The sequence below is a fragment of the Trematomus bernacchii genome, unplaced genomic scaffold (genome assembly GCF_902827165.1).
Source record: "Trematomus bernacchii unplaced genomic scaffold, fTreBer1.1, whole genome shotgun sequence".
Lineage (NCBI taxonomy): Eukaryota > Metazoa > Chordata > Actinopteri > Perciformes > Nototheniidae > Trematomus > Trematomus bernacchii.
In genome coordinates this window covers 504,938-649,116 of record NW_022987727.1, presented here as the reverse complement: position 1 = coordinate 649,116, position 144,179 = coordinate 504,938, and the positions used below count along the sequence as shown (strand labels likewise).

The window sequence follows — 144,179 nt, the reverse complement described above, 5'->3', positions numbered from 1 at the left end:
AAGTTCACACGTTCACACTTTTCTGGGAGCAGTGCAGAGGCCTCGGAGTCACATGGATAAGCAGACACTTCTCAAACTGAACCAATTAGAGTTCAGTTGTACTTGTTGCAAAACAAAAGCTAGGGGTTTGCCAAGAGGTTACTTACAAAATCCCAAATAGCCAAAAATACAAGATCAGATGTTGTAGGAGGTACTATATAAGTCACAATCTGATATGAAGAATGAAACACTTGTAAAGCCACTGATTGCACCACCGTACATAAAGTGAAGTAGCAACACTGATTAAATAATTTCGAATAACAATGGTAACATACATACTCTGCATGAGTCAGAGCAGATATCTGCCATCACAATAAAACAGAACATGAAAACAATGATGTGTTGAGGGTAAGAATCAGCACCGGAGGCTTCAACACCACAAACTTGATAACACACTTGTAGAAGCATGAATATAATTAATATGACACGGCACGGGCAACAAGTTGCAATTAGGTGCGTCGGAGCAACACACATTGTCGGGAGCAATGAGCTCTTAAATGTAATCTCAGAAGCCTCTGCATGTAAATGCTAGTTTGAGAGTCGAGGATGCTTAGAAACCATTTTAGATTTGCCGGAATAGAGCTGATGTGTGGAGTTCAACGTTAATGTGCCTGTGTCTAACATTATTATTAAGTCTGACAGCAATCTGAATAGGCAGTTTTTTTTGTATTGTATATAAGAAGCTCCAGGCTAAATAGTGCCTCACACATGGTGAAACTATTTTGATGGCAAAAAATGAATATGCTAAACGCATGGAAAACAGAAAAGAGTGAAGCGAAAGTAATTTTACAAGACAGTGCCTGGAACACGCAAGAGGCATGTGAACTGCCTTTTAACTGCCCCTAATCTGTGAATATTAAGCGAATATTGACTTTGCACCTGATAATGGTGAAACTCTTCGAATTCAATGGTAAAAAGGAAATAGCTTGACTCCTTCATGAAAACTACTTTTGATGACCAAAGAAATCAACTCACTTATTCAGTGGTACGGACTTAAAAACCAGTGGTTGGATTATCCCGGAGTGTGATGAAAAAAATTCCGCCAATGCAGCCAAATCACAAGCGGATACTTGTGGCTCGTCACGTCAGCACGGCACAGCTGGAGGTGAGCGACAAACACCGCACACACACGTACAGAGGCAGGCTGTGTGCATCAACAGTCCAAAGTCATAATTGGATGTGACAGACGGGCAGTAATTCGATGCACCAGAATCAACAAGTACTGGTCTGACCCTGCCTAACAGACAGAAACACACACATGCACACACACACGCACCCCACTGAGATGGGGCTGCCACCGCTGGACCCCCAAGTGAAACCTGACCAAAAAAACTGTGTCTGTCTCTGTGTGTGTGTGTGCATTGGTGTAGTATACGTGTCTGTCTGTCTCTGTCAGTGCATGTCTGCGTGTTACTTGAGTTTTATTAGTAACATGAGAATATTGCTGGCTTTCACATACAAAGAATGGAAAAAAAGGCAAGAGAGATAGAGAGATTCAGAGAGTGGGGAGAAATGGAAAGATAATTGCCTCTGCAGCGCCAATCATCACCTAATGCCCTGGGGAAGGATCATTATGGAGTCTGGCCCTTTCTGGTTTGATGGAGGGATTATAATCACTAAAATAAACGAGCGGAGAGTGAGAGAATGCACATTTCCAGCAGCTGTGTACCTATGATCCTAAGCTTCACACACACAGGCACAAAAACCACACAGACATCTGTCTCTGTCAAAAACGTTAAATGCGCGGCATCAACTTCTGTGTGTCCCATTTCATGTTTAAAACATGTTAAGCATGTGTGCATGGCCAGAAGTTTCATATACAGTTTCAGTCAAATCTACAGGTTGTGGGAACAAGCTTAGAAGGAATGAAAATCCTGAAATGTGTCGATCTTCTTTAACTTTCCCCAGGTTTAAAAAAAAAAAAAGGTTTCTATAATCCTAGTGTCTCTAAATAGAGGTGGGTATCGAGTGTCATTGATGCCCCTTTGTTACAGATAAGAGAGAAATAAAGGCCTGTGTGAAGGCTTTGAAAGTGAACATTTCCGACGAGTGTTTTCTCTGTGTTTGTGAAGTGCAGCGTGGCGCGATGGAGACGATGAAGCGGAGAGATGCTATCACCACATCCCACATAAACTCTCCTGGATGGAGAAGGAGGGGGAACACTGAGGGAAGGCACTGTTTGTTTGTGTTTACCCTCGGAGCGTGCTGTGTTCCTGATGGAACCAGAGATAAATCTAGAGAGAGAGCAAACAGGGCAAGTAGAGCCAGATATGGGGCCACGATGCAACCTGACTGCTGAGCAAACACAATTTACAGAATGCACACTGTATTTAATCATACTGTTCTGGATAGTTGTGTACCAAAATGCCAATGTTTGTGAGGTTCTCCCATTACACAGTTGATTTTAACGAAAACACAGGTTTATTTTTCCACTGTAAAGCTGGTAAATGCTAACAGCACATCTGATCACAATTCATTAATGAACAAATACACCGTTTGGATAAAAAAAAAACAAGGCTTCAGTCATCTCTGGAACTTTCCATTTAGCTATTTCTGTGGACGTCATCTATCTCCCTGACATCAGTTCCACTACTCCCCTGCACTCGTACCTGTACCTACTTCTTTCTTTCTGGCACTCAGTTCATGTCTCTTTCCAGGTTGTAGCAATATTAATGTGTGCTACTCAGACAGTGTTTAGAAGAGGAAATAGGATGTTGGATGCTGCTTGCCAGCACACACAAAAATAACAAAATAACTCTACCAAAAACATACTGCGAGCAGCTCTGGTTCTTTTTGGCAGAGAGTTACAGAGAGGTGTACTCTACTTCATTGGTCCTGTGGGAATAACCTGGCATGGCTACACTCTGCATATTAACACCCCAGCATAGCTGTGCAAGCTTACACAAGCATGTACAGAGACACAGATGCACTGTCAAGCGAACAGCTGACACTCATGTTGACCTCTGAAAAGAACTATAAAAATGACAGAAAATGATGTTACATCAAGATGCTCTCTCCTGCCTGACTCATCAGTTCTGACTATTCACTTCTGAGCCATTATGCCGCAGCTCCTTGCTAGCATATGGAGCTGATTTCTGTAGGACTAAATGCCTATCTCTTCCACCTAGGGCTGACTCTCAGATGCATTCAGGGAGGCAAGGCAGGGGGCATGAAAGACTGGAAAATGTCTTTCTCTGCTCAGAAGAACAGAGTTATACAAAAAGGATGAATCTAGAGAGCAATAGATGAAGGGAAAAAGATGATACTTAGAGAATAGTCTTGCAGAGAGGTGAATAGGAAAATAAGAGGAGAGACTATAGGGCAGTATACATTAGTACAGTAAAAATGAATTAACACATGAACGCACAAACACATATCCAAACCTGCGATAAAGAGTGTGGATGTCCATCAATCAGGCCATCTTTCCTCATCTCACCCGCCACTGTCTGCTTCTGGATGTTAGGGGACTTGACTTGCCTTTAGAGACAGGAAAATGATGTCACAAAAAGAGATGCTCAATAAAGATGTGTTAATTAATCATTGAAACAAAGAAAAAAGTGCATGACCATAGTGTAGTCCTGTAGTAAAGATGTAAGCACATAGCCTATACACAATATACAGAAGCCACAATTAGTTACAATACAATGTCCTTAACCATTACAATTTTTGCTGCTTTTATTGGGATTTGAATAATGATTTTTGACCATAATGTATACCTACTTACAGATTTCTTTTTAAATCCGTATTGCATTATACAGGTAAATGGATGGTAGGAATAGAGTGTGTATAGTAAAGCTGGTAAGTACTGTGTGTATGTCTTGTCTTAGTCTTGGAAGATTGGAACAAGACGAGACTTGACTGATGGAGGTGAGACACTGCAGTGTAAATCTTTCAACAACAAAACACACAAACACAAGCAGACAGGAGATGCAAGCACATTCTCGCACACACACATGCTCAACAACAGATATGTGCAGTAAGTCTACAGATCAAAAGACAGGATGACACAGGCACATATACAAGGGCATGTGCTTTTAGAAAATAAAGTCTATAGACTCTGCCAGGAGCTCTCACACACAGGATAATACATCTGCTGTCAGTGCTGTGCATGCTGAGGTCCTGATAACAGAGCCTAACCGTGTATTACCCAGCCAGGATGGCTTTATATTTACCTCAAAACAATGACTACTTCCTGTCATTTACTGAACTTATGTTGCCAGAAATGTATGGCCCACACTCGAAATAAAAATATGTGTGTATACATATAAAAATATGCATTGACAAACACTCACACTCAATAAAACCCTCCATGGTGCAAACACATGTGATCCCACAAAGCCCATTCACCATAGGACACACACAGCTGTGCCTACACAAACGCAATCTATATCTTCTCACGAGTACTCTCAAAATAGAATCAAAACACACTCTTCGAGCTCCTCGTTTGGCCTTCACACTTGAAAAAAAAAACATGCGTAGAAGTGTGAAAAAGCTGACAGTGACAAATTAGCGCTTAAGAGAACCCTCTAACACTGTAAACAGGCTGTGACCAAGCAGCTGCTTAAAGCGCCACATTATTATTCCATATCCACACGGGTGTGTTTACTCTGGGAAAAACATACAAGCTGCCCCCACATATGGGCAAATACTTGCTGTCACCGCGCTTAGAATGGTATGTGTGTCAGTTTTTATGAGTTATGTTGGTTTGCAATTAATGTAAATTATACGTAACCTTCATAAATGAATACAGTTACACACATCTCCACACACACACAATATTAATATCTGATAATCATCCCCTAGTACTATAGCACAGCTTTGGTCAGTTTGTTAAGCCTGTATTTTCATGTGTCTGGCAAACTTCTTTATTTCTTTTTGTAAGACTTTGCTGTTGATTTTATATGTTGTTATCACTTTTACGAGTGGGTTTTGAAAAGCTCCTTAAATAAAGATTATCATTAAATTCTGATAGCATTATTTATCAAAGGTCGGTACACACATTATGTACATGTGCACATATATTTACACAGTGGAGAAGAGGAGGCGAATCATCTGTTTATACTTCAAACTTTGATGTCTGTGAGTGTGTGTTTTTATAAGCTCACAGGCATGTCCATGGAAGGCAAAGTTGCCATGAGGGCATATCAGCTATCACACACAGCCAAGCACGTGCACAGGTGTATAAACCAGCAGACACGCTGGTCCCTTTTGATAGCTGATATACCCCCATCAACCCATCAGTGCGAAATGAAGTAAATGTTTTGACCAATGTGAAGGCAAATGAGGGCACGTAGAGTGTGAATAATGAGAAGACGGGCTGGGCTGTATGTGAGTGGAAAATATGAAGGAGAACTGTGATTTGTTGAGTACCAGAAGGAGAAAATTCATAGAGGGAAAATAGTATTTTATGGCTGTGACATTTCAAAGAAAGATGAAGTGAGACACAGAGAGAGAGAGAGAGAGAGAGAGAGGAGAGAGAGAGAGAGACGAGAGAGAGAGAGGAGAGATGAGGAGCGAGAGAGAGAGAGAGAGAGAGAGAGAGAGAGAGAGAGAGAGAGAGAGAGAGCATTGTGCATGAATCCAGCCACTTCCTAAACTACGTGTAATAAGTAATTTTCACATTTCCTCTTGCTTCTTTCACCTGGAGCATTGCACACATCTGCCTTCCAACATAAGCAGCCCCGCTTTATTCCTGGCGGTCAAAACACAGCTCTTTCTTTTACCTTGTATATCTCTCTTTATACATATTTTTAATTTTCTATCTTAGCTCATCAACTCTCTCTTTTCCATCAACTCTTTAACTCTCCTTTACTTGTTTTTCACTAACTTGCCGGTCTTACAACTCACATCCTTTTAGAATGACATTGATACAAATAAAAATAAAGTGAATAATTAATCCTCAAGGAGTATTGCTCACACGCCCTTGAGCATGGCACAACAAGGAGGTGAATGGCTTCAGTAGAGCTACTGAGTTGCCAACAGTCGGAAGCTGCGGTCACACTGGGACTCTCCCAGATCTGAATGTGGGAAACTGTGAATTTTAAATAGGGTGTTTCTTGAAAAGAGTCTGTATTCTCAGTTGACTTTTCATGGTTAAATAAAGGTTAAAGGTAGTAATAACCTTAAAGGGAAAAAAAAGATTTGCATCTCCCCTTCATAAGTCTTAATTCTTACTGTGTCTCCTTCTACTCTCTTTTAATAAACAGTAGAGTGAAATCAAATCCTCTGATTTCAAGGTTTGCACAATATATGGAATAAGGGGAAGATATGATCAGAAATAAATACATTTTCTCTGTTGTGCAAAAAGAAAGTACAGGAGAAGAAGAAAGAAGGAAAAGAGACAAGGTACTATTAGGCAGTCTGGGGTTTTATCTGAGGCGCTTGTCATGCAGTGCTGAGAGATCTAACAAGTCTGGTTATTACTAATAGATGCTTTCTTGTGCTTAGGCATGTATTATTGCAATATAAATACCATTTAGCTCTTGCTTTTGTATCATGTCTGTGTGTAGATGACAGGGTGAAATCAAAAGGAGGTTTAAAAAATAAAGAAGTGGTTGGTCTGCTTGTTTGTCTAAATGCTTAAATGTAAGAGGATAGTGTTTACATTTGATATGTGTGGAATGAAAAACCTATGCAGCTTTTCTATTTTCTACAGTCAATCAGGAAGTTGACAGGTATTTTTCAAAGCTAAAATGGACTTAGAAATTGGATGGACAGCTGCAAAACATACACTGAGTTTTGATTATGGGCATAGGAATAAGGCCCAACATAACATGTGTGTCTTTTTTTGCGCAAACTGTTGTTTTTTAGCAAATTAATATTTGTCCTAACCGTCAATTCCTATATAAAAACCAACAGACCCTCACCATCTACACTACCATCAACATGTATGCTCCTCAGTGTCAGCCTAGACACACACGTGCACACTCACACACATGTAGTGCATACATAAGTTCACATATACACAAACCTCCTTTTTCCTGAAACCCTCCCTTACATACCAGAGTGCTTACCACTTCAATAGCTGTGACATGGTGAAACTGGGAGGCTGATTTATTTCTCAAAATCTAGCTCCCACATTTCCACAGGAACGTGAAAACTATAGGACTGTAACAGCATTAAGAAATATACAAAATAAATCCACTGGTTTACAATTTATAGCCGTAAGGGAAAGAAAAGGAAAATACAAAAAGGCTTTAAATTCACCCAACACATACATTTTCTTTTTTTGTTTCCATGTTTGAACAACCTTTGTCACAAACTGGAGATTCTTCAAAGCACCAAACTCATAATAACACACTTATGGCTGATGAAAGTACTACTTCATTAAATTCATAGGGAAATGATCAGAATGATTCACTCCTAATACAGTATGTCATACTAAGACACTTTTTCATTTTAGTCTACCATGTGTGCACAGACTGCTCCAAGAGCTCTGTAACCACCACGGCTTTCAGGGCTCTACTTAACAAATCCAACTCCTTGCATTAGTGTTAACAGCTGATACAGATGCTTTCCTCAAAGCCTGTTCAGTGTCTCTGATCACTTAGGCAGATTAGCTAGGATTTGCACCTACACACAAAGCAGTAAATAAAACACTAACAATAAACTATACCTGATGTTAGCACTGAAGAGCTCTAGGCAATGAAAGAGCTGCGAGTGAGCCTCCCTTGTGCTGGAAGGTATTTATTACAATGACCTGCTGACTACATTCATCTTTGACTCTCTCTGCAGCACTGCCAACTGGATGAGAAAGTGTATATTTCCTCATCTGTTCTTCTCTCTCTCCATTCAGATAGTGGTTAATAGGCCATCTGACCGAGTTCCAACAGAAACAGTCTGATTAAAAAGACATTCATCCTCTGCCCAGACACGTCTTGCACTGTCTTACACAGAAGTCCAATCAGCACACAGACACAACTGTCCACCCATGCTGTCACGTAGCAACATGTGCACAGAAACACACAAGCACCATTTCTTGTGTCTGTGTTTGTGTCAAATGTATTTGTTTAATCAGAATTTCCAGTGATAAAATAAAAAGATTAGAACTATAATAAGTGTATTCTACAGATGGCATTTAACTTACATAAAGTGAAAATGAAGTGAGTGTTCATAAAACAGCCATTTCTTGGGTTCTGCCTTCGTTGCATGTCATAGAACTCTCACCTTGCCCCTCCCTCCCCATTTCTACACTGTCCTCTGGCAAGTAAAGGTCGACATGCAAAAACAAATGTATTTTATTTACATTCCAGCAGCAGTGTTTAACTGCAGTGGACCCTCCTCTGATAACCTGCAGCTGACATGTATTTGACCTCTGACCCCTACATGCTGACCAACAGGGAGGGGTCAGACCAATAGAAGTGACTGTCTGACATGAGACAGCACCTCGATACGATAGACAAATTGAGGTGAACTCTTCAACCTCCTGACCCCAAACACTGCACACAGGAACTAACTTACAGTGAGCACACACATGGGCATGCGCACACTCTGGTTACAGGTGCATTTGAGTAGCAGACACATGTAGAGGTTGTTATGACGCATGCACAAACACATTGAAACAGAGAGTAAACTGTGTGAACAAAGTCTGCGGGAGCTACTGTATCCCTGTTATACTTAATACCCATGCGTTCCCACAGTTTGAGTCAGCACACGGTATCCCTGCCAGAGTGCAGTCTGTAAAACGGGTAATGAATGAGGCAGGAAACTATGTTGGATTCAGTACATACAGCCTAACCAGATGCATTAAAAGCCATTCAGAACTATATCGAACCTTATGGGGCCAGCTTGTGTTGAAATAAAATGTTTTTGCACATACTTCTTTCACATTCATGGTTTCTTTTGTGCAGTTGGCGATTGACCAATAGAGAAAGCTCCCACTGTCAATCTACACACATGCCAACAGGCACACAAACAGCTTCAAGTTAAGATCCACTTTGTACGGAAACAAGACACACGAAAACATAATTTCCCCCTACTTTTTTGCACATGCACACATGAAGTGAATACACACACTGACACCAACTTGCAGTACCTTTGTGTTGGCACTAAACAACCTCTCATTTGGGCATATATACAAAACATGCCAATCCATAAATCAGATGATAATTGAGTAGTACTGTGCCAGTAATAAACAGAGTAGTATAAACAGCCAGTGTCTGGGCTGGATACACCACCTCCCACTGGCATGCTGCTGGCTGCCTTCCTGGCAAACTCAAATACACACAAACACACACATACACAGGCAGGCACACAAACAAACAGACATGCACACACACACACACAGACACACGCTGAATGCCTTTACAGTAATGCAAAGACATACCCAAAACCACTTACCTGTTGGGTTTACAGCCACGTATGTGAAAACACGGAATGACATGAAGAAAAACACACATGATAGCAATGAAATGGGAAGAAGCTTAGCGGAATTCAACACAACAGAGAGGCTATAAGTCTCCAGTGACATAAGACAGGAAACATATAAAGTCTCTCATTGTGTTATTGCGGTGACAGGAATAAGGACTGAGATTTTTTGCTGTAAATGCATTATCCATTTACTGTCCCACTGGGATAGTCAATTCTCCCTGGGAATTAGATTTGAGCCAAAATTCCTCAATTTCCAACTTTATACCTGGGAACATTTATAATAACCTAAAATGTAATTCCATGATGTCAAAAGTGATGGCTACTGACAGTGTTGGTGATATTAAGAAATACTTACCCAGGTCTGCAGATAAATGAAACAAATGATAAGAAATTAAACCAAGTCATTAAAAACCTCACGTGCATAGGTCACAATGTGCATTTCTAGTTTCTAGTGTGATTACATCAGGCAAAAGGCAAGACAGCGTGAAAGTGGTTTCAAGTGCAGGGAGGACACAATCTAGACAGTTTATGTCTCATGGATTACTCCTTTATAAATACACCACTTAGGAAAGATTTGAGATCTGAGAAAGATCCGGTCACTTGGAAGGACACTGCTCTCTGAGGACACCCAGATGGTGTGTTGTTATGGATATATGTATGATTGAAGTTTGGACCCTCACCTCTCAAGGTCAGCAATTTTCTTCTCCTTGAGCAATTTGTCCATTTCAGCATCCCTCAGAGCCATCATTAGCCTCTCAACCTCCACTTGTGATTTCCCAGAATCCTCTTTGTTGCGAGCCACTTCCTGCTCCAGAAGCCTCAGACGGTCTGTGATGTCTGGACACTTCCGGACTGCTTCTTCAATGTTTTGGGTCTTGGGGGGAAGAAGAGGATACATGAGAGAAAGTAATATCCTGCATGGATTATTTAGGCCATCTCATACAAGGCTTTTCAAGGGCTGCTCTTTTTAAAGATTATTGTCAGACATAACTTTACGTTTAAACTTTGTGATATACTTCAACACGCATTAGCCTTAGCTGGTCTTTGTCAGCAAATAACACACTCTTCTTCTGTACTCCTTATAAACCACCTACAGATTTATTTTGGATAATTTCAGCATTGCAAAATATGAATGAACTAAGTTAGTTAGTCAATAGAATGTACAACACAATCATGAAGCTGCACCTTAAAAAACTATATATTTGTAAGTGAAAAACCTCAAATTTTACTTGTATCATGGTATGATAGAATTATGGAAAATATTATGCTAATACCTCAATATGCTACTTTGTTAACTGTAAGTATTAGCATGCTATCCTGTTTCAGGTGAAAGGCCAACTCTAGGGGATAAAAGCTGAGCGTAACAAAGGACACCTGAAGCTAATAAACTACAAGTGAGGCTGTGGTGCAGCTGTAGTCTGACCAAGCAGAGTTAAGAATGAAAGGGAACGGTTTAAAATGACAAAGGAAAGATATGACTGATGGATGTTGAGCTAAGCGTGACAAAATACAGCTCAGACAGATTCAAGTTAGTCTGGCAACAGAGAGCAGAGCATCTGTGATGTCCTAAAATGGCCTCACACACACACACGAGCACCAACAACCAAGAAGCATTAAATACAGTAACATAACTTACTGTGGGGCTTCGTGCTGGGGGTCCATCTACTTTGGCTGTTACCTAGAAGGCAAAGTAAAAACAGAGTTTAAGAACCAGGTACAATATACAATTTTACATTTTCTAAGACTGAAGATTGGAGACTGACTGTAACTGTATACAAGGTCAGTTAGGAGATATTCCTGCGAATGTAACTTAAGTAAAGGTAAGTCAGTCCTGAAGATGTGGTCAGGGTCACCGTCTATCTGAAGCAGAACCAGTCTGTGCCTTCATCCGCTCTCATCATTTCATCACCCCACCCCCCTTCTCCTCTGCTGACTGATTTTGTGTGGTTTGTGTCTATCAGTTGCCTCCCTGGGGCGTCTGTCAGTAGAGTTTGGAGTTCAGTCATTATCATTATAAAATTACCGTCTCTCTCTGTTTGGCTGCGATTTTATGAGACCACCAAACCTCTCCAAAAGTAAAATGTTGAAAAAAACAGAGAAAGACTGATGAATTCTTTCTTCTCTGAGAAAAATATCCCAGAGGAAGTTTGTACCCTAGAATTATCTTTCTCTCTACTTGTCTCTGTTTCGCTTGGTCTTTACTCTCTGTCTACTGTGTTTGTGAAGATTGGTTAACTTGTTGAAACAGCTGAGGCCACTCGTTTAAACATCATCAAGTGAGAGCGCACAAACACACACATACACTCACACACAGCAATTTATTGTCAGGTCTACATAGGTCTGGGACTGTACATGTAGCTATGCTTGAGTCTGTTATTAAAAAAAAACAAAGAATGACTGTCAACTATTACCGCTAGCCAATTCTTTACCATTTAAAAAAACCCACTAGATGAACCAATTGTATAAATGGGCCTCTGTATATGGGAGATACAGCCATGGGCACATGTTTTTTAGATACTGTCAGGTAGCTCTGCAATAAACCGTTTAAACCATTTATTTAAAACACACACTTATAATGTCTATGACTTTTGTTTTATTTTAGTCCTGCCCGGGGGAATATATGAGTTTGACTGACTGTCTACAATATATGTGCCACATGTGACCTAAAAAGCCCCATAAGCTTGTGACTGTACTGCATGTGTATAGAGACGAATGCCTTTACTGGATATTAAAAACAGTGAACTCGAGATTGAAAACAAGTGAAAAAGGGGGAAAAGTTGGTCCTCAGGAAGGAAAGCAGAGTCATTGTTTAACTCCGCCTCACCCCCATTACCTCTGCACCTAGCCTCACACACACATCAAACCCAATCTGAGCTTGCACAAAATGCATTAAGGCTAAGTAGACCAGAGTTTATGTTCTTACGTTGGAAAGTACAGAGAGGGGAAAAGCAGGGGCTAAAAGACGGCTGGTCCAACAGGAATTAGTGATATTATGACAGGAGGGGGAAGGCCAGTAAAGATACGATTACATATTTGGTCACTGAAATTATTATTATCATTCCTGGAAATGTCTCTGAACTGTAAATATTACAAATAAGTTAAATATGTGTGGCCACCATGGATCTAAACTGGGTCACAGGATACCCAGCACCTAGATCTTTTTTACTCCTGAGGGTAATAACTGTCTCGAGTATATAATATATCTTAGATATGACAGCTTTCTATCTCATTCAAGATAGGTCAGTGCAAACAATCAATGTCTGATAAGTCTAATCTTCATATTTTCTTCCAATAAAAATGTAAAAAAGGAATAGGAAAAAGTTTCATGTATGTATCATAAGGATAAGACATTTGTCTGGTTGGAAAAATAGTTTTTTGAATAGGACAAAAGTGAGTTGAGGTGTGGTGCCTCCTTGCTGATTTACGCCAACCCTCTCTGAAAAGGTCACAGCCTTCCCTTAGGTGCTTTACAATTTTCTCTTTGAAGAACTAGTGTTTAGTTTCAGAAGTCCTTTATTAACTTCGGAATCAACAAATACTGTTTTATGGGAAGTGGATGAGGAGGCAGTGAAGTCAACAAAGCTGTGAGGTCAAGATACAAAGATCCACTAATAGCTCGACTGAGTCAGCAATACAAACATCTGCAGATACAGTGTGTGGGCCACAGCATATCCGTATGAGGTAAATGGCCGTCAGGCAAAAAGCTTATTCCTAAATTTTCTTAGGAATTTCAGAAATATGAGATTATCGTCAATTTAGGCTATTGCTAATACAACTTTAGAGTTGTTTTAGAAGCTTTAAAGCATTTACTATAAGAAGCTGGTTTGCGAAATAAAATGTATTATTCAGATTTATTAAGATTTTGTGGAGTGTCACAGCAATATTTAAGTTGCATTAACAAAAGGGATTTGAGGGTTTGAACACATTTTCTTAGGATTTTTTAAATTGAGCTAATTAAGACCAAACATCATTTGCTGTCTAGTTTTAGGTCAACACTGGATGAATCTTTATAGCAGACATTTTTTTTTAAAGTAGTATAATAACATCATTTTGTTTTCCGCTAACAAATGTCTGCCCATTTCAAGCAAACGATTGGAGACAAAACTATTATTGACTTCTGATGCCCCGTTTTTTCTACTCCATGATTGAAAGCTGAGTAACATTCTTGTTTTGAACAGGCTGTTTTAAAGAAAAAGGAAAACATTTGCGGTGAAGTTTTGTATTGGTATTAAATCTACAGTGTCACACACACTTTTTGCTGCCCCCTCTGAATCTGGCGGCTCTGGTGAGGATTAGGCATCTTACTGGCGACAGGGGAGACAGACCGGGCCTTTCAGTGCCAGGGACAGGTGTAAAGGGCACCAAAGGATTTTCTCTGATGTAGAAACAATCAACAGTTGTATACATTTTAAATTACCGGTATGTTTTAAGCTTGTGAGGTTGCTTGAGGTGCACAGGGTGCGGTTTCACACGCACGCACGCACGTACGTACGCACGCACGTACGTACGCACGCACGCACGCACGCACACACACACACACAGAGAGAGACCTGCTAAATGTCAGGCGCTCTGGTGCTACCTATGAAAATGTTTAGTCGCACTTGACAGACTTTTGGTAACACTCTGGAGCCCTGCTAAAGCAAATGGCGCGTGTGAATGTATATGTGTGTGTGGAGAGTCGGTTTGATCAGAATCTAATCTCAGGCACCATGTCAGTTCACCTCTGACCTACTGAGTATTACAGCCCTCACAACCTGTCACACTCCACTGAACTGCAATAGGATCAAACACACTTTGTGACGGCTTTTGTGTCCAACTATTAGTTTTTGTTTTTATTTTATCGGGTGCCAGCCTTGAGATATCCTAGCAAAAGTTGTATAGGGAAAAATCTCAAGCACACACAAATATTGTGTGCCTTAATTGTAAAATAAATTACATATACAACCTCAATAAAAGTAAACATTTGTAACACAAAGACCTTGAACAACAGTTTTTCAAAGTGTTTTTCAGTATTTTCAAATAATTATAAATTGCATTAAGAAAAATTACAGAGACAGTCTTCTTTGAAATAGGCACACTAAATATGTTTTACTAAAAACAATGACTAATCCTGTACTGTGACATTGTTAGGAAAGACACACACACACACACACACACACACACACACACACACACACACACACACACACACACACACACACACACACACACACACACACACACACAAAGCAGTTCGCATTCACCAGACATACTGTAAGGGTTTTACTGACTACTGTTTCTTTTAGGGAAGGTACATTTTTTTCTTTTTATGATGGCAATTTAAATGACTCGGTTAGACTCGGCTAAACACATGCAGACACTCATATATCCGCACAAACATGCATTCAACAGTTTAGTCTGTGCTGGCAGGCATGCACAGGCACACAGAAAGAAACACTCACACACACATACTAACAAATATATACACACAAACATCTGTGTTTTTGAATAATCTTCAAGTTTACATAACAGGTCTGATTGCTGTCGAGTACACAAAATATTCCAATTATGGCAACACTTCTGTCAGAGTGTGAATCTGCTGGCTACAAAGAGTTACTGAGATGCTTTGCTTTCATGTGGTGCCTCGTCAACATTCAACAAGATATCATTTCACAGGAATGAAATGTGTGTATGCTTTTTATGAGAATAAAAAAAACATTCTCATAAATTCTGGCAGGGCAAGATTCTGTCCTGGCTTGTAGGCCTTGGAGAGGAAAACGAAGGAGAAAAAAGACAGCCAGGCTTTGACTTGGCACCTGAACAGGGAAAGAGGGATCTTTTACGTCCATAAATCACTCTCCCTTAATTCATCCCTTTATCCTGTGGGACAAAGTGCAGGCAGGCCCTTTGCTAGGGAGTTGCTAACAATATTGTGGATGCGCACAGGGAGGTAAGAGCGTGGAATGACTATTACAGTAGATGTACGCAGTGTAAATACAGGGTGCAAGCAGGGTATTACACCAATGCAGAGTGGTTGTAAAGTTAATTATTTTCATTCTTTATGTACAATAAAATATAATTATAAAGTGTCTTGATGTTCCTTTTGAGATTTCAGAAGTAAAAGATTTCGAGAAATGTATTTGTTTTATGAGGTCTGTTTGGCTCATTTAAGAGACTGACACAAGTGTAGAAGCATGTGCAATTCTGTTATGATGTGGATGCCGATGAAATATTGATTGCCGTTTGTCTGCAGTCCACACACATACCAGACTACCAATCCTGTGTACAGTGCTCATATCCACACGCAAAGTTTGAACCACAGGGTTTGTTTTGGATATTTTAAATTCAATGTAATACAATAGCCAACACATATTTACCTGAACTACCAACAATGCATGTCACGCACCTTTTTCTATTTACAAAACATCACATACCTTGATCAAAACAATCCATACTGACCTCTTCATCAGGCCTCTGGTTTGTGGTCAGGACGGGGATGGCAGGCTGACTCTGAGTCAGTTTCAGGGGCTGCAGTACTGAAAGTTTGTCCTTTAATAGCTGGTTTTCCTTCCTCATCAGTTCCAGCTCCTCCATGCGAACCCTGTCTTCCCGCTCCTTCTGATCGCGCAGATTCTCAATCACACGCTCCTGAGTTAGTAAAAGAACAACAGATAAGAGAGGTTTGATAAGAGATGGGAGTAGGAGTATAGTAGGGACAATATGTATTATCTGCATAAATGTTTGTTCACATTTAAAAACTGTGGGTTTTGCTCCCAGAGTGTAAAAGATGTTCAGCCCTGTATGATTACAGTTTTATTTTCCTATCATTATAAAAATATCGGAACCAGTCTCTGGCTGCTTAGGCTTGCCAGCATGTCTTGCAAAATCAGGCCACAGACAAACTCATAAAGGCCTGACATAAATAATAGGGCCATAAATAATAGCAGGGACAAGAGAAGATCAGAGCAAAGTAGAACACAGAGAGACGGAGGAAGTAGGAGAAGGATTGAGGGACAGAGATAGATTTATTGAAAACAGGTTGGACAGAACAGTAGATCACATCCTAACGGCTTCTCATCACCTGCTATTAAACCAAGCTGGAGTATTTACATCACCATTTTCTCTTTTCTTTAATCACATTGGACAGCAAGAGGACTACGGATTTGGCCATTGGCCTGAGACCAGGTCCACACCATGGGTGGCGAAGCATGCAAGGTGTGTGTAGTAGGTTGTGTTAAGGTGTATGTGTGTGTGTGTTTAGGTGTGGACTGAAGTGATTATCAAGGTGTTTACTCAGGTGTTTATTTAGGCATAGAGCACAGCTCAGCAATGACGCTTTACGATGTGGCATCGCCGCATGATTGGCAGCTTTAAACTTCGGGGTAATTGGACAAATACACCCACTAACTAGACCTGGCACAGTAATGCACTGCATAGTGAGCTATAGACGAGAGGGTGAGAGAGAACGAACAGAGGGAGAGAGACCACATGGCTAATAGGGCCTGGGTGTTTTCCCCACATTTTGAAATATCTCTAGGATGGAGTTCAGGGAAAAGAGACCGGGATGTGATAATTAAATCTGCCTTTATAAGGCTTAAGTATGGAGCATACTATACATAAACAAAACACAAACGCACACACATAACATCACAGACAGGGACACACACACAAACAAACACACACACACATACACACATACATAAAAGCACCAAAGAGCAGGGCTCGTTGGGCACAATGCCCTCGCCTGTTAATTAGAACCACAGTACTGTGGCTGGCGACTGGCTCCAAGAGCAGGTTTGTGACAGGGAGTGTGATTAGCAACACACACACTCACTCTTGTAAACACATTACACACACCCTGTGTTGACCACAAAGTCTGAAAAGCTCGCCAATGTTCTCCTCATCACAGCTGAATTATATGTAGGCTGCATCAGAAGTGGTTTCTGGGTAAACAGATGGGCCAAGGCAGAAAAGGGATTTGCAGTTTATAATGCCATTATGCTATTCATTTCAAAGTCTGTCGGCAACAAAAACAAATTTAGGTGATAAAAGATCATTTTAAATGAAAACATCAATGTACTGAATGAAAAACACATCAGCCAAGATCTTGTCTATTAAAAGACTGACTTCTGAGAACACAAAGCATTTTTCCTTGATGCTAATTCAGTGTAGATCAAGTAAAATAAAGACTTAAAATCAAAGGACATGTTCGCAGCCTACTGACAAACACCCGCACATATATATGTGATCATACCTGGCAGGAACTCAAGCACCCTCGTGTCTGACTCCACTTAACCTGCTTTCCCATGATCAGTCAAAGCACTTACCATTGTGTAAAAACACATACATGTTTATTGAGTGGGCACTGTAAGCTGACTCAGCGCTAATGATGTTCCTCCGATTTAGAATTGCTCAAAAAAAAAACATGGAGTTGCTTTCATTAGATTGGAAATTGTTTGAACTTTGACCTAGTATTAACACCACCTTTCAAAATGTCAGTAATGAAGCATATCGCTAGTTCAGGCAGAGCACTGAAGTCACGCTTGTATTGGCTAATTGGGTTCAGCTGTTTTCAGTTCGCTTAGCAATGATTGGCTCACTCAGTTGTGGCTTGTAACATCCAATCTTTAGCAAGCAGACATACAGAGCAGATATCATAACCTTACGTTGTGTAGATGATGAAGCTCATGCTAATGCCATTTGCTGCCCCCGAACACTCCACCTCCCTAACCTCCTTTTATTTTGTGTTTTTTTTTTGGTTGATCTGACTGGGTAAACACAAGTAACACATGCTAGTTTTACACACAGACATGTATAGGCATAAACATGCACAAATAGACTATGTGCACATGGGAACACACATAAAAAAGTGGCAGCCACGGGCAAAACAAGATATATGGCTGGACACCCACATCTGTCCTAACTGAGAACTCTATAAACTCTTAAGCAGCAGCCAGTGCCAACAAAATGTAAACCAGCATCCATCTTTTAGCCTGCAGTGCAAACAAACATGTAAATGGGAACCATTATTTAGCCTGCAGCGCCAAAGCAATCATTTTTTAAGACTTTAGTACCAAAGAAATGTCTGCTAGCAACAACTTCAAACATTCAACAAACTTAAGCAAGATCGAGTCACACTGAAATCAAGCCAGTCAGTTCAAGGTAGACTGTTTATACTGCCAGTCTAGAATTTGACATCTCCATTGTCATTTACAGTTCAGTATATCCTATCAAATCTACCCTGTGTTCAAGCATGTCTCCAATTAGAACATCACTGGCGACCAGACAGCTAACTACATTGCAAAAGGTTTATGTAAAAGAAAATAAACATTTAGCTTTCAAGTTGCTATTTACCTGGGAATATGGCAAAATCAATGGGGTTATATTGGGTAACTGAGTCTGTGTGATGAAATGTACCGCATTTGACTTAAAGGGCCCATGTCATGGCCATTTCCACTGATCATAATTCCATTGTTGAGGTCTACTAGAATAGATTTATATTGTGCAATTTTCCAAACTCACATTGGTTTCTCATACAGCATCTCTGTAAACTACGTGTATTCACTGAATTTCACTCTCTGCCTTTAACAGCTCGTTGTAGCTCCCAAAGCTCCAGCCCCCACCCTCCCTGTGAGCCCAGTGTGCTCTCATTGGTCGGGACGTTGTGAATCGCGCTGAGCTCCGTGGAGGTGTTGTTTCCTTGTTAGCGATACACAGCCAAACACAGCCAAACTCATCCTGAGCACACACAAACTCACATCCGAAGTAAAAACAATAAGTGTGGCTTGATATTGAGTAAGAAAAAGGTTGATAAACGCTGTGAGAATGGGTCTGCAGAGAGAATTTCGCCGCGATCCCAACTGTCTGTTATCAGCCTGCAGCCAGGGAGGAGAAATCAGCTGAGCTGCCTGCTCCCTGCACACAGATGTGTGTGTGAGGAAGTCCGTGGATTGGTCAATTTGGACCAATCAGCGGGGGCTTAACGTAATGGCTTCGCGGACGTAACGTAACGGCTCCACGGATTGGTCCATTTCGTTCCGGGTACGGCTTGACATCATGCCGTACCCGGAACGAAATGGAAGAATCAAATGGACAATGACGAGGCGTTTTGGGGAGGTATTTTCTGTGTTAGAGTTTTACTCGCTACTAGGGGTGTTGAAAATAATCGTTTCTACGATGCATTGCGATGCGGACGTGGACGATTCGGTCTCGATGCAGTGACGGAAGATAATCGATTATAGCGTAGTAACGTTGCTTCCTGATTTTCCGGCCGCGGCTTTAATATAACGTTTTTTTTTTCTGTCACTTTAATATCAAATCGGTCGGTGACGCAGAGATCAGGGAACAGACGTGACAGCAGCACAGCGACACCAAACACGGAGCAGTCTGCTTTATCCACCAACACAAGAACACCAGTCCAGAACCAACAGCAGAAGGACCCGCTCTGAATCACTCCGTGTCGCTGCGGCTCAGAGACACAAGGATTTATGTTTTTCAAAAATAATCGCGTTACAATCATGTCAGGTTTTTGGTGGATTTAATTAAGTAATGGATTGCAGAGTATGAATGTCCTCTAGCAATTTTCAGACGATATATACGTGTGTAAAGTTTGTGAAGGCAGGAGGAAAAAAGCTTCCGCGATCACCGTCTCCTCTCCGTTCCTCCAAACCCCGCCCCCTCCCTGAAAATAATGAGTGACAGGCTGATAGTGACCCGATAGAAACTTTATTATTCACTTTATCACTGATTGAGATATAATGAAGCTAACTTAATCTCATACATTCATGGGATGTATGTAACAGTAAGACAGAGAATGTAAGTGTGCACCCACATGCAGTATTTTTGTTTGTATATGCTGTTGTAAATACTCCTGTTGTCGGCTGTGTTCAGACTCAAGTCCTGTTAGTGATGCTACATTCAGGACATTCAGTGTCCTTTTTTTAACAGAAGACCGTTGCTAGAAGCTGCAGCTAGACTGCAGAAGCATTCGTTTTTTGTTTTTGAGGACGGAACAACTTCACACACAGATATAGGGAGGCTAGACATATACAATTAATTAATTTTGGTTTATAAATGAATGTCAAGACATTTATGTTATTGATTTCTGAATCACTTTCTAAATAATAAAAATAGAGTTCATATGTATTTACTGCATGTATGCATTGATGAAAAATAAGCCATGTGCAGTAATATAGAAAATTGAGGATGCAACGCATTGGTATGAATCGTGATGCATCGTGATATCGAATTGAATCGAATCGTTGACAGGATAATCGTAATCGAATCTAATCGTGAGACCAGTGAAGATGCACAGCCCTACTCGCTACAGGGTGTACTTTGAGGGTTTGTGACTCTGCACACCGTTTACATGCATAAAAACCTTCATAACACACAAGGGGACGGGTAATAACCGGAAAAGCATGACATGGGACCTTTAAGTGAAAACACCACAGTAGCCAGCAAGACCATTCATCTTTAGTGTAGTGAGGCTGAGGTGAGGCTTTATGGAGACCAGCTGCTCTCTCATGTTGCCAGAAAAACAACAAAAGCAGCATGTTTACGATCAACATCCAGATCATACACTCACCCGTCCACGGATGTGAAGTGAGCCTGTTCAGTTCACCTTGATTCACATGGCAGTTCAGCTATGAGCTTGTATGCAGCAGTGTGTCTTCCAGTGTGTAAATATGGGTGCTCATTATAGTATTTGCCTAGGCTGTGTAGGCCAGTAAATCCAAAAATCAATTATAATGATATTTTACTAACATTGCACCGGCATTGTATAAATTACATTGAGACTTTCCAGACTTTGCCTCTCTCTCATTATGTTCACACACGGTACCAGTTGCTAATCTTTTCCTCTATATGTGTGTGGCTGTTATCAGTTATTGAATTTCCATCCCAGTCTGATCCGTTGTAACTGTATTCCTCTTGCTAGCTCTGTTCTTTCTCTTCTTTTCTCATATGTCTAGCAGAAGTTACTAATTTTTTACTCAGCCTCCACCCTTACATTCCTTGACCTCTCCCTCCCTTAATTCTGGGGCCACCTCTTCCATCAGGGCTGTGCCTCTTCTGCTATACGGCTTTTCCATCCCTCCATTCCTCCCCCTTTCAAAACTTCCATCCTCCTCTTATTCTATAGATCATCCCCTCCCTATGTTCGGCTTGGTTATAGACAGGGACTAATCCTCTGTCTATGTTCACCTTAGACCTCCCTATCCCTTCTCTCCCTTACTGTTTTCTAAGAGGACCTCATCTCCTGTGGTCCCAGGTCTATAAATCTGGAGGTTGTGTCAGTAAATTATGGCAGTGAGTCATAACAAACCACGCAACTTAATTAAGCCGTATGCCGGATACCAGCTTACAGAAAGAGCAGTGTGCCTCAATGGGTAAACATTTACAGACTCTTCAAGACCAAGTGGTGGTCAAATGGTTTCATTATGTGTGTTTTTTATTGTCTGCATCTAAAACCAAGCTTTAGTTTTCTTCATTTATAGTGTGCATAATTCTTCACACCATCGACCCAGCAACTATTCTAACATAGCAACCTCAACCCTCACCTTGAGTCCGTCTTCTCGGCAGTAGGTGTTTGCCTTTTTTTTTTTTACTTACAACCTTTTCAACAATGCCATCCGTGCCCTCGCTTCACCCCTCCCTCTTTTCTGTACCTTTTCTGACAGGGCTTCCTCCAGAGTGGAGAGGGCTGTGTCTGTGTTGCTGGAGTCAGTTTGGAGGCCTTGGACCCTTTCCCTCAACCCAGCCAGCTGTTTGTCCTTATCCTTTAACTGCTCCAACAGGTTTTCAATCTGAAAAGAGAAGGACAGAGACAAGAGGAGCTCAAGTTAGCATATTGATGTTGAACAAGCAACTCACAATCAAAAAGGTTAAAAAAAGTCACCAGCAGAAGAAGATACACTAGCATTTGTAAAATGTACACAACTGTACTAGCCTTGAGAAAAATGTCCCATTGATTCATTGAGAAAAATGTTTTCTAATTTTCTTTCTCTAATTTCTTGCTGTGATGTATTCCAATTTGGCCTGGCAGCTTAAAGATGAGCAGCAATAAAAGCCTCATTGTAGGGCTTGGGTCAAGACAATTATGGTTTGATCCATGAAGAGAGAAGAAGTTAGACTTAGTGGTGTTAACAACACGACCATTAAATAGTGTGACCAAATCAGCTTCGGTACCAGTTTAGTCAAGTTTTACTAAGAGTTGATTCATCCCATTGACTTACAGGACGGTACATCTGCCTTTCTGCGGCTAACCTCATGTCGCTAAAGTGGTGGTGTAATAGCCAGTTGTGGTGTTCAAAAGCCTTTATCTGATGAACATCCGTAAAACAGAACACAATCACACAAAGACACACATGCACACACACAAACACAAAGTGCTCAGAGCTGTACCAGACAAAACACAAGCAGATGCAGCTGGTAGGACACAGCACGATGCAATGAGTCTCCAGAGGTCTACACATTAGTCACAAAGGGAGAGCACATCTGGTGACAGGAGATGGTGACATGGTGACTTATCATTTCCACAAGCACACTCAACATTCCTTTATATTTCACTTAAAAGGCAGTTACATTTTGCACAGTTGATAGACTCACTGAGATGCACTGGCTTAGAGCTTTTATTTTCATGTCTCCATCTTACTCTTGTTTAGTGTTTTCTTTTTTAAGAGAGACAAAGCTCCATTCAGTAACTTCTGCAAAGCATTAATTCGGCATTTGACCCAAGTGGACCTTTCTCAGATCAGAGCTTGTGCTGTACAAAAGAGAGGCACATATACTGAAAAGAATGTATTATTTAATGAACATGAGAATCCAATAAAAACAAGAAAAGCACTTCAGGCCATCAAGAGACCAGATTTTAACTGAGATGGTGACAGGGTAAAAAAAAAAAAAGTCCAGTGGGGGGGAATTAGCTGCATTCCAGTCATGGGTACATAGATAGATAATGTCCAAATCTCCACAGCTATTTTACAAATGAATCCAATTAGACTGTAGACTTTGGTGTTCTCTGATCCCTGGAGGGCAAGAGCAAAGATTTAAAGGAGCCATCTTGGTTTTGGCAATGGAGGGAAAAGGCATTCAGGACCCCTCTGCAGATCTTGATATGTTAATGACAGTCATTATATAGGGACATTAAACCCTTCAGGGAATGATGGGAAGGTTTCACACTGCCAAAGTCAGATACAATTCCCAGCAATTCATGATTGCCATGAGTGTTTTAGATGGGATTCTAGGGTGGGCACTGCCTCTGAAAGAAAAGTGAGGTTTATATTGTTTCCTCATTTATTCTCAAATGTTTCTCTCATTTGATGTGAGTTGGCTGAAGAGTCACTTCACACTTTTCCAAGGACGTAGGCACTTGGCACTTGAGTAAGACACTCTATACCAGTCATGATCTGTACATCTTGAAGGTACCGGTGCGCTTGCCACAAATTACATAAGCCTGATGCTGGAACATGCTTATCTCCACATGCAGTAAACACAAGAGGAAGTACAAACAAACGAAGTATCTGGCCTGGCTTCGAATTGTAGCAGCACAGTAGCTTTGACATACCTTGTTCTCCTAAATACGCACGGAAACATATACATAAGCACTCATGCACACCCTAGCTCCCTATTCCTACGGATACCACAGAGCCTTATTTCAGGCCAAATTGAGCATGTCGCCTCTGGTCTTAGATAAATGATTACATTCTTCACCAGCCTAAGTTTGCTTTGGCCTGGTCGCAAAAAATAACAACCCCTCGATGAAATATCTAACCATGTCGCTCTGCCTTCTGTGAAATTGTGCAGAAAAAACGTTGAACATAACGTAAACGCTACATCACCATATGAGAAGCACGTCACGTGATTCATGGATATGGGAAAAAGGGGCAAGGAATTCTGTCAGAATTCTCCAAATCAAAACACACTCTCTGGAGAGAAATGCCTTTCGTTGACAGGCAAGGCACAGGGCAGCCGCATGGTTTTCTGGGAGAAAAGGGGGCCTCCCAACCAGTAGCTCAATTGTTATGATGAGAACAGCAGTCATTCATTTTATCTCTCAGTGTATGAGGCTCCCTCAAACTCTACTCCCGCATCTCTCTCTCTCTCACACACACACAGACTTTTATCATTAAACCACCGCGCATATGTCATCCCACTCTCCCACCACACACACCTCCCGCTGAAGCAGACCACCTACGATAGGCAGCTACTCCGACTCTCTGAGCCATGGACTGCGGTGTGGACTGTCTGTCTCAGTGAGTGTATCCTCCTGAGAAATCATGACGTCTGTTTCAGTCGTCTCCCACACACATGGCTCCTCACTGTTTACAGCCATACGGTTTGACTCTGATAACCTTATCACCAAGATGATAGGACAGGACCACGTTTTCCTTAAATGTGTTGAAGCTCAATAACCTTTTACCAACCGTGACTTCAGACATGACATTAATCTTTCAAAACAGTAGTTGAATTTTGACGAATCATTGATATTACTATGTAAAAAATGGGCAACCTTGCTCACCTAGTGGATAGGGCTGCTGATGTAATGTTGAGTCCTAACTCCAGTAGCCCATAGCATTTTGCTGCATATTATCCATTATATACTTGTTGGTGCTGGCTTCAGTCATATTGTAATTGACTTACCAACTTGTTTCAGGGGGCTTTAATATTGTCACCAGTGAAACCAAACCTAAGCAAATATGGCATGTAGAATTCATAGATATGAGACAGATAGTAGGCTTTGCAATTCCTTGGGAGCTTTTTTGTTGCAGTCTGTAGTGTATCATCATGATTAGGACAAGCTGAGCTCTAATGTTTTGGGAGAGAAGTTAGTGAAACAGTATCAGGTCCTGTGTCTCTGGCGAAAAATTGTGATCTAAAAGCGGTTTGTTCCGGAGAAGAACCACAAACCCGGTCAACCCATTTGTCTTCCACCCAAACTAGGAACTAAAACTCGATGGCCTCCAGTGGAATCATTTCTACAGCACACAAAGGAGACCAGCACCGAGCGTGACCGCCATAAAAATACAAACGTTTGTATTTTTAAAACTCTTTTGGACCAATAAAAATACCAAACAATAATTGGTCGCCCTTTCTGAACAGCACATTTCTCTGCGCTTGTCATCAGCTCTGAAAATATGACAAAGACAGAAGTAAAACCAAAGATCCTGGCACTGATATGAATGCATTTACCCAGACACACACACAGACACACACATACAGCAACACCCAAATACTCAGAAGGAGGATAACCGCAAACAGAACAATATGTAGTAACAGTGTGAACCTCCCCGGAGAAATCTAGGTCAGTCAGACCTAGAAACACCATGAAAGATCATGTTCTGGAAATATCATTCAGCTACTTTAAGTACTCCAATACCACATAGTGCAATCCAAATAAAACATGTGCATACAAAATGCTGTGTGTTTATATATTGATGTGTCATAATAACATGTACACCTGCACACTGTTCCACAAGTCCTGCCATTAGAGCGTGAAGATTCAGAGTTTAATAACGGACTTCCTCCTGCTGCTCAGCACTCAGATGTGGCTCTTCAAAGAGAAACACAGATTGGTCATGAAGTTGAGGGAAGATAGTGACCTTTTCAGTGGAGAGGGTGTGCCTAAACTTCACTTAACCCCTGTTGCACCACCACCCCTTCTATGGCTCTAAAGCAGGGCAATATGGGCAACTCTGGCAGACTGAGAAAACACTGATACTGTGTAAGCTGGCGCCCCCATGTGGTCATTTTCTGCAACATGCTCATATATCCACTTATGGCAACTCCGAGTTCATTTAAAATAAAAAGTGATGTGTTATTGTGTGTCCCCCCAAGCATCCCCTGCACGAGGACAGCAGAGTTGGACAGACCACAGAGGAGACTCACATTTCCAAAGTTTGGAATAAGTGAACTCGATATATGTGACACCTCTTTATCAGGGCAATATATAACACAGAAGAGATACCCAGAAGTCCCACAAGTCATCTTTTTATTAGAGATAATATCAGTAGCTTAAAATAAAATTGTGAGCAAAAATAAACTGAGCTCCTGAAAGTACTGAGGTATCTGCCACTATTACTCAAAGCTGTGAAGTCCCCATCAAATGTTTATAGACATTTGATTCAACTGTCTGGGAATGTAAAGGACAATGTGTCACAAAGACCTTTAAGCAGAAAATTACACCTCTCGCCTATTCCCCTCGAATGACCTTCCTGATGTCATGCTGCTTTGCTCGAGGAGTCATTACTCATCTGTTATCGACCAGAACGACCGAGCAAAATGACTTCATAAGATGAGTGGTGCCCAAGAGAGGGAGAAAGAGAAGGGTGGGTCACAACGCTCACGTTCTGAAATCATTCACACTTTTCTAAGTAGAGCTCATTCTTTATTTCTGTCAAGGACACTTTACTGTATGTCAAAGAATGTTTGATAAAAGAATGAAAGGAAATCCCGATTTCTACGCCTTTTCGAACTGTTTGCCAACATTAACCTGCAGAAGTGCACTGGGCACATTTGCACAAAAACATGTATTGTGCCACTGCGTACCTGCATGTGTACATGCCTTTGTATATGTGCTGTGCTCTTCTCTACCTGAACTGCTATTCCTCCAAACCAAAAAGGGCCATGCAAAAGCAGAATCTAGTGTTGAAAAGCCAAACAGGCAGGTTCTCGTCAATCTTACAGCCAAGGAAATAAATGGTTTGTCGAGGCAGAAGTTAGACCAAACGAAAGAGACATCATTTTCTACGGGTCTCACTAAGATTATGACTGAGGCCTGTGACTCACAGCAGCTCGCCCCAACATTTATTCTGCTCCTAACCACCAGCGCCTGTTAAGAAATACAAAGGTTCCCTGTGTCTATTAGCAACACACACACACACACACACACACACACACACACACACACACACACACACACACACACACACACACACACTCATTTGAATGCAAGCACACAGGCGTGTAAACATACACATACTTCATGAAAACAGAGTAACAATCATGGATATATATATATATACATGTGTATATATATATCTAAATACACATGTATATATATATATATTCTTTGTTGTCGTTGACGTTCTGTTGTATATCTTTAGTAGCTTTTAATATATAGGTTCAGATGCATGAGGTTATCCGTGTGCATACAAGAATAAATCCCAATAATTCCTAATTTGGAAGTGACCCCATTGCATGACCTAAATTGTAAAAAAGAACCTTAGCAAAAACATTAAATAAAGGAAAGCAGAACACACCAATTATATCAAATAGGCTGGAAAAAGAGATTCGAAAAAGAAAACACAAATTACTTAGCAACCAAAAGTGCTGGGCTTTCGGCTTCACAAAGGCTATAATTTAACATCAAATTGCAGATTACAAGAACTGATTACATATTTATTCATGGATGCAACATGAAATATTTGGAAATCAAAAACCAAATCACTGCATGCTTAAAAGATAGGGGGCCAAAAAACTGTCAATAGCCTGGCCATGACAAATGAATGCAGCTACCATCATTAAGTTGAAGAAGATGCTAAAGCTAACTGAATTATTTGAATATTGTGTGTAGGCTAAAATCTCATCACAGTCACTGTCTGCATAAATTCAGACCCAGTTTATCTCAACAGGCTGGTTGCCCTGGTCAGTAACTAGAATAAGTCACAAAGTTCAAAACAGTGCTTCACAGATAACCTTTGGAAAAAAACACATACTTCTCAGAAAGCAAGAAGTAGCAGCTGCCTTTTCAAAAAACACTTCCTAAAAACTAATAATCTTTGAATTTAAACATTATTGCGAGAATGGTAGAGGTTGGGGATCCCTACATTGTGCAGTGTTTTGTATTTCTTATTATTATCTACGCACCTTACTTGTCATGTCATGTCTGAGCTGTTCTGTTTTGTGTTGTATTTGAAAAATGTAATAAAGATATTATATCAAAAAAAAACATTATTGCCTTTTTTTCCGTCCGAGCCACAGGTGCACCTGAAATATTTGTGATATATGAGCTGAAATGTATCTTTCCTTAAGACATTTCTTCCCTAGAGAACATACTGTTCACAATTCCTGTTTAAATTACAAAAAACGTTTTGTGTTTAGTGTGAAAAACTACAACTGAATCCTAATGTACAGTAACTGAAAGAAAAACATTTAGGTAGCTTGATAAATAAAGCCTACCGTTTGTGTATTCACATTTGCATATGCACTTACATACACAAACAGGAAACCGTATCAACTTATCTAATTCTGTACGTCCATTGTAACATGTGGTTTATTCTGAACATACAGTACTGATCTCTGAGGAATACACACACACACACACACACACACACACACACACACACACACACACACACACACACACACACACACACACACACACACACACACACACACACACACACACACACACAATCAGGCTTAGATTATTATCATGAACGTTGGGCCAGGTTCAGCGATGGGGGCTGTGTGTAGCACTTACACATATGACAAGCAGACATCCTCCCCCTCTCCCCACACATTCCTCCAGAAAGTCATTCACACAGAGACCCTCCACTGCTTCATACATATCAAAGATTAACAAACATCTATGTGTATCTATGTTGGAATAGACTTACACAGAGTTGCAGACATGCACTCAGAAAATGTCAGAGAAACATTAAGAAAGACAAAGCGAGTGTTGTTTTCATAGTGATTTCTCCTGGTGGACCACAGAGCAAAAAGAGCAGGGAGAGACTCCTGCAGACCCCAGAGCTGTTCAATGAAGACAGATTGCACTTGTGCAAGCTAGGCTGTACGTGAGTGTGAGTGTGTCTGTGTGTGTGCCGGCCAAGTTGATCTATGTCCATGCTCTTTAGGCTCAAGACCCTATCTCTGCCCCCCTCAGCTGCGGAATGCTGCAGTGATTGCTGGGTAACGCTTTATTCCTCTGCTTCCAGCACCATTAGTATTAATTATTTTCTTCTTCTCCTTTGTAGAGAGGGAATTGGAATCCTTTGATCTGAGAGAATGAAAGAAAGAAACCAGGAAAGATAGAATAAAACATAATAAGAAAGAAAGAAACCCAGAAAAAAAAGAATCCAAGAAAGAAAGAAAGAAAAGGAAGAAGGCAAGAGAGCATGAAAGGAAGAAAGAATGAAAGAAAGAAAAGGTGGCCACCCGGCGAGGACCACTGCAGCCATGTGTCAACCTGTAGCTTTTGACCCCGGCACACTCTACAGTGATCTGGTCAGACAGGTAAAATACTCCATACAGTCATACGGTTCAAATGAGAGAGGTCCAACTGTGACCCACTTTAAACAGAAACTTTAACTGAAGGGCCTGCCTCAGATCTGGAAGTATGAATTACCAACACTTGACTGCCAACAGATTGGGTCGAAACAGGTCAGCCTGAGTTATGGCTGGTGTCATCATCAAGATACAGTAAGGTTTAACTTCTTCATCATCAAACAGGTCTGAAATCTTCATTTCCACGTGTTGTGGTCAGGAGGAAGACGAACTTGAATAGCTGCAGCCTGACATGTGGCCCGACACTGGGTTTGTCTTGACTGATGTGTAGCCTGGCTCCAATCAGCCGGCCTCAGGCTCTCACCATTAACCAGGCTGATTGCTGATAGTAGCAGAAGGGGGATGTGGGGGGGCCTATCATAGGCTTTTACCGGAACCTCCCCAGCTCCAACGGGCTTATCTGTGGCCGTGTCTCTGCACTGTGATTGGTCAGATGGAATCCATTAGGATGAAAGGCATTGGTGGCCTCATCACAAGCTCTATCAAGATCACATACACGCAGAAACGTACATGTTCAGTGAAGAAATAGAGGGGTCTCTGAAATACAGCTGTTCCACACACATCATTATTTACCCTTTAATACTTATAGTTTACACTAGAGTGGACCTAGATTAGGTATGTCACTTATTCATTATGTGATCAGTATTCAGTGTTGTCTGAAGTGGCAATACAGAACACAGATATGTCTACATTTAGCAGTATCCGGATTCAGATCAGGAAATATCTCAATTAATATTAAGTTCAAAAGATTAAGAATCTGATCAAGCACTTGATGCCAACCTGCTGCACTTGACAATATTCAACATAATAATAATCCCAAATTTCAAGGGTGTATCATGGAACATAATCACCTTTTTAGGCACAAACATTTATTATATATGACTTTAAGGAAGTATTTTAAATTTGGAGAAGGAAGTCATCTTCTATCATACATGCCTGGACACAAAAGCAGAAAGAAATGCTTTGTTTACACACACACACACACACACACACACACACACACACACACACACACACACACACACACACACACACACACACACACACACACACACACACACACTCAACTCTGTGCCAATGCTGAACTAATATTTTCCTTTCTATCAACATGCAGCACTTCCCCTCTCAATCCATATGCATCAAACTCAAACGTGCCAGTGTTTTTTCGGCGGTGTGTAAAACATGTGGGAGGAGGGAGAGAAAAGGGAGAGGAAGGAGCACCGTAGGTTTTGGTCACCATAAGCCTGCTGGGCTAGTTTGTTCAACGTTAACACATTTGGTTCATTAGATGGTATGCATGGGTTAATTCGACAAGGGACGTGTAAATGGAGTTTTTTTTTTTTTTAAACAACGAAAACGTTTAAAATGATGAAAGAGACAGAAGAGCAATTGCTCCACAAAGGGAGATTGAAGAGGGGGGAGGAAACAGAGGAAATGTTGAAGGCTAGGAAACATCCCTTTTCATCTCTAAATCGCTCTTTCTTTACTTTTCTTCCAAATCAAAGGCCTTGCCGTGCCGATGAAACGAGGCCAGAGCAAGTGCTGAAAGAGTCTGGCAGACGGTGCTCTGCGACAGAGCTGGGTTCCCCGATCCAGGGGAGACCTGCTAGACACTTTCATAACTAACCTTGAGAGAGACCATTGAGTCTCACAAGGAATCCTTCTGGATAGACACACACAAACATACACACATACGCCTGATGCAGCCCAGGGGTAATCGAATCTCTCTGTCTGTGGTTGCTATAGGGAGGGAACATGATAGGGGATACTATACTTCCATGCACACAGCGAGCCTTTTTAAAAGCATGAATATGGATTGAGACGACCACAATGTTTGAACATGAATAACACATGTATGCCAAAACCACACTACAACCGGCTCTGCATGTGTACCTCAGTCACCCCTATCCCCCCAGCAAAAAAAAAAAAAAAAACCTAAAATGAAAAAATAAATAAATAAATGCATCATTATGCATTGGTCATGGTCTTGTAGACCAAGGGCCTGAACAGAGCGCCCACTGTTCTGCATTGATATGTAAGACCAAAAATGCCCGCACAAAACTGGCATTTGCATTTTTTGTTTTTCATTTAAAGACCTCATTATATTTAGTTAAGTTCAGCCTCGAACTATTAGGATCAATGTAGAGCTCAAACTATAGCAATGACATCATTGTACTACGCTATAAGTCATAGTGACTGTACATGGAGAGGCCCCCTGAGAAAAAGATGAAAATCCTCATTCTCTCCAGAGTCCAAAAAATAGGGCACCCATAAGTGAACCATGCTGTAAACGAAGGTATCATCTGCAGTCGTGCACTTAAAGAATTTCAAAAAGTAATAGCACAAGGACTATCTGTCTCTCTTCTGCCCAACAGTCTGGGAGCCCTTTTGCCAGTTTGTAGTGCATCACTCTCTGTGATGAAGATGTTTTGACACACCGAAGTGGAGCAAAAGAGGGGCCCTTTGCCATTTAGAAGTACTACAGTGTGAAAAGCGCAAAGGACATTACACTTCGATGTCAGAGAAGTCAAACAGATATAAGCATGGTCAAACTGAAGTACTCTCATTTGCATATACATGAAGAGATCTCTTGATACTTAAAATATTTGGGAGTAAATGCTAAAGCCAAAGTGAGTTAAGCTACAGGAGGCAGGTATGATTTACTTGTGAAATAAATAAAACTGCAACATGAATTGTGTCACATACTAATTTGAGTCCCTGTTGTTATTTACATTATTGTTTTCCCCAGATAATTCTGTTCCATTTTGTATTACACCCACGTGAAAATCCTACAGACTGCTGTTGATATTAGCTTTCCAGATGTGAATTCCTTATGGACGGAAAGAGAGCAAGTTTGCTTCCACACATACACACACACACATTCCCATTAACACAAACGAAGGAAAAACACATGATGACACACCAGCTGATCTGTCATCATCCTGCGTCATCCTCACTAACACTCTGGGTGGTGGGGAATTGGACCTGTTTGTAGTGAAGATAGAGAGCCTGTCTTAATAACACAGATACATCAGCTTAACCCTCAAAGCACTCCAGGATAATGACGTGTGTGTGTGTGTGTGTGTGTGTGTGTGTGTGTGTGTGTGTGTGTGTGTGTGTGTGTGTGTGTGTGTGTGTGTGTGTGTGTGTGTGTGTGTGTGTGTGTGTGTGTGTGTGTGTGTGTGTGTGTGTGTGTGTGTGTGTGTGTTTGCGGATGAGGGTGCGTCTGGTATAGATATGTACTCTCCTCATCAGAGGAACATATTTAAAAAAGATTAATAGCCCTCTTAACTGTTTAGTTGACTCATTCGGATCTGATCATTTTATGAGCTGGAGGCCAGCCACTCAAACAACATTCAATGATCTCAGTGAACCTCTTCACATTGTGTAATAAAGCAACAACAGTCCTTGTTTACAAAAACGTTCATAAACTTCTCTGTTGACCTGGTATCAGCCGATTCTCATCCAATTTCTATTTTCTGTATATTGAATGGATGTCATATCAAAGAAGCCCTTCTTTATTTCAGAACATGTACTGTCAATATTTAGGAAAGCTTTCTTTTTTTCTGGGCAGACATCAAATAAGCAGTGTCAGTAAATGTTTATTTTAAAGTCGGTTATGGGATACAATGTATTACACAGTATAAAACCAAGATGAAACAAGATACTTTTCCAAGCTACATTCCTGTCTTTCCCCTTGTATACAGATGTGTAGGTTATATTCTGCTAGTAATTTGTCTGCCAGTAAGAAAAGAGTATGTGGCTTTCCAAATCGTGTCTGACAAGCACAGGTGTTTTGGACTCAGATTTAGGATTTCAATTCATCATGCAGAACATCATTTTTCTGTTAAGAAATACTACCATGGAAGGATAAGTCATAATACTTGACAGGGTTGGTTCACACAAATTACAAAGAACATATTTTCTCACATATAGTTTCAGTATGTTTTGGCCAGGTTTTCTGGCGCCACCAAAATACAGTAGAGATTAATCAAATGTCATTGGTGGTGCTCCCAACATTGAAACAATACCTTTTGAAAATCAACATCTTCCTCCATAAACAATGTCTTGCTTACTCTGGGTAATCCACAGACCTCAACAGTTTTCATTGGAACTACTGTCTTCTGAAGAAAGATTTACTATAAAAACAGTTGACAGTATGTTAACAAGTTCATTTGTTCCTGGTAATTCACAATCATAATGTTGTGGCTAAAGATCAGAATGAGGTGAACCACCATACAGTGTTTTGCTGTTGTATTCATTTTTTAAGATTTTAGGCATATTGCGTTAACTAGAAAGGAGAGGCAGCGAGGAAACAAGGGGAGAGAGATAAGGGTACTACATGTGTCAAGGATCCATAGCTAACATGACATCAATCATCTTTGGAGAAAATACATTGGGGATTACTAGAAGGATTATTCCCTAAGGAAAAACTAAGGAGAGCATAGTGTTTGTTGCACAAGTTTTATTTTATTTTATTTCTTCTTTGTCAAATCTACTGTTTTGTAGGCTCTTATAAATGTGAATCTACAGTATAAGCCTACTGCCTGAATTTGCTTTATGGTTTTCTCTTTCTTTGGTTCATTTGGTTTTTTTTGTAATTAAAAAATGTGAACCTATATGTTCATAATAAAGTGTGTGTGAGCTTAACTGTATGTATTCAACTAAAACAGAGCATTTTCTGTGAGCTCCGATTACGTTTTATTTCTTTATTATGTGCTCATGTGTTTCATTGTTGGTGTATGAATGAAATGATAAATAGAAAGGCAGGTTTTCCTATAAATAAAACATTTTTGAAACAAAATATCTTGGAGATTAGAACTTAGAAATATAACAGAGAAAATTCTAAGCGTCTGGAAGGCTCAGCAGCACATTGGTCATTTCAGACAGATCTTTAAGGAGTAAACACACTGATACATTGACAAACAAGTACCTACTGCACTTGCAAATATTACCCTGAATCTCCCTTGATGGAACCTTTACAGGAGGACCCACCTTTTTCGGTGGTAAGTATTTCATTTGTTTAAATGTAAAGTAAGACAATGTTTTTCCTGACAGATCTCTTTATCTCTGAGATAAGCACTAGTTGGGAAGGAAACCTGTACTCACATCAATTTTAATGAACTGTAGGTTTCCAAAAGGGTTGGGGTTTAGTTAGTGAAACCATTTTGAATGGAATGGTTAAAATTAGCACTGTAATATTTGTTTGTTAGTTTAAACTTCACCAAAAAGGTTAGGTTAAATACAAAATGTGTTTATCACTTTTTATCAAGTTAATACTGATTTTCTTGTCCTTATAGACGAATCTCTATTCACCTCATGTGCTTTGACAACACCAACCACAACAAGCTCATGGTGAAGAGTATTACTGGCTGGATGGAAATGCCCAGCAGTTTCAGAGAAACAACATCCCTCTGTACCACGAGGCTAACTGTTTCATTACATTACATGTCACTTGTTAGACGCTTTTATCCAAAGCGACTTACATACTCAATACTGTGGACAATCCCCACAGGAGCAATTTGGGGTGAAGTGTCTTGCCCAGGGACACAACGACATGCTGACTGCAGTGGGGTTTGAACCTGTGCTCCCCTGATCCGAACACCAACACACTAGTCCACTGCGCCACATGCCTCATTTACGTTTCATGGTAATACTATCTCCTCCAGCCTGCAGTGATGCAGAGCCCGTGTTTGCCTTACACCCAGAGCAACAGTGATTTGTTGCATGAAACAGCAGGATGTTTCTATCCTACTGTTGAGAACAACATGCTGGAGTGGCAGAACGAGGCAGAAGCCTACAAACTATTGTGTCAAGAGACACATACAAACATGATGAAGGACGCTCTGGAGATGGAAAGGCAAAGCCTGACCAGCGAGAGAGAGGCCTTTCAGAGAGAGTGTGCTCAAATGACTGAGAAAAGAAATGCCTTGCAGTTGGAGAAAAAGCACAAAAAAGTATTTGAGAAAGAAATGGCCATGACCAGAGAGGCCATCATTAAAGAAAAGTCAGACATCCAAACCATGAGAGTCGCTTTCCAGACAGAGAAGAAGAAAGAGAAGAATTCAACAATATCTCAGGGAGCAACGCATGAAAAGAAAGGCCTTTCAAGCTGAGAATGATGCTATGGCTGATGATAGAAGGTCCTTCCAGATCGAAAAGGAAGACATATCAATGATGAGGAAGGCCTACATTCAGGACAAGACAGGCATCCAAAGAACAAGAGATGCTATGCAGTTGGAGAAAGAGAACATTGCAAATGAAAGAAAAGCCTTCAAGAAAGAGCTTGAGGAAAAGTGCGTTTAACGCTGAAAAGGACGCCATGTCTGAGCTGAGAAGGGCTTTTGAGATGGAAAAGGAGGAAATGGAAAAGACAAAAAATGCCTACATTCAAAAGAAGGCAGACGACAAAAAGGCCAGCACAAGAAGTCCTGTCAACATGTCAGATCAATCCTTCTTCTGCTTCATCTCCGTTTGGGCCTGCAAGAACGAACAGGGCGACTGCACGTGCTCCCAGAAAGATGCACGAAGCAACCAACTGATATTCAGAAGGACACTAAAATGTTGTGCTTGTAACTGTGTATGCATTTTTTTCCGACTGTATGTGTATACTTAAAATTAAATTCTGCTCTGTGTTTTCTGCAATGAAGGTGTAACAACATTTTCTGAGTCTTGAAAAAAATCTAAGAAGTATGTTCCAGGAACCTAGAGGGAAACTGCAGCGAAAACCTATTAGAAATTATTTAAATAGTGTCAGTGGAAAATAACCAATCTCTCAAAATGGCATAATTTATAATTAATTGTCGGCTGCAAAGTCAAACTCGAAGAATTGCACACATTTATTTTATAGATAATAAATCGAGGTTCACACTCAGATCAGCAACATTGCAAAGAAACATGCAGTCACCCTTTGGAAAGCTAATACATCCTTGGCATTTAGATTTGTGTCTAGGGAGGAATTCATGCTGCCTGCATTGACTTCAACCATACACACATTGACACACACACACACACACACACACACACACACACACACACACACACACACACACACACACACACACACACACACACACACACACACACACACACACACACACACACACACACACACACACACACACACACACACACACACACACACACACACACACACACACACACACAGAGAGCTTGTCTGTGTATTTTATGATAAGCCAGCAGTACGAAGCCCAGAAAGGAAACAAGCTTTGACTCCTAGCTCCACTCCCGCCTTTCCCAAGAGACACAGCAGTGTAAGTTATAGCCCCCAGGGACTGTTGGGAAATAGGAAGTTTGGAAAACCGATCAGATTGTGTTCAGTGTATGCAGTGTGGCTAATGGAGTGAAACACCTGTCGGTTCACAATGTAAGATACTTGGCCTGGTTCTTCCTTTAAATACATCTTCTTCTTTCACTCGTGTCACCTTAAAAAAATGTAAGAAGCAGTGTCGTAACACTCTCTTTTATGTCTATGAGTATGTATCTCAATACATGTATATTTCATATTGTTTCTAACTGTCACTACCAGAAAAATGTTGCATAATAAATATGGGAAGCAGGCTTTTAAGGTTGGCAGTATGTTGATGTATGTATGATGTATGTATGAGGAGATGCAGGTTTTTAAGAGAGAAACCAACCATCAAGACAAAGTGCCTAGTCATGATCCAAAGTTATCTCATTGAGAGTATAAATCAATCTACTAAGATTGAAAATGGAAACTGAGGTAAACGGTAGTATATTGTCACTGCACACATTAATGTAACCAAATGCCACCAAAATAAACTAGCAGAAACATTAATTTGACCATAAAATAAAGAAAAATAACATAATACAAAATATATGAAATGTCAAAAAGCAGAGGGGGTCCATTTATCTGAGACAAATAGGCTTATTAAGTGCTTCAAATAAAGAGCTATGGGTAAGACCCCAAGGAATTCAGCGCAGGGTGCACATAAAGGTCATCTTTAACCTTCTCATACATAAACACCCTGATGTCATACAAATATAAAACATCTTTATGCACACACATACACACTGCATGTGACCTTTGGAGCCCCTTTTCATTAAACTCAGCAAGTGGGAGGGTGGGAGGAGAAAGAAGGAGATCTAATTTGAGGACATGAGAGGAAACAAGGAAGTTGAGAGGAGACCATTATGTGTGTGTAATTGGTCTGAAGAGGAATTGCCAACATGCACACCACAGGTGGCCACAAGCTCTGTCTAAATAGCTAACCTTATAAAAGTCATTAAGGCCTCTGAGACATGCCATGTCAGAGTGTGTGTGCATATGTGTGTAAATGTGTCTGCATATATACAGTATATAGATATAGAAAGGTGTGTGTGCCGCTCTGGGTGTATCTTTGTTAACCATATGTAATAGAGATTATCGGTGAGCGACACATCTTTCTAGGCACACATTCAATGATTAATTTAACAAACATTCTCACAGTCCATTCACAATGCCAGAGACATTGTCTAGGGGCCAGAATAGAAAATTAATTTCCAATATGACTGGTTCACAAAGCAGATTTACCTATGTGGTGACAGAAAATAAACCAGTGCCTGATCAAATGTCTACACTGTTCCCCTATAAAACTGATCTAATTAAATGAGCAATAGTTTTTCCTGGCAAATGTATATTGGCAGACGTATTACAGTCCCTGATGGTTTTTCTTTGTTAAGTATAACCAACTATAATCCCAACTAAAATCAGGACTTTCTTAAAGCTGTATTTGTTTTATTTCAAGGGCCAAATATCTCAATCAAATTGTGGGAGTGTCACTACAAGCAACCGCTGAACTCACTTACCTTCTTCTGCAGGACATTAACCTTCCTCTCCTTGACATCGAGCATGTCCTTCATGTCTCTGATCTCTCCTGTCAGCGTGCTCTTTTCATCGTTCAGGTCCTGCAGCTGCTTTGTCTTCTTGGTCAGTAGCTGCTCCTTCTCCTCGAGACGCACACGCAGAGCATCTACCTAGAAAAGACCAAGAATAAAAGTCAAGAATAGATAAGCAGATTTCAAACAGACAAACCAAAAGGTAGTTTGACCTACATCATACAATCATCACAAGTTAGCTGCTGTACAACACAAACAAGGTAGACACAAAGTCAGACAACCATAGAATGAAGGGGAAATACTGTAGGAGTGACAGTGAGTAATATAGCTCAAGATTCTTACTGTTTAGCCTGTTACACGACTCAAAATGCTTTCACTGTATTTTTTACTCCCAGTTCTCAGTCAGGTGGCCCACACTGTATGTTATCATTCACTAAGGAATTGAAATGTCGCAACCTATTTACTCGTTCGTCAACTTTGACCTACTGTCCATTAAATGAACCATTGTTGACAAATACAGTGTGTGTGAGAAAGAAGGAGGCTGGAGCCTATCCCATCATTTGTTATTGAGAGCTGCTTGATTTGGCCAGTGCTGCCATAGATCAGAGTGCTCATACACTTCCCAAAAACACATTCAAAATCCTCCGTATTTGGCTGTGTGCAAAGAAGTGAGTGAAATCTGAACTTACACCAAAACGTTTTACAGGACATCCATCAGTGTTCCGCACCACAGCAGACACACACACACACACACACACACACACACACACACACACACACACACACACACACACACACACACTGAACAGACTATGTGCTCCCACCTGATTACATTTCATCACCTTTTGCCATGGCACAATGAGGAGACCCTTTTGAACTTTATTTTAAGGTGCATGTGTTTTACATGAGACGCACGCATACTTTTAATAATCAATGAAGATGGGCTTGTTAACTGTTGTTTTTAAAAAGTCTGTGAAAACACTTAAAGCACATTGTACTCTCCAGCTCATCTCAACTGTTTCACAAGGCACCTGACATTCATAAAATGAGAGAGCAGTGGTGGAAAGAAACTAAATACATTTACAAAATGGTGTGTTCACTATACAGAAATGTCTAACTCTGATACCTTGAACAATAGCAGTATTTCATATTAAATCACAAGAGCACCTTCCAGCACGACTAAAGTTGATTGATTCATATTTGTTTAATAAAGATTCACCTTGTGCACCTTAATTCGTTTTTTTTTTATGAAAGGTATGCAATATTTACATTGCAGTATTGTCATTTAAGTGAATGCCACTCGTTGGAGTATTTTAGAAACTAAAGAGTGCCAAACCACAGTAGAAAAAACAATAATGTGCCACTCATAACTACAAAAATGGAAAATAACAACAGATACACACACAATTCAATTGAGAGTCACCACTGTATTGAGCAAGAGTTAGTTCCTTCCTGTGTGTTTGTGTGTTTGTGCTTGTGTAAAATGAGAGAGCCGTTGCATGGTCTCAGACAAACAGAGGGCTCCTCTCAAGCAGTAGCATTAGAAGCAGGCCAGGACCCCCAGGTGTAAGATGCTGAAGTATTTATCTCATATTGCTCCCCTGGCAGACAACCAGAGTCTAATACTGAGCCCTGCTCTGTCTTCCCCACTCCACACTGGCGCGCACAGACACACACACATTTACACATCCACACACACTATAATGGTGCTACTAATCCTTTATACGCACAGTTCGTTTGCACATGCACATCCTTCTGTGCTGCCCCCATGTGCAAGTGTGTGTGTGTGTGTGTGTGTGTGTGTGTGTGTGTGTGTGTGTGTGTGTGTGTGTGTGTGTGTGTGTGTGTCTGTGTCTGTGTCTGTGTCTGTGTGTGTGTGTGTGTGTGTGTGTGTGTGTGTGTGTGTGTGTGTGTGTGTGTGTGTGTGTGTGTGTGTGTGTGTGTGTGTGTGTGTGTCACTGTGAGTATGAGACAGAATAATGGAGAAAGAGAAACCCCCTCCTCTCAAACCCCACCTGGCAAGGAGCAATTTAGCAAGAATGTAGCAGAGAGGCCTAACAGGAAATCCCTGCTGTCTCACCTGCACTGGCCCACTAAGCTGTGATAGTACGGTACAGACGCCCTGCTAATACCCTCTTAAAGCACTCACCGCTGCCAGGCACAGTACACGAAAAACAAGGAGGGCGATGGACAGACGAGGAGGGAGGGATGAAAGGATGGAGGGGAGTTAGGGTGAAGGTAAGGGGAGAAATAAATGAAAGAGTGGAGGGAGATGAGTCGAATTATTAAGAGCACATTAACACCAATGACATGCTGCTCCTCCACCGGCGAAAGCTACTACCCCATCAGCAGGTCTGTTATAGGATCTATGGCTTCATCAGCTGGCACACATGCTGAGATGATAGACAGCTAACAAGTCGGGGTGATTAACCTCTCGCTTCTCCTTCAATTTCCTCTCTAATTTTCATTCCTTCTAGTCTCGTTCTTCACAATGTTGTCTTCTAGCGTCTCTCTTTCAACACTCCAGCCCTGCTCCGAACTCTCCAGGAGGTTTCCTATTGCCATTTAAAAGCTGCAGGTCCTGTGGCGAGACAAAGTGATGTGTTGGTGTGAGAAATTCCCTCAAGTCGTCAAGCCAGGTTGTCTTTGGGACAGAACCACATTTCCCAGCTAGGACTTTGTAAGTTTGAGAGCAATAACACACAAAGCAGAACTCCTACCTCTTAAGTTCAACTGGGGTACTCATTCTGCTTATGCGATTGTACACTGGGGATTGTATACTGTTTTGTTATCATTTGTATCATATATTACACAGCTTTTTTTAACTTTAGTTTATGAGAGAAAGAGTAGAAAAGTGAAAGATGAGGGAAAGAAGTAGAGCGGCCCACTGCTGTCTACTCTGACCCAGCTCTAATCCAAAAGGGACATTAGAGGTGCATTGAGGCGTTCCTCAGAAAATATTAATTAAAAACACATCTTTATCAACACATCTTCCCCCCAGAACCCTACTAAAACTTTCCAGCCCCTCACTCAGCACCACATCATTTGAAAAAGGACCCTGATATGTTTTCAAGATCCTGTGGTTGCATAGCCATAAATCCTTTGCAAAACGTGAGATTTCTTTAAATTAACGCTTATTAGCTAATCACGACTTGGAAAGTATTTATTCAAGAGATTTCTACCTGCATTTAAACATACGTACAGCCATGTACACAAATGCATAAAGACACATTCATTGTCCTGGACGTCCTGTCTCATGCTAACAATGATAGTCGAATGTGGATTCTGGACACTGGTTAGCAAAGTAAAACAGAGGCTTAAAGAAAACAGCTTCTCTGTTTGTCCTCACCTCCCTTTTTCCTGCCTCTCATTTCATCATAAAAGTTTTTCTGGCAGGAGAATCCGCAAAGGTATCAGGGACAGCGTCGGCTCTGGGCTGCAATTAACAACACAGGGACTATATGAGTACACTACCGTCCAAAACGGTAAAACCAGAGACGATGGGGAGACCAGAGCAGAGGCCAGGGGACGCACAAACACTTGCATATTTACAAACTGACAGTTGCACTCTCTCACAACCCACTTGGGTGACCAGAAAAACATTTCCAATATGATCTCTTATCTCTTTCTCTAGCAATAAGAATAAGTATGAATGTCACTTCAGCTGACAACACCACCATAAAAGTTGTTAAATCCCAGGAGTGGTCTCATGGTGTATTATGGGATGTCTGAACTCGGGTTAAGTCGGGCTGCTGCGGTGCGCTACGCACAGCTGTGTGAGCTATTCACTTCTCTGGCTCTGATGTTCAGCGAGCCTGTGTAAATACAGCACAGGGCAGCCATTAGACATAATTTATTTAAAGGGCATGCTGTGAAATTAATCATCTACATTTATGAAATAATGTTCGACTCATTTATGTTTGTCTAAGCATTAATGTGGCCAAATTGTATTGCTTAAAGAAGTATGGCTATCTAATTTCAAGATGACGCTAGACCACCAGAATGTCTCCCATAATTATTCAAATATCTCTTTTTATTGAAAATTATACATCAAAGTGAAAGCAACACACTCTCATATGATGAATAAGTAAGAGAATGAATGCCGACTTCTGGGTTCAAACAGCTAGTTGGTGTTAGTTTTTATTTCACTCTGGCTTATTTCTTCTTTGTCAAAGATTGGTGGAAGGTGAATAAAAAATGGCCAATCAAGTCTATGATTACATGTGTTTACAGTATTAACAGATGGTGTAAAAGCACCTGACTGTGGGGTCCCATATGCCCAGATGTGAGACGAAGCAGTGTTAAATAATCCATAGTTTCCATGTGAGGCAATAGAAACTTCCAATAGATGTCAAGAGGTCATTGTTGAAAGTTGTGAGGTTAAACAGCGGAAGAACAAAGAGGGTTTCTTTCATATGAGCGCACATATTTATGTTGGCATATACTGTATGTGTGTGCACAGATTCACGAGGAAGTTGCAATGTCAAACTGAACATTTAGGTACTTCACAGAGCCACTGTGAACAAGGGCTGAGCTTCTCCAATACCCGGCGCTGATTCACGGTTCTCATATTTTCATACATACACACATATAAGACATTGACTGTAAATACAAGCCAATTCAAATACACACACAAAATACTTCCTCTCCACCTGAGCTGAGACATGACGACACCGGAGCTGAGCTTTACGGAAATGAGGGACATTTTCTATCCCATCTCTTAGGCTGGGTGTCATTTGAGGTGGGTCATCAAAGCTAGGGTTAAGGCAATAGTCTGAGAATTGTCTAATAGTCGGAAAACCTTAGGATAATAGGCGGATGTAAGCTGCCTCACAGCAGGGGCTGCGGGGTGGACTTTGGGGCAGTTTTATTGTACGCTCCAACATCTGTGGATCAAACCATGGCAACACAGCTGTCTGCCCACAGGCTACAGAGGAAACATGGGAAAGCGCAGATGTACAAAGAAAGACAAGGACAGACACGCACACGGAGAACTCCCAGGATCCACTGACAAAAGGATCTTTGTCAACAGAATGAATGTTTTTTACCAGAGAATGAAAGTCAAACATTTCATGCTTTTGTGATCAGACCAGAGGATGGATATATGACACAAAAAATGTAGGGGGACTCACCCATCACACTAACCCTAACCCTCACTGCTCACATCTGCCTAATTCTCTCTTTTACCCTCCATCCATCATTAACTCCTCCAGCATAGAGGGACACAACACACACACGTACATACTGTACAGCATAACGGAAGAGAAGCTGCGGGCGTTCCCCCTCATTAACACTTCTTCCTTCTTTGATTATTTTTCCTGATCATTTCCATCACCGCATGCCAGTTTCTACATCCTGTTTCCAGGGAATCCATTTCCTGTCAAACCACACTGAACAGTCACTGGCAAACATTTGCATACAGTAAGGACATGAAATCAGTTTGATTTATGTTTGGATTCTTTTTTGTCAATCTGCTCCTCTGTCAAACACACCCTCATGATCTTTAAAGCAGAAAGCACAGGGAGAGTAACTTCAAAAAATTAAAATACTTAAAAAAATTGAGAACCAACATGTTTTTATGTTTTCAATTGCAACCAATGTAGCTTATTTCTGAGGTTGTTAAGTCATAAGTGAAGTATCTCTAAGACAACTGAAAAAACGTGCATCTTCTGATAAAAGGGTTAGCGTTAGGGAGCCACTAAAAGTAGCTTGAGGCTCAGAATCAGAATACCTTTATTCGTCCCACAGAGGGCAAATGTACTCGTAAGGGAGTAGTAATATTGATTCAGTAATTTTGTTCTCTCTATGCTGCCAATCAACAATGCTTCAGCACATTGTTATGAGGGTTTGAATATCAACCCAACTGTGTAGAGATAATAGTCAATTTATACATACCCTATAGGTCACTCCCAAATACCTTTAAAGCCTAAAGGTAGGACTTAAACCTCATAGTCATTGATTCATTTCATATCAAAATGTTGGATTAGAGCCAAAAACATGTCATAGTCCCCCATAAAGGAAAGGACAGGAAGGTTTCGGCTTTTTCTGATTCAAGCATTCTATTGAGAAACCTACTATTAGCAAAGATTGAACTGTAGGTGGTAACTGTAACTGTATTATTGTAGCACTGCACATTTGTGTATCTGCATGTGTGTGTGTCTATATGTGTGTAGGAAATTAGAGGTTAAGTGGTCTGAGCAAGGCAGGGTGACCCTGAGGAGAGAGAAGGTCAGAACAAAAAGAAAGGAGAGTATTGTCTTTGGCTGTCTCTATCAGCACCTCACTGCCTACTGGTTAACCAGCCGCTGACTGACAGAGGACCAAGCAAAGCCCTAATTACTCTCTGCGTTTATGTGTGTTTTTGTTTAGTTTCAGAATGTGCAAAAATAGAAGACCTTCATGTGGGATAAACCATCCAACAAATTAAATGTACCTTAAAAGTACCCTAACTTAAAGCATCATTTAGACTTGTATGCACGAGAACAAATGGGCGGGTTTTGTGCACATATGCATAATGTGCCATGTGCAAAGACCTGTTGTTTGTTGGCTCATGTGCACATATTTACCTTGTTCCCTGTGTAAACCATTATATATCTCATCCCCGTTCTGACCTCTATAACTCCACTTTATAGCTTTTCCACATGGCCGCTGAATAACTATCGGGGGCTTTATCTTGGACGGCACCATGTTTGTTCTGGGGGGCCCAGCGCTTTGCTACTCGCACTCTATCCCAAACCGCACCACCCCAGGAACCCAAGAGCATGCTGTTGGGTCTGAGAGTGGAGACCACGGTCAGTCAGGTCCAGATGAGGTCATTTTGTAACTGGTCCTTAGGATTTGAATGTGAAGTTTTGAATTACTGATCAGCCTAAAACAGGAACTGCTTTCCATTTGCTTATGCCAACCAACTGACTGTTGTTTTCATTGGGTTCATCAAGTTCTCACTTAATAATAATGTGTACATACACTTTTCCTTGCAGTTATGCCAATAGATGAGGGATGAACATGGATATAGAAGAAGGAGAAGTAGGTGAGAGAATGTGGGGGGCCAGATGGAGACAGATACTATGAGGGAAGAGAAAATAAGAATGGAGGGAGCAAAAGGGAATGAGGCAGATAGAAAGACGGAGAGCGACAACACAGCAGGGGGAGCGAACAGGGCGGAGTGAAACCAGGTTGAGACCACATCTTTTCTCCGCCTCACTACCAAGATGAATCATTAATCAGCCAAGAGAACAAGGAAAGATCAACAAAAATAGTCCAACAGGGACCACAGCATACTGTACTATCGCATCACTCACTGACAAAAGCCCACAGCCTCATACATCCATCAAGCAACTCGATTCTCTCACTTCTTGCTTCCTCTTTTCGTTTCAAATATCCTTGATTCTTTCCCTTTCCTGCTCCAGATTTATTCGCTATTCATCACTGTCGTTATGGTTGATGTAAGCAAGTCATTTTTGAGTCATTTATATCTTCTTCAAGTCATTAAACCTCTACCTCAATATCAAAACTCAGTGGAGGTCTTCTGGCAAACACATTGCAAAACGCCTGTGATGAAAGAGAACCCCAAGATATTTGAGGTCACATCTGAGAAAGTTAAACTGAAATACCACAGACTGCTCTCTGTAAACACCGACATGTTGCCACATCGCAAAGTGAACATTAAAGGCATGATGCTCCAACACTTTTGTTGGCTCTCTGTGAGGAACAAAGTATCAAATGATATGTTTCTGTGTTATTAATGTGTCGGAATTAGACTTTGATTTAAGCACCTTGAACCCACGTCAGGTCTGGTTTTCCCCTGTGTGGGTAAGGGGCCACCTGCTAAACAAATGCCTCGAGTAATGAACGCGTAAATCAAGGCATATCAACCTTAAGAAAATGAAATCTTTACTAATATCTGCCAAAGACGCTAAATACAAGATGATTTGTTTCATCAATAAATGTAAAGTAATAATTCATATGAATAGAAATAACAGGTCCCATAACACAATGCCAATAAATTATTTTAGCTGCTAAGAAATGTATGTCAGTATTTCCAAATGAAACTCTGCAATTCCTTTTAACAAGTCAGCCACAACATAAAAAGCCTATTTTTTTTTACTGAAAGTATGGAAAAGGATCAATAACAGATATAGTAGCAGGAGGAACTGAAACGAAGCTCAAACAACCATCCTTACAGCAGCTTTCAAGTTACCAAATACATGTGTTACTGAAAACAAATGTTCCTTAGTGATCACAAAGTGGAGGAGCTAATGGGGATGGACTTGCGAAAACAGAAGCTCTAAAATAATAAACACACTCAAAAGAAAACAATTCTTCATTGCTATAATGACAATAACCATGTTGTGCATTCATTATCATGAATAATCAGTGAGCAAGATTATGGTCTCAAAATGAATAGGGTGTGTCCTTTAGACAAAGAGATGGCAACTTTACGCGTTTTTTTTCGGATTTTATTGCGTCAGTGGCCAAGTGAGGGTTTCATCCTCCAATTCTATCTATCTAAGTGTGGATATGGCCAAGTGTGGAAACTGCTGTATCAACTAAACAGAGCCCCCATCTCAAAATCATATTTGGCCTCATTTAGTTTAACGTTTATATTGACAAGTATATCCTCAAAGTCAAAGCTGTTGTGCGTAGACGGCTCTGCTAAGATTGTTCCCTAGTTTAGTTTTCATGTTATGTGTTTAGATAGGTTCCTGTTTTATTTTGATAGTCTTGTCTACCCTCATGTGTCTAAAGTATGTTTCCTGCCTTGTCTGTTTTCCCGCTGTTGTGATTGTCTAAATTGTCTTCACCTGGTGTTGTCTGTCTAGTATATATAGTTCTCGTCTTCCCCTGTCTCGTTGCCAGATTGTCTTGTGTGTTCCAAGCATTCCAGCGTTAAGATCATTTGTCATTATCCTTAGAGTTATCGTCCATAGAGAGTTAGATTAAGTAAGTCGTTTTTTGATAGTATAGGTTAGACAGTTTATTGAGTGTTTGTTTTGTTACTTTATGTATTCAGTGTGTTGTTACCTGATTACATTAAAACACTTTATTTTGATACTTTGTTTGTCTCTGCATCGTGCATTTAATTCCACGCCTTTGTACAACCTTAACAAAAGCACACGCATGCCCCTTTACCAATAGGGTTCATGGCCTATTCCTTTGTTCTTGGCTGGTTAAATATTCAGGAAGGTCTCTGATATGTTACCTGATCGGCTGGAGTAAAGTTACAGCCCTTCATCGTCGTGATCAGGACAGAAATGACACATGCACATACTGTATTAAAGGGTTTAGTTTCCACAGACGCGGGCAGAAGTCTTACAAGCATAGACTCATTATGTTCCACATTTTCCAGTTATCTGGAGCCCCATTCAATCATGGCAATTTAGAATCTGTCCGTAACTTTGACTGACAAATAAATACAATTCCATTTTCTCATTCCCTCGCTCACAGTGCTGCTCTGTTCCCTGACTGGTCCCTTCTTCCTATTGCTTTTAGAGACAAGTGTATGTGAGATTAAACTGCTCCTCAGGTCTGGGATACACCAGCCTGTCTCTGGGGGAGTGGACTACTGTACCAATCACTGTCATTCATGATGAGACCGCCTTGCACACACACACACACACAAAGGGAGGGGTATGATGCCCCAGTAGTCATGAGTAAAACAGAGAGGAAATCTGGGGAATATTAAATGCGATGTCGGAAAGCTGAAACAAACTGAAGGGAGATGAAGTAATAAAATGAGAGGATGGAAGGAATGAGGTGAGAAGGGAGCTCCAGTAAATATGGCTGTGCTTTTTCAGCCGAATGATTGACAGACAGTAGAGGAATGCAGGGCAACGGCTGGCCTCGAGCACACTTAATAACTTTACTCATCCTCTGGTTTGCCCACTTAGTCCAGGAAACCTTAGCCTTTCCCAAGCTAGGGGAAATGCCACTTCAATCGCAGGGTAAAACCACTCTAGACCAGAGAAGAGAGTCCAGCAATCAGCAGTGACAGCGTACGTGTTTTTGTGTGCATGTCTTTTTGTGCGAGTGTGTGTGTGTTTGTGGTGATCAAGACTGTCAGATCTGATTACAGCCTGTTGCAGTAGCCTAGAAAATGAGAAGTGAAGAGAGACTACAGTGATGTGCCAGTGCCCAGTGAGCATTATATTCAATTATATATAATTCACTTGTCATGAACCCACATGTTAATGCGTAAACATACATATACAGTATGTCATATAAACAGACACAGATACAATGCCTGCCCATCATTTTCATTTCACATTGAATGGCTCAAGCAACTAGCAATTATAGTCGTCAAAAACAGCATGATATTTTCTAATGGTATAATATTCATCTGATATGCATAAACCACTATACAGTTGTTTATATAGTGGTATATAATGTTACCCATTGGAATCCTGCTCTGAACAGTGTATTCATAGGATCATTTTAGCTTTATGTTGATTTTATTGGGGGTTTGCATGATCAAATGTAAAGGTCCCATGTCATGCTTTTCCGGTTATTACCCGTCCCCTTGTGTGTTATGAAGGTTTTTATGCATGTAAACGGTCTGCAAAGTCACAACCTTCAAAGTACACCCTGTAGCGAGTAAAACTCTAACACAGAAAAGACCTGTCTATGCTGCCCCAGAACGCCTCGTTGGAGATTTCTCTTTTTCTTCCTGGGTACAGTGACGTGACCATACCCAAATGGACCCATTGGTCCCAATCCGTGGAGCTCCTCACACACACACACTCTCTCAGCGGTGAAACTGTGACGCGCTGGGGGGGGGGGGTGCTAGTGGAGCCTCGCAGCGGCAAAACTGTGGTGCGCTTACACTGTAGGTGCGCCGCGTTTGGGGGTGCGGGTGCTAGTGGAGCCTCGCAGATGGGGGTGCTGCAGCCCCCTCAGCACCCCCCCCCCTTCCCGCGTCCATTCGCGATGTCTCGCAGATCCCACGCAGCAAGCAGGAAATGAACCCAGCTCACACTGTGCGCAGCAGCGAGCCGCGCAACGTCCCGCCAACACGGCACCCAGACCCCACGCAGTATTCTCATCTGTTTGTCATTGCTGGTGTCATTTTCTGGTTGCTAACGCCATTGTAACACATAATCACTGATGTTCCGCTGTAACGGTGGTGGACTCATCAGAACAGAGTGGGCGAGCTGACCAATCAGAGCACAGTGGGCTCACAGGGAGGGTGGGGGGGGGCAGGAGCTCCAACAAGCCGTGTAGGACAGAGAGTGAATACACATACTATACAGAGATGCTGTATGAGAAACCAATGTGAGTTTGGAAAACTGCACAATATAAATCTATTCTAGTAGACCTCAACAATTATTGGAATTATGATCAGTAGAAATGGCCATGACATGGGACCTTTAAGTCGTTAAGATAAATTATATAAAGAAATCATATTTATAATATGAATAAAAGGTTTTTTCAAGACAGCAACAGCCATCCTTTCAGCTGTATTAGTGACTAACAGAAGAGATTCAATGCCTTGTAAAATCTCATAAGCTTAAGGTTTGGAATCTTTAACTGAACCTTACCTGCAATTAATGCACTGTATTCACGTGCAATGTGTTGCCCCTATAAACATAAACTGGTTGAATTAATGCCAGATTAAAGTGAGCAAACCTTTGCCATATTTGTTGCAGTGCATCACGGCAAACTTCGCCTCAGCGGCACATAAATGTAGTAAGAAAACATTAGCTAGCCATGAATGATTATAGGTTTTAAGTTATAAGTCAGACGACTAAATGGCTTTTTTAGCCGTCTCCCCGACACTGGTTATATGCTGTAACACCATGATTTCTGTATGAATGATGCGCTATGTGTAAACCTCTGGCTGCTTAGCCCGTCACTCTTCCCTCTCTCTATGTGGGTTAAAAGTGTAGTAAACACCTGATTTACTAAATTAAGGGAGACTTAATTAAGGGACAAACATCTTTCATTACTGGGGTGACTTGTCTCCTTGTCTCGCCATACAATAACACATATGGCAGAGGACACACATAAACACGCTAACATTTCTTTACATGCCATTTCAGTAGGACACAAACAGTACACTCAGAAACCACCCACTGAAAACCAATTCCTTTAAGTATGATGTATTCTACTGACTGCGAGGGCCAACATTCCTTGCACATGTATGGACAATTAAGCCTCATTTTGGCCCAAATTGCTTCCTGTAATGTTGAGTGGACATAGTTAACAGGCTGTTCTGAACTGCACAACAAGATCTAAAGTATCGGCTCCAAGTTAAGAGAGCGATGGAGAAAAATGATGAATGCTCGCCACCCCCCACCCCCACACACACCTCCATCTCTCTACACACTGTACAGTACAACACGCTTACTTCCCTAACAGCACTGATACGATCATTAGAGCCAAAGAGTTTGGAAACTTCAAAGATGAAAAAGAATGCTGCCAGCTTTCTTAAGCCTTCTGACTGACCCTCCCACATGTCCTAGCCCACTGGTGGACTAAAGGAGCCACACACATAGACATTTTCTCCACCCACCTCAGCGTCCATTAGAGAATCAGAAAAGGGAAAGAAACCATGCAGAAAAAGACAAGATTGTGTACTCTTGCAGAGGTTGTGAAGACCTCTGTCATATTATATGTATCTGTGCATGCAAGATAGCAAAAGTGGCATATTCCAGAAACAGCGCACATTGAACATCATCCCCATTAATGTGCAGCTGTTGGCCGATCAGCTTCATTTCTTTGTGAGTTTCTGTGAATGTGTACTGACCTCTGTCTGCAGTGTATTGGCCCGTTGCTCCTTGGCGCTGAGAGACTCCTTGAGCACATCGATGTGTTGTTTGCAGTCTGAGTTCTGATTGGTCAGTGTTTCCAGTTTGGTCTGCAGGGCCTGCATCTCTGACTCCTTCCTGTTCAGCTCCTGCTTCAGCTGCTCTATCTGAAAATCACAGAAACAACCACACATTTGTAATGAAAACCTTATATCATCATTGAGTCAATTGACTAGCAGATCACAACAACACACACACAAACCACATACACACTTCATGCAAAAACACATGCTCTGAAACATGCTTTATAATTTAGGAGTAGGCAATATGGACATCAATAATAGCCACAGAGCTAACTTATTATTCAAGTTTTGTTTATTAATTCTACTACAGTAATTCTTTTTTTACCATAATGAATAAAATACATTTGTTTAAAAAAAACAGGCTGTGACACATCTTGCTAAAACTTAATTAATTTTTCATCCAATTCGAAAACTTTAATATATACAGTAAATATGCCAATCGTGTCATTTTTTTGGAGAGATGATACATTAAAGTCACACAAGCCCTACATTAACAGTCCTTACTCGAGGGTGTCCCATGCCTATTGTTTGCTCCATAGACACACCAATGCAAACAGCCAAAGAGTGAAAATGCATGCAGCCAGACAGAGTTATAGAGAGCAATATTACGCTCACGTAGTTGACAGATTACAGATTTTATTTAAGAGAGGCTACTCAGAACAGGCCAAAAAACCACAAAGGAAATCAAATGCATTAACAGAGGGAGGTTTCTGTGCTGAGGCTAACTATGTGCACAAGATTGTCATCTCTCTGCTGGTGCCAAAAAAGCTCGAAGCTGATTCAAGGAGAGATTTCTCTAATTGTGTGAGAAGGGTTCGCCTCATAACAGGGGAATTCTGACTGGACCAGAGCTTGGCCAATCAACCCTCACTCAGAAATAAGGAACCCGAGAGAGAAGGGAGAAGGGGGACTGACTAATAAGAGAAGGGAGCCAAAGGGTGAGGTAGAGAAACAAATGACTCTGTGAGGTGAGACTAGTGAGAGGACAGTCAGACAGGGAGAAAATGGAAGTAGGAAAGTGTGTAGGGAGTAGACTAAAAATCATATGATAATGTGATAGGGCGTTAAAGATAAATGAAGGAGCAATAATATTAGGTTGAATAAAATAAATACTGAGAGAGGAGAGATGCTAATGAGAGGAGTACTTCAGCTTGTTCAGTGATCCAGGGTTGTTGAGGGGGGAGGTGGAAGGTGGAAGCTGTTCTGATGGAAGACACACATGGGGACAAGGCCTTCTCCTAAAGAGACACAAAGACAAGAAGACAGCAAGCCACTAAACTCCAGCCCACAGCAAGCTGGGAAACTGACCAGGTTTTCTGTTTGCTCCTCCAACTCCCCCGCACTTTGCACTCCTCAAGCACACCACTGAGGTTTCAGAATGTTGCACTTGTCAAGTTCAGTTAGAAATGATTATGTGGATAAATAAATTCAACTCTACTCTAATGCCCAATTATCATACTTGAACAAATATCCATGTTCTCAGAAGTAACTTTCTATTGTTTCGAGCAAATCAAAGCCCACAGAGGAAACCAGAGAGGACAGGGAAGCGGTCCTCTCTGGTTTCTCTTATCACAGTCTCACCTCAACACCCGTCGCTACCCCTGCTGAAAGACCACGACCCTAAACACTTCAAGGATATAGAATGAATCTGTGTGCCTGTGCATTTCCATGGTGACTCTCTGTGTGACGCAGAAAGATGAGACATGGGAGAGCGAGCCAGGGCCATCACGGTGATGTATATAATCCCAGGTCAGTATAGAGAGCTCTTTCCTCTGTCGTTGTAAACTCACATTCATCTGTCAGGGCCCCATTCATAAAAACATCTCTTTTATGATTGCATCAGGAACTTCCCTGGTGCAATGACAAATGGGCCCTACAAAGAGCACCATTAATGACAAAACATTTTCACATGGCGCGCTACTGATAGGCCTTAACGAAACTTGAGACTACATTTTTACATACGGCTCCTGTAGATATGTGTATGTACCTATTCCAAATAATTATGTCAGTCTGGGAACTGCTGGGTCCCAATGAATAAACCAGTATACAGCCTGGACGAGAGACATCTTAGTCAGGCCTTCCTGCTAGCTGAGAATAGGACAGTAAATAGACACTGTAAGCTGATAGGGCCTGAGTTCCCTCCCTCAGCCGTCACAGATAGGAGAGCTGTACAATGCTTGGTCATCACACAGGTAAGGCATACAAGCATTTCATGGGACATAAGAAAGGCAACAAGAAACCTCACTCTAAATATAAAATAACACATTACAAGCGTAGGAGTTCTTGTTATTCATGCAACACAGGAGGCTCTGGATACAGCAGCCAAAAGACACAACATTATGTAACATGCACTTTGGTAAGATTTCACCTCACACTTGGTGACATGCAACAAAACAGTTGTATGTATGTTTCGAGGCAGACATGCATCACTCATGCAGTGCGAAGTGGTCTCAGGTGGCATGCAGAGACATTCTAACCTTAGTCTTCATGAATTTAGAATGGCTCTTGTAGACCTCCACCTGCTTGAGCTCATCATGTCTCTCATCCGGGTGCAGCAGGCCGCTGGTCTTTAACACCTGGACCTCATCCTCTAAGTTTCGGATGTTCCTCTCCAGGGAGGAGATCTTTGTGTCCTGCACCAGCAACAGTAGGCAGGCAAAGAGTCAGCAAAGATCTGACTTTGGATTTCAAACTCTGGACTTTAATACTGTAAGGGAAAACCTGTCTCAGAAATGATTGATCCACCTTTCAATTCATCCCTCTAAAATGTCATGCACAAAAACTTGAGAGAGCAGGTCACTAAACAAATGGTTAACATAGAGAAGGAATGGACGTACTATCATTTTAAAATAGGGATAGGGGCACAGATAGTCTCTTTTGAAACACATTGATAGTGTTTACATAAGAATTGACAGAAAACGCTGTACAGAATGTAAAGAGGACTTAAGGGAGATTTTAAAACCATGGCTTCTTTTTCATCTACAAACATCTGGCCATTCTGCAAGAAGTACATTCATTTCAGACACATATTGTGTCCTGCAATTCAACATAGTTTACAGAAGACGTCATAGCGTCCTCTATCTAGATTATACCCTATTAATATAATGTCAAACAGGGGAAATATCAAGGCAGACAATTGTGTAGAGACAAGATGTTTCCTTTGCTGTATCTATGAGAGAGTGGAAGGGTTTGTCATGGACAGGTCCAGAGGTTGTTTAGCAGCGCAGGTTCATACATACGTTAAATGCTAAACCTTGGAAAAGAAGAGAAAGGTAATTGAATAAATGGAAGCAGATTGCATGATGCCATCAGCACAAACCACAGGCAACATGTCAGCATCTGACCTCTATTACATCCTCTGACATCACGGTGCTGCACACAGTGCTGCAGGTACCATCCTCAACACCCAGAAACGCATATACAAGGCAAAAAAGAATGCTAAAGTTACGTAAAACACACACATATACACACACACAGAGTGTATGCAAGGACATAGACTTTAAGTGAACAACCAGAAGAAAAAAAAAAGTCAAAGTGGGGGCATTCAAAGACTGTGCTATTCATTCATTTCCATTTCAGCATGTTGGTTTCTGTATTGTAAACAGTGCTCTAGGTTTAATAACTGATTTCTATCTATTTCTGCTACAGGGCACAGAGACAAAAAAAACATAACCCTGAGGAAGAGAAACAAGGCAAACTCAAAGGTAGAACAGAGTGTAATATCAAAAATAACATTGGGTAGAAAGGGAACACATGTCAAAGAGCAGGGACTTCAAACCGCTGAAACATGAACTACTGCACGCCCGGTGCTGAATTCCAACGCAGAAACAATTATGATACTGATAGAGGAAACAGAGATTGTATATTTGTAGCCCATATTCAGTTGAACGAAGGATAATGGGGAGAGCACTCATTACTGTACCTGCCAGATTACGTCAGGATCAAAACAGAAAGGGGGGTTGGTGTTCTGTAATTACAAAACGGAAACATCCACAACTTAAAAAAGGTAACAGCACAGACATCACAGAAGCTGGAACAAACATACACACGGATCAGGAACATATCGAATTTTGAATCCGTACACAACAACGTCAACAGATGATAGTTTCAAAAAACCACAAGGCCTCCTGGGAATATGTAGCTCATTATCAGCAGCGATAAAGTTAGACAGTTGCTGTGTCTTCCTCTCTTTTTCCCCACCTTCATATATCTTATCAATCTGGCAATGTTTATTTCTCTTTCCATTCATTTTAATGCAGTCCGATTTTAATGATGCCTCTCTCGAGCATTAACAACAGCGTGGGCAGACCTGCACATGTGCAGTCTGTTAATAGGCAGACAAATTACAAAGTATGTGTGAAAAATAACTGTGGTTTTGCTGTTAAGGAACTACTTTTAGAACAAGCATTTGCTGGGTAAAAACTGTGTGTGTGGGGGTGTGCATGCAGACACATGTGGAGTCAACTGCATTTTTCACAGCTCTAACGACTTCAAAAGGCTGAGATGAGAGTGAAAGCTTCCATATGTGACATTTGAAACAAATTGAATAAGTGTTCAACTCTGCATGGGCCAGTAATGGCCTTTACATGGGCATGGCCGCCATACGGACACGAGGCAACAATAAGACAATGTTCTGTAGATTGTTTGTGCGTGTATGTCTGTGCCTGCATTAACAAGGTGAGTCAGCTCCTCTACCACTGCTCACATTACAGCAGTGCACCTCAATAATTAAAGCTTTGTTGGTATGGAGATGATACCGGACGATGCCAGACAACATGCTGCAACTGATAAGCAAACTACACTGCAACATCAGACTTCAATTCTTATCACAACACCTACATAAGCACAGTATTACTTAAATTGTTGCCTACTCTCGTTAATTCCTAAACCCACTGTGAGTCCTACCTTCATATCAACAACAGTCTGCAGAGCTCTGGTCTTGGCCGGTTCGGCCTGGAGATGGTTCCGGCGATGGAGTTCCTGAGGAGGAACTCTGTAAAAATAAGCTTGGCGGCTCATCATCTTTTGCACTTTTAAACACCCACAGTTTCACAGCCACTTAAAAAGATGGACTGATGAGTCTGAGCAATTCCAACCTCTATCCTTCTTTAAAAAAGGCTGTTATCTTCTACTGTACATCCTTAAAAAATGATTGAAAAGAAAAATAAAATCCTTTAAGATGGTCCCCGTTTAATGCTCTCCGAGGACTTCTCTCCGTCTTTAATAGCAGGTGCTGATATGTTCTCTGCTCTCTCTTCTTCTTTCTCTGCTCATCATCGGGAATGACACACTCGGCTATAGGTCATATGAGTCCGTCTCTATCACTCTTTCAGTCTCTGTCTTTCTATTCCTTATCTCTCACTTGGTATCTCTGACTCTCTCGCAGATGTCTCTGGCAACCTAAAGCTCTTGCTTAGCAACACTTTCTACCAGCACGAGCGCTACACTTTTTCTATCAATAATTAATGGTAGCTCTGACCTACAACTATGCCCACACACAAGCACGCACACACACACATTTGAGCTAATGGGCACAAACACAAATACCGACACAGAGCAGGTTAAAGTTAAAATGCTTTTTGATAAATAAAAAACATTTTAAATAATAAAATCATAAAACCTGGAGTGACCATTTCATGGTTGTGTTATGTTGTTGGACTATATTGTACATCTGCTATATTAGAAAGACCTCCCTATAATGGAGTCAAATACAAATCGGCATTGACAAAATCCTCTAAAAGGACCCTAAAGCTTAATCAACACCTCTCTAAAAGAGTCACAGAAAAATCTAGAGGAACGTCTCAAAGGCCTTTTAGGCAACTGCTCTATTTACATCCTCTATTTAACACAAATATTATTGCTGATGCACAACCATGCACTCAGCTCAGAGTCTATTCCAAGCTCAAGGTATCTGCTATAACAGCAGCTATCACATATCTGTGTGCGTAGTCTATGTGTGCGGTCAGAGCAAAGCTACCAAACGTTCACTGTATGGCTGTGTTGTATTCTCTTGTTTATTCATTCCTATGTTACTTGACTGACTACACTGCACATTCTTAACTTTTTGTTCAACTTTATTTTCCTAAGGAGTTATAAAGAGTAAGTTCTCTTTGTTAACCCTTGTGTTGTGTTCAAAAGCTGTTACCGTTCATGGTGTTCGCGGGTCAATTTTGACCCATGATTTATCTCAGTCCAAAACACACACAAAAAATGACTATCATCCAATATTGTTTTAACTACATCATAACTAACTTATAATGCATTCATAACCGTACAATCCTGTTGTAATTTAGTGTTATGGCCCAAAACACATTACACCACATATTGCACACGTGCATATGTGTGTTCAGGTTCAAGTGTTTTAGTGTACATATTCTTTGAGCAAGGTCGAGTTCCCGTGGGGGGAGGGGGGCAGAGGGAGGGGAGACCAGGTGCATGTTGCGAAAAAGTATTGTTACAGTGTATGAAGGGGGTGGGGCTGGGGTGTCTAAAGTCAAAGATGAATCTTGATTGGTCCAAATTTGACCTCGAGTCACCCAAAACAATTCTGCTGGGTCTCCCCAGACGCGAACACCAAATTATACACTTTTTTTTTTAGAGACCTTCAGACTTGGCAAAAATGGTCAAAATCAGTTTTGTAGTGTTTATATAGCTGTTGTGGAGGATATCATGAAGCCTTGTTCCGATAAAAAAAAACTAGAGCGTAGTTATTTTATAATTTTAACTTGAAACGGGTCACGGGAGACCCGAACACAACATACTGTAAGGGTTAAGAACACCCTGTTCACACCAACACATGTTGACACCCAAAGCTCTGCAGCTCATCCACTGTCTGATCTGCTTGCCACTAGAGCAGTTCCATCGGAGCAATTGTGGGTCAGGGGCGCCTCAGTTGTGGTCGTGAGGGAGTCGCCCTTGCTCAAAGGGCCCTAAATGGTGGCAAGCACTGCTCTTTGAATTCCCATCCAGATATATATTTACTGAACCACGGGCATGTGACCCCCAGGCAAGTCAAATCTTTAGGCCACCACTTAAAGCTTCAGAGGGGTTTCATTGCAGGACTATTCCATTGCATGCCATGCTAGATGGAAAATAATAAGTTTGTAGACAGTGGGACAGAACATAGGCTTCATATCAAAGAAAATGCACTGTAAGAGACCAAAGTAAGTGTGTGTTGCTGCTGCTCCCTGGTTGAACTACAGGCAGCTGTGGGAAATGTAAAAACATGGACACATGGAATACCAACTGAGCTACATAGGATCATAAAATAGATAACGCACTCACATATTGACTTATTCCAAATATAATGTGTGTAAACAATATATAATGTAGCACCTCTTTGAAAAACATTTAAACTGTTTGAGTGGTACTGAATAAAGTAAAGTACCTGATTCTCTCACCAATGGGACAGATACATAAATCAAAGTTACAGACTGATTAAATGCAAGAGGAACTACAATACCATCATGGCCAAATTTGGAAAAAAGAACAGACAATCAGTGGGTAAAGAAAAGCCACCAAATCAGGCAGGAACCACATAAAGAGGGGACATCTATATTAAGGCAGTCAGAGGCCATGGTTTCCCATTGCTATCATTCTTCCCAGTTCTCCCACTAAGTTGTAATGACAAGGGCCTTATCCTCTTGTCCATGTCTGTTGTGGATAAAGAGGGATTACTGCTGTCAGAGCATGCCTCCCACAGACTGGTATGCCCACTGCTGCCACAAGCCTAATCTCCTACTGACCATATGTGTAATATTGAGTCACTGTGAGTGTGTGTATGTCAGTATCTTTGTCCGTCTGTAGTATTTATCTATCCCCTGGAGAGAGTGTGTGTACTAACCCCTTATCAACAACGGTTGGAGTACAGTTAAGAGTACAATGGGGGAAATTAAGTCATGCAAGAGAGCATGTCATCAAAGACTGTCTTCTCTGCTCCACATGTGTCAGAGGACCGAGCATATGGAATGAATAGGATCAAACGTAACACTATAGCAATAAGTGCCGGCATCCTGAATGAAGGATACGGTCAAAAGGTTCAATTCTAGCCTGAAGGCAAGGGTGTCATATATGCCATGTGCAGACTACTACATGCACAGATTCTACGCACACACACACACTCCCATACACGCACATTCATCAATCACATTCCCATCCTTTCTCCATCAGTGTGCGAAAAAGAAAACACATTTGCTTGCCACAAATGTGAAAATGGGTTTTCCTATCAGCTCAATGTCTTAAAAGAGCAGTTTGAAAAGACAAAAGGAAAAATCAGACGGAAAGCCTTAAAGAGAAATAGGGAGGGGGCGAGGAGAAGTGTGAAGGGTGTCATTTTGTCACGATAAACCTTTCCGCTCAAACATTCTGTAGGATCAACAGAGCGTGGTGAGTGTGTGGTGCCCGGGGTGTGCCGGGCAAAGGGAGCATTTTGTGTGTTTGTGTGAATGTTTGCCGACAGCTTTAAAGTTGTCTTGTTCATTGAGACGAAGGAGCCCTAAAAAGCCAGGCCTGGGACAGACTTTTCACTAATCAACCTAACCACAAATGATAGCATATCAGCCCAGGGAACAAGAAAAGGAGAGTGGGAAACGCTGATGAACAGACAAACACAAACAGGCTGAAGGCAGATCAGTAAAAAGAGAACTTATAGACGGTGGCATGTGAAAGTGAAAAAAAGAGAAAAGAGAAAAGAGATTACAACAAAGGGGGATTTGCTGACATGATCTCCCACTTCTCCTCAACAGTCTGAAAGTTTAAAATAGGGACATTTTCATCAATGTCTAAGAGAGGATGCATGGGCAGACAAAGAGGGCCTGCTAAAAAAAAAAAACAGCAGCTTCTGATGCCAGACGAGGAGCCATAGGTGTTTTGTGCTTAACACCAGGGCAATGCAACATATTCTGTCGTACTCATCCAAGGAATATTTGGAATCTGCGGTACGATATGTATGTACGTTTATATGCCATCAGCAAGTCAAATATCTCACAGTGGGAGTGTGCATGTGTGTGTGTGCTCGCCCTTGGCAGCAAGTCAAAGCTGGGCAGGAGCAGACCAGTGGTGCGGCTGTTATTACTGGGTCTACTGGGACACGGTGGCTGGGGAGAGCCGATTAGGCCGAGATGTATGCCCCTCAGCGTGTGTGTATGTGTGTACCATTACAGTTAGTGCATGGAACCATCACACTACTTACATTCTAACAGAACACTGCCACGTTGTGGACATTGCTGGAACTGTATAAACGTATAAGATAATCAAACTGAATTTGGATTCCACATTGTTCTAACAAATAATGGTGATTTTCACCAGTGTAATTATTTATCTCGAGAGCCATAGTGAATATTCTGATATGGATGTGTGCCAGTGATTCTGTGTCGTGTCTGTGCAAGACAGTCTGAAGTTGGAGGAGGAACAGAACACAAGTGAGAAAGCACCACTACACACATTATCCTCTGACAACACAAATCAACAGGTAAAGTATGGATGGAGTGAGCTATATATCCCTACAAACTGCATATAATAAACACATAAGTGCAGACAGTTGGTTAAAGTAACTGGACATCTGGCCATGGTGGTAAAACTGAAAGAGAAAAGGGGAAAACCCTTGCTCAATTCTCTGTTTTGCATTATACAAATATAGGGCCACACAATTGTTTACCCTTCTCCTACCCACATTGTCCTTACATAAAAAGGTACTAACACAAAATGAAGGTGATCATTTCTCATCAATTCACCAAAGGATAGCAAGAAAGCCACTGTGTCAACCCTTAGCTACGTTTGAAGAATAAATAAAAGCAGAGGTGAACTGAAAATGAAGGCATTTATTATCCCAGCTCAAGCTAAACAAGTTGGGTCATTTAAAGGAGAGTAATGGGCGCGGTAATGAAAGGCAGTTTGGCTGGTTTCCTTTGGACCTAATCAAAAGAGCTAAGAGCAGTGCCCCCTAATAGAGGCAATAGCTGCGCTAACATCCCCGGCTTGACTTCACAAACCATGACAAGTGCAAGTGTTGAATTATGTTTATGTGCCAGAGTCGTACTCTGACACATAAACAAACACAAGAGGCCTTCACAAGAAGTACGCAGATTCTTACAGTTGAGTGAGTGCACATATCCTCTTATTAATCTGTATTCAGTCCAAACATTAACACTGACATTCCACACCAACCACAAACATATCAAACTGTCAGACAATGTGATGAATTCCTCTCCACAATGTTGATAAACTACATTTTGAAATCCCCCAGATTTGAGGGTTTTCAGACAGAATTGTTGAATGTTTACACTGTAAGTGCGTGACAACCCAATGTTTATTATCAGCTTAGTTACCAGGAACTACCTTGATGTATCATCTATTTGTTGCTCATGAAAAAAACGTACCTTAACAATACATTATTATTTATGCTCAATACATTTGCTTTATTAGATTATTTTGAGAGTAGCCTGGTAGAACTAACATTTAACATGCCACTTATATGTAATAGACCATGCAAAGTGTTGTTTGCATTGTTAACATTGTTAACTCTTCATTTGATAGTAAATTAAGAAAATAAAAATAAAAACTACAAGTAGCATTTCAAAGAGTCGAGTAGTATCTACAAATCAGTTTGTTTCACTACGAACCAACCTTTTACTACCTCATAATAAGTTCAACACACACACGCACACGCACACGCACACGCACACACACACACACACACACACACACACACACACACACACACACACACACACACACACACACACACACACACACACACACACACACACACACGTGAGTCCATCACCCCATCTTAACCTCAGAGTAGAGGAGGCCAGAAGGCGACGAGGGAAAACACGAAAGAACAACAATCCCCTCTCTTTTCAATCAGGGCGGTCGGAGTGTTTTTGCTCATTAATCATACATTAATATTCAGACAAACATAGCATGTTTTTCTACCTTAGAAAAACACTCCTTTCTCCCACCTCTCCCCCTCACCTCTCAGACCCACTCACCCCCTCCTCCTCCATCGCACCCACAGTGTGTTAAGCTGTCAAGCAGTTAAAAATAGCACAGCACACAGAGTGTGTGTGAACAGGTACTCACCTCTTACACACACAGCATGGTAAGGTCCTTTACGCACGGACACACTCAAACACACAAGTACACACATGCAAACCGGTGGTTGCATTAGCATAGGCTGAAACACCCACGCTGCCCTCTGACAAAATCATCACACTGACCCAACACTCGGCACGGGTGGATATCCCATCAGCCACCTGCAGCACGGGGAGGGAGTGTCCTCGCTAGAAACGATAAGCCGACAGGCCCCAGATGTGCACGCATGCTCACATAACATACACACACAAACACACACAATCATTCTGACTGGGCTTGGCAGACAAACAACATACACAGAAAAACAAGAACATCATGAAGCAAGCAATAGCAGAGTCAGGCCCACATATACAACACACACACACACAAACACACACACACACACTGAAAGAGGGGTAGAGAAATTAAAGGCTAAGAAGATTTAGGAGTTAAAAATAAACAAGGCAGTAGTGAGGAGCACAGAGCAGCCTACTGTGAGCCCTCCTGTCAAAGGATACAAAACACCTGTGCTACTCCACCGTCTGGGCTGTGGCTTTTACATTCTCTATCTAATCAAATCAAGTCTTTGAGGAAACAAGAACATTAAAATAATGCTTCACAGTGGCCTCAAAACAACCAGTGAAGTTGCGACTTACATCTATGTCTGTCCAAAATGTAATCACTTCAAAATGTTATCCTATAAGACATTTATGTGAGGGGCTAAAAAAGCATTTCCAACGTTATTCAATCATTTATTAATTCCAATGTATGACAAGCTTACAGCATAATAAAAAATACCAAATGCTATGCACAATGCACAGACGAGTGGAAAATGAGCAACTGCCATATGAGCATGTGGAAGAACCCCACCCACCCACCCACACACACACACACACACACACACACACACACAAAAACAAACCCGAGTCAGATTGTAAAACTGCATGGCTGAACCCAGGCTTAGAGCTCTCTCTCGTATGTTAATCTGGCCGATTGATAAGACCTGCTGAGCTGCTTTCTGCTTCCCCTCTCTACATAATACAGACACTTTCATTAGGTACTCACACACAAACACATATTCATTCAAAATGCAATAATGTCATTTGCACAGCCAATTGCCAAAATGCATTAATCTCATCAACAGATAAGCAAATGTATAAACACATAAAACAAATAAGTCACATACAAGTATATCATTTGATTATTAATAAAGTATATCACAAAATGTGTTTATTAAAAAGAAAATAGTATTTGAATGTTTGAATGTTTAACCCTAACCTTAACCCTTAAACATGAGAAAAGTGAAAATCATTATAAACATTTCCACACAAGTCATAGCAATTGTTTTGGATTGTAAAAATAGATAACCCTGATTGTGTATTAGAAATGTGCAATATCTAAAAACGTCCAATGATTTCGAAGTGAAGGGTTAATAACAAATGTTGATCAGCCCCACTGTTTAAAAACTGTAAAGATCCCAAACCCTCCCCCCTGCACCACTCATACATACCTCTCTCACATGCATGTTCTCCATCTGCGCCTCCGCCTCCTGTGCCGCCATGGTGATGATGCCTGTCCGCTGTCCCCGGACCCAGTGTCCCTGACCTTGACTCTGACCTTGACCTTGGCCCTGAAGCATCTCCAGCAGCTTCTGGATGCTCTCGTCCCGGGCACCCAGCGTCTGTTTCTGAGAATCGATTCTCATCTCCATCTCTTCCATGGTCTTTCTTAGCAGGAAAAGCTCCTTGGCCTGCCGCTCGTGCTCCGACTGCATCCCGGAGTAATTCTCGTCCGATGGATCCAGCGGAGGAGATGAGGAGGAGAGGCCGTCACACCCAGGCACCTGGCAGGGGCTACACGGCTGGAGTGAACTAGAGCAGGGCGCTGCCACCGGACCCTGGCTAGGAGTGTAGAAGGACTGGTTTGGGCTGATTCTTGGCCCGGGGCGGAGGGTGTTGGCAGGGCTGATTCTCTGCGCAGTGACCGCAGTGTTACAGCCAAAACCAGGGCTGTGAAGGATGACGTCAGCTTCCTGTTGCCTCGGATTGTAGGTGTTCGACGGGCTGACTCTCGGGCTGTTCCTCGGCGCAGGACTGTGCAGGTTGCTGGAACTTTGTCTGGGGCTGTGGCCGGGGCTGAGCCCGCCTCGGTGGTCCTGGTCTGTGTGTTCTCGATAAGAGCTAGAGTTGCCCTGCTGCCGCTGTTGCTGCAAGCGACTGTTCATCTCCCTGTGAGCCCTCAGCTCCTCCTGAAGCTCCTGGACCGTCAACGGAAGCTGCTACAAAGAAAGAGAAAGATTAAGCGCCCATTCTTTCAAAAGAAAACATAAACATTCCAAATAAACAGGCACACATTAAACGTTACTAAACACATGACATTCACACACAGATATATGGTGGGGTACATAAAACAGACCTTGTTTCTTCTGATATCCCCAGGCTGCAACATTGAAATGAGACAAAAAACATGCAAATGTGTAAAGCCACAATAGAATGCACAAAGCAAATACTATCTATCATACATTTTAACCTATAACTTGGATTACTTTGAGCTGTAGTTACATGTTTGTGCCGCTAGGGGGCAACAATTCCCTTTAAACCATAGGGAGGAAAATGACTGTGAGCAAAAATGACTTTAGTTTGCAGGAGGTGAGGGGGAGAAGATAGGATTAGGATCATGGTGTCACTTTCGATAAAACATAAATGCCACCCAACAATATCTTGTATAATCAATTGATAAATAAACTGACATATCAATAATTAATCAAGAATACAATTACAACATTTGCAAACCAGTGGGCAAACTGGTTATTTGGAATAATCAAGAGTGTGGTCATAAATAAACAATTGATCTTTGCCTTGAATTACTTTGTAGGGGTTGGGACACAATATGTGTGAGTTTGTAAAGATGGACTGAAGAGCTTTAGATGCAATAACTGATTGATTGAACGCAGCTGCGCGTCTTCTCACTGGCCATAAAAAGCGTCACCACATCACCCCAATTCTGGCCTCACTGCACTGGCTTCCAGTTCGGTTCCGAATTGATTTTAAACTCCTTTTATTTGTTTTTAAAGCACTAAATGGGCTGGCTCCTGCTTATATAGCCGAACTCCTCCAGCGCTACACCCCAGCCAGAGCTTTAAGGTCTGCTGACCAGCTCCTGCTGGTAGTGCCCAAGACCAGGCTAATAACCCGAGGTCACCGAGCCTTCGCAGCAGCTGGCCCCAGGCTCTGGAATAGTCTGCCCCTCCATGTGAGGTCGGCCCAGACCCTAGGGGTTTTTAAATCGACACTAAAGACTCACTTCTTCCCCCTGGCCTTCTAGTCAGAGCGCAGCACGACTCCTGACATTTCCCTGTGTTTGATTTTTATATTTGCTGTTGTCATTTATTGTCTTCTGTTTTGCTATCGCAGTAAAGTGTTTTTATTGCATGTACAGCACTTTGGCTCGACCAAAACTCGTTTTTAAAATGTGCTATATAAATAAAACTTGATTTGATTTGATTTGAAAATACATTTATAAATTGAACAATTAACTATATAAAGTAAACTAAGTGACACAAAAGGGCCCTGATAGAGTGTTGCTGGGGACAATACAGTTAACTCAACATTCCCACTTTAGCTGCATTTGTCAGTGCAAAATGTTACAACATAAAATATTCCTATTTACATCCCCAGCTCACAGCTTTCCTGACTGGTACATGGAAATTCATCATGTGCTTGAAACCATGCACACAGGGTATTATTCATAGTAGACTGAAAAGGTTAAGAAAAGGCTGTAAGGCTGTGAAACCAAAAGAAAGAGAAACACACAGTATCTTGTTCTCAAAATAGTATGGTAAAGATTAATTTATGCAAACATTCAACTGAATTTAAATGACTAATCTGTACGGTGAGTAGATATAATAAATGTTGTCTTCAAATATTTATTCTCCTCTTTCTTGAGTCCAGAAGGTGGGGAACGCCAAGGACGCAGTTGAGGTGGAGGAGGCAGGCGAGGGTGAACATGGATAATCAATGCAACAAGCTAGCACTGAATATCAAGTCTGAGTAGGTGGAAGATCCTCCACACACACACACACACACACACACACACACGCACGCACGCACGCACGCACGCACGCACACACACACACACACACACACACACACACACACACACACACACACACACACACACACACACACACACACACACACACACACACACACACACACACACACACACACACACACACACACACACACACACACACACACACACACACACACACAGCCAAAACAGTAGACACATGTGTGCAAGTGTACGCACAAGCATACACAGGCACGCTCAAAACCAATACACAAAACAAGCAGATGGTTAGGGGACAACTCTGGCCATGGCAGCTGAGACGAAAGGTGACATTCCTTATGCTAATTATAAAGTTCTCTTGTCAGACTGAACTTGTCCCAGAGTGTCTCCAAGGGCAACACACAGGGAAGAAGGAGAAGAGAAAAAGAAAGACATGGGGGATAAGGGTGATAAGGGATATGCTAAATACATAATAATGTTAGAATAACATTATCTGTATGATATTTTTGAGACAGTGAGTAATATTATGTGTTATAATGATTATTGTTAATTTTCTATAAAAAGCACTAGCTTTCAGCAAACTGACTTACTTGGTAACAGCAACAAAACAGCTTGATGACAACTGATCCTCGACACATTATGTACATATCCCATATTCTATTGATATGTATACAGACTATTTGCACTACTTTTTTATTATTTTTGTATTTCATTATATATGTTGCATTGTTGGAAGAGCTCAGGTCAGAATAATTTCATTGCCATTTCTACACTGTAGCTTTGTGCATATGACAATAAAACCTTTGAATCTTGAATTTTGAATCATGGCCAGGTGAATTTCACATTGATTTTAGTATGACTCTTACTTTAATTAATCCTGTTATATATGCTGGATAGACAGATGGTCTGAAATATTGTGCTGTTAATTCGTAAAGGGTTTTTATGACAGTTAAGATGCATAAACTACTACAGGCTTTATTTGGACAGGAACACATTTAATAACTTGTGAATTGTTTCTTATCACTTATTTTGTATGGGATTTGTCTAATGGGGACTTTTCCTGTTACTCAAGATAGTTAAATGGCTTATATGATGCCAGCTTTGGTCCCATGAATACATGAACTAATGTTGCCCCATTGTAGAATATAATACTCTCTACACCTATGCTGTTATTCTCTTAAGTTTACATAAGGGTTACGTGAATATAACGAAGATGAACGAAGAAAAAGTTGAAGGCAAACAAAAAGACAAAAGAAGCGAGTGTGGGAGAGACCAATGAGTCAACACTTGAGAAAAGTAATACACTTGTTGAATGGGTCTGTCGCCTGAAGGAGACAAACACATCCATCTATCACTGACAAGGCCAAAAGCCTGCAGAGACGGGTAACAGTGACTATACTGATCCATTTAAAGGACTCTGACATGAGAAGCTCAACATATATAATATCTTTATACCGTTCTGAAGTCCTTCTGGCAGTTTGTGGGTGGTAAAAGTGGTGTTGTGTGTGGCTTTTTGTGTACCTGAATGTCAGTTTAGTTGGCTGTGCATATGACTGCCTATTAAAGGAAGGAACAATAAGTAGTAATTGCAGATCATCATGAAATGTAAGCATACATTTCTGCTTGTTAAGGAAGCATTTTGAGAAACATGTATCAGCTGCAACTCTATGGAGCTAGCTACACAGCAATGTCTACATTTCTGAAGTAACAACGTTTTCTGCATTGATTTTAAACTTTTTGTTATGTTAAGACCAAAGTAAAAGTGTATGCGTGTGTGGTTGGGTGTGTCAGCGTCCTCACACTGTATGACAATGTGAGAAGAAGAAGCTATTAATATATATGCAGAGATGGCTCCTTGGTTACGAGAGGGAGGAGTCAGGTGGAAAAGTACAGATAAGATGAAAGTTTTTGCATGCTTATGAGAGAGAGATGCAAATAGGATTCAACAGAAACTACACAGGTTGCTGATTGCAAAAGAGGATCAAATGTATCTATCTCTGTAAAGTATCTTTGAGCACCTGACAAAGCACTTGATAAATAACATTTATTATTATTAGTATTTATTATTATTATCTAGTCTCTCAGAAGTAGCACCTTCCCACCAGTAAGTGACATATTGTATTAAAATCCCACACAGGACAAGTGAAGAACCAGAAGAAAGACGGACAAAGAAGGAATGGATCTACAGTAGCTATGCAGGCAGACAGACGGATGGATAATGCCTCAGACTGAGTGGGGAGGACTCGGGGGAGAGGTGGCACAAGACAGACTGGTCACTATCCCTTGGAGTAGCTGTGAGATTTTTGTAGGATCTGACTAACTCTGCTGAATGGCTGTCACTAGGGCACGTTCCCATGGAAACACAGAGAGCACTGAGCCTGGCAAACATCTTTACAAATGAACTGCAAAGAATCCTTTCTACGCAACCTTGAAGATTCAAACAAAAGGTCTGATGCTCAAGGTGCAATGTGCAGAAGAGGTGTCAACACACAACGTCTGACTGTGATGAGTTGGCAGACCAAGCAAACAAGACTTTTGTTTCAAATGCACTCTCTGAAAATGATGGCCTTCTGTAAATAAGGACTTGATGACGTCAAAGGAACTTACTGATGAATATGGGAGTTGTTGAGCATTTGAAGCAGTAGGACGACATACAGTAAAGATGAAATTGCTAATGTTTTGTTCAAAATCTATTTAACTCTTCTCTTTAAAGTGGAAATAATATATGTTTGAAAACAAACTTCCATTTTCTCACCTGTAAATCCTCTTGGTTAGTCCTGTAGTGGTCCTTCAGAACCGAGCCCCTCATTCCTTCCTCCCGCCTTACCCCCTTGTCTCTCTTCACATCTGGGCTCCAGAAGTTGACATTGTTCATGCTTGGACCCGTCCCACCATCCCTCCCAACATCCAGCTCTCTCCTCAGGTTGTCATTCTCCCTCTGCAGCTCCCTCAGCTGAGACTGGAAATCAATCGAAGGAACCTCTCCCCGTCCCGTGGGTTCCGATGCCTGCGGATGTCTCCCAGACTGGCGCCGCAGACTGGAAGTCCTCGCAGGATGCAAGCTTTGCTCGCCGTAGGGGTCTGACGGGTGATGGATCCCAGAGGAGGTGATGTTGGGGGTGCTGCCCATGGCTGTTGTTCGGTTAGTGTAGGAGGAGCGGCTGGTGCTCCTGCCCAGCGTCATGGTGCCTTTGGGGTACCCACCGGAGGGTTCCAACGAATCTCTCTCATAGGGGTAAATGGTGCCTGAAGTGGCATAGGCAGCACTCAAAGACTGGATGTTCTCCATAGACAGGGTTTTACCGCCTGGAGCTGTCGCTGAACCACGAGTTGTTCCTTTGTCTGTTGCTGTGCCAGGTTTGATCTTTGGACCTGGCTTCGTCAAGCTTCCTTGACCTGCAGGTAATTTAGACGCTGGTGCAGGCCCACCCCCTGACACCGAGCCTGGTTCTAGCCCAGATCGCGAGCCTGTTGCTGAGATGGCAGCCTGTTTGCCTTTCCGCTGTTTGTTGGATCTTGAAAAGCGTGAATGTGATGTGCCGCCATCAGTTTGCGCGCTGCTCTTTGGGGCAGCCAACAGTTTGCTCTGCGTGGGCCTGGCTCTAATGTTTATAGGCATTTTGTATATGGCAAAAGTGGACTTCTAAAAAGAAACTGCTATGGTTGAGAATACTTGCATGTCCCTCTATGGAACCAGCTGGATTAACAAGGTTTAAAATAAAGGCCCCCCCCTCGGCCTCTCAGTTTTCACCTGTCCATCCCTGATTGTTTAGGGCTTGAGGCTGAGTCTTATTTAGTCCTATTAAATGACAGTGATTGTTGGTTAAAGGGCTCCCAGACACACAGGTCAGAGGTCTCGTGGTTTCAGCTACAGTGCAGAACATCATGGATTCTAGACAGAAAAAGAGGGACACAATCATAAAACATATCACAAGTAGTATCACTAAATTATTCTCAAGGCAGGTTATTGTTTTTTATATATTGCCAACATAAGACGACATTTCCTACTGATTCAAAAAGAAAATGTCACTTACTGTAAGCAATATAAACATGTTTTACTCAGAAACGTTTTTTTCTTTAAACCTTCTGAACACCCTCACAGCTGTTTTTAGTTCATCTTAGACTTCTACTCAGGACTGTGTTGGTGTATAGACTGTAATGGGTTAACATATATTCCTGAGTGTCAAATACAGTCCAAAATGTATAATTTTCATTGGTAGATGGTAATATTTCGACCTAATACATTCTAATCAAATCTCTTTCCCACCTTCAACCACATTAACTTAAAAAAACACCTATGCGAGTGGTCAGAGTCCTAAACAAGTATTTTAAGCTGTTGCAAATGTGGTACAAACACTAACACTTAAACAAAAACGTTGTTCAAATAAAAAAAGAACACAAAATGAGTCCTATTTAAATAATTTGAACAATAATAAGATTAAGCAAACAAGCCTACAAATATGACGAACAATGCCCATGACTCGTGGTTGAAAAAAAAATACTTTAAATAAAGAGTACCAAGTATTACAATTACATTCTTGATCTAGTGCCATGGTTTCCATCCCTGCCTCTGGGAACCCACAGTCCTGCTTTTTCCATCTCTCCCTGCTCATGTGAGGACAATCAATGAAATTGACTACAAATTGCTGCCAACGCTAATCAAATATTCAAAAGGTGGGCAAAACGCTGGGCTAAGCTATACATTCAAGACCATGAGTCCAGGAGCAGGGTAACATGTATCTTACTCTTACTATGCACCCTGTAATCCTCTCTGATGGGAGTGATTCTAAGGACAGGAACACAATGTCTGTTTAATCACCAGGCTATAGATTAATGTAAAGGACACCTTGCACAGCCACATTCCCACAGTAGATGGTGAAAGAAAAAATAAGGGAGAGGGACCAGCTTGACCATTTCAGCACCACGGACAGCACTCAATCCATCTTCATTCTGCCTGCACAGATCTCAAGGAAACAGGGACACAATAGTATCATTGGCAATGGGCAGTGCAGGCTGCCATCCCTTTCGTCAATTTGCAAAGCTCATTGACAGACTATATCAGGGCTGAAGACATACCGGTTCTTTTGGGATGCGATTACAACGACAAAGGGAGGTACATTAAAGTCAGGCTAAATTAAAGTAGCCTATATAGCACTATGGCCATTTTAGAATATAATCAGGCTACAGATTATTACACTATGTGTTGGAATCATACACAATGTTGGATTATTTGAGGCAAAAAAACATGAAATAAAACAAATGTGTAAAAAATATCCCCAGGAAATCAAAGTAAGCACAACGCAGACCATGATAAACCAGATATTGGGGACTGTCTGCAAAAGCAGAGGCAAATCCAAATAATAATCCCTCCTCTAATCCAAAAGGATTGGGTGCTTTGAGTCTCTGCACATGATGCAAATGAGCGATTGGTTAAATCTGCTTGTCAATCATAACATAGCTGTCAATCCGTTATCCATCATTGTTTGAGACAATGAATTTAGTCCTTTATTTTGTACAATAATTGTGACTAAACACAATGATCACGATTATTAAATCATATAAAATAAACGTTTAAACATGTATAAACAACCACACACGGTAACTTGTCACTATTGAAGCTTTGTCTACAGATATCATTTGCATTAAAATGGAGGTCAGCGTAACTGGTCAATTTCGAAGGGCACGCGGCAAGTTTAAGCAGCTGTGTCCATCGTTGTTTGACCACACTGAACTGACAAATACAAAAATGACTGATGAAGTAGAAAACGTCTCACTTCGCCTCATGGCATGCCTCTGCACTTACTTGTGAGTTGGCAGCCAGCTGTTGCCGCGAAGAGAAAACTCGAGTCGCCACCCAAACTGCAAAAGCGTAACTCGGTAGTTTGCATTTGAACATGTGCCCCTCTCATACAACTCAACAAGCGGCAAACCGAAGATACAGTATGAAGTAGACTGCACTATCCTTCACGGGTGGCATGAGCGCGGTGCATGCAGTTGTGCACAGTCGCCCGAATAACTCCACGACCACGGCATGAAGGATTAGTTTCTTGCTCATATGCACACGGCTACATGACTTCGAGCTAGTACCTTACATAATCATTAATCTGTCACAGACATTGAAGCACAGTTTCATTTGTTTAAATACTGTTGTCCCATGATGCCACTGAGTCCAAGTGTGCACGAAACGTGTGCTCGATCTTACCGGACAGGCACCTCTCCATCACCGTTAAGTCCTAACCGTATCCTGTCCGACCTCGGCGCAGGCTCCATGATCTCATCGGCTCAGCTCCATCATGACCTGTCCTGCCATCGGGTCCGCGTGGGCGCGCTCTCCCAAGCTGGCGCGTGCGCGACCTACGCGGAGTAGTGGGGCCGTGAGCAGCAATAAAGGGAGGCTTTCTTTTTTCATACACCTACACAAGCACCAGTTTGGCATTGTACAGCATTTGCAATGTCTAACATACACTCACCAAAAAATGGTTTACATTGAATTGCATTCAATTTGTTTCAAGGCAAGCAATTCCCTGACAGCCATGAGCCATCAATAATTTGGCATAACCGGGTGTTTGTTTATAAGAGAGACAACCAAACTATGTTTAAATTACACCACCTGATTAGAGAAAGCCACAATAGTTTTGGATTAAATATGTTGACCTTTGGCAGGGCCTGTCATTACTCTTCGAGGAGGTTACAGGGGCCTACAGCTGTTCAGTTCACTTTACATTTATTTAAGTATTTATTGTTAGGTTTCTCTTTCAAAAAATATACGCCGCGTGTCTAATGGTATTCCCAGGCCACGAGATAAAAAATGAAACTGGAATTCGAAAAAGAAATGTTAAAATATGTTCAAGGTTCAAGGTTCTTTATTGTCAATCTGACATAGCTACAGAGTAATTATGTAGTTGAAAATCTTATGTCACAGGCTTCTCCAACAATGGAACATAATAACATAATAACAATAAGAGCAAGAGCAATACAAAAAGAAAAACAGTTATAAAATAAAGTGATGATGTGGAATAGTGCAGTACAAGTCTATATACAAGCTATTGGAATGATACATATATATTAGGTATTAGATACATAATACAGTAGTAGTAGCAGATGAATGTTTTTAAGTTGTTTCAACAGTTCAATTTGTGTACAGTACACTGCAACAAGTAGGCTACAAACACAGTACTCCATGTTGCTGAATCTATCCTTTAATATGTTGCTTGCACTTAACCCTTGTATGTTATTCGGGTCTGTGGGACCCGTTTTCATTATTTAGCTAAAGAAACCCACACTCAATGGCCTTGGCTCATTTTCTGTGAAGAACATATATCAGAACACATTTTCAATGACCACCCACTGTACCAAATATTAACCATACTCTATATGCTGTTTATATTGCTTGTAATTGAGATGAAGTAAACATCTGTTGAGTATTTTAACATAAAATAGTTTGATTGTGTTGAATTGAAGCCCAAAAAGGCAGCGGCTCCACCAGACCCAGGGTTAAGTGCGAAAGTTTGCCCTTTACATCTCTTGAATAATACCAGGTGCCATGTCTTACTTTAAATGGGTACAACATATTCCGTTGTTAGTCATGTGACATTTCAGATGTAATCCTTAGTTTCACTTCCTGCCCAAATCTAACCAAAGGGAAGTGAGATTTTGTAATATGGGGCTTGGGGCGTTTGTTATACATACATTACATGACTCCTTTGTAACACTTGTGAAATCAAGCTACTAAAATTAAATCAGTTGAAGTTTATTTGCATAATCCAATATCAATGTCTATGTACAAATTACAGCGTGTCTAATTTGGCAGCCCACAATAGCAACATGTCCCTTCCTGGCCATAGCATTCTAAAGACAAATAAAGAATCAATTAACAATTTAGTTAGATAAAGCAACAAAACACAATTTTGAGAAGTAAAATATTTACACTGTATAGAAGAGTGGTTCTATACATGAATAGCAAGATAAAAAAATTAATAAAAAAGGTTTGTTCATATTAAGTATTGGGAAGATTATTGACAAAGAGGACTTTTTCACTAAAGTGTCCTCAATCAGAAGATAAAAGAAAGTCATATAAAACTTTCACTCATGTTGTTATCATAGAATTTGAGGTTATCTGATGACAGTGCCATTCTCATTCGGTTCCAGAAGAGTGGTTGGGCCCTTGGGTTCCTCGGCCATGACAACACAGAATCTTTGCACAACCGTTTTCTCAGCTGAAGGTACTTCAGTTTGGGAAACATCTCATCCAACAGGACCAGTATTGCTGCATCCACCTAAAAGAGGTAAAGTAAGACATAATTGAGTGTTGTGAAAACATGGCAACAGGTTAAAGGGGATAAGATTCTCACCCAAAAGATACATAATAATACAAGTTAAATATACTAACCTTCTCGTCCAGAAGCCGCTGCTGAACCATGAAGAAAGCCTGGCGAATCACACCGTTCACCGTTTCACCACCAGTGGCTCCACTAGATAGCACAAACACTGTCTTGACACTGCTGTTGACAGCATTATGAAGATTATCAATACATGAAAGTCCAGGAATCCAGTCCCTCTCTTCCAAACAGAGACAAAAATTCCTGTGACCGGAGATCTCCAGATTGACGGTTAACTCATTGTAGACCCAATCGCTCACAGCCTTGTTCCTGGTGTCAAACACCACAAAAGCATCATACTGATAACGTGAATTACTTCCAGCAAGTTGGGAGTAGCCCTTATGTCCTGCCCAAAGTACTTGTAAGCAATACCACAGGTCCCAGCCATAGAGATGCTTCAGTAGGGGCAGAACAGTGAAGGTCACAGCCAAAAAGGAACAGACGAGGAAGGCTAAGCCACCGTATATGTCCTGGCAGGAACGCTGGTCCGTGGACAGCACATTCGCGCCCTGTTGGGACTCTGGGTAATCACAGTGTATATATGTGGTGAGATAAGGAATCTGTACCGCAGTAGTACGCAAGAAATCTGTAAACGAAGATGTATCACAGTCACATTTAAATGGGTTGGCATGCAGGGTGAGTATCTGAAGGGCACTACCATTTTTAAAGGCGGGAGGGAGAAATTGATGGTTCAACGCTTTGATCTGATTGTGGCTGAGATACAGGTAGTTCAGGGATTCCGCAATACTGAAGAAATCATCAGGAATAACGCTTAGATGATTGTGACTGAGGTCCAAGAGGGTAAAATGTGCTCCGAAATCTATTACTTTATTAGGCAATGAATCAAGGAAGTTATGACTGAGGTTCAGGTGAGATAAATTGCTCAGCGTTTTGATGTTTTCCCATGGGAAATTGTTCAGCTTGTTTTTGCTGATGCTTAGTTCCTCTAAGCTTTGTGGGAGGTTACAAAGCACTAGTGCTGAAATTGACTTCAGCTCATTATTAGAGATGTCGAGGTAGGTGAGGTTTGTCAGGTTCTGAAAGAAACTAGTGTACTTGTTGTTATCGTAATCCCACATAATGTCCAGGTGATTTCCATAAAAGTAGAGGTAGTTTAAAGAGCTGCTGATCAGCCTTGGATCTATACGCATCCCAATGCCATTGTTGGCCAGACTTAGAGCTTCCAACTTTGTCAGACCTTGAAGGAATCCAAAATGGTGGCCCATCCCCTTCATTTGGAAGTGAAATTCATTGTTACTAACATCTAATACCTTTAGAGTGTTGTTAAGCTCACTGAACGTATCGTTGTAGTATAAGTCAAGTCTATTGAATGACAAATTAAGAAAAACTAATTTGTTCATGCTATCAAACAGACCGCCCTTCATTGCCTGGCTCATGTAATTGAAGGAAAGGTCCAAACAAACAGCATTTTCCATGCCTACAAATACTGTTTTGTAAATTGACAGAATGTTATTTTGAGACAGGTCAAACCACAATTTGCCGTGGCAGAGGGTATCTTTAAAGTCTGAGAGGAATTTAATTTGTCTCACATTGTGCTCCAACAATTCCCCACGGTTTGTCTGGCTTGATTCCCAGGTATTGCTTCCAGATGTGGATTTGTGATCTGATAGCATAAGGCCTTGGTCAGGAAAATTGCGTGTGTACAAGTTCTGTGCCACAATTCTAGATGATGAACATGAGCAGCAAGGAAGAAAATTAATGAGGTTTTGGGAAAGGTCAATCTTGATGAGTGATGGTAACTGTTTTAGAGAGGTAATGGGTAGGGAAGTATTGATGAAGTTCATTCTCATTTCTAGTACCTTTAGATTTTGAAGTTTGGACACAACACTAACGCTTTCATTGGAAAACGTATGGAAAAAGTTACCACTCAGAAGAAGATATTGTAGAGCAGACATATTGCAAATATATGGGGAGAGGATCAATTCCGGAAATATCATCAGTGGTTCGTAGTTATAGATAAGGCTGATCCAAGTGAGGCCCTTCAGCTCTTTAAAGAAGGTGCCATTACGTATAGCATATGCCAGGAGGTTGTCGGAGAGGTCCAAACTCTTCAATTTCTTCAAAGATTGGAAAAGCCCCACTGGAAAGGTTTTCAGTGAGTTTCCTCTCAAGCTTAGGAAGTTGATTGAGCTGTTCTCAGCATAGAGTGAGTTGTTATTTAGGAGTAGAGGGAGATTGTGTGGGCAGGGAAAGCAGGGCCTGGCTGCATGGTCACAACGCTGGCAATTCCACTCTAAAGTCAAACTCTTGAGGTTAGTCAGGTTGGCAAACGCTCCTTCTAAGACCTCTGTAATTGCATTCTCTTTTAAATCCAGAAGCTCCAGTGAGGGTGGCAACTCTAAAGGGATAGCTGTAAAATTGTTATACCCTAAGGTTAGGTTTTGTAGCTCAGAGAGTTGTCTGAAAACACTCTTGTTGATGAAGTAGGGCTGGCCACAAGGATTTGCGTAATAACAGTTCTTGCTGAGGTAGAGCACTTGCAGTTGTGGAGTGTTTAATGGCTCTGCAATGTTGAAGATGCAATTATTCTGTAGGTCAAGAACCAACAGGTTTTGGGGTAACCGGGGAATAGAGGTGAGGCTGTTTCCTGACAGATACAGATATTTAAGCTTCGATAGCTTCTTCAGGGCATCATTGTTGATCTCCATTTTGCACAATTGTTTCACTGAAGGTCTCAGTTGATCTGGTCGACAATTCCCCATTATTTTCAAGGTGTCAAGGTTTGGGAGGTTTAAAAAATCATTTTGCCCCACTTTCCGTATCTTAGTTCGACTTAAATTGAGTGACACAACGTTGGGAGACTTAATAAAGTGGAAAGACTTGATTGGTCTGTCACAGCAGTCCACTGCAGTGCCATTAATATCAGAGTCACATGGTAAAAAGGTGGTATTTATGGTCCTCGCCAATGGAAGAAGTTGAAAAATGATGAAGATATTTTTCAACATAGCCTGTAAAAAGAAATAATGTTTTTACTCGTTTGTTTATGTGTTACAATATATAGTCTGGGCAATTCTCTTGTGCACCATATCAAGCATATTCACAACATTTCTATTGAGATCACCCTTACTCGGTACTAAAGCATACAATTGTTAAGATAATCCCTTTCGTTTTGTTAAGCCTGTCCAATGAGCCATTTCTGTCCATTTAACGTAACAAAAGAGTAGCTATATCATCTTCTTAAAGTAGAATGTAGTGCAATTAGATAGCAGAATAAAAATTGTTTTACTTACCATGACAGGTATAGGTTGAAGCTTAACATTCACATCGGCAGCCAGATGAAGCGACGTTTGGTGCAGAGAGAAGATAGAAAACGGATCCAAAAGCAGCTGCAGTGCTAGGAAACTGGATCCATGTATGCAGAAGTGAAAGCATGTGGTCTTACACATGACAATGGGACACACACCATGTGACCCAAGTCAAATTAACAGAAATCGATATCACCTCATGTGATTTAACAAAAGTAAATGTCCTGATGACAACACCTTTAGAGTATTAGAAAAATTAAAAAAAAGTTCAATGTTTTCCTTTTTTGACTGCAGAGAAAACCCCAAAAGGAAGGAGAGAGAGCATTGGTTGATCAAGTTGGCTAACTTCCTAATTCACTGATTCTAAAGAAAACGTATAAGGAAGTAAACACAACATCATCACCTGCTCAGGGACAGTTTCATCCCACAGGCAATAAGACTCTTAAACACATGAACTGTTGAAGCAAAATCTGTTAAACACTTGAACTGTAGAAACAACATCCTTAATATTCATCTGGCTGCTACTTAAAAATTATTTATCTATTTACCTAATATATCATATTCCAATAACTTGCATATAGACTCTTATTGCACTATTTTAAACTATTTTTCTTTTTGTATTTACTATTTACTTGCACTATATTTTTCTGTTATCTGTGTTTGTGTTGCACTGTTGGAGAAGCCTGTGACACAAGATTTTCATCGGCATAACTACACTGTAGCTATGTTCGCATGACTAAATAAAGAACCTTGAACCTTGCTTCAAAAATCCTTTTCAACCTGAAAAAAATGCTAATGTTTCAAAAGATTCATTCCACACTAGTAGCATTTTGACAATCATTTTATTAAATGTACATCTATGTAAATCATAACATCTAAAAGTATAGCAGAGAAAATGAATGTTCATTTGTTACAAGCAACACACTGAAAATGTCTTTATTTTCTCAGTGTGTTTAAAGATTGCAAAGGCAAAATTGTATGAAAAAAAACAACTTCTATTCAAGTAGTGTGTTAAAATATTATTTTTACAAACATTGGAAGAAGCAGTGGCAGTTACCATAGCCACAGATACAGTAGATTAGATAGAAGTAAAGGACAGTTATACAAACTGTGTTCAGGTTGGAGAGGACATTCAATGCTTTGGCTTTGGATTGGACCTCACATGGTCCCGGAAGAGTGAGCAGAACACCCATTGCACACCATAGTCTCCTGCTCTCTTTTCCTGGTAGCAAGATCCTTGGCACACCACCATGCATACATTTACAGTAGTGTGTACCATCACTTCCACAAGTGTTGAATTATCCACAAGGCGATGTTCATAAAGCCATCGGACTCAGCATCAACCTTGGAGAGAGAGTGATTGTTTCCTGGGTACCACAGTAACCTAAACAACACACACTGGAGCATTAGTGAATGAACAATAAAAGCCATGTTGTGCAGTGCATAGCTGACATAACTGATAAAACACGTCACTCGGACAAGAAGCTCACCGGACTGGGACTTTCTTTGCTTGCAGAGCTCTGTAATATTCAATTCCTTGCTTGCTGGGTACACGCTTGTCATCTTCCCCTAAGGTAAGCAATACTGGTGTTTGCACCTAGATAAAAAAACATCCGAGGTTACTTTATTGTGGAACAAGACTAATGATCGCAGTCAAGTGCAAACACAGAAATACTCATACCTGTGCGACGTATCTAATGGGGGATTTGTTCAGCATTTGTTCCCACACAGCAGGGTCAGGTAGACAGTCTGTAGTGTAGTCAAAGCCAGCCTCAACCATGCACCTGCAAAAACAAGCAATCTTACATAAACACGAAGGGAAAGCTTTGAGGTTTCGTGTTGCTGCAGTGTCTTTGTGTATTAGGGGACACTTCCTTTTCTGACAGTTAGTCAGAAACATCCCCTGCATCCCACTCACAGCTGTGAATGTCAGCGGTACAAATGATACTAAACAACTAAGGTGAGAAGTTGTGCCCAACAGTTACAAAAGTGTACGTATATGTGGGAATGTGCATGCCAAGATGTACCAGTCTGGGATGTCTGTGCTGCCGATCATAGAGGCCAGATTGGTGACAGGGTTGCGAGACACACATGCCTTGTAGAACCCTGGGTACTGGCCAATCAGATGACAGGCCAGGAAACCCCCATGGGAGCCCCCAGAAACTGCCACCTTCTGCATGTCGAATTCATCACCTTTCAGGACACTTTCCACAGCAAACTGGTAGAAAGAAAACATTGAAAAGACGGGTGAGCAAAAAAATATAAAAAGTATATATATATATATATATATATTTTATTGTACTATTGCGGTTGAGATCCATGACTCAAACAGAAACTTTAAACTAAATATAGAAACAAATGAATAGCATAAACTTGTAAATCATCGTTTGGACCAGCCTTTGTTGCTCTCGTTTCATTCTTACTTGAACATCCTTGACGTCCTGGGTGCCAACGTTGCCAGGTAATGAGAGGATATTGTCCTGGCCGTACCCAGTAGAGCCTCGATAGTTGACTAAGAAAGAACAAATACAAAACTTGCATTACGGTCTGATTATCATTGCTAGATATTATGATTTATTCTGACACAGAATTAACACAAAAGTGAACCAGTCAAGATTTTTGTCGCCTCAGAGATACTACCCCCCTGAGCATGGTTTAAAACATGTTTGATAAACTGAGCAGCTGCAACTTTCCGAAATGAGCAAAAGTAAATAACCTATGAAAAGTATAAAATAACGGTTGGTAATTCAAAACTTGCAATTTGTTTTTACTGTTTTCTGCTCCACAGTTGAACAGCATAGATGGAATTGAGGATATCTATCGAGTGTGCCATATGTAGGAGCCATGAAATGTACATAGTAATGCATTTTGAATAAACACATTTGTTTTGTACAAGTTTTATATTTGGGTAATGGTTTGTATTTGTATAAGATATTTGTTTGATCGCATTGGGTTGGTTGCTTTGGGTCACATGGTTATGGGCGGCACTCAGGGGAATTATAATCCTGTTCACCTGCGTGAGGTGTGTGTGGAAGAGGGTCGTTGTGCTTTTTGTTGACCGCAAGTTTAAGGATTGCTTTGATTATTATAACAATGTCTTTGTCTACGAAAAAATAAGTTGATCATTTCATTAAACTACGTTATTATTCACTTCAATTGTTGATCTCAGCAAGTGCTTTTTTTTAGCGTGTCATACAATAGCAAACAGGCCCGCCTCAGCCTCTCAGCGACTTTGTTTGTTTCCTGCTGTCGCTATACAATAGAATAGCAAGTATGACCTCACATTTCATGACAACGAGAAACTTTAAAGCAGACACACACCAAGTCATGAACAATCCAGTAGTTTTGCACTTAAAAGTAATTTCTCTTTGGTAAATGTACCAGGTACCACCAAATTATGATTGGTTATGCGTGTGAACTATATGAAAGCTTTTGAAATGTTGACACGATAGGAACAATATATATAGCTTCTTAAAATGGGTAAGGAGAACTTTGATGAACACCTGTCCTAATTTGAAATCCTATAAAAGTAACCTTCTGTCTTCTAAAACAGCATGTGAACCTTGATCACTCCTTTCACACACATCTTATTAGTGGATGATGCACCTCTGAGCTGGTGGACATCACATTAACACATGAACATACCCATTAATACAGCAAAGCCCATCCTGCACAGCACAGACGAGTAGAGGAACCAGTCGGCTACAAACACTGAGTGAGGACCCCCTAAATAAAAGAAACAAGTTATGTTAAATGAAGATCGACAATTTGTTTTCAAAATGCCCGTGTCTATTTGTGCTCAGTCGAGTGAGGCAAAAGTTCGACAGATAATTTGCATTTCAAATTAAAAAAAAGAGTATGTGAAACATCTCAGTAGTGTTATTAAAGAACAATCCTGATTTTAAAAGTATGATTAAACAGTACGCTTCTAAGGGCACTATCACCATGGCAACCACAGTTGGCATTAACAGTCTTATCTGAAGCAGTAGCCCCTGACTGAACAGAAACAAATCCACACACTCAATCATTTGCTAATAATAGCACTTTGAGTGCAGGCATAGTGCATCAATATAAACACTTTTCTTATATTAATTTAGCTTTTACATCATGCAGCTCTCCCTAAGTGTTCATATTGTTTGCAACAAAAACAAACAAATAATGAATACAGAACATTAATGACAGTAACGAACCATGAGGAGTCACGATGAGAGGCAGCTTCACTCCATCTTTCACTTCCTTTGGTTTGATCAGCAAAGCTTCAAAATCAAGGCCGGCTGGAAAAGAGAAGTTAGTTAGTCCCATTAGGGTTTTATACGCTGTTCTTCATGTCTCATATAGACAGCTTAACATTTTCAACCGTCCATTAACTTGGGGATGTTATATATTCTGTATCTTTCATGTTTGCGATAATAAATCAAAATGACTTCCCTTTAGACAATATAAGGAACACAGAGACAAAAATAATGCAAGTCTGCTAGAATGCATATCTAGATATTACTTGAAATGTTTCCCTGTCATCCTTACGGTATTGACTGTTGTCTTGCTCTGGTGGTGGGGTGAAAGTCAAGATCTGCCAATCAATTTCTGGCAACATCTGAGAGTCTTCCAAAGTATCCCAGACCACTTCCTCCTGAGAATCTCTGGGTGGGAGGAAACCTACCCTCTGGGGATAGAAATGACAAAGCAATAGGTGACACAGACCAATCAAACACCAGCCAACCAACTGAAAAGATGTGTTCAAGTAATAGTATATTTATGATATAATATGTATCAAAATGTGAACATTTAAATAGAGAACACTGATCTTACCAGACGTGGAGGGCAGTTTGGAGAGGAGCAGCTGACCACCATCAGATCTCTCTCTATGTTCAGCAGACACCAGCTACCAACGTCAGACTCTACAGGCAAAAAAGGGTCAATCATTCAACCAATCAATTGTCAACACCAAACATCATGTGTACACCTGAGCATGAGCAACGCCAAGGGTGACAACATTTTTCTTGTCACTCACTTGAAGTCAGAGAGGTGACGCTTCCTGTGCTTGTATCCACCATCAACAGATCCTACAAAAAAGAAATATATTCATTTTTCAGGTAAATAATAATGTCTTCCATGTACAGTATGTATGTACAATGTACATGTATCAGAAACAGTATTAAGCCTTAAGGTTTAATTGTTTTGACATGGCAGCAAAACATCTTCCAGTAGTTGACTGTACCTTGCGGCTGCGCTGAGGGCAGGAAATAATGACACGCTGACTGTCAGCTGACCAGCACTGACGGGACAACTGAGAGCTGTAGATGCCAGTAAAGCCATCTGTAAAGCCACACCAACACACACAGTTACAGCAATGTTTCATATATAATGATAAAAAAGGTGCAATCATGTGACCACCAAGTTTGTCTTACCTTCTCCAGGTCTATTCACCACATCCACCACCACGGAGGTCTTCTTAGTGTACCAGTCAAACTTAAAATAAAATATACAAGCACAGAGGAAAGATTATGAAAACACTTGAAACTCAATAATGTTCTTCTGCTTGAACACTTGTGTATGCGTGCACAGCAGAAAAGAGCAGATGGTGCTTTGTGTAAGATACATATGTTTCCCCTTATCGGGAAGTACTATAGAGTGGTGCAGTGATGAGTCCTAAAACCCGGAAGTGAGTTAGCATTTTACAGGGTTCATACACTTTTTCACCAATGATTTTCAATGACTTTTCCATGACCTTTACCTAATTTTCCATGACCAAAAAAATTACTCTTTCACAGCGGTACCACTGAAAATGGTTTATTTTAACATGGAACAGGAAAATAAGGTCTGCATATGAAACATGTTGTGCCTATCTAAAACAAATCAAATAGTAGGCTTACTAGAAAATATACAAAATACCAAACAGATCATGCATTTTAGCCATGCTTCATTTTGCTCAATTTGCACTTTTTTAGCTGTTTTTGCAAGGGCTGATTCTGTGAGAACAGCACCATCTACTGGCCTGACATATGTACTACAGCGTCTCCAGCGCTTTCGAACGGCAATGGCCGTGGCTGTCTCCTCCTGATTGGTGGAGTTGGCCCAATAGCCGTAGCGCCACTGTCCTGACGTCAGTAAAGTGTTCAAATCTGGATCAGTTTTTATCAGATCCGTTGCAGCCCCTTTTTTAGAGATTTGGGTATGGAGGAAAATAGAGAGGGTTGTGTTTTCTGACACTTGGTGAGTTCCCTGGAACACCGGGGACACATATTCATGTATAAAAGACATACAAAAGTACATTTTGCATGATAGGTCCCCTTTAAATTTCCATTACTTTTTCAAAACTTTGGGAAAAATATTGTTTTCCATAACTTTTCCAGGGCCTGGAATTAGCATTTTTAATTTCCATGACTTTTCCAGGTTTTTAATGATCGTAAGAACCCTGATTTTACCACTACCGGTTCCCTGGTCTCAGAGTCAACGGGATTTCTCCATAGGATTTTGGAAAATAGCTCGAAATAAGGTCTGTGGTTGACACACATTTAAGAGATGGATCACGTTTTGTTCTACGACATTAAATACATCAGCAGTGATTTTTGAAGAGTTTACGTGTCTGAAAAACGATGGTTGTTAACAAGTGGCTGAATAGGACTACAGAAGTTGTCGAGGACGTTGTACGTCATTACGCCGAACACGTAAACACTCCCGCTGAGTTTGTTTGCCCCTGTTCTGCTTGAAAGCAAGTACCTGCTTCTTGCAAACTGTTAAAACAAACGCTTCAACTTGTACAATTTTGAATCTGTATTTTTGAATATCGATCTTAAGTTGGCGTGACGTTGAAGTCGTGCGACCCTGCTGTACTCGGCTGTAGTTCGATTATAGCATAACGTTGGCCTTTTGCTTCTGGCGATTCGATTTATGATTAGAAAATTATAAAACTAGGGTAGACATGAGGATATTATCCGGCTGAACAAAACGTGCATTTATCAAACAGGTTCGTTTTCCACAGACCTTATTTCGAGCTATTTTCCAAAATCCTATGGAGAATCCCATTGCTTTTTTGTCGAGGGAAACCATGCGCAGTTTATTTCCGGGTCAGGCTACACAAATACGTCATCGCTGCACCACTCTATGCACTTTGTAATGAAAGGAAGTAAATGTGTCCACAGGAAAAGAGGCTCCATCCTGTCTTACCATGCAGAGCCTGCTGCACTGCATGTGCGGGCCAAAGACAGCACATTCCAGGTAGACAATCCGACACTGGTCTGGGCTCAGCCTGGGGGAGCTCACTGCACTGGTGCCTGATGTTAGCTCCTCTGAGGGTCACGACAAAAACAATGCATGTGAACATCTGGAGTAGTAACACAATTGAGCTACACTTGTTATAAACATAATAAAACAACACAAGACAAGCATTCACTTACCACATTTCCCACCAGCAAGATCCACATAGTACAAAGACGAACTGATAGAGAAAAGGGGGACATGAATAATTTGTAGTATTAGCTCATGAGCATTTTTGGGGTCATGTATGATAAGCCAACTTTAATGTGTCTCTTTTATCAGTGTGAACAGCGATCACCTCCTGTTGGGGCAGAACTTGAGGCCAAGTCTGAAAGGCTCATGCAACCAACCAACAAACACCACGCCTGTGTCACCTGGAGCCCAAAATGCCTGTAGAAGCAGAGAAAAAGTAATTGAGAGAAAAAGAGAGAGAACACAGCAGGATTAATGAGCACACCAAAAGTGCACAAGAAACATATGAAGCACTGCACACAAACTGTTGTACCGACCTGTCCAGGTGAGATATTGTCAGGTACGTCCTCTAACACAGAGACGTTGTCACCCTCGATGTCCAAAACACAAAGCACTGGACAGCTTTTACCAACCAGCCCCTCTCCCCAGTCCTCATGGAAGACAAACTGCTCTCCCTGCAGGAATAAAAAGGCCACACTTTAACACTACATCTTAAGCTAGAATGGAATGCAAGATTTTTTAATTAAACATTTGTCTAGTTTATGTGTTTTGCGTCCAAAGTATTAATTGCGTTTACTTTCACAGTCTCCTTTTCCTCCCTTCTCACGGTCTCCTCCTCCTCCTCCTCCCCAATAGAAGACAACTTTGGTGACTCACTCTACAAACAGAAAACAAAACAAACAGCAACATGTTTTTACTAGTCTTTATTAGACAGATTCTATATACCTGTATATACCAGACTAAATTAAACAAAGGACATGAAACCTGATCCGATAGTCTTACAGTCTGCTTACAGTGAGTCAACGGAAAATACCTGGGTTGCATTCAAAATGAAACTATTTGCAAAAGGCCAGACTATGGAATGCTTTTACCATTGAGCGATATGGTGTACATTACGTCTGACTTATAATTTGATCCAGTTTGCTATGCATTTGCGGTTAGCCATTAGTTCACCACTTGTGTATGTTTTGCATCATATTACATGCATTTAAAGGGTTCTTTAACAGTGTCATGCCCGTGGATCAGGGTGTACAGATAGAGGCTGTTGTAGGCTGTGATTGTAAAGCCCCTTGAGGACATTTTTAGATGTTGTGCTATAGTTAAATTGACTTGACTTACAAACCGTTTCCTATGCTCAATATTGAACACAATCCCAACAATGACATCAGGGAGAATCAACATTCTTGAAATGTTCAACCAAGGGAGAGCAGTTCAGCAGTTCTCTGTATTATGTGATTTGGTGCCAATTTATATACAAATACAGTTTTTCTAACAAACCTGGAAGAAGGATTTTGCCTTAGGTCTCTTCCTTTCTGCCACATACAAGAGATGTGTCTCAGAGTGGGACCACACCAAGCAGCCAAACTGGTCTAAGGATGCAAAACACAATGTTATTAACACAGGGTCTGGCATATGTAAAAGGCAAAGCTTAAATTTAATTATTTAACAAACAAATGTGCAGATTACTCACCATCTTCATAGACTTTGCCATGTTTTTTTAAGGCTGTTAGATTTATGCTTTTCATCTTTATGTTTTTACTCCAGATCTAAAAGGTCACAAAGAAGCAGAAGAGAAGAGATGTCAGAGTGTGGGTTTCAAAACAGTAGATGAGGCAGAACAGAGTTACAGATTAACATTATCATTAGAGCAATTCAAAAATGTTTTGGTAAGGCCTGTGAGGGACTTAATGCTGAATCTGAGCCAGACACACACCTCCAGAAACTGTTTGTCCTCTCCTTTGATTGTGCACTCTCTGACCACAGCCTTCATGTCACCTGAGGGGGAATCCTTGCTCTGCAGCCTGACAGGACAAACATATCAACAGACATTGTTTAGTTTGTATACAGTTGGTTTAGGGAACTAAAGATAAAACAACAAAAAGGGTACATACTCTCCTTTGATCTCAGTGCAGTTTCCTGAGGCTCCAGAGTACACCACCGACTTGTCATCATGAAATACGATGTACTGTCTGCAAACATTTACATTTTCATTCCTGTCCAGGTCACGTTGGCTCCATTCTACAGAGGAAATCGAACAACATTATTTCAAAATCAATATGTACAATATCTTTCATGACAATTTTACAGTGGATGGCACAGACCTGTGTAGATGTTGCTGTATTTGCCTCCATACTGAGAGGTGACCACAGGTCCTACGTCTGCTCTGCTCAAAGAAGGGAAGAGGCTGAGCTCTCTGTAGAGCCTGGCAATGTCCTCTGGGTTGGTCACCACCTGACGACAAGCAGCAGAATAACTCGCTCTACGCCTCAATACAAACTGTCCAACAACGAACACCGCCCTATTCATTTCCGAGCTAAATGGTTGATAGCTGCTAATAATAATAAGCTGTAGTCATAATAAGTTTGTTGTGTTATACTTAACAGTTTACCACCAAAAACCGAGGTAACTTTATAAACATAAGCATAATCATTAACGCAAAACAACCAAGCGATTGTCGAATAATGATTAAAACAGCATAGTAAATAAGCTACTTGTTTTTAGCCGTGTTTGGAGGATTACATATGGCACGATACTTACTGCAGTGTGCTAGCTTAACTTTAAAACTGGCTACAGTGAATGTAGTTATTGACACCAATAACGGCTTAATTAACACCGTTAGAAACGTATAGGATGTGTACTTCTAGGGTACAATTGGAGTTTAGAATCAAGGATTAGGCATTTAATTTAGCGTAATCATACCTGTGAGTTCATGACAACGACGGTGTGTATCGCTACTAGTCTGCTGGAGTACAAAGCGGTACTTTCACTCTACTCTTTTTCTACCTCTAACTCTGACTCTGTTTCCCCTCTGCAGCCTCCTTACTGCCCTCTGCTGAAATTTGCTGGCAAAAAAAAACTGAAATAAAAACTCACCCTCAGGATGTGTTATTTGAATCAAAGAAGAAGAAGAAGAAGTGTTATTTGAATAGTTTACACACGGTTGACCCTAATGACCCTTTCTTCCCTTGGCCTTTCTTCATAGCAGTAACGTGTGTCGATGCTTTTATTTTATAGACGAATGAGCTTTGCAACAACCAACTGGAAAAGTTGACAAATTACAAATTATAGCTTTTAGCGCCCTCTTGCGTCATCCTTTTAAGAGTATTTTCATGGTGCTTATCCAAAGTTATTGATTTGAGTGTGTTACATTAGCTTTCGAAGCACAGCAATATATATTGTGTACATATTAGTTTGTATTTTGTTGTAAGTATTCATTCAATATTGTGTGTGAATGACAACCAGCGCACTGCTCCTGTCAGTCAGCTGGAGTAGGTGGGGTCACAAAGAGCCAAGATGGCTGACTTTGAGGAGCCGCTGTCAGAAGAAGAGAAGGTTTGAAGACTGTTTTATTCTTTGCTTAACGTTGTGTTTTTATTATTTGTTGATATCAACCTGTCTTAAATGTTTACATGAGGTCACGGTTGAGTTTTTGGAAAGACAATGCCAGATTTAGTCATGTATCAAGATGGTAAAGTAGTGTTTCTAGCCACCACAAGCTAACGAGCCGATGCTAGTGAAAGCTTATAGTTGGCTAGCGGTGAAATCAAAGGCTGGTAGAAGGCTTTAACCACTAGACACAGAACAGTTTATAGTTGTTGAAATGTTATCTTATAATAATTGTTTAATAAAGTATCGACGCCAGTTTTCAAAAGTCGCGTTGCATTGCCAGTGTCTGCAATAATTACAGTATGGGCTACGTATTCCTCTCATGTGATGTTAGCTAGTATTAGCGGCTAACGTTACTTGTTCAGGATTTCTGGGTCAGACAGATTCAGTTGCAGCTCAAATACTTGTTAGCCTCTCCAGGCTGCAGTTCAGGATACCGGTGCTTACCGTTTATATGGAGCCTGATAGTGACACCCTGCCAGTGGCAGCTGGACACATAACCAGATGGACGCAAAGCTCAAATTAATAACAGACAGTCGTTCCTTGTACCCTCATGTAATTAATATTATTAATTATCAATATACCATTAACATCAACAGAGTTGCGACATCATTTTGGTTATAGAGAAATATTTAAAATTAAACATGTATTGGTGGTCCACAGGAACATTTAGGGCAAGATGATGGCAGGATTTGATATTGACATGACAGTCTCTGGACAAGCGTTTATAATGCAGTGTCCTCTCATAAAGCATTGTCTCGATGTTTAATCCTTCATTCACAAAACATACACAAAAGCTCATATGTTGGTAAATAAAACTCGCTTGATGTTATTTGTTGTTATTATTGATTGAGTTGTTTTGTTCTAATCGAGATGCTATACTCATTTATAGTTTAAGCATAACAGCATGCAGTGTAGCTCTGAACTGATTTAATAGCAGGTCACATTATCATGATAAATCAATTAATTGGTAGCATTTCATCTGCTTTCATAGGTACGCATAGCAGCCAACTTTGTGACTCATGCCCCTCCGGGAGAGTTCAATGAGGTCTTCAATGGTAAGATGTGACTAATTGTGACAACATTTGCATAACAATAATAATATTGTATTTCGTAGAATATATTATATGATCATTTGCTTGATAATGGTATTGATTGTTTTTTCTTATGAAAGTAATGCATAAACAGTGGTTTCTTTGTGTCTTGCTAGATGTGCGACTTCTTCTCAACAATGACAACCTCCTCAGGGAGGGGGCATCACAGTAAGTAACATATTTTTATGAAAAATGCCAGAAATTCCAATACTCAAAATGTACAACATTCAAAACACTCGATCCGCCATTACATCATATTGTGTTTTGATATATATTAGGCACTCTTGATTATAAACATGGCCAGTGTTTTCAAAATAGTCAGTGGAAAACATTTATTTGAAAAATATGGGGGGATATTATGAACGCCTACTGAACTTTTGTTTCTTTTCCATTTGTCCAGCTCCTTTGCCCAGTACAACATGGATCAGTTTACTCCTGCCAAGCTAGAGGGCTATGAAGAGCCGGTATGTTTAATCCTTAAGTCTTTCCTATTTATTCCAGAAGAGCACGTGTGAAAGCCAGTCTTTTTCAAATCTTTCCCTTCCCTTTTTAATAGGTCTTGATCACAGAGCATGGGGACTTGGGTCAGGGACGTTTCCTGGACCCTCGCAACTGTTTGGCTTTTCGCTTCGACCACTTAAGAAAAGAGGTGAGCGATGTCCAGCCCTACGAAGGAGAGACGGCCCTGAGAAGCTGGAGAGATGCCTGTGATACTTCCCTTAGTGCCTACGTCAAGGAGCACTACCCTACTGGAGTGTGCACAGTAAGGCGCACACAAATTGTGACAAAATATTCATCTGTGCCTGACATTTTAAATACTCATACTTGATACCATCTGTGCAGGTATATGGGAAAACCGTTGATGGTCAGCAAACTATCATAGCCTGCATTGAAGGACATCAGTTTCAACCCAAAAACTTCTGGTATAGTGACTTTCCTGCAAACCTTTGTTTGAAATAATATCTGAATATAGGTCTGCTGTCTGTTTGTAATGATGGGCTTCTCTTCTCTTTAACACAGGAATGGTCGCTGTAGGTCAGAGTGGAAGCTAACCCTCGGTCAGTCAACTGCTCAGGTGGTGGGAGTGCTGAAAATCCAGGTGAATTAAATTTAGTGAGCTATACTTCAGAAATGGAAAAAAAGTCAGAGGGACATTAGTTTTTAAACTCGTTTACTAACGAAAGTCTTGTCTGTCTGCAGGTGCACTACTATGAAGATGGGAATGTGCAGTTGGTTAGCCATAAGGAGGTAGAGGAATCAATACCAGTGACTGTAAGTGAAACCTTTCATACATGGGCACTCATGCAGTCTCTCAGCAGTGGTGTTAACCTTGTGTTGCTTACAAAGTTTAAGCCTATAAATAGGTTGGAAAGTAATGATTATATATGTGTTTTTGAAACAGAATGAAAGCCAGACAGCCAAGGAATTTGTTGACATTATTGAGAATGCAGAGAATGACTACCAGGTAAGCAACCCTTCATTTTATAAACCTTTTAAAATGCTAGGTCTTATTTTTATCCAAACCTTAAAAGAAACAATTCTTTTTTAAATGAAAATGTGAAGATGTTGTACTTAATATTTGTTGACTCCCACCTTTTCTCTCAGACTGCCATCAGTGAGAACTACCAGACCATGTCTGACACCACCTTCAAGGCCCTGCGTCGCCAGCTGCCTGTCACACGCACTAAGATCGACTGGAATAAGATCCTAAGTTACAAAATTGGCAAGGAGATGCAGAATGCCTAGTGGAAGGTCAGGGACTTACCAGGGAGACGCTCAATCCACTGGGCCCACAACAACCCGCCTATACATGCGCAAGGACTAACCAAAGCAAAGCTTTATCAGTATGGGGCAAGGAATTATAAAAGAAAAAAAAAAAAAGTATAACTGAAGATTTGCAGACAGTTAAGCACAGATATCCGTCTGCTGTAAGAAAGTTATGGAAATAATCATGGTTGGGAGAAAGCGGTTACTTCTGGGTGTGTGTTGTAAAAGAGTTGTGTTGGGTCAGTGTGCAGGGCTTTGCTCAGGACTGCTACGTATAAAGTAGACTTCCAGAAGTCAAAAGTTAAAATAGTCAATCTGATGCAGAACTGTGGAGTTCTCAGCACACAGAGGAAATAACCAGGACCACACAAGGCAGCTGATGAGAGAAATGAAGCACACCATCACATATCAGGGTTTAATTATAAGAAAAATATAAGTATTTGGAAAGCATTTACTGGAAATGTGTACTGGTACCAGTAGTTGTGTGTTGCTAGTGAAATTGACAGTATTTCTAGCTGTGCACGATCCTCAGCATAGCTCTGTTCCTGCACTGTAGACCTGTACGTCTGTCTCTGTCTGTCCGGGCTGAGGGAGTGTTACCTGTTTTCTGTTGCACTCCACTGATTTATGTCTCCACCCATGCAAGCATTGATGACTGAAGATAAAGCAACTTCCACGCTGTAACGTATTCTCTGTTCTGTTACATCGGCAACACCACCTCCATTGCTGTACAGCTTTTCCTTTGTAAGAAGGAAAACATACTCATATTAACCAAGATTTATTTGCCAAAATCTCTTTCCTATGGTAAAGAACTCCATCTTCCAACCCATGTATGCAAATTTCTATTTTAATATGCCGTTTTTTTTTTGGAGTCTTAAAAGAATGCACTCTTAACTGTAACAAACGTGTATTGGTCGATGCCCAATGGACGCATCACAGTAAAGCAAGATCATATACTGCTGACAGGACTTCTGAAAGGCCATATCATATTGTATGTGTTACATAACGTCTGAGTAGGCTGACTCTGGATCAGTTACTTGTTATACTACGTGCTGTGTTCAACCCTCACACCATACGACAACTGTGTGCCGATCAGTTATAAAGTTGAAGACTGTACTGCCCCATTCTGTTGTAAAAATAAATGGATTGAAAATATTGGATAGATTGTTGTTTCTTTACATAGCGTATTAATCAAGATTGTTTTACTAGCTGTTTTAACAGAAACACCTCGACACACTTGGCTTTAAGGCATTGTCAATGTATTTATTAACAGCACTGGATGATGCAAGTGTTCATGATATGTGTATTTATTGAGAAAGCTGATGGACGATGCCCTTCACAGACAAACGGTGTATCAATCTACAGTTTTTAATTGATTGCTTGAAACAGTTACTTTCAATCAATTCTTGATTTTAAATCCAGAAATGAACAGTAAACCTAAAAAGGTACATCATAGTGCTGTAAGGAAAAGACAACACTGAATCATTTGACGGATACTATAAAAACTAGCAGTAACAAGATACAAACCTTAAGTCCCCATCATGTTCTTGATGGAAAATCCCCCAAGAGTTATCGCATGATAGTCCATCTTGGTTTGGGTAAAGAAGGCATTACTTTCCCTGAATATAAAAATGAATTGTAGACATACAATATATTATAGTAATGTAGTACAAAGTGTGCTCTCCCTTTTTAAGATTCAGTGTATTCATGACTAACGTAATAGAAAAAAATCTGATGGTAATTAAAATAAACTTTAAACTATTTACAGTATAATAGTGTTTGCATGGACCATCTCAACAGGAACTGCAGAAGGATTCATTGGAAAAACATTTATAAATGACTCACTATAGTTTACTGTGTCATGGTGATATCTAAACATTTTCTATACTCTACATCCATATAGGTTAGCCCTCCTACTTGCTATACAGTGTTGCTTCTGACTCAAGTCTTGGCTTGTTTGATTATAAAATGACTGGCGATTTGAGCATTATAGAAAAAGAAAAGGAATGTTGTACTTTGAAACCTCTTTAACGTTTCTTTCTTGAAAACCAAACAGGTCTTTAGCTTGTTCTCTTCATACATACGATTTCTAAACACCCTTATTATAGGGTGAGTGTGGAAAATAAAAGATAAATATTTTCATTCTAAAACTTTAAACTTACAAAAAAATCTAGATCAAGAAACAAAGTCAGGAATGGTAATAGAAATATTAAATCAGATTAAAGAAAAATCATAATAAACTATATTTTATTTGAAATAGTTCTTTTTTTCTCAGGGTGTGGTATGGAGGTAGGGGTGTGGAGGACTGTGATGCATCTCCCAGAACCAGTCCAGCTCTGAAGTGTCTCTACTACTGATTTAGTGTGCTATGAAGAGCGTATGAGGGCTGAGAAAGGTGAATATTACAGTAACTGTCGATGTACAGTAGGCCTCACTCTTTTACAAGTACGTTTGTAGAATCTGGCTGTTAGCTCGAAGATAAAAGTAGGTCAGGCTCCTTGGCTCCTTCCTGCCCGCTGTTGCTGTGTCCGCAGTTCCCCGTCAGCTCGGGGAAGAGGCTGGTCCGAGCTGAGTGAATTGGAGAACCTGGAGTTGGACTCATGCCTGGTTTCTTGGGAGGGATTGGAGGAGGATGGGTCCTCTCTGAGCGAGGAGTGAGGGGGGAGCGGATGCCTGGAGATAAAGGCCCTGAAGAAGGAGACCTTCCCCCAGGAGGAGATGCTGCTAGATTGCGGTAGTCTGTACCAAAAGGAGAGCTGCTGATTGGTGCCAGCTTGACGCCGGCCTGCTGGCTGGTGAAACGGGACAGCACCTGAGTGACGGTGTTGCGGGCCAGCTGCTTTGCCGAGCTGTGCTCTAGTGGGGGAGGGATGGAAGAGGTGGTGGGGGAGAGGTCTCTGGGGGAAAGGGGGCCTCCATGCAGCTGATGCTCCAGCTCAGCCTGGCTCTGGAACTTGTGCCTGGCGGCGTGGAATCGCTGGTTCACACTGGCCTGGTAGGAGGACTGATGGAAGCCTGGGCTGCCCAGACGCTTGGCAAGAACAGGGGAGGAAATAGGAGAAGAAGAGAGGGAAGAGGAGGCTGTGCTGGACGGAGAGTGAGGATGAGGGTGAGGGGGAAGAGGGGAATGCAAAGGTGCTCCACCCCCATTCTCTACCACCCCTCCATTGTCTGCTCCTCTTCCCTCCTGTGCCGGCTCTGTCTCTTTTTGAGTGTGATGCCCATTGACCTTTGACCCTGAGCAGGATTTAGGAGCGACAGTTATCTTTCCATCCGGCTCAGTCTGAACAGAAGTGGACACCAACATCATTTTGGAAAGAGATTCCTTCACCTCTGTCTCCTCAGCCTCCTTTGCCTTTTCTTTACCCCCTCCAGTTTCAGCCAACCTCTTCCTCAACTCCTCCAACTGTTTCTCGAGCTCCATACTCCTCTCCTCCTCTTTGCTGATCCTGGCCTTCATCTGCTCTCGTTCCGTGTTAAACTCAGTCAGCTGCCTCTCAGACCGGGCCTCTAGCTCTTCTGCCCTGCTCTTCTCCTCTTCAAGAACCCCACGGAGCTTCTCCATGGCGCTGGACTCCTCTTGGAGTAAGGAGTGAAGTTGGGAGACCTTCTGAGCCTCCTCCTGTGCCTGGCTGTTGGCTTTCTGGAGCTCCAGCGTCAGGGTCGAGGAGATCTGTTGCTGCTGGGACAGTGACTCCTCCACCTGGCTCGCTGCCTCGGCTTGTTGCTGCTCTAACTTCCGCACAGTTGCACACTCCACTTCCAACTAGAGAAAGAGTCAGAGAGATAAAAGATTAAAGGTGAGGCAGCTTTTCCACATTTGGCCACAAGGAGGCAAAAGAACACTGCTTTGTAACATTGGATCCAACAGAGGAAGAAAACGCCTACCTTGTTTCAGTGTAAACATTTTGGTATGCATTTTGCACTTATTCCATTGCAAATACAAACTATGATTAAGTCAAAAGTGACTGAGTGTCTTTTCTGTTTATTTTTAAATGGAACTTAACTACTGCCAAGGGAATCCCCCTATTCATTCATTCATTTGAAACAGATTAAATGGCATACAATATGTAAAATGTATTATTTATTAGACCCAATGCATATCAAAATGTCGGCTTTCTAGTCTGTACCTATTGTCTATTCAACTTTAATTGCATTTGGGACACCTAAATTACTATGGATTTAGGAAAAGGGATGAACGACACTATGAGAAGAGAAACAGAAAGAAGCATTTGGTCATGTTTTGCCATGTTAAATACATATTTGCTTACTCGGCATGTTTATGGAAAGTTTAGTTTGCTGTGTGGTCATTAGACGGTGAATGGGCGGCTGAAAGCTTTGATGAGTTATCGATGGAAAGGAGAGGTGATGAAACACATGTACAGAAAAACAACACAGTCAGGAAGCCTGAGGAAGACACTCAGGAACCGTTTCTTACATAAAGCCCCTGTATGAAGTTTGTATAGTGGCTGATTGTGTGCTCACAGTATGTGTGCGCCAGCTGACCTTGCATTAGACATGGACATCCATTATCTCAGGTTTCCTGAGGCCATAAAGCCACATGGCTGCTGGACAACTAAACAATGGCCTCTTCCTCCTCTCTTTCCTTTGAAACAGTACTGTAGTGGTGCATAAAAGGGTGCCTGCGTGGGTTGTTACTTTATCGGGCCAAGCCCTTTCCACCCTACTGAGTCACACAATAAACTGTACTGATGATTCCCTGCTCAGTTGCTGGGTTTTACTCTAAAGGACGCTGTGCAAACAGGCAGGGGAGAGGGAAAGAGAAGAAGGAGAAAGAGGGAAAGGAAAAATATCTTGAACCAGATGTGCTTGGATATCAGCAAGAGAGAAGTGTGATCACCAGTTATTGCTAAGACTTAACCAAACCTAAACACCTACAAATACATACACACACACTGCAGGTGTACATGTACATTTGATATATTTTACACATAGTCATACCTGTTGCAGCAGTTTGTCTCTTTCTGTCCGCAGCATGAAGGTGAAATCATCACTCTGCGCTGACTCCTGGGCCCGCCGTCGTTTCTCCTCCTCCAGATCAGCTATCATCTATCACACAGTGGAACAATTCAATCCCATGACATGCAGACAGGTTTTTCTTGTTGCAGGATTCAGCGTATGCATTCATCAACAAATAATGTTTCTTTAAAAAAATTAAAAAAACATTCTATTAGATTAGATCCTGCCTCACACAGTGTTACATTCAATACAACTATAGGAAGAATCTCAAAGAAAATCTGACTTTGGGGAGGAACATAAAGTAAAAATATTCACAGACATCCATTTAGAATCAAAGACACTGGTTGAGACTATGTTGGGCTGGTGATTTCATACAAAATAATAATAATAATAATGCAAAAACATTTAAGCATTTCAGTTTTTCATGTGCCAAGCTCCAACTGTTACTTTGACGGGTGTGCACTAACTAAACAGCCTGCATAGCAGAACCTCTTCTTCATTACTAGGTTTAGTCAGTTTTATCAACTTTTATAAGGTTTACTCATCAGAGTCATCAGGTTGATATTTATGAGCTCAACTTTGATAAAGCACTATATGCCCCCATCTAAGCTCCGGATTCAGATGTTGCCTGTCTGCCTCACTCCCCTCAAGCCAAGGCTACGGGACAAACATGTCGACAAATAGAAAAATGCATTCATACACAACAAGCCTTTTGTGTGAGCCCCAGTGTGACACTGCTTGGGTACTCTGGGGATAGCAGCATCGTCCAGACACGCTCATCTGAACTGAAGACGATGAGCTATAGAATGGTTTCCTGACTGTATTACTCACCCTCCTGTGTCTTCTCTCAGCAGCAGACAGCTGTCCCATCATCCTCTCCTGCATCCTCTTGCAGTGAGCCATGACCAGTTTCAGCACAGCCAGAGGGTTGGGGCCCACCGCCCGGCCCTGCATGTGTCCCTGAGGCTGGGAGAGCGTGTTTTCACGTTCATCCGCCTCGCTGTCCCGCTGCAGGGCCAGGAATGGATCGCTGAGGTCATACTGGCCATAACGCTGCTGGACGAAAGTATCTCTGTGCTGAGCCTAGATACACACAAACATAGAGCACACGTAATGGTACTGTTAGGCTGTCCCATTAGCATCAGGTGCTGGATTAGATCAAGGCAAGTGCAGCTGTGTATTATTTCTACCTGCGGCGTTCTTTCCCGACTAAAAAGAGTGAACAATGTGATTTTATTAAAAAGGCCTAGTTTCTGCATTGCAGCACCAGAAACATGTGTCAAGAAAAAGACATGGGGCCTAACAGCCAAGAAAAACACACAGTAACTCATCACAAACATACTGAGTGAACTTTGGAGATAGATTGACTTTCAGGGAAATAACGTTTTGGAGCATAACACCATCAAACATTGACTCATTAGTAAATGTGTGTACAGGAAATCTGCATGAAGTGATGTTAGTGTGATTGTCAGTGTGAGCACAAGCAGATGGTATTTCCCTTCAACCTAAACACAAAGAGCCTGTCCAACCCCCACCAGGGGCAGATGTTAACTCCTCCCCAGGGATGTAGGGGTGAAGGACCTGGCCATTAAATAAGACATACACAGAGCTATTTTTAATGGAGAGTTTAGGATATACCTAACCCAAAAGCAAAATAATCCAATAATAAATGACAGCACAACATCAAGGAGATGCTGAGGGAGAAGAATATTGCGGGCGAATAAACTAGTGTCCATTAACCATAGACTGTGCCAGCTTGTTTGAGAGAAACAGGCTAAAATGATGTGACACGTGATAGTTGACCTCACTCTGGGTCTCCCCGATACATCATCCCGAGGTCTCATTAACGACATACAGTGAGTACGTTTGATTTCTCGAGGCATGCAGGGTCAGCTGGCGGCGTTAGTGATGTCAGCACAAGCCACAGAGTTCACACCACGTGCCTGCAGGACACCCGTCACTGTCTCCCCCTCCAATCCTCATCAGACACCCCGGTACTCTGGCCCCCCTTCGTCTCCCTGCCCAAACACGCATGGCACCGCATTCCTCTGCCTGTTCATCACCATTTCTTAGAAAAAATGCCTCTCTCTACTTCCGCCTCTCTGTCAGTCTTTTTTCTCACACGCTCTGAACAACACAAATACACACATATACACCCAGAGGGCATCAGTAGGCAGGCTGTATTTGAGGCTCTTTTCTCTGGCTGAACAAAGAATGTGACCCTCAGTGAGGAGATTACAGGACTTGAACAAAGACGCTGTCTCAATGCCTTGAGTCTTAGGCATTGTCTCCATGTCTGACCCAGAAGGCTTCAGTGTGCATGTTAGGATGGGTACGCATGTGTGGGTAGTATCTCTGTGTCTTTTCCCCTCCCTTTTTATCTTAATATGGGTGTGCATGTTTACCTGTGGTTGTGTGCATGTGTTTAGGGCTGGTCTTTGAAAGTGAAGCTTCTTCATCAAGCTGAGACAAAACTGTAGCTTCCTGTGTTAAATGGCTGTTTAAACAGACCATTAAGGGCAGCCTGAGATTGGATTGTCTGTGTGTGGTTGTGTGTGGTTGTGTGTGGTTGTGTGTGCAATGGAGGCAGTCCTTGCCTAGGGACTGGTCTCCCATGGTTTTCCCGGGATAGTTTGGATCATAATGACAGAGTGTGCCTTCCTTTATGAAAGGGCACAACAAGCAAACCCTCTCTGCTGTAAGGCTGAGCTGGAACTACTGATGACAAATGTCTCCACAACTATGGGTGGGAAGGAATAAATGACATGCTGTTACTCCCTGTTTCATAATCAATAATTCTGTTTTTGAATTCAGATCAAGAATTCATCTCAAATATCATGCCATGTGAGAGCTATGGAAAGTGGTGTGCTACAGCTTGTTTGAGCATTACCCTCTTCAACAGATTGTATCCCCTAATGCATTCCCGCAGCTGTAACGACGTGTGAAAGACAACCTGATGCTTTTCACCTGGAACAATTCTGTTAGTCCGTTACCTACAGCCCCAGGATACAATCATCTCTTGTGTGAGCTGAAAAGAACCAGGGAGTCCTGTTTCCTTAGAGATCCTCTATAATGGCCGTCAGACAATGAAGGCAGCAACTCTAAATGGTACATCTCCTGTTACAAATGTACAGTTTGGCCCTTAATCTGACATGAATTGCATTCAAAATGAGCACGAATGAGCATCTGAGCAATGAGCATGCTGCTGGCATTTGTTTGCACACCATGCTGCATAAGGTTTTTCGCATAACCGACTGTCTCCAGGGTAACGTTTTTCATCCTGAAGCTTTGCAGAGGGGGTTTATGGGAAAAGTATGTGGTGAATTAGTTCCTCTCTTAAGAGAAACAGTGAGACACACAGAGACAAAAGGACAGCAGGACCAGACCTGTCAAATATGAAAGTCTTTGTTAGAATTGAAGGCTTGTGCTAGTGTTACCGTATAGGAGGACAATACATTGGGATGTTCCCACATTTTACCTTTATTACTTATTTTATTATTAGTTATATTATGTTATATTCATTTATCAAGAATCTTGATTTAATATCATGTAACTGTCTAAGACTATGAGAGGAGGTAGGCTCTAATGTGAAGCAAAGAAAGTGGAGAACAAAAGATGACACTAGGTCAGCAGCTGCAGACTCTTTAGTGTTGGATCCTCTTCAGATTTATGTCCCTAGCTTCAGTGTTTTCTTGGATGAGGAAGTAAGATGTTAGCAGTGCAGTTTTTCTTCTGGGGAGAGGACAACTACTCTGCTCTACTTAATAGTGGAAAAGGACATTTAGTCAATGGACCACTTGTCAGCCGTGCTGAATAACAGGCCTTGGCAGGTGAGCGGTATCAATCCACTGGCGGTCACATCTGATTTAACAGAGCTGGTGAAGCTGCGAACTCAAACACACACAAAGAGCTCTGACCCCATTGTGTTGGTTCTGGTCATATAGCATCAACAGTCTGGGAGAACTCGTAAAAATTAGAAATGAGTGACACAGAGTCCATAAGTACAGACAGACTAAAAGCTTATGCTTGTAGTCCTCATAAGATGGAGTTCACTCATTTAAATTCTTGAATAAGTACAAGCTGTACAAAACTACGTCTGAACTGCGTGCTATGAAGTATTTCCATAAGGCACTAGTTGAGTAAATGTCAAATATACCTTAAGAAATATTAAAAAAAACATATTTTATACCAACCCATCAGTGTGCAAGTCTTATTTAGTTTGAGCATTTCAAAGGAAGTTTGGAGTGACAGACTAATGGCTAGCTAACCAGCTACACAACACTGACAGAATAACAGTATGTAGTATTGTCTTGGGATAACACATATTGCAAATGTACTGACTTAAAGATACATAAATGGATATTTGGCCACATGGAGGAAATGTAAAAGTTTAGACACAAATGTGTGAGAATTATGGGCCGTAAAGCCAAAATAGTATTATTGTTGAGAAGCTATAGTATAGTGCCAGAGAGTTTGTTGATATCATCTGTGGGTCTTACAACTTTCACATAGTAATTCAAAAAGTATTTATTAGTAGATCCTTACATCTCTTCACATAAACACTTACTCCAATGAACTGAGAGCAGTCATATTTGTCCCATAAACGAGCAGATACTGTTGTACTAACAATACATTAACAGTACCAGGTTGTTTGTACCAGAATGTTTTGTAAGCTTAATCGGTATACAATTAGACATTTGTAGTGCATAACATCCATCATTTATTTGATTGTATTATTTTTCTTTAAAATATTACAAATGTGTACCATTCAAATACTGTCAAGAAAGTTCAGTTTAAGGAAAGAACTGGGTTTAGAAAATGTGTAAGGAATATCAGTTTGAAAAAGAAAACCTGGGGTCTCGTGCAAATATCTCAGAGAGCAAAACATAGTTAGTAATAGAAAGAGAACCTCAGGGGGAAATAATGTTTTTGTACTGAAAGGGGCTTTTTTCCCCATATTTACCATAACAGACAAAACATGGGCTCCAGATACAATAGCTGCAATTTGTACAGGGGGCCTGCCCCAGTGACATATTTGCAAAACATGCTCAGCAAAAGAAAGACAAATAAAAGGGAGCAAGAAACAGAGACAAGAGAGAGAAAAAGAGTTTTAAGTTTGTGCTTTTTAAAGTGCTAAGGTGTGTGCTTAAGGCTTTGGCTGCATCTTCCACACCTCCCACCCACACATTTACCACAGACAGCACTGGGAAGATAACTGGGAAGACGCCAAACCAAACCTTACTTTACTTTATGGGCTGTGCAACAAGACAACTTCCAAGTAATGATTAACCGCCCCAGTTGCTATCATCAGTGGTTATTGAGGAAACATGGGAGCAGGTGCTCTTGCCCTTTGGTCGGACAATGCTTTTGGAGAAGCAAATCATTAGGGTGGAACAAGGAAGTAAGGAAGTCCTCCTCAACTGAGTCAAAAATTAAACTGATTTATGTTACAAATGTCAACAAGAACTGCTTTGAGAAGCAGTGATTTTCTTATCTATGATGACTGACGACTTATATCACTATTCTATTTGTAGCAAGCAAATACTCTCGTGTTCAGTGCAAATAGGGGCTTAGGGTGGAGCTCGTTACCATAACAGATATGATCCTTATTTTGAGCTGGGTCAAGGGATAAGACAGGCTGCCATAAAAAGGAATCTTAACTTAGGAAATAAAGTACCCGATTTATTTCTCACATGGACTAATATTTGATGTAAATTAAGTGTGTGATGTGCTATGTGCAGGTTAGAACTTGATCTTAGCAAAAGCAACAGAATAAAAGAAAGTTTGACCAGTCATGTCGGCATATTCAGGTCAGGAAGCTTTACACTCGCAGGCCTTAGGCAGTTGATGTGGAAGCACTTCACTGTCATCATAGACGACTGTGCATTACAGTCTTATAATAGCTAATGCTATGCTTTTAAGGGCACCCTCTCTGAGGTTTGTGTTGATTTTTATCATATTTTACCCTTAGCCATCTCTAGAAACATGTCCAATTTAGGGAGTGATTTTTGTACAGGAACAGAATATACAATCTTATCTGAACAGCACACTCTAACCAGGCCCTATTGTTTTATGGAGTCAGGAAATCATGTCAGCCTGCCAAAATAGACAAAGCATTTTAGGATTACAGGATATGACATCATATGGAAAACAAGACTGGCCCTGCTCAACATGACTGCAACATTTTAACCAAAACAAAAACGGTTCAATCCATTTTCAAGTGGCCATATTTGTTTCACAGCCAAAGGTACTCAAGAACAAACCTAAGAAATATTTTGATATCAGTGTCACAAGTTTGCTTCTCTCTGTGTTTATTTGGCACCTCGAAAGTCGTGCATAACAATCACAAAAGACTGCTCCACCACTGAGAATTTAAAAGGCAGGTCTGTTTTCCTTTCTCTAACTGTCATTCCTTTGAGCTACTGGAATGTTTTCTATGTTGGATTAATGCCATGTATGCCTGACAGAGCGAAAATAATAATAGAATTAGTTCCTGTATAGATATAGACAATCATCAACTCATAAGATACGCCACTCCTGTAGAACTGCACGACCTGTTTCTAGTGTCATGTTCTCAGGAATGTACCCTCAAGTAAAACTGCTACTCTGTCTCCTTCGTTATGAGAACTAAAAACAGTACAATCAGGAATCTGTAGAGACATGTCCCAAAGGTGACGCCACCATAAAAGTAAGCAAACACTGACACAGATTCAACTTTTTAGAGGTGTCGTGTAAAGGAAGGGTTAAAAAGGCATCTGAATGCGGTTGTCCCAAGCAATCTAAAGGAATCCCAAGTACTTGCTGCGGAGGAGAGAAAATATTTAAAGTTTGGGAAAAGAGAGGCGAGAATTTAAGTGCTGTTTTAACTTTCTCAACTGTCCTCAAGTTAACATTATTGACACATACTGATTGTGGTAAATGTGGCATGTTAGCTGACAATGCCAGAAGAGAACTCTAGATGGAAGAAAAAAACACTATGGAATATCAAGAATCAGTAAAAAGTCACAGTTGGAAAATGAAAAACAGAAAAGACTGACATTACAATCCGACCTTCTGGGTGGAAAATCAATACACAGTCAGACAGAGCTCAATATTGGACACATTATTCTGCTATCAACCCCTGACCTAGCCCCATGGCTACACACAATCTGCCCTATCTTCGACCAGTCAGTAAAACCGTAGTACAAGCCCCCAGTGGGAACAAGGGAAGTCAGTGATTTGAGCCTACAACTCTTTACATCCTCTCCATAATAAACACTGCAGCCTGTAACTGGCCCACCAGAGACCACCAGAGCGTGTGTGTGAGTGAATGAGTGGGCAGATAGGACACAGGTCATGGTAAAGATGAAAGACCCCCCGTAATGTCGCTGTGTGTGAGGAAGGAGGAATGGAGGAAGAGGGTAAAAAGCGGTTAAAGATACAGAAAGATGAATAAGTACAGACAGCATGGCGACTGTACATTTGTCCTAAGGGGAACTTATGTGCGTGTGCGTAGCGTTTGGGGCCAACCCTGCCTGCATCAGATCTGGAAAACTGCCATCTAAGATGCATCAGGGCTGGTAATGTAAGATCGGCTTTCCTTCAAGCCCTGGCACGAACATTATTTCATGATTACAGCCTAACTTACTTGCTAGATAAACATCCCTATCAAGGCCGGTTCATTAAGACTAGACAGTCAGGGTTGCTACTTGTCCTCATCACAGCCTGAATCACTACTTTAGACAATGAGTCAAGCATTCAGAGACTAAGCAGCTTCATCCGAGCATGGAGCAGCTGCAGCGATCATGAGTGTGAAAAGCAGCCAGGGGCACGGGGAGAGCCAATCAGACTAGACTCAAACACTGCAAAGCATTGTAGCTGAAGGAAAGCTATGCCCTTTCACTTGAATATGAATGAATGAGCTGGACAAAACTGGGGATGTATAATTTAAATGTGTTGTTGGGTGTCTAAGGTGCTTTCAAAATGTGCAATTGGATTGAAAGACGAGACATCGCCCTAGTCTGTTCAGAGTTTGAAACACAGTAGGATGCAGCTGATTTGTCAGAGAAAGCCTGATAACAAGTGTTTGAGGTATGTACCCAAAGAGAGGTGCCAAACAGCCAGCAAAGCCTCCTCTATGGCCGAGGGCAAATATTCTTTCAGTTCAGAAGCAATTGGAATTTCCCAGATTGAAAGAAATGTGAAAAGATGTTGATAGTTAAGACAAAAACTGTTGACATATATAGTTCTGAATATTGCCTAAATTGGAAGAAAAATATGAGAATTTGAAATGTAGACTACATCCTGTTTAAGGCAGTAATAACGTTGGTGAACTGTTGGAATAAAGGCCTGGGAAACCAGAATGACTCCTGCACCATTGTCTTTACTAGCTCTGTTTCCTTAGTTTCCTGTTTACACATCCCCTCCCTGCTAGCACACATTCTTTTTGGGGGGTGTAATGCTGACAGGTTCATTTTAGTGTAAAGGCAAGCAAACAAGCGTGTTTTTTTAATAGGTTGCTAGGACGGCTTTAATATTGTTTTTCAGCTTTTATTACGTATGACTGCTCCCAAATGCATGTGAGGTGTTCTGCAATGTGTATGAAAGTGTCAATACTCACTCTGAGGGCATGTATGACCACATCCTGGGCCTCCAGCTCTCCCTCCAGGACACTGAGGAGAGTCAGCAGCTCTCCTCTGCTTAGAGCCTCCACATTCATCTTCTCATCCTGAGGACACAGAGGGAGGGAGAGGGAATATGTAAGAGACATATTCTTACTGGTTGTTTTTATAAAGCAAAGGAATAAAATGTACTTAAAATTCAATGAAAATGATCTGCTTAGTCAAGAAATTAAAATGTGACTGGCTGTTATAAATGGATTTATGTGAAGCGGTACACTTAGTGCTAGCGTTAGTGACTTTTCTGAGAGCATTTTGTCAGTGAGTCGCACAGAGCGTGTTTAGGATGGGATTTTGGGTCCCATCTTTGGCCTCACTGTGTTGTGCCCAGGGTTATAAACAGGAAGTCATTAGCATATCTGCATGTTAAGTTGCTGAGGGACTGAGGACAGTTGCTGTATTCGGTCCCCATAGTAAAGATTGTATTTGTTTTAAGGTGAATGAGATGTTTGAAACATCTTATTTGCACACACTTTTAAGGTATTAGCCATCCCGCACTCCATCCACTGTGTCCTGTGATTCATCAGCTAGGTCCAGTCATAGTCATAGGGCCACAACACACTTCACACAGCTGATGTCATCCTTAAAATTAAGAGAAAGACAAAACACAGTTGACTTCATCGTTGTTGAAGTTGCTTTCAGGTTATTATCAGTGCCTCATAATGGTGGGCTGCTCCTAAGAGTGTTAATCATGTGTTTGACAAAATACAAGCAAGCTGGTTAGTCAGATAACCATTTAGTGACCATTATGCCCTGCTTTTTTAAAAATGTTTTTCCGCTAATTTGTTCAGATTTTAACTTGAATTTGTCCCTCCTCAGTACCAAAAGTTAAAGCAACCGTCTTCATCCTCCCTTTGAACAAACTTCTCCTCTTCTCTAATAGAGAATGTTGGCTACTGTTTACTTTCCTGCTGCAGCATTCAAATACCTCGGTGCATTCTGTGGCTCACCACACATTCACAGCAAAGCAACACACACACACACACAGATATAAGAGTGTGTTTGAGCTGTTGGCTGTCAAGGCAAAACTCTATGTGTCACCCGATATCTGTAAATCAGTGTCCATGGAAAATAATGTCTACATTCCAGGGATGCCCACACCATGGGAAGTATCAGTGAATAGTAAATCCCTGAATCCAACTCTCTAGCCTGCATGGTTTCATATGGCAAAGTTGCAGTGTGGCTTTGTGATGAACTCATAACCGCCCAATGTAAACATCTTACAGTATTGCAATGATATATGGTTCATCCATGCATCTCATCACATGATGATCGAGCAAAATAAAAAAGTCTAAATAGGACAGCATTACAGCTAATTTGTCTTTGGTGAGTGTTTCCATGCTTGTGTGCACTAGGAGGACACAGTTCACTTATTTTCTTTATGGTAATCTTTTCTCTCAGTAGTACACAAAGCATGGATTAAACTTAACTTATCCTGGCTCATTAACCAGGAAGGATCTGTGCTCAATGTGCAAGACAGATTGCACATTGTGTTCAAACCAAACTAATGATCGCAGCGGTTGCTCAGGAACAGCAGAGGATCCACCTGCCGTCTTAGGCCTTTGTCTGACACAAGGGACTGTCATTATTTCCCGTGTTGGAAACATTAACTTCAATTGCAAAGTCATATAGACATCACAAAAACAACACATTAGCTATCATTCATATAGATTGCCTGCAGTGATGATGGTAAAATCAATACTGCATCAATATTACTGAAGTAATCACACCCATTACCCTGAAAATGAACTCAACATAAGACCCGTGGTTCTCAGCGATTGTTGCTATTATCTGTCTTTCTAAATGTACTTTAGCAATAGGTTTTAGTGCAAAGTACTGACTAGTTGGCGGCTGTAAAGTTTCACTTAACCAGAAATGACAAGCACCATGCACTACGAGCAAATAGGTTGGGTCAAAAACCTGTCTATGGACTTTTGAATTTGACCTTTTTTTACTCAAAAAAGCCCGACTATATTAGAGACTTAATTTGTGGAAGACATGTAGCAATTATTCCCACAACCTCCCGTGTAAACATACCTTCATGCGCTCAGTTCTGGCCGCATTAATTGTTCTCCAAATCCAAAAAGGAGGCTCCACAACAGCATGAATCAAAGCAGTCCACTGTCACAGCGCCCTGGCTCTCAGGCGAGTGCAAACAACAGACATTCAACGACGAGGCCGCCAGCCAATCAAAGTGGCGTAGTGTAACAATCGGACCAATGGCTGGATGGCATTTCGCTAGGGGGCGGGGATTAGGGCGTCCCTGAGTCTCTGGGATAAACCTCTTTGTTTCGGACGTCCAGTGTTGATTTCTACACATGACTGTTTCTTAGCGTAATTTGGTACATTTGGTCTAATCATGGCATACTATAGGTGCATGTTGAGTAGTTGTGATAGTAAATGATTAGTGACAATAGTATGAGTGTGCTCCAACTGAGTAGTTTGCAATCAAAAGCTACATTAAAATATTAAATTGATTATAACATTATAGCACACAGACAATCCGTTAAATTACTAATAGGATTTAGGTTATTTCAGGTTATTTCTTAAAACTCCCCTAAATATGGACGCCTCGTGTGAGGAGAGAGGACTTGCATCGTCTCTCAGTGTTTTAACGCCCCCTAACGTCCAAATTACAGCATTTACAACCTAACACCACCTGATGTCTCCAAGCCTACAGTATGCTCTATTCACACCTAAAGTTTAATAATAATAATAATAATAAAGTTCTAAAGTTTTATTTGAGTTGATGTATGTCCATCTGTAGGCCAGAAATGCTGTGAAGTCCCACATTAAAACCCTGTTTTCAAATAGTGTGCTGATATTGTCCAACAATATGGGAGTGTCAGGTCATTTAAAACAACGCCAATTATTTATTGAAATAGGATAGGGAGAGGGTTGTCAAAGAAGAGTCAATGTTCACTCTATACTTCTTTTGTTACTACCATTTTTAGACCGGGTCTTCATAGAAGGAACCTCATAGACAAGATGTTTTTCTTAAGGGATCTGCTCTAAATTGTGCAAAGTCATTGTTGCTGAAATATTCCCACGATAGCGTGTAAGTAAGAGACTGCTGGTACCTACCCTTGAGACTCTGAAAATGGTATTTCCGTCAAAGTTCAGCCTCATGTTTCTTCATGTATGAATGCCTATCATAATTTGAATGATGTAAAGCACTGCAAGACCGTTTTTATGTGCTATGTGCCTCTGCTTGTGTTTTATTGTTCACCTGTCATCGTTTATCATGTGAGAGTACCCTTTCACCTGTACTTCACTGGCTTTTAATTTGTCCTATACTGCTGATGTAACAAGGCAGCACAAATTGCAATGATCTTTAAATAACTGTTCAGTAAAGAAGTATCCAGATCTGGTAATAAAGTAAAAATAGCCATAAAGTGTCAAAACTGTCAAAACAAAATGATTATTCTGCAAAGGTAAGAAGAATCAAAAGTACCACCATGCAGAAAAAAGGCCCATGTGAGTTATGAATTATATTATTGGATTTCCAAAATAAAGGCTTATAGTTTGCCTAAAATAACAGATGATCAAATGAGTTTAAGAACTTTTATTAGATAAATGAAAAAAAAAGGTACAAATGAGATGTGATTACAACATATAAGTCATATGAGCAAAGCCATGATTGAAAGGGATGGAGAATGAGGTCATTATTTGCTGCAATCTCAAACCCTGTTTCCTGAGTAAAGCCTCCTCAGGTGCACTCTGTGATAAGCTCTCCGCTCCAACCTCTTAGAAAAGCAGAGCAAAGAGCACAGCCATAATCCAACAACATGGAAACAAGCAAAGCTGGATATTTGAGCATATTTAAACTCTCTACATGGCGTTTTTGCGATAAAATACAATTGTAATGTTGTTGTTTTTTTTTTTTAGATGTACGTTCCACTGTTACATAGAAGTTGATCATGTTATAAAACTATTTTACAGTAACATATTAGCATATATAGTGATAACAAATGGCCATACAATTATGTAGCATATGTGTTAAGAATAGTACTGGTGATTACAAAAATTGTTAATCTTTTATATTCAAGATTTTAAAAAGGATAACAAAGAAGGATATATTTAGTCAAAATACATGGAGAAAAATTAAGTTATTTGAGTAAATGAAAAGGACGAAAACATAAACAATGTTTTTTTAAGTATAACCAAGCTTTTTGAGCCAAGTTTACATGGTGTTCTGACAATAAATGGTGTCCTTTAATTTGATTATTAATAAACTGTTATGCTGTAGATTGGTTTGAAAAAGAGAGATAGTTGTTGCAGATAATCGAAAAGTTAGCTTGAGGGAGAATCGGCAACGGTTGCTCTGGGCACCAGCTTCAGTTTGATGGGATTCTTGGGGGTAATCAATTCATCAACTCCCAGCTCCATTGGAATCTAGGAAAACAAGAAATGTGACCAAAATGAACCCCTGTAAAAGCTCAAACATGATTGCACCCAACCTTACATAAAAACCTTCACTATTGACAACACACACTGAAAATGTTTCCTTACATCTGTCTCCTTGCAAGTGACAAAGCTGAAGTTCTGAAGGATCTCTACCAGAGCCAACTTCATCATCAAGAGAGCAAATCGCATGCCAATACAGTTCCTTGGCCCTGCTCCAAAGGGCAGGAAGGAATATGGATCTATGTTGGCTTTGTTCTCTTTGCTGAACCTAAAAAAGAATGAACAAACATCTTAAGTTGATTAGCCGAATGACTAAATTCAGGTAAAAATGTACCTTAGTCTGCCATCAATCTAGTATAGTACCTTTCAGGTTTGAAAGCCTCAGGCTCAGACCACAGATCAGGGTCACGGTGTAGAGTGTAAATTGGCACCATTATGACAGTTCCTTTAGGGATGGTCACACCGTTAATCTCCACGGAGGACTTTGCCATTCTCTCTAATCGACTAGCAATAGGGTACAGCCTCATCGCCTCATTAATCACCATATCCAGGTATTCCATCTGCATCGCTGCTTCATAGGTTGGCCGATCCTTGAGTATAAAGTAGTTGGTAGCACATGATCAGTTGCTGATTAAATACAAATATAGATACAGTAAAAAAAACTCTCTAGTAACCTTGTCTGGTAAGGTTTCATCAATCTCCTCTTGCAAGATCTTTTGAATTTCAGGGTGTGTTGCCAGGGTGTAGGCTACAAATCCAAGTGTGCTGCTACTGGTTTCATAGCCAGCAAAGATGAATATCATTGCCTGGGACAGGATCTCGTGATCAGTCAGTCCTGTAAAACAAAAAAAACATAATTAACCTATTCAAACATTCCTGATAAACACCTCAGCCATGGTGTTAACTGCTTATCTATCTCATGTTATGTCTTGTAGCATATAGACAATGTTAAAAACTCTATTTTCAACCGAGGGATTTTTCTTTTTTTTGACCCTTCAGCCGCGACTACAGAGAAAATTAAATATGATTTATTTCTTTACCTTTGTTGGAGCTTGCATCGTCTTTGTTCTTTGAACTTTGAGAGTCCACCATCAACTGCATGAAATCCACTCGATTCTGCAAGGCAAAGTAGAAAGTAGAAATCCTATATTGATTCTCCAGTTTGTGTTTTAAGGGAAAGGTATGAACACAACATATCAAAAATGGACAAAAATCAACATCAATCAATTGTACATACCTTATGTTCTTTATTATTCCGGTCTGATTTGATAGATGCTAGAAAGTTGTAGAAGAACCCTGTCACTTCAGCAGGGAAGAATGACACATCCATCTTTTCAAAAATTCCTCCCAAGAATGGAAACAGAACTGAAAAGAATCATAGTTCAAAAGATAGTTAATTTTGGGTTTAAGGGGTCGAGTTAGACAGTCAGGTTGTACAGCATAACTTTGACATACCGATAAGCACAAGCAAGGGATTCAGGAAGTTGAACTTGACCATTCTCTTTATGTTTGCAACAAAAGGATCAGAGGGATTGTTGATGGAATCAATGTCCACACTGAAGGCAGTGCTGGTCACAACATCCATACTGTATGGTCCAAATACACTACAAAGAAAGGCCAACATACAAACGTTGGAACAAGCCAAAGGTTAACGCATGCAAATGTTTCTTTTAGGAAATGTTGTTTCCTTGAATATATGTGACGGGACTACGGATGGAAACTAGCTCAAAGCTAAAATCCGGCTCATTTACATTTAAAAGCATTATTTTGTTTAAAATGTTCATTAATGTGCACTGTCCCGGTTCAAATAAACGATTAAATAAATAAATACATGGAATAATGAATAGCACAATAAAAAAAATCCTCTTAAAAGACTTTAGATGAAAAAGATGAAAAGTCATTGCCCAAATCTCATCAAAGAATTACTCACTCTTTAACATCTAGGACTTCTTCTGCCTCTACTTTCTTGTGAAGGCTCTGGATCAGATTACCTGAGTGCTGCAACATTATCGGATACATCTGTGAAAATAAAATAAAAAAATAAAGAATGAATGAATGCTTTTCATACCAGAATGATCAAACAACTGGTGTAAATAATGTACAAATGCTAATTACAAATATTTTAAAGGTGCAGTGTGCTTTTTAACCTCTTTCAGGCGACCGCTGGTGAATGACGGTGAGAGTACACTGCGAATCCTCTTCCATTGTTCATCTTCTACCATTGGTACGGCATCACGTAAGGGTCCATTTAGGCCCATATCCTAAAGCCAACCCCCACCCCACACACACAAACAAACAAACAAACAAATAATACATTTTATTTTTAGGCGCCTTTCATGACACCCAAGGACACCGTACAATTTGTTAAAAAATAAAGAAAACGCTAATAGGCAACAAAACATGATAAAAACACAGGAAATCATGGAGGAGACAGTCAAGTGGACACAAATGAAACATATAATGGGGAGCACTACAGTGAGTAGGCAGATTTGAACAGGTGGGTTTTTAACAAACACAGAGGGTGTTTCTCAATCGCGAGTACGCTTGCTTGGTAGCACATGTCTGCCGAGCATCTTGCTTCAGAAGCGAGTCAAGAATACTTCCTAGCATTCGGAAAACGAAGAGTGGAACACGCTAGCAAGTGTGCAGGTGTGCGTCATATGAGAGGCCCCGCCTTACATCTTCCGCCACAGATTTGGGGAAATTGGTCTGTGCGCAAAGCATTGTGGGGATTTTAAGACCGCGGAGTCTACTCATGTGCAGCCTCAATATTTCTCCAAACGGAGTACGCCGGGCTCGGTAGATTTCCAAGTATGCTGGAGATTGGAACAGTACTTCGGCGGCACTCGATGACGTAGTATGCTTGAAATAGTGGCTCTGAAGCAGCTTTACTCGCGATTGAGAAACACCCAGAATGCCTTATTTACATTGTGGTGTACATTTGATTAGTATTGAGGTCTTAACTTGGGAATCACTGGGAACAGTGTGCTTTGCTCCTTACCCGTCTGTTAGTGAAGACAGAATAACACTCCTTAACCAAGACTGCTTTGATCATAGCTGTGTCCATCGTAGCGATTATTGGCTGCCTGCCATCGTACAACCTTAAAATTAAATGACAGATATTGTGGCGAGCCAGTTACAGCCTGGAGCTTTGCATATGCTATGCATGTTAAGATAATAGAGTATTCTTGTACACACACTTACCCCCACATCTTTCCATATTTCTGATAGCATTCTGTGTCGAAATTGTGAATGCCCTAAGGAATAGAGGAGTGACAAAGTCAAAACCATTATAAGAGGAGTGTAAGCTTAGATCACATATTTGAATGCGTCTCACCTTTGTGTACCCCAAAAAGGTCCCAATAAAGGGCAGAGGTGTGGGTCCACGGATGCCTAGTTTCTTGAAAAGGCCATATGGAGCATATCCATATCTGAGGATTAAAAGCATGATTAAAAAACAGAGAACAAGTCCATTCTTCTTTCATATTGCCTTGTGTTTTCAGTTGTATCATCAGTAAAAGGAAAATAAACAAGTTTAAGTATGTTCTTGATAAAGAATATGGACTTGTATTGCAAACTGTACTTACATATCCACTGTGAATGACTTCACCTCAATAAGTATCCCTGTTATCTATTATGAGTAATGGTCACATGTTCACAGAAGTGGTCCTAATCTCAGAAGGGCAAAGTTTGAATGTGTTATCATTATTGATACTCCTAACCCCTCGATCCACCGGGTCCGTCTGCGTCGCGTCACGGCTGCGACGCGGTTTTGGTCCGGCCTCCTCCGGCGTCATACCGGGCGCGTTTCAGAAGCGGAGCGTCTTACCTGCCGGCTCGCAGTTTTTGTTGATTTGGGCATATTTCCTGGACAGGCTACTTTGTACAGACAAAGTTAATAATAATTGTAATATTCCAGTTATAAACGACATGAATCAAAGATGTGTTGCTGTATTTTAGTGGTAAAAAAATGCATTCATCATCATAATTATTCTATATATAATTTACAGTGCCTGTAAACCGGAGGCGTTGCATAGCGCCGGGCAGGAAGTGGACCGGTCAGAGCATCCAGTCAATCCCCAAAATAAACTAATTTTGCAGACCCTATCCCTCCGTAGTATTTCCAGTAGGAGGAGAAATGCCAGCGTTCTCCTCCGGTTTACAGGCACTGTGTAAATTATAAGCAGTGCAAGTAGGCCTATAGTATAAAATATATAGATATTAATTTCATGATGATAAACATTGTGGAACAATGATGAAAAATGTGAATGGAAGTGGCGACGTAAAACTGACACAAAACAACAAACTTTTGCCGAGCCAATGGAGAGTTTCATCACCAGCACGGGGTAAAAACCACCAATGAGCGCTCAGCTCGAGATACCAGCGAGTCGTTTCCCATCAAGCATTTCGCTTCCGCAGCCCGTGGAGAGAAACTGCGCCGCCTCGCCGCGCCTCGCTCTCAAGTCTGCGGGCGCCTTTGTCCCGCGAGATTTCAACGTCTCATGTAGGCGAGCCTCCAGAGCAAGTCGGACAAAATGACTAACCATCATGCAACGCACTAGCAAGACGTTGATCGCAATTGCGCAGGTCTGCGTCGGTCTCGCTTGTCTCAAACAAGCCTATTGTTTCCATAGCAGCATCATTTTGACTTGTATGAAGTCTTTAAAGAAGAATGTATACATTTTTATAAATTACAATTATTATTATTATTAATATTATTATTATGTTCTTTATGTTGATCAGATGCATTTCAAGATTAAAAGGAAGATAAGGAAATGAGAAAATAAAAGCTTTTAGCCTGTTGCTTATTTTTTTGTCTACTTTGTGTCCTGATAAAGTGTAAGTTTATCAAATGTTGTTGTTTTCAAAGCTTAAGTATTGTGTCTGTCACAGTGAGCGCAGTTTCTTGGTTACGCAGCGGGAGTGAGGCTCAGCTGAGATGGTTGGAAAAGCGATCGATTACTTTGTTTTGGAAGAAAACCGGAAGTATTCTACACGCAAATCAATTCTGTTCACTTCTTCGCTGATCGTTTTGCTTCAGAATAGGTCGGTTCCCCCTGTGCAGCAACTTAAACTGCAAGACTTCACAGCAAAATGCTTTTAGCAACATAACATAGTGACGTTCACACAATATCTCCAGTTTTCTATTTGTATTCGGCTCAATTTGTCTGAAATACATCAACTTTCAGAAGAAAAATAGTGGCAAACTACACATAAAAACTTACATTGCGATTAGGGTTAAGAAAATGACTATTAAAGTCCAGGTCTCGATGGAAAGATCTGGGAGGTATCCCATCTTGGCTCCTGCGCTCACTTCTGTCGTCTGCAGCCAATTCCCTCTGTTGTTAAGCTGCCCAGTAGGGGCGGTACCAGAGCCATATATATATATAGGCCTAGTGTTATATAGCCTATAGTCATAGTGTAACCCTATATTATACGGCTCTGGGCGGTCCCACATAGTTGGAGATAACTCAACGTACATATTTGAATTATCACCTACTGAACTTTGACTGACTTTTAGCGTAGGCCTACTTAATATTATTACCTCATCTTCAAAAGAGGGTGTTATTTCACGATGGTTTGTGAAAAGGATTTAAATGATCTCAACACAAGTGTTGTAACATTTAAAGTACTTCTAATTATCGTAAGAACTTATGCATACTTAATCATTCTTGATTGCCCAATTAGGTTGACTTTCAGTAAGTACAACATCTATTTTACTAGGGTAAACATTTTAGACCGGTGGAAACAAGGGATTGTAGAAAGCTAAATGGGATTTTCCCTTTTTTTCATTTAATCGTTTATTTGAACCGGGACAATGCACATTGATGATCATTTTAAACAAAGTAATGCTTTCAAATGTAAATTAGCCGGATTTGAGCTTTGAGCTAATTTCCATCCGTAGTCCCGTCACATACAACATTTATGAACATGAGTTATAGATTTTTTAACATTTTAAAGTAAAATGCTTCAATCTGGTGCACTTTGAGCAGAATGACTAGAGACTAGATCTAGGGGGTACAACTTTAAACACCAATATGAAAAAGATCGGTTTACATTTTAATAACCAAATAAGTATGTGAACATAACCAATAACCTACCATAGCCAATAACAAATATATGTAACGTATTTTATTTTTGTTGTTCATTCATATCTTATTTTACCTAGTTAACATTTATTTAGTAATGCACATTTGTTAATATCTCCAGTTTTAAACGATATTTTTGGTTACTGTCCTATGTATACATTGGAATGATTTCAAACCTGTTGTTATTTATCCTAATAATTATAAAGTGTGCCTTGGAAATATTTGTTTACATAAATTGTGTCCAAACCGTTTGAGACCCACTGAGATCTCAGATAACTTAGACTAAAGTGAACTATCTAAACACTTGAGTCCTTTACCTCACTGAGCTGTAGTTATCAGCCTCAGGCCCCGCTCACACGGGACCGTTTGCGTTTATGCACAGTATGGTATTCAAAAAAGTCTTCCGTTCACATGCATTTGTTTCATTTAACGTGTCTGTTCAAACCATAGACTGTATATATAAATGGACGTAGGGTCCGTGACGTCACCCATAGGATTCTGCAGAGTTGCCGAGAAGCCCTTAGTAGGTGGAGTCGGCCACTAACGGCTCGACAGTGACGTCTGAGTCTAACTCCCGCCTGCTACATCCTGCTCCAAATAAGGGCAAAGAGGCGGAGCCGAGGCGGGACCTTCTGCCTCCAGCTGGGAAGTAACAGAGCTAGCTCAAGCTAAGAAGCTAAGCTAACATGCTTCCCCATCAGCACACTGCCGTCACATTTTACGTTTCTAAGGTAAGCGGACATGAAACTATTCAGCAAAACTATAAATAATAATCTAAGTTATTGAGTTTTTAGCATAATACTTCAGAATCTTAAAATCCCTTAACGTTTGTATGCAATGTGCTAAATGCAACACTGGAATCAAGCAAATATTAATATGTTTGCATGACATTAGTTATTTATATTTTGCTATCACTTAATTATACGTTTAATACATTTAAGTTAAGCTAAGGTGCATGTGATGGTAGCTAGTTAGTGCTCTTACCTGTGAGGCCTCCTCCAAACAGCATTATAACCAGACTGTATCATTACAACTATAAGTACCAGTTCTAGATCCTTGACTTTAGACAAACAATTCAAAAGACAAAATGTATTTAAAGACCAATCTTTATTTGAAGGTGCCTCTTAACCTGGGATATTAGTTATACAGTAATAGTATTGACAATCTAAAAAAACTGAGCAACTCAACAGTCAACTTTATATTTCTTATTGTCTAAAGCATTTATTATTTTCATTTTCCCCTCATATTCAGTGTGGACGGATTGAGACAGCGTGGTGTCCAGAGAGCTGCAGAGACTTCAGGGAGAAACCTCCGTGTGATGGACGTCCTGTCTGTTGGTTTGGCCGGAGAGGACTGAGGGTCTTTCCTCAGCGAGGAGGACCAGGCCTGATGGAGGAGCCCATGCATAGCTGATACCACCTGATCAGGCCTAGTCTGTCACTTTATTTGACTAAATGTGTTTACTTATACATTTAATAGGTTTACACCTTCTGTCCATATGTGCTTTTTTATTTAAAACATTATTTGATTAACTTTTGGTTCAGATTTCAATAAATTGAATTTGTATTTTCACTCCTTTTGTCCATTATTCTTACTGAAAATGTTAGATTACACATTCACATCCGACTGAAGATTGGCCCCATTTATTTGCGTTGCAAACTCTGCGGTACAAGGTACATGTTGTGAAGCTCATAAAGTGAGGCAAATAGAATTAATCAGCTGATGGAGTGTAGATGTGGAAATAGGTGCATTCGATCAGCTGACTTCACAATAAAAGTAGTTTCTTAGTGAATGTCCTGTACTGGTCTTAACATCTCATAACAATAGCTTTTAATTTTCCTATTGGATGTTCTTCTTGACCCTCAGAGAAGGAGAAAATGTTGAGTCGTGTCTTTCAAAAATTACAGGAAACATAAAACATATTATTGCAGAACAAGTGTGTTATTTATGAAAGAGGTGTGTTTGTGTTTAGGGGCTGTAGATATAATTATTTTGTAATTGTAATGTTTTATTTTATTTCAACAGTGAGCTACAAAGACAATCAGATTATGAATGAACAGTATGAAATTCATCAACATTGAAATATATTTTATTATCAAAATAATATTTAACTGTTATCAAAACTTAGTGCAACTGTAGAAGCTTGCTCTGTTCTCTCACTGAAATCATAACTTTTACCACGTTTTTTACAGACAATATTGAGAGATAAATAGCAGTTGTCACTAATAGCTTTGCCTTCAATACCTTAAATTAGAAAGCTGACAGTCATATTGCTTGTTAACATCTAAATGTAACCCTTTGCATGGAAAAAACCCTCAACTTCACTGATGTGTAGGTGATCTAGTATTTAGTATTGTTTAATGGAATGTATATCAGTGTATTAAAGTCAATACTTCATTTATTTAAACCAATATCTTTCTTGATTCTTTGTACAGTATGAAAAAAGAGTATTTGTACCTGTGCTGAAGTTCACTGCTGTGAGGAGTCCAGTTCTGTCTCTCACTCTCTGGTCCATCCTGTCTGCATCACCTGGAAACTTTAAACAAACAGATATATATGTAAAGAACCATGTGTACAAACAATATAACTTATTCTCTTCTGTTGAACATGTTGGATTGTGTATTGTCCGAGTCAGGGTTCTTTTTATTTTACTGTAACTTTGGAAGTTGTGTTACCAATGCTGTTGTGTTACTGTTTATTTGATACCAATTTGGTAATGCACATTTCCTGCTGAAATACATGCATACCAAGTTACTGCGTGGCACTTTGGTTTTGATAAAACAGTGTAGTTCCACTATATAAACGTTATTCATAATCAAACGAGACAATCTGCAAGATAATGAGCTATTTGTTGTTATTTTTAATGCTTGTCCTTCACACGTTAATCAAATAAAATAAGTACCGATACATAGCAGAACAATTGTGGCGATGTTCAGCTTAATAAGCCTTGTTCAACATAATTTATTTAGCTAATACTACAGCGGGCTGCAGGCGAACCAAGTCTGCGTTTCGCTGCATTCCTTGATCTCCAGTTATAATGCCGGACGGATAATAATATTTATTGGATCCATAGGTCCCGGCTCTTCCCCAGAGTTTGCCGCTTGGTTCAAACCAAGCGGCAAACTCTGGGGAAGAGCCGGGACGCCAATGCGGAAGTGCCACAAACTGCAGTTCATATATTGGCCGATAGGCGCTGACTGCAGAAAGGAGCAATTTCCATAGAGCCCCATGTTAAAATGCCCAATTTCACAGCCTAAAAAAACATGTTTCTACCTATGGATCCAATAAATATTATTATGAATATAGTTGGATTCCACCTTCATGATTATGGATCTGTGAGTGAATTGTTTTCTAACAAGACCCTTTTATTTATATTAGGTCTTAAAGTTTTTGCATAAATTAGGGCGTGGTCACTTTGATGGACAGGTACGTGCCTCACTGTCAGCTAACAGCAATTTGTCCACTCTGCTAGGCTACAACGTTAGTTAGTTGTAGTTGCTGTACTTGACCCTTTAGCCGTGTTCGTGGTGATTGTGCCTTTTAGGGAATATTGTTACAAATACCAGACAATTGAAATGTAGTGCTGTGCGCTTGAATGTACTAACAGACCTTCCAAGAAGTCTACTCTCAGCTTTTTTCGGTGAGTAAAATGATAATATTATACATGTTAATCCCGTTAGCAGGTGTTTGTGTGCTTGTTAGTTTAGCTTGTTATGTAGCTTATTATGTAGCTTATTAGCCAGCTAAGGACGTAACCCTTTATACATGTGTATATATATATATATATATACAGTTTAGTTTATGATTCAGCCTTTTATAGTATATGGCTGTGACGCCCATAATGCTAAACGGGAGCAAATGTTAAAAGGGGACCCAATTATCCCAGTGGTGGCCGCCGGAGTCCACGCCGGCCGAAGCTAACGGAGCCGCAGGGGGCTAGCTCGCTAGCGCGTCCCGGCGGCTCCGTTAGCTTCGGCCGGCGGCGGAGTCCGGCATTATAACTGGAGATCAAGGAATGCAGCGAAACGCAGACTTGGTTCGCCTGCAGCCCGCTGTAGTATTAGCTAAATAAATTATGTTGAACAAGGCTTATTAAGCTGAACATCGCCACAATTGTTCTGCTATGTATCGGTACTTATTTTATTTGATTAACGTGTGAAGGACAAGCATTAAAAATAACAACAAATAGCTCATTATCTTGCAGATTGTCTCGTTTGATTATGAATGTAACGTTTATATAGTGGAACTACACTGTTTTATCAAAACCAAAGTGCCACGCAGTAACTTGGTATGCATGTATTTCAGCAGGAAATGTGCATTACCAAATTGGTATCAAATAAACCGTAACACAACAGCATTGGTAACACAACTTCCAAAGTTACAGTAAAATAAAAAGAACCCTGACTCGGACAATACACAATCCAACATGTTCAACAGAAGAGAATAAGTTATATTGTTTGTACACATGGTTCTTTACATATATATCTGTTTGTTTAAAGTTTCCAGGTGATGCAGACAGGATGGACCAGAGAGTGAGAGACAGAACTGGACTCCTCACAGCAGTGAACTTCAGCACAGGTACAAATACTCTTTTTTCATACTGTACAAAGAATCAAGAAAGATATTGGCTTAAATAAATGAAGTATTGACTTTAATACACTGATATACATTCCATTAAACAATACTAAATACTAGATCACCTACACATCAGTGAAGTTGAGGGTTTTTTCCATGCAAAGGGTTACATTTAGATGTTAACAAGCAATATGACTGTCAGCTTTCTAATTTAAGGTATTGAAGGCAAAGCTATTTAACACATAGTGACAACTGCTATTTATCTCTCAATATTGTCTGTAAAAAACGTGGTAAAAGTTATGATTTCAGTGAGAGAACAGAGCAAGCTTCTACAGTTGCACTAAGTTTTGATAACAGTTAAATATTATTTTGATAATAAAATATATTTCAATGTTGATGAATTTCATACTGTTCATTCATAATCTGATTGTCTTTGTAGCTCACTGTTGAAATAAAATAAAACATTACAATTACAAAATAATTATATCTACAGCCCCTAAACACAAGCACACCTCTTTCATAAATAACACACTTGTTCTGCAATAATATGTTTTATGTTTCCTGTAATTTTTGTTAGGAAAGGACATGCCTGAAAGACACGACTCAACATTTTCTCCTTCTCTGAGGGTCAAGAAGAACATCCAATAGGAAAATTAAAAGCTATTGTTATGAGATGTTAAGACCAGTACAGGACATTCACTAAGAAACTACTTTTATTGTGAAGTCAGCTGATCGAATGCACCTATTTCCACATCTACACTCCATCAGCTGATTAATTCTATTTGCCTCACTTTATGAGCTTCACAACATGTACCTTGTACCGCAGAGTTTGCAACGCAAATAAATGGGGCCAATCTTCAGTCGGATGTGAATGTGTAATCTAACATTTTCAGTAAGAATAATGGACAAAAGGAGTGCAAATACAAATTCAATTTATTGAAATCTGAACCAAAAGTTAATCAAACATGTTTTAAATAAAAAATCACGTATGGACAGAAGGTGTAAACCTATTAAATGTATAAGTAAACACATTTAGTCAAATAAAGTGACAGACTAGGCCTGATCAGGTGGTATCAGCTATGCATGGGCTCCTCCATCAGGTCTGGTCCTCCTCGCTGAGGAAAGACCCTCAGTCCTCTCCAAACCAACAGACTGGACGTCCATCACACGGAGGTTTCTCCCTGAAGTCTCTGCAGCTCTCTGGACACCACGCTGTCTCAATCCGTCCACACTGAATATGAGAGGGGAAAATGAAAATAATAAATGCTTTAGACAATAAGAAATATAAAGTTGACTGTTGAGTTGCTCAGTTTTTTTAGATTGTCAATACTATTACTGTATAACTAATATCTCAGGTTAAGAGGCACCTTCAAATAAAGATTGGTCTTTAAATACATTTTGTCTTTTGAATTGTTTGTCTAAAGTCAAGGATCTAGAACTGGTACTTATAGTTTTAATGATACAGTCTGGTTATAATGCTGTTTGGAGGAGGCCTCACAGGTAAGAGCACTAACTAGCTACCATCACATGCACCTTAGCTTAACTTAAATGTATTAAACGTATAATTAAGTGATAGCAAAATATAAATAACTAATGTCATGCAAACATATTAATATTTGCTTGATTCCAGTGTTGCATTTAGCACATTGCATACAAACGTTAAGGGATTTTAAGATTCTGAAGTATTATGCTAAAAACTCAATAACTTAGATTATTATTTATAGTTTTGCTGAATAGTTTCATGTCCGCTTACCTTAGAAACGTAAAATGTGACGGCAGTGTGCTGATGGGGAAGCATGTTAGCTTAGCTTCTTAGCTTGAGCTAGCTCTGTTACTTCCCAGCTGGAGGCAGAAGGTCCCGCCTCGGCTCCGCCTCTTTGCCCTTATTTGGAGCAGGATGTAGCAGGCGGGAGTTAGACTCAGACGTCACTGTCGAGCCGTTAGTGGCCGACTCCGCCTACTAAGGGCTTCTCGGCAACTCTGCAGAATCCTATGGGTGACGTCACGGACCCTACGTCCATTAATGGCGCGTTTCCACTACAGCGCGCAGCCCGGTTTAAGAGGGCTGTGACGTCAGCGGCCCGTTTGTGGTTGCGTTTCCACTTGGCCTAGTACCGGCCGGCTGGTCCTAATTCTCAGTTTTTCTGGCCTCATAAAATCGTGGGGCCAGGGCCAAAGACAACCAGGCTGTGTTTGTGACGTCAACGCTCTCGGCTGCTGATTGGTCGGAGAGAATCGTCACAATCTGCGCGCGAGATAATCCATTTTTACAAACAGCATTTTTGTTAACGGAGGAGCTACAACAATGGCAAAGAAAAGCACACCATGGTCGGTCGAGGAAGTGACGACGTCCATTATATTGCAGATGATAAGGTCCAGCGGGTGCTCGACGGGACAACTCGCAATATCAAAGTCTTTCAGGAGGTCTCTACACAGACACTGGACTCTCCAACGGCGTTACTGGAGTCTGCATGGTACGTTTTTGCTAACGCTGTGTTATTTGCTTGAAAGCTTTGTGTCCCTGCTTTGTGTCCCTATCTGTTTTAAAGCTCACTTCTAACAAATAAGTCTATTTTATCCTTACATTTATGTTCGACAACCCCGATGGAGCCCCGAAGGCTAGCTAGGCAGATAGCATTAGCGAGAGCTATTGTTTGCTAACACCATATGTGCCATTGTTTACGTTCAGTTTGTCTTTTCTATAGTTGTTGTTGCTATTTATAGTATTGTGCTGCAGTAGTTTGTGGAATTTACAAGTCATGTTTCTGTTCTAGATGATTACATTGGGACTAGCGAGGAGGAACAGTTCCGAACAACGTCCTCTGCATCAACAGCACAAACCGAGGAGGAGACGATCTGGCCCTGCAGGAACGGCAACTGGCCCAGCAGAATCAATGCCATGTCTTATCTTATTGCTTGTTGATAAATAATTGCACCCACCAGCGATCGCACAGAAAGATGGCATCATCTAGGCGTCCCTCTGCAGTCAGAAATATCATAAACACCATCGTCCACAAAGCACTGTACAGGGGTTTATGGATTTAAGAGAATACTTATCACAGTGAAACCTTTATCATCTGTTGCAATTAAAGCAAATAAGAGAATAAATACTTGGTTAAATAATACATTTTAACTCTTTAGCAGGACAACTCTGCATACTGTTTGAAATTGAGTTTGCTAGCTTGAGGTCCTCCTCTAAAACATAACATTACATAATGGTATTAAGAATACATGATAAATACATGTAGAAAAATTACTCAATTGTAATACCCTCGTTGTGCTAGACTCAAACACATTGCTTATATATTTCAAAGAGAAGAGAACAAAAGAAAACACCTATACAAAGAGAGCGGTGCACAGCGCTTAATATTTACTTGCACTATATTTCTGTTGATCTGGGTTATTGTGTTGCACTGTTGGAGGAGCCTGTGACCTAAGATGTTCATTGTCATAACTACACTAGCTATGTTCGTATGACAAAATAAAAAACCTTGAACCTTGAGGCTGTGTCTTTCAGACAAACCATCATAATCATATTATTTTATGCTGTGGATACTTTAGCCTCCATCCATGTTAACAATTTTTTACACTTGCATTTATGAATATAGTTCTGTTGTGTTTTACACTTTTGTATTTATGTTTATAGTTTGCTTTGATATTTGCTTAATTTATTAGATTATTATTATGGGGGCAGTACTGGTGCTTGAAATTCAAATATTTACTAAATAGTCAATTCTGATAACATTTTTTTGGTTTAAATAATTTGACAAACACATGTATGTGAAAAAGAAAAGATGTATTTATGTTCAATACAATACAATGAATATTTAGGTATTACACGTAGGTTTTCCTCAGGCATCCTGAAGTTCTCCACCCACTGAGTGTGTGAAAGATGGAACAATCACATTCCACCACTCGGTAGCTCGGTCGGTAACTTCTGAAATACACAAACAAAAGCATACATATTTTAATACGTAAAAGTGGTAGCTACAATTAATTAAATACTTGAAATACTTTGGTCGTATAGGGAGAGTGAGCCTAAACACATTGCTAGTTAGCGAACGTTAGCTTACCAAGTAGCATTGTAGTTAGTAGTGATTCGAGTCGTCCTGTAGTCTCTGCGGCGTAGGAGGACTGCCCGAACTCTCGCGTCAGCTTCTTCTATACCTCGTCTTGCTATACGTCGCCTCTTTCGAAACAACTCTCGTCTATTTCTTGTGATAATAAACCACACAGCAAAAAACAAGCAAACGATCGCTTTCACATCTCCATTGTTGTGTCGCATTGAAGATGACGTCACGGCAGTTTTAAGCCGCGTCGCTCCGCCTACACTGTTACTATAGATACTGACCCGGTTCCTAAACTGTAATGGAAACGCGCCACAAAGTGAGCTGGTCCTAACGAGGCCGGGCGCGGCCAAAGGAGGCCGAGCGGGGCCGAGCGAGGCTGTGTAGTGGAAACGCGGCATAATATATACAGTCTATGGTTCAAACGAGGCCGCTGGAAACGCTGTAGTACATATGCTGGGACTGTAAGTGGCGCTGTAACTTCCGCCAAAATACACCAAAAGCCGCGAAGAAGAGCAACCAAGCAGCCCCTGCCGCAATGTTGCCATGGCTACCCTTCTGTTTAAGCCCCGAAACTGAAACTGAAACTGAAAGAAACTGAAAGAAACCAATCTGTGGATATTGCATCCCGACCAAGAAACACGAAAGAAAACAACTCCGTGGAGAGGACGGCTCAGAAAGAGAGAGATATTCTCTACAAACACCGGGTGAGATCCTCCTTTGTCAATATAATGGATCAATGCATGAAATCTGACTCTGTTTATTTTGTTTAAGGAGTATATTGGGCGTTAACAATTCTGGTTTGCCTTTTATAATATTATTTCATTCAAGAACCCCTTGTGCGTTTAATTAACACAGCTATTTTTGATAGTTGATACAGCAGTGAGCAGGAGAGGTAGGGAGAGCCGGGGCTATCGTTATTTTTTCAGGAAATATTCGTATCAAGGTGATTACACGGACTCGGTTGACCCCCCAGAGCGTTTCGTTTGCAAATCTATCCACCTTGGGACCCGTTATTGTTTGTGGGGTCAGTTTCTATCGGCCTCGTGTAAATAATAGGGCTATACGCACGCGAAACTATGCAGATACAAGCAGTTTTCTCCTCGTGTAAACGGCGCCTTAATCCAACAACAATCCGCGGTACCGATGCGCGCCCTCTCTCTCTCTTGCTCGCTCGTACTTTGGCTGTGAGCTGCGGGCGCCTGATAAGTCAACATCCCCCACTTTCATCACTTACAGAGCCCATCGTACACTCTTAAAACTACTGGGTTAAAAAATAACCCAATCATAACCCAGCTGCTGAATCACTATAGGACAGAACACGCGCTGGGTTGTCTTAACCCATTTGCTGGGCTGGATAATTTTAACCCATGTGCTGGTTTGTTTCTTTGACCCAAGCTAGTGATTGAAATTAACTATATCATTGGGTTAAATATAAACCATACATTGGGTTGTTCATTTGACTCAAGCTATTGATTGAAATTAACTATATTGTTGGGCTAAATAGAATATGATAATAATGTATAATAACTATCTCCAAACACACCATATATATAAAAAATGCATTTATTGATCATTTCAACAGCTTTGGCAAATCGCCAACATTCCATTTCCACTATAAAAGAACAATGGAGACAAAATCATTTGCTGACATATTGTGAGCTTGCAGATCAGCTATTTTCGCTACTTTCGCACGAGACAACATTTGTCAAACAAAAAAAACATGTTTAAATATCGAGATAAAACATTTCTCTTCCCGGCAGAAACTATATACAGACACAAACATAATAAGGTAAATAAATAAATGAAGTAAATTAAATAAGTAAATAAAATCACATAAAGTAATAAAAATAAAATAAAAATAAATGAATTAACAGGACTAGTAGGTACAGTGTAAACGTGTGTCAATGTTTTGACACAATTAAAGTGTGTGCCTACTGTGTTTTACAATCATGTTTTTTGTCATTCATATTTTTAGAGAGCAGCCGTCAACTTGTTTGACACAATCACATCACTAAAAGGCTACTTCTCTCTCTGTGTACTTTTAGGCCTAAGCTGCAATTGATGTCCTCAAAAATTTGACATTTGAGGATTCATGTCCATCACTTTCATATACTGCCTGTTGGATAAACTCCCAGGTAGGGAGACACTGCTTTGTGTAATTGTGCGCTTCTATTACAGTTTAGGAACTGGGGTAGTTCCTATAATAACGCAGTGTAGGCGGAGCCGTGACGTCATCTTCAGTGAGAACTCCAGAAACACAACACAGCCGTTAGCTGTTAGCACTCAGAGCTCACAGCTCCTTATATATGTTCAGAAACTCGACAAAAGTTAAACAAGTACACACCAGACTGCCTGTGTCATGGTGAATACAGTCGCTGCTTTATTTATGTCTGTATAGGCCGTTGTTGTGAGTGTGGACGGTCGGAGCATATACTGCGTTAGCTTAGCCAATCTCCATTCAGAAAACACGCATTTTAAAAGGTTTTTCGCCTGCCGTCTGTCTGCAGACTTGTCAAAGCATTAATTCATGGTTTTTACTAACCGGTATCAGTATGTTGTTACTTCGGCATCATTTTGAAACGTGTATTACAATTAAATCACGGTCAAATATGTCCATCTTGTTGTAGTTGTAGCCCCCTTGCAGCGCTCCTCTCTCTAGTTTAGCATACTCAGCCCTGTTTGTTGGCCTCGATAGAACCACAATTTTATCGGGCCAGAAAAGACGTGAAAAAGTGGCCCCGGGCCGGAACTAGGCCTAGTGGAAGCGCAACCAAAAACGTGCACGGCACGACACGGCACGCTTAAAGCGAGCTCCGCGCTGTAGTGGAACTGCGCCATAATGGTCGACAGCGTGGGGGACGAAGGAGAAGAAGGGGAGGAGTACTAAGCCACACTGAAAGAAACGACTTGATCTATTAAAAAGTATTTGTGGTCCAGGCGAGCCCAGGCCTCTGCGATGGCGGTGGTGTTGCTCAGCATGCACACGGCCCTCTGCACCTTGGCCAGGTCTCCTCCAGGAACCACGGTGGGGGGTGGTAGTTGATGCCCACCTTGAAGCCAGTGGGGACACCAGTCCACAAACTGGATGGTGCGCTTGGTTTTGATGGTGGCGGATGGCAGAGTTGACATCTTTGGGCACCACATCACCACGGTACAGGAGGCAGCAGGCCATGTACTTGCCATGGCGGGGTGTCGCATTTCACCAACTGGTTGGCCGGCTCGAAACAGGCGTTGGTGATGTCAGCGACCGACAGCTGCTCGTGGTAGGCCTTCTCTGCAGAGATAACTGGGGCGTAGGTGGCCAGAGGGAAGTGGATACGAGGATAGGGCACCAAGTTGGTCTGGAACTCAGTCAGATCCACATTCAAGGCACCATCGAAGCGCAGGGAGGCGGTGATGGAGGAGACGATCTGTCCAATCAGCCTGTTGAGGTTGGTGTAGGTGGGGCGCTCGATGTCCAGGTTCCTGCGGCAGATGTCGTAGATGGCCTCATTGTCCACCATAAAGGCACAGTCGGAGTGCTCCAGGGTGGTGTGGGTGGTCAGGATGGAGTTGTAGGGCTCCACCACAGCGGTGGACACCTGGGGGGGCGGGGTAAACCGCAAACTCAAGCTTGGACTTCTTGCCGTAGTCAACAGAGAGACGCTCCATCAGCAGGGAGGTGAAGCCAGAGCCGGTTCCTCCTCCAAAGGAGTGGAAGATCAGGAAACCCTGGAGCGCTGTGCACTGGTCAGCCTGGAAATAAGGGATAATGGTTTTTAATGTTTTGCCATCAATCGAAATATTTTTTTATTTTAAAGGCTTCACTTGCAACATGTACATGAGATGAAGAGCTCACCAGTTTGCGAGTCCTGTCAAGAACCAGGTCGATGATCTCCTTGCCGATGGTGTAGTGACCGCGGGCGTAGTTGTTGGCTGCGTCCTCCTTACCGGTGATCAGCTGCTCGGGGTGGAAGAGCTGGCGGTAGGTTCCTGTACGGACTTCATCTGAGGAACAACACGGGTACAATCAATTTGACCCTGAACAGAAGAGGTGTCTCGTCTCTATTTATCAACATCAACCAATTGGAAAAAAAGTTGGAACATTTTAAAAGTAATTTAAAAAATGTCAGAATAAATATATTTATAACTAGTTTAGCTTGTTCCAGAGGTAGATAAAATAGCTAAGTGTGTTAGGTCTAACTCTTAATGTGTGTTCTGCTTCGCTCACCGGTCCGTCACAGCGGGTGGAGCTGCAGGATTTCTGCTTCACACACACGTTGCATACCGCTATTTTACTGTCATTTTCGGACACTTAAAATACTGCCAGACTAGTGAAGCCATTTTGGCGAGCTTGTTTTGCCGCGCACAGAGAAAAGTGTCATGTATTTTACATGCAACGATAGCCTAATCTAAAATGCTCTACTCTGGCGTACCTTTCGTGTGGTGTGTTGCGTCAGCGCAGACTCTCGCATCGTTATTGTTGCACACTTTGCAGGAGGCTACTCTTGGGCTTCGCTTGACCCTCGTCTTAGCCATGGCTTGTATTTGTCTGCTGCTAGCCAACGCTCGTTGAAACGGCAACCTCCTGGCATACTGTCATCTATCACTCATCAGAATGCCCAGGTCACACGCGTAACAAAAACACTTGCCGGTCACGCGCATAGGAAGGCCGGAGCGGAGCTGTTTTATGTAAAAGCGAAGCAATTAAGCGCGCTCCGACTTCTTTATTTTCTTTTAATCTAAAAAGCGAAGTAAAGCATTTACAATTTCAAGCACTTTATCCCAAATTCAAGCACCATTCCCAAAATTCAAGCACTTTTCAAACCTTGAAAACACCTCGTACAATTTCAAGCATTTTCAAGGATTTCCAGCACCCGTACGCACCCTGACTATTAGATATACAGTCACAGGGATACATTAATACAGTATCTTTGACTGTAGTTTAAAGCGATGGAAGTTACGTTTTAACGGCCAATTTCAACCGTTATGATTTGAACTGCCAAAAAAATCAAATTACCGGTAGTTTTATTATTTATATAATTGTTTTGTTCGTCAGTACTCACCATTTTTGTAGGATTTTTCCCCTGCTTCTTTCAGACACTGAAGAATCGGTTGTTGAAGGTTGTAGTGAAAGGAGGAGGAAAGGAGCTGCCTATATTTATAATTTTCTGAGGGGGCGGAGACACAGCGGCGGTTTAAATTTCTTTCTGGCGCCAGTGGCGCGAGCAAACGCTGGGCAGAGGTGCATTCAGGCATGGCTCGAAATATTCCGATCCTACACGTTAGCTGTGTCATCTAAAATAACTGTTTTTAATTTTCGTTCTATTGAACGTCCAGAAACGTTTGAATTAAGATCAGCAATTATTGTTTCATCGTCTAAAAAAGTGTATTATATATTCACCCCATGCAAACGTTTTAGGCTTCTATTTATGTCGGCCCTGAATTGGAAAAGGCATGAAAATATCACACACACAGAGTTGAATTATTTTTTTTCTAATCTAAACAACACACAAGCTGAACATATCCCCATAATTTATAGAATATCAAAAGCTAAAACTACAAGTTTGTTTTCATTGTATTTTTAACCTGAAAGTTATACCCAGGGGGCAAAACCCAATTTTTTCGGAAATCAGACATGGAATGTTGTAAAAGGTTGTCCACCAGAAATGATATCTAGGACCTTCAAGGATCACAACCTGGGTGGACAACCCGGTCAACTAGCTACTGGAAAGCTACAGTGAGGGTCCAAACAATGCAACCCCTATATGAAAAAAAGTCAAAAATTCTGGCTGGATCAGATGCCATCATTCTCTTTCTGATTGAATATCTCTGTGACAGTTCATAGTAAAGACAAACTGAGCCAACCAATTGAAAGAGCAGAACATAAGCTTTCAGGTGATGCCTTGGTTAAGCATGTTCTCAATAAGGCCACTAGATGAAACTGTGCCTTTTTTGTCTCTCCAAAGCGAAATCCATTTCAAGCAATGCACTTGCTCTAATCCTCTGGATTATTTGCTGTGTTCAAAATGGGTAATAATTATAATAATAATACATTTGATTTATATAGCGCTTTTCCTGGTGCTCAAAGCGCTTAACAAGCAAGTAAAGAAGAAAAATGTAGGAACTGGGGCAGTATCTATAGTAACGCAGTGTAGGCGGAGCCGTGACGTGATCTTCAGAGGACCCCAGAAAAACAACACAGCCGTTAGCTGTTAGCACTCAGAGCTCACAGCTCCTCATATATGTTCAGAAACTAGACAAAAGTTAAACAAGTACAAACCACAGACTGCCTGTGTCATGGTGAATACAGTCGCTGCTTTATTTATGTCTGTATAGGCCGTTGTTGTGAGTGTGGACGGTCGGAGCATATACTGCGTTAGCTTAGCCAATCTCCATTTAGAAAACACGCATTTTAAAAGGTTTTTCGCCTGCCGTCTGTCTGCAGACTTGACAAAGCATTAATTCATGGTTTTTACTAACCGGTATCAGTATGTTGTTACTTCGGCATCATTTTGAAACGTGTATTACAATTAAATCACGGTCAAATATGTCCATCTTGTTGTAGTTGTAGCCCCCTTGCAGCGCTCCTCTCTCTAGTTTAGCATACTCAGCCCTGTTTGTTGGCCTCGATAGAACCACAATTTTATCGGGCCAGAAAAGACGTGAAAAAGTGGCCCCGGGCCGGAACTAGGCCTAGTGGAAGCGCAACCAAAAACGTGCACGGCACGACACGGCACACTTAAAGCGAGCTCCGCGCTGTAGTGGAACTGCGCCATAATGGTCGACAGCGTGGGGGACGAAGGAGAAGAAGGGGAGGAGTACTAAGCCACACTGAAAGAAACGACTTGATCTATTAAAAAGTATTTGTGGTCCAGGCGAGCCCAGGCCTCTGCGATGGCGGTGGTGTTGCTCAGCATGCACACGGCCCTCTGCACCTTGGCCAGGTCTCCTCCAGGAACCACGGTGGGGGGGTGGTAGTTGATGCCCACCTTGAAGCCAGTGGGACACCAGTCCACAAACTGGATGGTGCGCTTGGTTTTGATGGTGGCGATGGCAGAGTTGACATCTTTGGGCACCACATCACCACGGTACAGGAGGCAGCAGGCCATGTACTTGCCATGGCGGGTGTCGCATTTCACCAACTGGTTGGCCGGCTCGAAACAGGCGTTGGTGATGTCAGCGACCGACAGCTGCTCGTGGTAGGCCTTCTCTGCAGAGATAACTGGGGCGTAGGTGGCCAGAGGGAAGTGGATACGAGGATAGGGCACCAAGTTGGTCTGGAACTCAGTCAGATCCACATTCAAGGCACCATCGAAGCGCAGGGAGGCGGTGATGGAGGAGACGATCTGTCCAATCAGCCTGTTGAGGTTGGTGTAGGTGGGGCGCTCGATGTCCAGGTTCCTGCGGCAGATGTCGTAGATGGCCTCATTGTCCACCATAAAGGCACAGTCGGAGTGCTCCAGGGTGGTGTGGGTGGTCAGGATGGAGTTGTAGGGCTCCACCACAGCGGTGGACACCTGGGGGGGCGGGGTAAACCGCAAACTCAAGCTTGGACTTCTTGCCGTAGTCAACAGAGAGACGCTCCATCAGCAGGGAGGTGAAGCCAGAGCCGGTTCCTCCTCCAAAGGAGTGGAAGATCAGGAAACCCTGGAGCGCTGTGCACTGGTCAGCCTGGAAATAAGGGATAATGGTTTTTAATGTTTTGCCATCAATCGAAATATTTTTTTATTTTAAAGGCTTCACTTGCAACATGTACATGAGATGAAGAGCTCACCAGTTTGCGAGTCCTGTCAAGAACCAGGTCGATGATCTCCTTGCCGATGGTTGTAGTGACCGCGGGCGTAGTTGTTGGCTGCGTCCTCCTTACCGGTGATCAGCTGCTCGGGGTGGAAGAGCTGGCGGTAGGTTCCTGTACGGACTTCATCTGAGGAACAACACGGGTACAATCAATTTGACCCTGAACAGAAGAGGTGTCTCGTCTCTATTTATCAACATCAACCAATTGGAAAAAAAGTTGGAACATTTTAAAAGTAATTTAAAAAATGTCAGAATAAATATATTTATAACTAGTTTAGCTTGTTCCAGAGGTAGATAAAATAGCTAAGTGTGTTAGGTCTAACTCTTAATGTGTGTTCTGCTTCGCTCACCGGTCCGTCACAGCGGGTGGAGCTGCAGGATTTCTGCTTCACACACACGTTGCATACCGCTATTTTACTGTCATTTTCGGACACTTAAAATACTGCCAGACTAGTGAAGCCATTTTGGCGAGCTTGTTTTGCCGCGCACAGAGAAAAGTGTCATGTATTTTACATGCAACGATAGCCTAATCTAAAATGCTCTACTCTGGCGTACCTTTCGTGTGGTGTGTTGCGTCAGCGCAGACTCTCGCATCGTTATTGTTGCACACTTTGCAGGAGGCTACTCTTGGGCTTCGCTTGACCCTCGTCTTAGCCATGGCTTGTATTTGTCTGCTGCTAGCCAACGCTCGTTGAAACGGCAACCTCCTGGCATACTGTCATCTATCACTCATCAGAATGCCCAGGTCACACGCGTAACAAAAACACTTGCCGGTCACGCGCATAGGAAGGCCGGAGCGGAGCTGTTTTATGTAAAAGCGAAGCAATTAAGCGCGCTCCGACTTCTTTATTTTCTTTTAATCTAAAAAGCGAAGTAAAGCATTTACAATTTCAAGCACTTTATCCCAAATTCAAGCACCATTCCCAAAATTCAAGCACTTTTCAAACCTTGAAAACACCTCGTACAATTTCAAGCATTTTCAAGGATTTCCAGCACCCGTACGCACCCTGACTATTAGATATACAGTCACAGGGATACATTAATACAGTATCTTTGACTGTAGTTTAAAGCGATGGAAGTTACGTTTTAACGGCCAATTTCAACCGTTATGATTTGAACTGCCAAAAAAAATCAAATTACCGGTAGTTTTATTATTTATATAATTGTTTTGTTCGTCAGTACTCACCATTTTTGTAGGATTTTTCCCCTGCTTCTTTCAGACACTGAAGAATCGGTTGTTGAAGGTTGTAGTGAAAGGAGGAAAGGAGCTGCCTATATTTATAATTTTCTGAGGGGGCGGAGACACAGCGGCGGTTTAAATTTCTTTCTGGCGCCAGTGGCGCGAGCAAACGCTGGGCAGAGGTGCATTCAGGCATGGCTCGAAATATTCCGATCCTACACGTTAGCTGTGTCATCTAAAATAACTGTTTTTAATTTTCGTTCTATTGAACGTCCAGAAACGTTTGAATTAAGATCAGCAATTATTGTTTCATCGTCTAAAAAAGTGTATTATATATTCACCCCATGCAAACGTTTTAGGCTTCTATTTATGTCGGCCCTGAATTGGAAAAGGCATGAAAATATCACACACACAGAGTTGAATTATTTTTTTTCTAATCTAAACAACACACAAGCTGAACATATCCCCATAATTTATAGAATATCAAAAGCTAAAACTACAAGTTTGTTTTCATTGTATTTTTAACCTGAAAGTTATACCCAGGGGGCAAAACCCAATTTTTTCGGAAATCAGACATGGAATGTTGTAAAAGGTTGTCCACCAGAAATGATATCTAGGACCTTCAAGGATCACAACCTGGGTGGACAACCCGGTCAACTAGCTACTGGAAAGCTACAGTGAGGGTCCAAACAATGCAACCCCTATATGAAAAAAAGTCAAAAATTCTGGCTGGATCAGATGCCATCATTCTCTTTCTGATTGAATATCTCTGTGACAGTTCATAGTAAAGACAAACTGAGCCAACCAATTGAAAGAGCAGAACATAAGCTTTCAGGTGATGCCTTGGTTAAGCATGTTCTCAATAAGGCCACTAGATGAAACTGTGCCTTTTTTGTCTCTCCAAAGCGAAATCCATTTCAAGCAATGCACTTGCTCTAATCCTCTGGATTATTTGCTGTGTTCAAAATGGGTAATAATTATAATAATAATACATTTGATTTATATAGCGCTTTTCCTGGTGCTCAAAGCGCTTAACAAGCAAGTAAAGAAGAAAAATGTAGGAACTGGGGCAGTATCTATAGTAACGCAGTGTAGGCGGAGCCGTGACGTGATCTTCAGAGGACCCCAGAAAAACAACACAGCCGTTAGCTGTTAGCACTCAGAGCTCACAGCTCCTCATATATGTTCAGAAACTAGACAAAAGTTAAACAAGTACAAACCACAGACTGCCTGTGTCATGGTGAATACAGTCGCTGCTTTATTTATGTCTGTATAGGCCGTTGTTGTGAGTGTGGACGGTCGGAGCATATACTGCGTTAGCTTAGCCAATCTCCATTTAGAAAACACGCATTTTAAAAGGTTTTTCGCCTGCCGTCTGTCTGCAGACTTGACAAAGCATTAATTCATGGTTTTTACTAACCGGTATCAGTATGTTGTACTTCGGCATCATTTTGAAACGTGTATTACAATTAAATCACGGTCAAATATGTCCATCTTGTTGTAGTTGTAGCCCCCTTGCCAGCGATCCTCTCTCTAGTTTAGCATACTCAGCCCGACTCAGCCTCGTTGTCTCTGGCCCTAGACCCGCGATTTTATGAGGCCAGAAAAACTGTGAATTAGGACCCGCCGGCCGGTACTAGGCCAAGTGGAAACGCAACCAAAGACGGGCCGCTGACGTCACAGCCCTCTTAAACCGTGCTCCGCGCTGTAGTGGAAACGCGCCATAATAGGCTCAGGCTCTGGCCGCATTAACGAAGTTACAAAGCTGTATAACATGAGCACAAACAGCACAACTTCAGTCGACTCCATCTCCATCATGTCTGAGGTCGGAAGGTAAACAACAGACAGTATACGCGGGAAGTTTTTTTTCTTCTTCTTCTTCTCTTGTTTTGTAGCGGATTGCAAACAACTTTAAGGTGCTTACCGCCACCTACTGTACTTGTAATCTTCCCTCAGGGAAAAGTACTCCGGTGTGAACGCGATCTGTACTAAGTGCCCTGGGGTTAAAAGCGCCAGGGCTCTTAGTGCCGGAACTAAGTACAGGAAAGTACTTGGTGTGAACGCGGCTATTGATGTCAAACACAAAGAAAGCCTTAAAACAAAGATCTACTGCACCCAGCAAAGTGTCCGTTTCAATGGCGTTGTCTGACACAATGGTGAAGGTCTGGCATGTTGTCATGTCATCACCAAGACACAAGATGTGCGGGAAGGGTTGAGTTCTCTCTGCTGTCTGTAGGTACTGTACCATGTTGGTCCCCACCTGTTAATTACACAACAGTTACTTGCAATATAACCTGCCATTTAAGTTAAGCATGTTGTTTTTATTATCTTTTTTATGGAAGTATGAAAATGCTAGTATATAAACACAGAAACACCCACCATTATTGAAGTAGAAAAACAAAAGTAAAACTTACTGGTTGGATATTAATGAAGGACTTGCGGGACTCCTCTATGGTGGGTCTGTGGACTTTTCCTCCAATCTTGTAGACCGATGGAGGAAGCAGAGTCGGCAGGACTTTCAAAGCTCGGTCTACGTAATATAAGAATAATACATATTAACATCAACATTTAAATAGTATATAAAGATTGATATTTCTGAAGCAATATTGGCTTTTCTGCCCTGGTGTTGAATAGTAAAAACAAGGCGTGAATTGTATAGCCTATTATAATCACAGGAAGTGTTGTGACATCTTATCAGAATCTGAATCTTTATTGTCACATCACAGGTTTACAGGTGTAAAACAGTGGGTGAAATTTGTTTTTGTGCAAGCTCCATCGTTTTGATTGTTTCCAGAAAGAGAAAGAAAAGGAGGGGAGCAGGAATCAAAGAAAGACAACAAGGTATCTAATGAAGTGGTTCACAAACTTGTTCATGTATTTATGTATTTGTCCAAAGACTCCCATCCGAAAACATGTTGTGCAAGGGACCCCATACAAGATGATTGTTAAAATATTAAAAAAATTGCAGATCTACAAGCTCACAACGAGTCTCATTGGGACGCAATGCAAGCTTGTAGATCTGCTATTTTCAAAGAACCGGTGTGTGTGTGTGTGTGTTACATAGTATGAAATAGCTTACCTGGTGTCATGTCATCAAACACCAAGGGCAGTTTTCCCTCTCGCTGGGCATATGTAAGGATTCGGTCACTCATAGTAGCCCAGTTCTGAAACAGTTTTCCCACTGCCTCTGGATGAAGCTGCTGGAAGTCTTGTGATATCTGATACATTTTGAAAAACATGAAAAACAATAGAACAGTGTTTAAAGAAATTATATGGGCTTGTAGTACCTGTTAGGAAAAGGGTTAGGGGACAATTTGACAGCCAGTGTCACTTCAACAGGTAAATTATTAAATTATTACAAAGTATATACTGTAGGGTCTAAGTGGTTAAACATAAACTTGTAGTGCATTGCAGAGTATCAGTCAAATTGTCACGATCTGTCTGTGTTGTGTTTTGTCATGTCTAGATCTGTCTTTGGTTTCCTGTTTTATTTTGAAAAGTGTTCACCCCCCCCCCCGGCTTGTCTGTTGCTTCCTGTCTCTGTGTTCCCTCCTGCCTGATAACCCGATTGTGTTCACTTTGGCTGCGTTTCACTTCGGTTAAATGGATTCCTTGCGTCCCTCTCTTGCGTCGTTTCCCTGCGACTAGTCCCTCCCACCAGGGAAGCATGGAGAGACGCAAGGAAACCACGAGAATATGGTTTTGTTTTGTTTTTTCATTGTCAACAGCTTTTTGTAATTAAAGCTCGCCTTTTGTTACACTTTGAAACCCGCTTTTCCTCAATCTGCATTTGGGGCCTTACCTCAAAATCCTAACACAAATAGAGTATCATTCAAATAGACAAAACCGCAATAGCAAAATAATTTCTTACCATGCCAGGATTGTCTACAAGCCTAGGGAACTCAGTCAAGATTTCCGGGAGGCTTTTAGATCCATTGCTGCGAATCCACTTGCCTCTCTGTAGAGCTGTTTGATTCATGTAGTCCTCAACTTGGGACACTGGATACCTATTGACCTTCATCCATTCAACCATTTCTAGAAGTTTTTCAGGAGGCACATCAGATTCTGTTGAATGATAAGTACAGAGGTCCTCAGATTCATTATAGCTGATTTCAAACATTTGGGGTTCTGGCCTAATTGGAGAGTGTGTGAAAAGTCGCCAATCGGTCCAGCGGTGCCTGAGACTAGCTTTTAGAAGATGGATGGACAGAAGAGTCATGGGACCGAAAATATAATCCCTTGCATTTGTCCATTCTAGCCTGGCGGGGATAATTAACATTGGTTATTAGTAGGGATGTCCCGATCACCTTTTTTTGCTCCCGATCCGATTCCGATCATTTGATTTTGACAATCTGCCGATACCGATTTTTCCCGATCCGATCTTTATGCAATGCATTAAGAGGAAAAAAAAGGTAACAGATAACGGCTAGTCATCCAACGCGATGAATTCAGCTATCTTGGCTGTTCTGGGGTAGTTTCTCTTTCCTTTTAAAAGTCTCTGAAAGTGTCGGTTGTTTCAGTGCCGTTACCTGAGTGGCCGCTGTGTACTCGTCGTGTTGTTGTTGGTGGTGTTTGTATTAGATTGGTCATGTTGAACGTAGCTCTGTTCTTTCCACCACGCAGAACCTCCGCCTTGCAAACATTGCATCTGGCTGTTACACTGCCTTCGCTTTCAATTTTATAATACTTCCAAACTCCTGACATTTTCTCTGTCCCGACTCCCGAGTCACCAGCTGAACGTAGCCTCTTGTTAGCTTACTGCTACTATTAGACACTGCGCCCACTCTGTTGCCAGATTTGAGAGAAATAAGCAACCAGGTCTATGAAAACAAGCCCAAAAGAAGCAACACATACATGATGTTGTGTAATTTTAACCCAAAACTAAGGCCTCAGGATGACTTTAAGACGTGAACATGGTCATTTTTGTTTTGTAACATTAAATAAAATGTATAAAATTATTTTATAAAAAAAAAAAAAAAAAAATCCGATCCCCGATTTTTTTCTCCCGATCCCCGATCACGTGAAAATCACGTGATCGGCTCCGATCCCCGATCACGTGATCGGATCGGGACATCCCTAGTTATTAGTATTACCTGGTGTACTAGGTGTCTGTTCCTCCTGTTGTTCTTGGTGGCGTGGTCGTTTCAGCATTCTCATGCGCTTCCTGACGTTCCTCAAGCGCTCCTCCAGGAAACCTGTAGCAGGTTTGTGATTTCGGCCAGGTGTGTACCAAGCTCCCTGTAAAAGAGAAAATTAGATTATTATTATTTTTTAGAGATTTGGGTATGGAGGAAAATAGAGAGGGTTGTGTTTTCTGACACTTGGTGAGTTCCCTGGAACACCGGGGACACATTCATGTATAAAAGACGTACAAAAGTGCATTTTGCATGATAGGTCCCCTTTAAGTTAAAAGCATCAATCTGGTGCACTTTGAGAGCAAAATGAAGAGATCTATGGATACATCTTTCAACACCCATATGAAACAGAACTGTAAGCAGATTTTTCTTTTTGGATATTTTACAAATCACTCACCTTTTAAACTCTATTCTTGTTATTTTTAACAACTTTTTTGTTACTGTCATAACAAACTTTCATTTAGTCTCTAATGTCTCATTAATAACTATAATGATCATATCAAGGTGTGCCTTAACCTCACTGAGCTGAGGTTATTTGAGCCTCTCACAGGGTTCCTGCAGGTTTCGCCAACTCAAATTTAAGACTTTTTAAGACCACTTCGAATAGAATTTAAGACCTATTTCACGGCAAGAAAGTATGAAGGAAAATTGCTATGAAAGAAGAAATACGTCCCATAATTACTTACAAATCAAATGTATTCATGTTCAACATAAGAACAATGACTGAACATAACAGCATAACAGTACAGAACTGTGTTAGCCAAAAAGTGTGTATGTGTCTCTGTGTGTGCTTGTGTGTGTGTTAGGGCTGTGCAATTAATCGTATTTTAATCGCAATTACGATTTTGGCCTGCCACAATTACAAAAACAACATAATCGAAAAAAACTATTATTTAGCTTTGCTAGGTTGTGACAGTGCACTACGACATATTTGATCTAATTAATTTTAGTCTAATTTATTTTTATTTATCATATTTATATATGTTTAGTAGCTTGTGGAAGTGCGCTCCAAAATATTTGTTGATCTTGTTTATTGGTATTTATTATTTTGATATTATTTATTTAAATAATTTTTGTATTGGTTTTTCAGTTGAATTATACGTTCAGGGTAATCAACAGTTAAAAAGATACTGTTCAAATTATTATTTGTTTTAAAGTTCAATAAATGGATGTTTTCAAAGTCAATGAATAATGTTATTTAATAATCGTGATATCAATTATTGACCAAAATAATCGTGATTATGATTTTTGCCATAATCGAGCAGTGTGTGTGTGTGTGTGTGTGTGTGTGTGTGTGTGTGTGTGTGTGTGTGTGTGTGTGTGTGTGTGTGTGTGTGAGAGAGAGAGTGAGTAACAAGAGCTATATTCAGAGCTCTGCTGCCTTGGCTACAATCTTTCATCGTTGCTGTTGTATGATTGGTGTTTAACTACGGTATTTAGCGTATACACTACAGCACCTCCGCTTTTTGGGTTGACGTAGACCCAAACGTCGCCCGGAGGTCCAACGGTGTTGTTGCGGGAGCTGCTGGACTAGCTAACGCTGCACTAGCTAACGCTACATTAGCCAAACAAACGCTAATTTCTTTTGCAAAGGGTGCAGCAGGCTTCAAACACGTTCCCCTCCACTGGTTTCAACCAAGCACTAAATTCGATGTTTTCCAACCAAATACGGTTGAACTTACACTTCCCCATATTTATTTGTAAGTAGATTCGAAGAGACATGAGTTTCTGACTGCCGCTAGCTGAAGCTTGGTTGCTAGGTTACTAGCTGGGTGTTCTCCGTTAAGGGGCCGGGGGAAACAAAGTTAGTGATTACTGGTTCCATGTTGATTTATTTCAATACAAATTGTTGGGGGGAACTGAAAGGCTATTACCGTTACTTCGCAGCCCGGACATTTCCCCCAAAACACATTTTAGACGCGATCGCAACACAGAAGTACCTTTCAAATCCCATCATTTTTAAGACCTTCTAAATCATATTTAAGACCTTTCTTATTTTTTTGGTCATATTTAAGACCTTTTTAAGGCCTTCAATTCAGATGATCAAATTTAAGACTTTTTAAGACTTTTTAAGACCCCGCGGGAACCCTGCTCTCAGGAGAGCGCTCTCTTCCACCTGGTTGTAGAGAAGCTCTTTAAATTCGTTAGCATAGCTAGCTAACCAGATGCTAATAACAACAGATCGCCACTGTGCTTACAACTAAAGACACAGCCACGCAAACACTGCGGCATGTGTACGGCTCCTAAGTTATGGGTACTGGCACTGCAATATTTGAAGAGCTGGAGCGGCGTTCCGGTGCTCTCCGTCAGCACTCTAGTCTACACTCCTTTCAGACGAGACATATACCACGTGAAGACACGTTACGCTCGTGTTGTGTTCAATGAACCTGTCCTTGGCCAGGAAAAACAGGCACTCGCTTGTATAATTATTTTTGCGGTCTAGATTTCTTCTTCTTTTTTGAAGTGAGAAGTTGTCCATCAGTCGGACTGACGGACGGACTCCCCCCCACCCCCACCCCCAAAACGAAAACTCTTCGGTTCTCCACGAATTACACAAGTCACCCAAATCAGCGTTAAAAAAGCGGGAAGCGCCGAAAAGCGACTAATTTGCATCACTGAGATTAAAAGAAAAATCCATAGGGTTTAAGTGGTTAATTACCTAGTGAAAATAGAAAATATTTAGTATCAAAACTGGATATGGCCTTCCTCTTTTTAATATATAACAAAAATATTTAATAGTAACATCTCAACATTGTCTCAATAAAAATGAATTTACCTTTAAATGTGTCAATCAAGTTCTCAAGCTGCCATGCAGTCAACGTCTCTGTGACAAACGTGTCCATGGTGAAACCCTCACATTACTAGAATGAAATCAGATTAAGTACATTAGAATTTCACAAAACTGTGCAATGTCTTAACATTTATTGTAAGGTACCAAGCTACAAATGTACAGTTACTACAGGGGGTCTGCCAAATCTATGTTAGATAGAAAAAAAATGCACACACACACAATAGAATGAAATGACGTTTCACAGAAGAATAAATAATGCTACTTTAGGCACGCAACCACTGCCGAATATAAAGCAATATAAAAGCAGACCAGTGATAGAGCTCACTCTCACGAAAGAACAATCTCTCCATGAAGACATTTTAATCATTCACGATTTATTATTATTATTATTGGACCCTGACGTCGCCCCTCGCCATTCACGACCTAGCTGGTTGGTGTGCTATGCTAAGCTAAGCTAAGCTAAGCTAAGCTAAGCTAACCTAACCTGTGGTAACACGTCGATGGCAGGGAACTAAAATGTTACATTATGTGGTTCGGTGACTTCGGTCACTCACTCCTAAAAATAACTTCAATAGTTGCTAACTTTAATGATTAATGTAATTAATAAATAACTCTAATAACCTAAACTTACCTAAATCAATGAGCTTCTTTCTCTGTCTGTCTGTCCGTGTGTGAAAGCGCGCGCCCGAGCTGCATGCTGGGAAAGAGAGTTGTGACATAAAAGCCATCTGATTTATACTGCCAACAGCTACACTGAAGTGAAGCTTGTACATTACATCTAATAATTTTGCACACAAACCCAAAGCTATATATAGTTCAGACCTATTTATAGCTACTAGTAGAACAAACGTCTTTGTAAAATAATAATTCATCGCATCACAACGTAAATTCAAGGCTCTTTCACTTAATGATATAGCATTGACAGAAATGTAAAACATTTGTAGCTGACGTTAACTGCTAATGTTATACTTTGCACAGTCTGTTAAATGCCATATTACTATTAATACAGATCCCTATTGTGCTGTTATCACAACTCATTAAAAAAATATAGGTTACAGAATTGTATAATTATATAAATATAGGTAAAATATAGTGATAAAATATAGGTTACATACCTTGTGTTTTGATGTGAGAAATGACAAAAAGATGGTTCCAGAATGATTCAGAAGTGGGAAAATGAATAAAGCAACCTCTGGGTTAAAAATAACCCAGGCAGGTGTTCAACTGCAATTGAAGCCCTAATAACCCCTTTGACCCAGCATGAACAACCCACCAGTGTGTTTGCAGTACCCAAATAATCCATAATTATGACCCAGCCAAATCAACCCAGCAATGTGTTTACAGAAATAACCCAGCAATTTGTGTACAGGGCAAATGCAAAATATTGCCGGCCCGGGTTGCAAAGGGTGTTTACTTTATTCAATTATTAATGTAAATGTATTACATCAAGGGCAGACAATTAGGGAGAATACAAAAAATAATTAATTTTTTATTATTATTATTATTCTCCCAGCGCAGCACCCCTCCAGATCTGGCGCCCTAGGCGACCGCCTAGTTCGCCAGTGCCAAGGGCAATTGTGGATGAATTCCCCTAAGGGATGGGGGGCCAGTCCATGTAAACATTTATAAAAAAAACACATACTGTCAGGGTTGAGTGAAGCAGGCAGGACCCAAATGCAGATTTCCAAGATAATTCCTTTAATCCAAGGTAACAAAGTAGAAAACAGAACACTACCCCGTGACATAGTCAAAGACAAACAAGGAACTAACAATGACAGACAGAAAAACCAGAACTAAAATACACAAGACTAATCACACAAACAAGACACAGGTGAGGAGGGAGGAGAAAACACAGGGGCACCAGGTGAACACAATCGGGTAATCAGGTAGGAGGGAAAACAGACAGAAAGCAACAGGCAAGACAGGGGGTGAACACTTTTCAAAATAAAACAGGAAACCAAAGACAGAAAAAGACAAGACAAAACACAACACAGACAGATCGTGACAGTACCCCCCCCTCAAGGGACGGATCCCAGACGTCCCAAAAAAGTCCAGCAGGGTGGGTGGAGGGGGACCGGAGGAGGGACACATAACTAGGGCCAAAAGGGTGGGTGGCAGAGATCAAGGAGGGGGTCTCGGGCGGACGGCCCGGGGGCAAGGCAGAGTTCAAAAAGGGGCGAAGGCCACAGCGGGCGAACTCAGGGGGCCGGGCATGAGAGCGAAGGCAGCGGCTGGAAGAGTCAGGCGGCCGGGCTCGAGGGCGAAGGCCGCGGCTGGGGAAATCAGGGGGCCGGGCTTGAGGGCGAAGGCCGCGGCACTTAGGGGGCCGGGCTCGAGGACGAAGACCACGGCACTCAGGGGGCCGGGCTCGAGGGCGAACAGGAAGGCGCTGACGGGACAGCTCCGGAGGCCGGGCAGGAAGGCGCTGACGGGACAGCTCCGGGGGCCGGGCAGGAAGGCGCTGACGGGACAGCTTCGGAGGCCGGGCAGGAAGGCGCTGACGGGACAGCTCCGGAGGCCAGGCAGGACCCAGTATCGGCCGGACAGGAACCGGAGCCGACGGGACAGGCGTAGACGGGATCCTGAACATGACATGGGCTGGTGTCAATGGGACCCCGGATGGAGCAAGGGCTGGTGTCGACTGGACCCCCAACGGAACAGGACACA

General features: G+C 41.1%; 6 protein-coding genes and 2 pseudogenes across 8 annotated transcripts in view; 1 reads left to right on the top strand and 7 right to left on the bottom strand.

Moving 5' to 3' along the window:
• Nucleotides 1-70,200, bottom strand: part of LOC117493981 (ELKS/Rab6-interacting/CAST family member 1-like) — a 143,544-nt gene extending 73,344 nt beyond the window's left edge. For both annotated transcript variants that reach the window (XM_034144578.1, XM_034144579.1), the window contains exons 1-12: nucleotides 69,264-70,200; nucleotides 64,853-64,876; nucleotides 63,948-64,715; nucleotides 53,842-53,997; nucleotides 51,281-51,448; nucleotides 38,506-38,673; nucleotides 22,056-22,193; nucleotides 15,847-16,035; nucleotides 11,045-11,086; nucleotides 10,089-10,282; nucleotides 9,764-9,769; nucleotides 3,423-3,516 (exon numbers count right to left, since the gene is read on the bottom strand). In XM_034144578.1, the coding sequence (XP_034000469.1) occupies nucleotides 3,423-3,516; nucleotides 9,764-9,769; nucleotides 10,089-10,282; nucleotides 11,045-11,086; nucleotides 15,847-16,035; nucleotides 22,056-22,193; nucleotides 38,506-38,673; nucleotides 51,281-51,448; nucleotides 53,842-53,997; nucleotides 63,948-64,715; nucleotides 64,853-64,876; nucleotides 69,264-70,127 (2,811 nt within the window). In that variant the 5' untranslated portion in view covers nucleotides 70,128-70,200. The remainder of the gene's footprint in view (nucleotides 1-3,422; nucleotides 3,517-9,763; nucleotides 9,770-10,088; nucleotides 10,283-11,044; nucleotides 11,087-15,846; nucleotides 16,036-22,055; nucleotides 22,194-38,505; nucleotides 38,674-51,280; nucleotides 51,449-53,841; nucleotides 53,998-63,947; nucleotides 64,716-64,852; nucleotides 64,877-69,263) is intronic.
• A 4,043-nt stretch (nucleotides 70,201-74,243) lies between these two features.
• tlr9 (toll-like receptor 9) lies at nucleotides 74,244-78,229 on the bottom strand. The gene is made up of 3 exons (XM_034145045.1): nucleotides 78,138-78,229; nucleotides 74,898-77,855; nucleotides 74,244-74,784 (listed from the first exon to the last, which is right to left on the bottom strand). Exons 1-3 carry the CDS (start codon nucleotides 78,138-78,140, stop codon nucleotides 74,578-74,580), a joined length of 3,168 nt encoding a protein of 1,055 aa, XP_034000936.1. The 5' UTR covers nucleotides 78,141-78,229; the 3' UTR covers nucleotides 74,244-74,577.
• Nucleotides 78,230-78,975: 746 nt separating this feature from the next.
• On the bottom strand, nucleotides 78,976-88,396 carry apeh (acylaminoacyl-peptide hydrolase). The gene is made up of 23 exons (XM_034145046.1): nucleotides 88,302-88,396; nucleotides 87,704-87,833; nucleotides 87,494-87,620; nucleotides 87,316-87,403; nucleotides 87,073-87,148; nucleotides 86,880-86,971; nucleotides 86,179-86,259; nucleotides 85,919-86,056; nucleotides 85,708-85,799; nucleotides 85,550-85,590; nucleotides 85,320-85,441; nucleotides 83,561-83,621; nucleotides 83,371-83,468; nucleotides 83,164-83,215; nucleotides 82,962-83,050; nucleotides 82,677-82,815; nucleotides 82,343-82,426; nucleotides 81,798-81,878; nucleotides 80,576-80,664; nucleotides 80,180-80,370; nucleotides 79,834-79,936; nucleotides 79,643-79,749; nucleotides 78,976-79,536 (listed from the first exon to the last, which is right to left on the bottom strand). The coding sequence occupies exons 1-23, from the start codon at nucleotides 88,311-88,313 to the stop codon at nucleotides 79,431-79,433; spliced, it is 2,199 nt and encodes a 732-aa protein (XP_034000937.1). The 5' UTR covers nucleotides 88,314-88,396; the 3' UTR covers nucleotides 78,976-79,430.
• A 401-nt stretch (nucleotides 88,397-88,797) lies between these two features.
• Nucleotides 88,798-93,004, top strand: capza1b (capping actin protein of muscle Z-line subunit alpha 1b). The gene is made up of 10 exons (XM_034144658.1): nucleotides 88,798-88,934; nucleotides 89,983-90,046; nucleotides 90,199-90,250; nucleotides 90,483-90,546; nucleotides 90,639-90,845; nucleotides 90,926-91,005; nucleotides 91,103-91,181; nucleotides 91,283-91,354; nucleotides 91,485-91,547; nucleotides 91,688-93,004. The coding sequence occupies exons 1-10, from the start codon at nucleotides 88,896-88,898 to the stop codon at nucleotides 91,826-91,828; spliced, it is 861 nt and encodes a 286-aa protein (XP_034000549.1). The 5' UTR covers nucleotides 88,798-88,895; the 3' UTR covers nucleotides 91,829-93,004.
• A 193-nt stretch (nucleotides 93,005-93,197) lies between these two features.
• On the bottom strand, nucleotides 93,198-107,630 carry cttnbp2nlb (CTTNBP2 N-terminal like b). 2 transcript variants are annotated; one of them, XM_034144655.1, is made up of 6 exons: nucleotides 107,524-107,630; nucleotides 105,960-106,068; nucleotides 105,429-105,536; nucleotides 97,661-97,912; nucleotides 96,812-96,919; nucleotides 93,198-95,615 (listed from the first exon to the last, which is right to left on the bottom strand). In XM_034144655.1, exons 2-6 carry the CDS (start codon nucleotides 106,008-106,010, stop codon nucleotides 94,317-94,319), a joined length of 1,818 nt encoding a protein of 605 aa, XP_034000546.1. In that variant the 5' UTR covers nucleotides 106,011-106,068; nucleotides 107,524-107,630; the 3' UTR covers nucleotides 93,198-94,316. The 2 variants fall into 2 exon arrangements, with proteins under 2 accessions (XP_034000546.1, XP_034000547.1); XM_034144656.1 differs by lacking the exon at nucleotides 105,960-106,068 and having other exon boundaries at nucleotides 107,524-107,627.
• A 1,406-nt stretch (nucleotides 107,631-109,036) lies between these two features.
• On the bottom strand, nucleotides 109,037-115,218 carry LOC117494023 (cytochrome P450 3A30-like). Its single transcript, XM_034144654.1, has 13 exons — nucleotides 115,119-115,218; nucleotides 113,231-113,324; nucleotides 113,098-113,150; nucleotides 112,895-112,994; nucleotides 112,041-112,154; nucleotides 111,824-111,912; nucleotides 111,349-111,497; nucleotides 111,131-111,258; nucleotides 110,934-111,009; nucleotides 110,568-110,728; nucleotides 110,257-110,483; nucleotides 109,999-110,161; nucleotides 109,037-109,881 (listed from the first exon to the last, which is right to left on the bottom strand). The coding sequence occupies exons 1-13, from the start codon at nucleotides 115,187-115,189 to the stop codon at nucleotides 109,780-109,782; spliced, it is 1,527 nt and encodes a 508-aa protein (XP_034000545.1). The 5' UTR covers nucleotides 115,190-115,218; the 3' UTR covers nucleotides 109,037-109,779.
• Nucleotides 115,219-127,506: 12,288 nt separating this feature from the next.
• Nucleotides 127,507-128,618, bottom strand: LOC117494357 (annotated as a pseudogene).
• A 2,812-nt stretch (nucleotides 128,619-131,430) lies between these two features.
• LOC117494277 lies at nucleotides 131,431-138,852 on the bottom strand (annotated as a pseudogene).
• Between the last annotated feature and the right edge of the window lie 5,327 nt (nucleotides 138,853-144,179).

Excerpts from the sequence above, each read along its gene's own strand:
- capza1b (XM_034144658.1), top strand. The coding sequence starts at position 88,896 with ATGGCTGACTTTGAGGAGCCGCTGTCAGAAGAAGAGAAG. Across the intron at positions 90,047-90,198 it reads GTTCAATGAGGTCTTCAATG|ATGTGCGACTTCTTCTCAAC; the intron begins GTAAGATGTGAC and ends GTGTCTTGCTAG. Across the intron at positions 91,006-91,102 it reads TTTCAACCCAAAAACTTCTG|GAATGGTCGCTGTAGGTCAG; the intron begins GTATAGTGACTT and ends TCTTTAACACAG.
- LOC117494023 (XM_034144654.1), bottom strand. The coding sequence starts at position 115,189 with ATGGGATACCTCCCAGATCTTTCCATCGAGACCTGGACTTTAATAGTC. Across the intron at positions 113,325-115,118 it reads TTCTTAACCCTAATCGCAAT|ATATGGATATGCTCCATATG; the intron begins GTAAGTTTTTAT and ends TTTAATCCTCAG. Across the intron at positions 111,498-111,823 it reads GAAGTCCTAGATGTTAAAGA|TGTATTTGGACCATACAGTA; the intron begins GTGAGTAATTCT and ends CTTTCTTTGTAG.
- apeh (XM_034145046.1), bottom strand. Across the intron at positions 86,057-86,178 it reads AGGAAAAGGAGACTGTGAAA|GGAGAGCAGTTTGTCTTCCA; the intron begins GTAAACGCAATT and ends TTATTCCTGCAG. Across the intron at positions 79,937-80,179 it reads AGCACAGACATCCCAGACTG|GTGCATGGTTGAGGCTGGCT; the intron begins GTACATCTTGGC and ends TTGTTTTTGCAG.
- tlr9 (XM_034145045.1), bottom strand. Across the intron at positions 74,785-74,897 it reads AGCGGCTTCTGGACGAGAAG|GTGGATGCAGCAATACTGGT; the intron begins GTTAGTATATTT and ends TACCTCTTTTAG.
- cttnbp2nlb (XM_034144655.1), bottom strand. The coding sequence starts at position 106,010 with ATGAATCACAGGACACAGTGGATGGAGTGCGGGATGGCTAATACCTTA. Across the intron at positions 97,913-105,428 it reads TGGTCATACATGCCCTCAGA|GCTCAGCACAGAGATACTTT; the intron begins GTGAGTATTGAC and ends GTGTGTATCTAG. Across the intron at positions 96,920-97,660 it reads CTGAGAGAAGACACAGGAGG|ATGATAGCTGATCTGGAGGA; the intron begins GTGAGTAATACA and ends ACTGTGTGATAG.